The sequence below is a fragment of the Nomascus leucogenys genome, chromosome 19 (assembly GCF_006542625.1).
Source record: "Nomascus leucogenys isolate Asia chromosome 19, Asia_NLE_v1, whole genome shotgun sequence".
NCBI classification, from domain to species: domain Eukaryota; kingdom Metazoa; phylum Chordata; class Mammalia; order Primates; family Hylobatidae; genus Nomascus; species Nomascus leucogenys.
In genome coordinates, this window is record NC_044399.1 from 29947118 (window position 1) to 30089584 (window position 142467).

Sequence of the window (142467 nt, forward strand, 5' to 3'; positions counted from 1 at the left end):
TCTCGAACTCCTGGCCTTAAGTGAATCGCCCACCTCGGCCTCCCGAGGTGCTGAGATTACAGGCATGAGCCACTGTGCCTGGCCAATCACTGATCTTTGTCAAGGACTCTCCTTTTTTTTTTTTTTTTTTTTTTTTTTTAGATGGAGTCTCACTCTGTCCCCTAGGCAGGCTGGAGTGCAGTGGCACAATCTTGGCTCACTGCAACCTCCACCTCCCAAGTTCAAGCGATTCTCCTGCCTCAGCCTCCCAAGTAGCTGAGATTATAGGCGCCCGCTACCACACCCGGCTAATTTTTGTATTTTTAGTAGACATAGGATTTCACCATGTTGGCCAGGCTGGTCTCAAACTCCTGGCCTCAGCTGACCCGGCCACCTTGGTCTCCCAAAGTGCTGGGATTATAGGCGTGAGCCACCGTGCCTGTCAAGGCCTCTCCTTCTATTGTGGGTCCATCTCTTGCAGTTCCACGCTGCTTTCCTTGGGAAATCCACAGGGATGGAACATCATCTCCAACACCAGCTGTGGATTCTTTGAAGTGGAGGGTGAGTTTAAAGGGCCCTGTGAAGTGGTCAGCAAGTGGAACCCATCTGAGATTCTGACAATTCTCTCCCACCCAGTTATTTACACTCGTCTCACCCACATCTAATTTGCCAATATTTTTGGTGACTCATTTGTAAAGTATCCTTCAAAGCATTAGACTGAATTTTCGTAAGAAACATCTCTCCTTGTTAGTGCACTTCTGATTCATCAGTAATATAACATTTAGTTAGAATATGACAGTAATTACAATGACAAGTGAACTGTCAGAAACATATTCGGGAACAAATACAAGTGACTGGCAAACAAACCACCAGCCGGTGTGAGGAGAAGCAGGCAGAGCCCAGGGGAGGAGGCTGCCAGCTGTCCCTTCCGAGTGCTCCCATTTCGAAGGGGAGGTTGGCCAGGAGGGTGGTTAGGAGACGGAGGCTCGCCTGTAGGCCACAGGAGGGCTGTGATAGTAAAACACTTTCTGGCCCCCCAGCAACGAATGGGCAACCTAGACCCTCACTCGGGGCCCTGTTCTCCATGCAGGGAGTCGTGGATCTTTTAAACAACAAGAACCAGCACACCCACTTTGTCACAAAACCCAGACAATCACAAGCTTTGTCGAGGATATAGGGAAGTTGGGACCCTCATACACTGCTGGTGGGAATGGAAAATTGTGCAGCCGCTGCAGGAAACAGCTTGGCGGTTCCTAGATAAGTTAAACAAAGAGTTACCATATGACCCAGCACTTCTACTCCCGGATATATATCCTGAAGAATTGAAATCAGGCCTTCAAACAAAAGCGTGCACATGCATGCTCATGGCAGGACTATTCATGATAACTTGGAATAGGTGGAGAGAACCCAAATGTCCATCCGCTGATGAATGGAGAAACTGCGGTCTCTCCACACAAGGGAATAGCATTCAGCTGTAAGAAGGAATGACGTTTTGATACCTGCTACCATGTGGATGGACCTTGAAAACATTATGCTAAGCCGAAACACATTATGCTAAGTGGAAACACATTATGCTAAATGAAGAAGCCAGACACAAAAGGACACGTATTGTATGATTAATTCCTCTTACATGAAACAGCCAAAACAGGCAGATCTACAGAGGCAGAGAGCAGATTCGTGGTGGGCAGGGGCTGGGGGAGGGGAGAATGAGGAGTGACTGATGGGTATGGGATTTCCATTTGGGGTGATGAAGTTCCAGAACTTTTTCTATCTCAGTGGTGACGGTTGCACGACATTGTGTATTTAAAGTCACTGAATTGTGCGTTAACATGGTTGAAATGGGACTTTTTTTTGAGATGGAATTTCGCTCTTGTCCCTCAGGCTGGAGTGCAGTGTAACAATCTCAGCTCACAGCAACCTCCACCTCCTGGGTTCAGGTGATTCTCCTGCCTCAGCCTCCTGAGTAGCTGGGATTACAGGCATGCACCACCATCATGCCCAGCTAATTTTTGTATTTTTAGGAGAGACAGGGTTTCACCATGTTGGCCAGGCTGGTCTCAAACTCCTGACCTCAAGTGATCCACCCACCTTGGCCTCCCAAAGTGCTGGGATTACAGGTGTGAGCCACAGCGCCCAGACGAAATAGAGCAACTCCAGTCCCCTCCAGCTGCTCTCTCCTCGGGACGGGTCTCATTTTAGTTCTTCTGGACTCCATCAGATCAGCACATGCCCCAACTTGGGGTTCTGCACAGACACCTCAAGCAGAGCTTGCTCCTGCCCCTTCTCCCAGATCTACCTGTGGACTGGTTGCCCAGGGCCCGGATAATTCTCAGAAGGCTCATTCCTCCGAGACTCTGCCTGGGACCCCACTCACAGAAGGCTTTCGCGGGTATGTTTGATCACTGCTTCTCCAGGTCCCCCATCCCTGTGCCCACCCCCATCCATCAGCCCTGGAATCGCTCCTCTGGTGGCCACTTGGAGCCCTGGTCAGTGCCTTCACATGAGGGGCTGATGCCCCTTGGGGCCATGGCCCCATTACCAGGCTGAAATCCTGCTCCAAGTCTTCAGTCCTGCCACCCTCCCCACCCCCACTCCAGATTTGACTCCTTTCCTGGAAGGCACCCCCTGCATCTGCGACTTTGCTCCCCACAACTCCCCCTCCCTCCTCCCACCCCACTGCCCCCTCAGCTATGGCCTGGGCTCTCGAGGTGGCTGCCCAGAGCAGGCTAGAGTAGTGTCTCTGCCTTCTACTTGAGGACCTAGGTGCACCTGGAATATTTATCTTCATCACACAGGGCAGCAGGGCCAGCAGACCCTGGGCAGCGGGTCTCAGGAAGGGTGGGGAAGGGGCCTAGTTCACCTGGCCCCTCACCTGCCCTTGCTGTCCTGCCCAGCAGCTTCCCGGCTGCATATTCTAGAGTGGATTGCCATCCACTCCCTCCCCCTTCCCCTGTGATCAGGGTGAGCCAGGCAGGCCCACCAGCTGCTGCCCCCATGCCCCCTCACCCTAGCTGATGCCTGCTGTACCCCCAACCTGGGCTCCTTAGGCACCTAAGAGGCCACCACCCCTTCTTCTGCTCCACCTGCCTTGGCCCAGTGGGCAATAAGGCTGGGCAGCAGGGATCAGTCCAGGACCCCTTGGAGGGACAGAAGCCAGTAGGGCTGCTATCTGGCAGCCAAAGGTGGTCTCTGGCCTTATCTCCAAATAATGGTCTCACTGGTGTTCCCAATGAGCTGAGAGCTTTGATAAATATCTATGGCCCAGGCCTCTCTTGAGCCTGGTCTGCCAGCAAGACCTGCAGGGGTTGGTGAGCTGAGGGCAGGGGTGGGAGGTGATGCTCTGAGGTAGAGCTGGGATGGGGCTGGGGACGGGAGATTGGCAGCTGGAGCTGGCTTGGAGGCCGGATTTGGGGAGTGGGCTGCCCGAGGCCCATGCTCCGCAGGCTCCAGTTCCTTCAGCTAGCTCATCTCTGAATGCTGTTTGACCACAGACTGGGGATGGAAGGATTTCCCCGGGGAGGGGATTGGAAGGGGCAGTGGGGCTGGGAGGACAGCCTTACTAAGAACTCCTACTGCATAGGGGTTAAGCTTCTTGGAGGCCTAGTGTGGCCTCCCTGGCTTTTCATCCATCCGTGGGTGCCATCAGGCAGGTATCTTAACCTCTCTGGGCTTTATTTGCCTTATCTGTTAAATGGGGATAACAGCCCCTGCCTCATAGAGCAGTATAAAGAGTCAATGAGATAAACATGTGAGGGGCTAAGCAGCACCTGATGCCTGGTAAACAATCAATAATCATCAGTGTTGCTGTTAGCAGATTGTAGAAAGCATTCCCCTTGGTTTGAAGCAAGTGTGGGCAGCTGAGTTTGAAGTCAGTTGGCAGTTTGGATGAGCTGGCTCTGAGATACACCTGGGCTGGAGGCCAGCGGCACACTCCCTGGCTGGGGTGTAGGGGGGCCCACTGTGGCTGATGGTGGCCCCGGCTGCATTGTTTGAAATTAAGCATCATTTTAAGGAGTTGGGGGTTAGAGGATGTCAGGAAGCTGGGGAAGGAGATGCTGGATCCACAGAACTCTCATTGCTCGGCGGCTGGACACTGGTGGGGCCATCTTTGGGGAAGTCCCATCTTCACGTGGGGCACGTCCCAGATCACAGCGACCCTGAGGCCTCCTTGCTGCCCTCTTGCCACAGAGCTCTTCATTCATTCTGGCCTCCCAGAACCCAAGCCCCTTCAGTTCACTGAGGGGTGAAAAAAGCCTTAGACTTGGAACCAGACCTTCAATCTCAGGGGAGCTGCCAGGCCTGTTTCCCTGGCTGCAAAACAGGTGGGTTACTACCTCTGTGGGCTAGTTGAGGATTACCCTAGAACTTAAAGTATAATAATAATAATAAAAAAAAAGACACACACACAGAAATATAGAGATGTGAAGTGGGAAATTAGGGTTCTCACAGCCTTCAGAGCTGAGAACCCCGAACAGAGATTTACCTACGTATTAAAAAAAAAAAAGACAAATGTTATAAGGATGTTTGTGGATGGCAAAGTAATCTACAATACCCACAATGAAGGTGGTATTCTATGGATTCCAAACCCACCTCACCCGCTAACACATGGTTTTCCCAATCTGACTCTCCACCCAGTCCTGGTCCCAGGAAAGCTGACCCATCAGTAGCAGGCGGCTAGAGAAGGAGGCCTGGAGGGGAGGCTGAGGACCTCTGGGCAGGGGCTGTGTTGTCACACTAAGGGACGGGGAGGGGGTGGCCTGAACTGGAAAAACAGTGGGGCTTTTCCTCCACTGCTGTTCTGTGCCCATGAGGGAGGACGTCAAGGAGAAATGGGCTTAGGTGGGGGTAGCATTAAGGGACCGCAGCCTTTGGGCATGGTGTGGAGAGAAATTCTTCCAGGCATGAGGTCTTCCAGGTCTGGGAGGGCCTCCAGCGACCTTCCCCCACCACTGCAGCTTGGAGGGTCCCCAGTGGCTCCCCCAACTTTGTGAAGTCACATGTATGTTTTTCGGCTCATCGCACCCCACTCACTCCCACAGGGGCCTCGCCACCCCAAGCCGAACCTGAGCAGAATGGCTCAGATGCCTGGTCTCAGGGCTGTCTTCTCTGCGCCGAAGCCCAGAGCGCACATCTGCCATGGGAGATAGAACTCTGGGCCTCTGGGCTGCAGGTTCTGAGGCTCAGACGTTCCCGGCTGTGCCCTGAAGCAGCCCCTCTGCCCTCAGATTCTCTCAATGGGAGGGGAGCCCCAGGCTCCATCTGCCTGCTCAGGGATTCCGCCTCCAGCTCTCCAGCTTCTCTGATGGCCCCCAGACTTGTCTTGGAGCTGTCCTCTTGGTGGCCTTCCAGAGCCAGAGGCTCTGAGATTTGTGTTTTTTTGGGGTCCCTGGGGTCCCCCCTTGAGTGGCTGCTCATCTCTCACCCAAGGCCTAGCACAGTGCTGAGCACACAGTAGGTACCCAGAAGGTGCCTGGCAGTGACAGCAGCCAGGAAGCCCACTCAGGAAAGCGGGGTGCGGCCTGGCTGGGCTTATCCACACTTCCTAGTCTGTACCGTCCCTTCCCTGTCTTCCCCTCACCCCCACCCTCTCGGCTCCTCCACCCCTGGGGTGCACCCCTCATCCCATCCCCACTGGCATTGTCTCAGGAAAGCCTCGCCTTCTCACTCCTCCGCCTTCGCTGGGTGACAGGCAGAGTTGGGAAAGCTGTCTCCATTGTGGCCATTAGAGACTCAGGTCACTTCGTCTCTCCAGGCAGCCAGGACCCTTTACTGGGCTTCTCCCCACTCCCCACAATATCCCCCACGTTGCTCTGGAAGCCTCCAGCCTACCTCTGTCATGGTGATCCCTGGGTCCCCCACCCCATCTCTCTACTTCAGGGCACAGAGCTTGGAGAATTGGCAGAGCAGAGTACCCCACAGGGCCTTCAAGGATATCCTTAGCTACCCCCGGGCCCAGGCCCTCCCCAATGAAACCGGAGGTTTCCCTCCCTCAGCAGGAGCTGCGGGGCTCTCAGCACTGCGTCGCCTTTGTTCCTGGTGTCCTGACACTGCAGGCTCTTGTGTGCGCCTGGGTGCACAAGTGCACATGTGCATACACACGCCCCACCCATGGGGCTCTCCTCCCTGGTTAGAGAGACCCAGAGACGAGGCCTGGGCTGCAGTGGGGCCCTGTGTCGAGTTCTGGTGTTCCACCCACACCCCCTGCCCCTCCAATGCAGTGCACACTGGCTTCCACCCACCTGCGCATTGCTGTGCCCGAGAACTCTCTCTGGCCCTCTGTAGCCTGATGTGGGAATGCAGAAGAGTTCATGTCCCCCTGGGAGCAGCCCTCAACCCGCAGCTGATGGGAGATGGTGGATAAATACCCCAGCTCCCTCACCTGTTGGCTGGGATGAGGGAGGGCTTCCCCAGCGGAAGGAAGCTCCAGGCACCCACAACAGTATTGGAGTGTTGGTCCTGCTCCAGAGGCCACCCAGGGCTATACAAGCTCTGGCCTGGAGTTGGGGGCACTGAAGCCAGCAAGCCAGGGGAGCCTAACAGTGTGCCACCCACCTCAGAGCGGCACTGGCCAGGGCTGGGGCATACCTGTCTCTTGCTCACAGGCTGCTGTGTCCCCCTCTAGCCCCCACCTTTCCCCTGCCTTCCTTGCCTGGCTTCACTCCCTGTTGCCCTCTCTGTACTCCCCTTCCCTCGAGTTTGCACAAGAAACCTCAGGGTCTCAGGGATGGCTTCTTGCGGGGGCCTTAGCGGATACAGCTGCATTCACAGCCTGTCCAGTGGCCCAGTGTCCTAATTCTGCTTCCCACCCCTCAGCTCAGCTCCTGCCCGGGGCTGGGACACACTCCCGTCTCCTTTGTTCCTTCCCCTGACCCATGGTATCCCTCCTCTGCATCCCTATCCGTGGTCCTCCTCTCCCTGTAATTCACCTCCTCACAACAAGCTGCCCCTAACTAAGGGGGCCCTGGCCAGACCCACCTGTTCCTCGAAGCCCTCCCTCCTGCCCTCACCCCTCTCCCGGCCCTCAGGGGCTCTCCTGGCACCATCCTTGCTGGGGTGAGAGTGCGGTCAGGTTTCTCAGCGACACAGCAGCCCCTGAAAGCTGGGAAGCGGCCCCCACCTCTGTGAGACACCCTCTCCATCCAGCCCCCTGTGGAGTCCAGGCCTTCACAAATGCTGGTTGAAAAGATAAATATTATTTATACCAGCCACCCGCCTCACAGCCGACACCCTCATCTTCTAGTGCCCCCCAAAGCCCTGCCCTGGCTGTCCAGTCCCTCTGGACATGGGCAGGTCGGTGGGGGCTGCGGCCGGTCCACACCTGGAGTGTAAGAAGCATGTTGTCCCAAGAGCCACTTGGGCAGGGGTCTTCTCCTGGCTGGCTTAGCTAGTGGTCCTGCCCCAGAGGCCATCCGGGCCTACAAGCTCCACCCCAGAGGCTGGGACTGGGATGCCCCTGGCTCTTGCTCACAGGCCACTCTGCCCCCTCCAGCCCCCATCTTCTCACAAAAGAGGAAAAGGAGCAGGAGGTGACTGGTGTGGGGTGGTTAAGTGAAGGGAAGCTGGCCTGGCCTGCAGGGTAGTAAATGTTCGGGGTGAAGGCAGCGAGGCAGGGCATTGCTGGTGGCAGTGCCACAGTGCCAATGAGGTTCTGGAGGCCTGGGGGGGTGACTCTAATGCTGTGGCCGCACGTCTGATGATGACAACTGACTTCTGTCTCCAGGGTTCCTGAGCGAGGGCCCTTGGTTCCCAGTGGTGTCGGAAGGCATCACCGAGGTCCAGAGGCGTCATCGTGCTGAGTCAGAGGCTGTCACGAGTTGCCCATGATGCCCCAGGGCAGCAAATGGCCTCCCCACAGTTGCTGAGGGCAGCCCCAGGCCCCAGTGGGCTGGCCTTCTTGTGCTCTGGGAGAAGACAGCCTTGGAGGGACACGCGTGCTGCTGTAGGTGTCCAGTGCCCCATTTCCATTCATTCCCATGTCCCTTCTCCAGGGAGGATTGGGCAGGGAAGCCAGAGGCCCTGGGCCCGGCCCAGTCCTGTAGGTGACTTTCCACTCATGAGCTAGAGTCCTGCACGGCTGCAGGGGGAGAGCGGCCCCCCAGGCTGTCAGTGCCAGCTGCTCCTGGGGGAATGGGCATGAGACCTAACAGGTCGCCTCCACAGGCAGGGTGGTCAGGGAGCCTGGCCGTCATCCCCCCAGCCACAGCTCTTTGGGGGCTGCTCCATGACCTGCCAGCTCAGACTGCTGTGGACTGCTTGATGCTGTGAAAGCTGACACGGGTGGGGGAGGTGGGGATGGACATGGCGCGGGCCACTCGGGCGCGGATCGAGTGCTTGTCCTGCCACCGGTGCCACCTCTTCCGGATGGCAGAACGGACCTGTGGGCACAGGGAGGAGCACGACATCTGAGCCTGGGGCTCAGGACCCCCTCCCTCCCCTGGGCCACCATGAGCAGCTGTGCAGGTCAGCTGAGTACACGGAAGTCCTCAGTAGGGGACGACACTCACAGCCTTAACGCAGCTGCTTTGCATATTTGTCGGAACAGGTTTCTCAAATGGCCTGGGGAAGCGGCACCCTTTTCTAACCCACACGAAGGTGCCATATGGCCTTCGCCATGAAGGCTCCCTGCCCTCGACCCACTCGTGTCCCTGCCCAGGGCTCAGCCCTTCCTAGTTTTCACAGGCTCATCAAAGATGAGCTCTGGCTTCCAGCCTGGTGCCAGCGGCCTCTGAGAGCAAAGGAGGGGGCTGTCACTGTGGGAGTGGACAGGTGGGAAGGGCCGGCCTGGGGCTCCCAGCAACATCCCCCTAGGGACCTAGGAGCAGGGAGGGAGAGAGGCAGCCCTGGGAGGGGAGGAGAAGGCTCTAGACGATCGCCAGCCCCAACAGGCCTCGCAGCCCTGAGCCCCACTGCAGGGCCCCGGGGTCCTCACCTCACTATTGAGGAAACAGTAGAACACAGACACAAAGAAGCCCTGGGGAGGAGAGAGGAGGCGTCAAAGGTCGGCCGCAGGTGTCGCCCACCCGGCCTCTGGGCTGCCCCTTGCTTCTCCCTGGCCTCCTGCCCTCCAGGCCTCTGCTTGGCAGAATCCCCACCCAAGGAGGTGCCGGTGTGCCCCTCCAGGGCTGTACCTGGAAGGATTCCAGGAAGGAGTTGAAGTAGATGAAGACGACCCGGGAGACCTCATCCTCCCCGGGATTGACGAAGAACAGCATGTAGGTGATGCCCAGGAGGGGCAGCAGCACCAGAGTGGCTTTCACAGCCTTCCTGGGGTGGGGCGGGTGGGGAGCCTCCGAGTCACAGCCCACCCCAGGATGGGCTGCCTGCTGGCTCAGCAAAGAGGGCCAGGTCGGGGGAGGGAGTGGCAGGTCTCTGGCACATGAGAGGCATGGGGAGCAGGGGTTTCATCAGGGGGAGGCCTGAGGAAGGTGGTACCCCGTTACCTGTACTGAATGGTCTCAGACGTGGTGGATGCCCGGAGCTTGGTCATGAGGATGCGGACGATGTTGAAAAGGAAGATGAAATTGATCTGCAATTTGAGCACACCAGCGGGCCAGAGTGTGCAAGAGGCTGGGGACCCAGGCTTCTCCGCTCTGGCCTCAGTGCTCCTGCTGTTCTCCCTCCTCGTCATGAGCACCTGCACATCCCTGGCCCATACCCCCTCTTTGGGTGGCCTCCACCTCTAAGCAGAGGGGTTCTTTCTGTCCACTGTTGGCACTGATCGCCCCTCCCCACTGGGCCCTGTCTCCTGCCCCCACCCAGGTTCTTACCAGCAGGACCAGGATCATGGGGCCCTGGTAGATGTAGTCGGTGTACACCCCAGGCCTTTTGCCAAACCAGCACCTAGAAGGCGACAGAGGAAAGGGGAGGAGGGGTCATCTGCATCCGCCTTGATGGCATGGGGAGGGACAGTGCTTGGCCAGGACAGGACTGGGGCTGGAGGCCAGGAGGTAGATGTCCCAATTCCAACCCTGGCAGAAGGTCAAGTCACTTGATCTCACTGCCATGCCTCAATTGTCCCATCTGCAGAACGGACAGCATCCTCTGTGATGAGATACAAAGTTGGAAGCAAGCACCAGGGCAGGAGGTAGACAGTGGGAAAGACTGAGTGGCCGGGAACGGGCGTGGGCCCAACACGCAGGCTGCATCCTCGGCTCCTCCTCCCGGTCCCATGGCTGTGGCTGAGGCCCAGCATGCCCTCTGGGGGGCTGCTGGTGGGAGTGGTACCACACCTGTCACCCAGTGGGCACCCAGCAGTTCGCAATCTCAGCCTGAATCTGTCCAGTCACAGCCTGAACAACCTTGAGAGGAACATTTGCACAGGTTCTACCTGCTGCAGGAGGTAATTGCTTTGCGTTTTCCCGAGTGTCCCTCCAGCAAGCTCCAGGGAGGCCTGGGGAGTGGGTGGGGACCAGACAAACTGGAAGCCCTTATGTCCTCGTGGGTATGAAGACCCCCAGTGGCTAGATCTCATAAGCCAGAAATTGAGATTTGTAAATGAAACCTTTGGATTTTTTAAAGGTTGGCTACAAAATCGAGTTTTCAGAAAACACCATGCTGGCCACACACAGCTTCTGAAGGCCGGGTCCTCTGGTCTGCAAGTTCGTTTCTGGTTTCTCATACCCAGATCCTCTCTGTTGCAGTGTTGAATTTTCACCACCAGGTGGGGCTTCAGAGCCGCTCAGACTCACTTTCTCCTTTAGCCCAGACAGTTTTTGTTTTGCTTTGTTTTTTTGAGACTCGTGGAGTCTCACTCTGTTGCCCAGGCTGGAGTGCAGTGGCACGATCTTGGCTCACTGCAACCTCTGTCTCCTGGGTTCAAGAGATTCTCCTGCCTCAGCCTTCCCGAGTAGCTGGACTACAGGTGCGCACCACCACACCCAGCTAATTTTTGTATTTTTTTTAGTAGATACGGGGTTTCACCATGTTGGCCAGGCTGGTCTCAAACTCCTGACCTCAAGTGATCCGCCCGCCTCAGCCTCCCAAGGCCTCCCAAGGCCTCAGCCAGCCTGAGTCCGTCAGGAGGGAGTCAGGAGGGAGTCAACCTCATAAACTCGCAAGATAATCTTCCAGGCTCCTCCTTCAGCCCAGTGAAGCCGTGCAGGCCCCCTCCCCTCCATGGGGGAGGAGAGGGCTTGTCACTGTGGTGGAGGCCACTTGGACGCCAGGTCAGTCAGATAGGTTCCTGGGAACACTTGCTTGGCAAAGAAGGTCCTGGGGCTCCCCTGCCATCCATGTCCACCTTTTCTGCCCTCCTCTCTCTCAGTGGTTCTCAATCTGAGCTGCACATTAGAATCACCTGGGCAGTTTTCAAGAATTCTGGGTGTGGCCAGGTGCGGTGGCTCACGCTTGTAATCCCAGCACTTTGGCAGGCCGAGGCGGGTGGATCACGAGGTCAGGAGATCGAGACCATGGTGAAACCCTGTCTCTACTAAAAATACAAAAAAAAAATTAGCCAGGCGTGGTGGTGGGCGCCTGTAGTCCCAGCTACTCGGAGAGGCTGAGGCAGGAGAATGGCGTGAACCCGGGAGGCGGAGCTTGCAGTGAGCCGAGATGGCGCCACTGCACTCCAGCCTGGGCGACAGAGCGAGACTCCGTCTCAAAAAAAAAAAAAAAGAATTCTGGGTGCCAGGCCACACCCCAGACCAATTACACCTGACTCTCTGGGGGTGAAGCCTGGGCATTGGTACTTTTTGAAGCATTCCAGGTGATTCTAATGTGAGCCAAGATTGAGCTCCACTGCAGCAGAAATCAAGTTTCGAGGCATGACTGGAAACATCTGAGTCCATTTCATAAGGAACCAAAGAACTTCAGAGCTGGAAGAAGCCTCTGAGATCGTCTAGGTCCACTTCTATTAAATTCATGGACTCTTTTACTAAGATGTCTTAATATTAATAGAACACATTTTTTTTTTTTTTTGAGATGGAGTCTCGCTCTGTCGCCCAGGCTGGAGTGCAGTGGCGTGATCTCGGCTCACTGCAAGCTCCGCCTCCCGGGTTCACGCCATTCTCCTGCCTCAGCCTCTCCTAGTAGCTGGGACTACAGGCGCCCGCCACCACGCCGGGCTAATTTTTTGTATTTTTAGTAGAGACGGGGTTTCACCATGGTATCGATCTCCTGACCTCGTGATCCGCCCGCCTCGGCCTCCCAAAGTGCTGGGATTACAAGCGTGAGCCACCGCCCCGGCCTAATAGAACACATTTATATAGCATTTACTCTACAGGCCAGGAACTATTCTAAATGCTTAATATAGATGGACTCATATCACCCCACAACAGCCCTTTGAGGCAGTAGCATGTCCATTTTACAGATGAGGAAACTGAGGCACACTGCAGTAATCCGTCCAAGGTCACACAGCTATTTAAAGATGGAGCCACGATTCTGAACCTGGGCAGTCTGGCTCCAGGCTGCTTCCTGTGTAAGCTCAAGGCAGATAAAGGAGGCTGGGTCCTGCTGTCCAGCCCCACCCAGGCAGAGCACAGGCAGGGACCCTCTGAATGAGTCCAGTCCCCAGATCTCTCCCTTTATAGATGCAGAAACCATGGTCCTGAGGGGAAAAAGCCAGCATGGCCAATGCCCGTGGGGAGTGTCACCAAGCTGGGCTGGGAGCCTAAACCTTGGGGTCAGGAAGGGAAAGGAGATGACTTACTTCTCGTTGTCGTAGTACAGCTTCCCAATGGCCCAGGCCACAATGATGGGGAAGGGCACACCTGAGGGAGAGATGGGCTGTCACAGAGCCCTCAGTGGGGGCTGGGGATGTGGGCCTGGAGGACCCCAGTGCAGCCCAGGCTCCAGGGGGTCTGGGGTTACCCAGGGTGGATCTCAAACTCACACACCTCCTTCAAGGTGCTCCTACTGCCCGCCACCCCCAAGAGGAGCAGAGGGCTATGGTGCACACCTTACCGCCCCAACCCGACCTCCATCCCTCAGGCCCCCCAGCCCGCTGGACTGAGTCTGAAGGAGAGGGCAGCCCGACGGCCGCCACTGCCCAGGCTGGGGAGGTGGCTGCCCAGCTCACCCCAGCCGATGCAGATGAACATCCACTTGCGCAGCCGGTCGGTGGAGTAGGTGAGCACGATGGCTGTGTGCAGGTAGCAGCCCTCGCCGAACATCCAGAAGAAGTTGGTCACATGGAAGTAGTTGTAGGCGGCTGTCACCAACCTGCACCAGCCCTGCCACCCCACCCCCAACCAGAGATGATGATGGGGGGCAGGGGCGGCACCAAACCCTGGGCCTGGGCCTGGGCCTCCCCCAGGCAGGACGGGGCACACCCTGGGATCCCACTCCTGTTCTGTGGGCTCCTCCTCTGCAGGGCAGGCCCACCTGGTCCCCTCCTCTGACCTGGGCTTGGCCTGACCTGCTCCCTGCTCCCCTGCCAGGACGCACCACGTTGCTCTGGTGGACCTCGGGGCTCATGGTTAGCTGGACCACGAACCAGGTGGCATTGCGCAGGATGAAGGCGGAGATGAGGTTCCAGTGGATGATGTTTCGCAGGCACCGGATGCTCCTGGTGCAGCAGGGCGGGTGGATGATGGGAGCGACAGGAGAGAGAGGATGAGGGGCAGGCCACCCACATCACCCCAGCCCAGATGTGTAGATGAGGAAACTGAGGCACAGGGTGGGGCTGACTGGCCAAGTCACACAGGGAGGTGACAGCAAGGCTCTCCTAATGCCCCATGGAGCCCTTCCTGCCTGCAGCCCACCCAGACATAAGCCCCAGGCAGAGCCTGGCACTCCATGGAGCCTGTGCTCCATGGATCAGGGCAACTGGATTCCTGGCGATGCCCGCTTCCCCTGGGGGTGGCTTCCACTCCCTGCCATTCCAGGATGGAGAGTCACAGGGGTCAGTCCTGCTCCCAGCCTCCAGCCCTGATGCTCGGCTCCTGATCCCAACCATCCCCATCCCCGGCTCTGCCACCTGCATCCTTGGCGGTAGTGCTGGGGCCCAGGTACCTTCGAACCTGAAATGGGGCACCACTCCATGGAGCCCCCACCTCCAGGGCTCCATCTGCCTGGTCACCCCAATGGGTGCAGCCTGGCCTGGGTATGGGTGACATAAGACAAGCTTTGTCCCTCCCCACCATTCCAGCAGCTACTGGGGAGGGGGCAGAGCGGCTCTGCCAGAGGTTCCCAGAGGCCTGAGACTCTCAGATAAGCCAGCCCCAGCCACCCTCTCCCAGCAACCCCCACCCCAACCTAGAGCTGCTCCTCTCACTTCTCCACCCTGCTTCTGCTCTAGGGCCTGGGGACAGGAGGAGGCAGCGCTGGGGTCTTCTCACCTGAGCCGCAGAAAGAGGACAAAGGCCACCAGGAGGGCCACCAGGGAGATACAGTGGCCCAGGTAGTTGATGATGACTGCGACATGGTAGTGCACCTTGCTTTTTTTCTGGAGCAGGAGAGAGGGGCAGAGGTGAGCCTTCTGCTGGATGGGAGCTGCTCTGTGAGGACATCGCCTGGGGGTGGCTGGGATGGAGCGGGTCATGATCTCAAGGGCTACTCCCCCTTCCTGAGCATCTGCTGCGGGTCAGGCCTCGCTGCAGGGCAACGCCGTCCAGTTTGAGGCTCTGTCTGTCCCTGAATCCCATGCTCTGTTCACTGCTCCGTGATGTGTCAAACTGAATCTCCACATCGCGTGGGATTCCCCACTCCACATGGACCCCCACCCCCCCATGCACAAGCGCATGTGGCGCGCCCTCACACTCGCATCTGCCCATGCTGCCACCCGGTCGGAACACCAGGTGGACCTCTCAGCTGCAGAGACACCAAACTCTGGGGATTTCTCTTCTCCACCCATTTCTGAACTGAGTCACCACCTTCTCGGCTGCCCCTAAATCCCTCCTGCTGCAACGCCTCCTGCTCCTGTGAGCGAGGAGGGGCCGGGCAGCTGCTGGGCTCTGGCATCCACAGAATCAGCAGAAACCATAGAAAAGTCTCATTAGGCTCCATAACTCACTTTCCCGGGCCTTCCCCATCCCTGGCCCAAGGGGATCATCCGTGCAGAATGAGCAGGATGCTCTCCCAGGACTGTAACACATTCCCCGGGTTTATTTCTTAATGAATTTAATATACTGATGGAGGTCACTGCCCTCCTCTTTACAGCAATCTTGAGTTCCAAGAGTGGGGAAGCCTTCCTATTTACAGAGGATTTTCATATCTGTTATCGTGTTAAACCATCAGGGCAACCCCATGGGGGGAGCCGAAAGGGCATCTGGACTTTATTTTGTAGGAAAACAGCACAGAGGTTATGTTGACGCGCTGGAGGTCGCGCAACTTCAAAACCACCTCTTGCCTGCACATGCAGATTGGCAAGATACGAAGGCTGCAAACAGGTCCCCAGCCCATAATAGGGGACTGGTCAGTCCCCATGCCCCGCTCTCTGCAGACTCCTTCCCAAGAGCACAGTCCCCATCCACACTTTTATAGGTCCCAAGAAGCAGGGCCTAGAAACCAAGAGCTTGACACGAAGTCGAACTCCGAAGCAGTGTGTGAGTGAAGGAAGGAAAGACGGGTGCTGAAAAGCAGGTGGCTTTGAGAAGGGAGGGGTCCCTGGCTGCACCTCCCTCCCTCCCCGTTGCCAGGCTCTGGGGTGGGGCTGAATGATCATGAGGCACAAAAGCGGGTGACATGCAAGTGCTGAGAAACGGTGAGCTCACAATGGCCCTCATCGTCCTCTCAGAGCCACCAAGGAGCTACTCCAGGCCTTCCTGTTGGAATCACAGAACCCACATGAAACCAGAGATCAAGGCCAGCCCTATCCACCAGGCATCCCAGGAGAAGCCAAGACCCTATGCCCAGCTCCGCCCAGCCACCAAGGCCCTTCTGAAGGGGCATCCTCACTGGGGAACCTCTCAGGTCCAGAGGCTGCTACAGAAGCTGTGTTCTCGGAGCTGGTTTCCAGGCAGAGGCTTTCTGGAACATGGCAGGTAATTACATTAGCAACTCCAGCCTCCAAAGGACTGGGATCCAGGGAGGTGTAAACGAAGGCAGGAGAGAGAGAGACAGAGAGGGGAGTGAGGAGGGGGTACCTATCACCTGTGCAAGTGGGGAGGGTCTCTGAGCGCCTGGCGGCAGATGCCTCAATCCGGAGGCTCCGGAAGATGTGCACACATCACAGGCTGTCTGGAGCTGGTATTTAATATCCTTTTATTAAATTTTCCGCAAATCCATGCTGAGAAGCCCCTGGGTAATGACAGCATGTGTGGAGCCGAGCATGGCACGACACCCCGGCCTTGTTCACAGGCCCAGGCTGGGCGGGAGGAGCGCAGTGTGCAGGGAGACCCTTCACTGCTGCCTGCCAGGGCCCCTGTCTCACTCCCGAGTCAGCCCGTACCGGGCCCTTGGGGTTGGAGTGGGGAGGAGTTATCCATTAAGCACCTGCTGTATGCTGAGCACTGTGCCAGGAGCTCTGCAGACGCCACTGCTTTTCTTTCCCACAGCTGCCCTTGGAGACTGCTCCTCTCATCCCAGTTCTTCCCGTAGAAGAGACTGAATAATTGGCCACGCCACGCAGCCAGCATCTGGAACCCGGGTCTGCCTGGCTTTGAAATCCCTCTTTTCCCTGTTTCCCAGGGACATTTCTTTTTTTGGGTGGGGGAGGGATGGAGTCTCACTCTGTCGCCCAGTCTGGAGTGGTGCAGTGGCAGGATCTCGGCTCACTGCAGCCTCTGCTTCCTGGGTTCAAGTGATTCTCCTGCCTCAGCCTCCCCAGTAGCTGGGATCACAGGCATGTGCCACTATGCCCAGCTAATATTTTGTATTGTTTGGTAGAGATGGGGTTTTGCCATGTTGCCCAGGCTGGTCTCGAACGCCTGAGCTCAGGCAATCCACCTGCCTCGGCCTCCCAAAGTGCTGGGATTACAGGCGTGAGCCACTGTGTCCGGCCCCCTGGGACATTTCTTGGGGGACAAGCAGGAATTGAAAGCAGAGGCACTTTCTGGGGTGGTCTCACTCCATTTTGGGCCCAGGAGCCTCGGGGGACCTCCTGCCAGGAGGATAGCACCCACGAGGGCTTTTCTCCAAGAGCCCGAGAGGGAGAATCAGGCCAAACCATTCCCGGGGGACAAAGTCTCAGTGTGCCTCCCGGAGCAGTCAGGCCTGGGCTGGGTTCAAGCCCTGTCTCTCATCGGCCACATCAGCATGATGCAACCTGAGAAACAGCTTGAGAAGACAGCTGGAGAGACAGCCTGAGGGATGGCTGCTGATACCCTGAGACAAATACATCCTGCGACACCCAGACAGAAGCCAGTGACACTGTGACATTTCCAATAACAACCAGAGTTCTGGCCAGCAGTATTTAGAGAGACAGCAAGGCCTTAAGAGGCACCCAGGAACACCCTGAGAGGTGGCCAGTGACACCTGGAGAGGAGAGTCAGCAGCACCCCCAGGGACAGCCAGTGACACCCCAACCAACGGCCATGATAACAGCAAAGCAGCTGGGATGTCCGAAGGACAAATGGGCACAGCTACCCCTGGGGCCCTGACCAGCACTCCATCTCCGTCCAGTCTGGAGACCTAAGACCAGCAGGCACCCCGCCCTAAGGAGGGTGGCACAGCGTGGTACTTGGCAGAGGCCACTCTGCTGTAGCCTCAGTGACCTGAATTGAATAAGGAATTAGTGCCCGGCTGACTCTGACTGGACTCTCTGCAGGACACCACCTCATCCCAGGCGCTGTAGTGCCAGACCCGTCCTGATGCCTCTCTGGGATGGTGGCAATGAGACCTCCCTTCCAAGCTCCCCACTGGTGCCCACTCCATTCTGGCACCTCCTCTCCACCAAGGCTTCCAGAGCTACTCCTCTTACCCTGCAGTGGGCACTCACTCCAGCCCCTCGATCCTCAAAGGGCAGCCCCTGGCCCAGCAACAGCACACAGAAGAGCATGCAGAGATCTTGAGGAAAGTGGAATGTATGCCCTACGCCAGGCCCACGGAATCGGAGCTTGGTTTTAAGAAAAAGCACCTTTACAGTTCAGAAGCCCTGGTCCAACCACCGCTCACCTCTCCCCACACGGTGAGCAGTGAACCTTGGTCCACAAACCCAGACCCCCAGAGTCCGTTTCATGTCCTACCACAGTGTGCCCTCCCAGGCTGTGCCTGAGGCCCAGGCTCCTGTGCTCAGCAGAGCGTGGGGAAAGGGGATAGAGTGTGTGCAAGTGTCGGGCGGGTGGGGGAAGGTCGGACGGTGGAGAAGGGAGTGAACAGTAGTAGCGGGAGGTGGTGGGGGGAGGAGAGGGTGCTGATACGGGCAGCAGGTGTAGGGGTGGTGCTGGCGGCTCAGTGCCATCCCCGGGCCAGCCGTGCATGCAACAGTTGGGGGCCTGTCCCCTGGTGGTGATGGCTGCGGGCAGATCTCCTGGGGTGCCTGGCCTTGGGGTGCCCTCGCAAGTCCCATTTCACAGGCAGACTTCTGCGAATCCATTATCTGCAATACCCCAGGGCGCTGGAGCTTAATTAGGGCTTAGCCCAGGCCCAGAGCTGAGAAACCTACCACTCAATTAATTGGATACTTTCCTCTGCAGTTCTGGGAGGGGTCTGGCGAGGCTGGGGGCTGGCAGAAGGGAATGGCATTTTCACTAATTAAATTAATCGATTACCCAGAGTGCTAGGCACCACGCCAGCAGGGGCTGCAGAGGGAAGAGGTGGCAGAGCCAGGCATGGATGGGCTGGGGAGTGGGGCGGGTCACTTCCCCAGGTGTACACTACAACCTCCCCTGACCTCACAGGGGAGATGAGAGACAGGGGGCGGCAGGTGAATGGAACGTCTCCCATAGGCCAAGACAGGCCAACACCACCCTTCCATCCCCAGAAAGCAGAGATCTGAATTCCTGGCCACTATTTTTGGGAACTTGGTGAGGTTAAGTTGCCTCCTCAAGGTCATGCAGCAGGTTCCCGTTGAAACTCAAACCCTAAGGTCCGTGCTATTCCCACTGCAATGCAAAGAGGGGGCTGATGAGGCCAGGCTCCCGATCCTCTTCCTTGTCCTAACCCTGCTGGTGGACAGAGGGAGAGACCCCTGTCCTGGCAGGGGTGGGCATTGCAAGGCAGGCTGAGGGTGGCTAACTTACTGCCCTTGGGCCTTTTAAGGGTGCTGGGGAAAATGGGGGCTGCCGAGTGTCCCCATCAGCCAACGGAAAAGAAGGGACTTATATTAGAGCAGGAGAGACAGGTGAACCACAAAGACCCGCCTGACCCTCAGGAGGGTTGAGTGCAGGGCGTGAAGCTGGGACAGACAGTGCGGCCTGCAGCCTGACCTCGTGGCTTAACTGTGCCTCCTGGACACCATCCCTCTGTGCAATGGCGTGTGGTCCTGAGTCACTGACAGCACTGACCCACTCTTCTGAGCACCAGCCCTGTTTCCTTTCCTCCCACCTCCTCTACTGTGTGCCAGGCTACGGGCTCCCCACATCCCTGAACAGTCTTGCCCACTCCCAACTCCCCGCCCCCACACCCAAGGCCATCTCCTCTGGCCCAGCTAAGTCTCCTAACCTGGAACCCCACCTCTTTCCCCTAGTCCAGGAGGAGCCCTCCTCCCAATCCCAAGACTTCCCAGGTGGGCTCTCCGTGTGGGGGCTTAGCAAGCTGAGGGCTTTCCCTGCTCGGGTCAGATCATCAGGGAGCCTGACCAACCCACCCCAGCCTTGAATGCCACCCAAAGGTCTGGCCTGTGGGATCTGAGATGCCAGGCAGCCCCTCGCCCTGCCAGAGCAGCACCGTGGAAGAACTCAAGATTCTTTTAAGCTAGGCATTGACCTAGCTGCAGCTTCTGGAAGGAGACAGCAGAGACCCGCATTAGCTCAGTGACTTGAGGCCAGGAAGCCAGGGGTGGGGCTAACCAAAGCTTGCTGGGCCGGGGTGGGAGCTATAGGTGAAGGAAAGTGATTCTTTCTCCGTTAACTTTGTTTCACGCCAGATACCTGGCAGTGGGCAAAGCAGAGCCTGGGCTCCAAAGCTCCGGGTTCCGGGCTCTGACTTAACTGCCAAAAATACAAAAATTAGCCAGGCATGGTGGCGCATCCCTGTAATCGCAGCTACTCAGGAGGCTGAGGCAGGAGAATCACTGAACCAGGGAGGCGGAGGTTGCAGTGAGTCGAGATCATGCCACAGCACTCCAGCCTGGCGACAGAGCAAGACTCTGTCTCAAAAAAAAAAAAAAAAAAAAGAATCTCCCAGAGCCACGTGACCTTGTGTGAATCATTCCCCTTTTCTGGGCCCCAATCTCCCCATCTGTAATGTGAACGGGTTGCACTAGATTAAAGTTTCTCACTTTTGCCCCATCAGAAGGCTCCCCTGGGGCACTCATGAAAGACACAGATTCCCAGGTCCTCCTTGGACTGTGTGATTTCTTAGGTGTTGGGTGTGGCCCTCGGACCTGTATTTGGACAAGCGCTCTGGGAGATTCCATTTTTTTTTTTTTTTTTGAGACAGAGTCTTGCTCTGTCGCCAGGCTGGAGTGCTGTGGTACGATCTGGGCTCACTGCAACTTCAGCCTCCCAGGTTCAAGTGATTTTCCTGCCTCAGCCTCCTGAGTAGCTGCGATTACAGGGATGCGCCACCATGCTTGCCTAATTTTTGTATTTTTAGCAGAGATGAGGTTTCACCATGTTAGCCAGGATGGTCTCGATCTCCTGACCTCGTGATCTGCCCACCTCGTCCTCCCAAAGTGCTGGGATTACAGGCGTGAGCCACCGCACTTGGCCCCACTTTTTTTTTTTTTTGATGGAGTTTCGCTCTTTTTGCCCAGGCTGGAGTGCAATGGCACAATCTCAGCTCACTGCAACCTCCACCTCCTGGTTTCAAGCGATTCTCCTGCCTCAGCCTCCCGAGTAGCTGGGATTACAGGTGTGCACCACCACACCTGGCTAATTTTGTATTTTTAGTAGAGATGGGGTTTCACCATGTTGGACAGGCTGGTCTTGAACTCTTGACCTCACGTGATCTGCCTCTGGACGATTCTTATAACCAGGCAAGTCTGGGAACCTCAAGATGGGAGGGAGAGTCTCCACAGTCCCTTCCAGCTCTGATCTTTAGGCGATGGGATTCTTGGGACTGCTTAGGTCAGTCTCTCTCTTCCACAGTCAGAATCCCTGGCCCTCAGACAGCCTGGGGTGTCCCCCCTTCTGCCCTTTGACCCCCGCCTTCCTCAGCACCGAGGGAGAAAGCGTCGGGTGGGAAAGGAGACAGGGTGGGAGAGACCGAGGGCAGCAGCAGCTCCAGGATAGATATATTTGTGCCTCTGCCAAATATCACCCTTCAAAGATTATTCATTGCAGCACCGTTTGTAATAACTGAAGACTGAGAATAAAGACTGGTTTAAATAAATTATGGTACATTTTGTGATATTATGCAAATGCAAAAAGAATAAAGATGCTCTTTATGTACTGATATGGAACCATCTCTAAGATAGATGATTATATGAAAAAAGCAAGGTGTAGACAGTGTGTATAATATGCAACATTCAGGTAAAAACAAAAAAGAATACATATACATAATTACTTGTGTATGCAGAGAATGTCTCTGGAAGGACACTTATGAAATTGGCAAAATGGTTGCCTCTGGGAGGGAATCCAGTGGCTGGGGACTGGGTGGGAGGGGACATTGTATTCCCATTTGTACCTTCTGAATTCTGTGTAAGCAGTATCTGCTCAAAAACATTTAACATTTTAAAAGGCTTTCCAGGGGCTTTTTCAAACTGCATTGCTATCTCCATCCTGTCCCTGGTTCCCATATAGCCCTGTGGCTGGAATTAGATGTATCTCTCAGGTTTGTGTGGTGGAAAAGGGTGGGACTCCTGTGACCGAGTCTGGTCTCCCTTTGCACCCCCAGGACAGTCCCATGCCCAGTGCAAGCGGCTGCCCGATGAGCACAGGGAGAAGGAAGGAAGGAACAAGGACTCATCTCATCACCATCAGAGCCTGCCCAGTGCCCCATTCGTCCAGCCTGCCCTCGAGGGCGCCTGCTCATGGGCCATTTCCAAGTCGACAGCTCCAGCTCCCCAGTCAGCTTCGCTAGGGCAGGGCCTTGACATTAGCCTCTGGCTCCCTGACTCCAAGTAGCAGGCACAAAACTCTGCTGGGGACCCTGGACCCCCCATCCATATGGGCAGCCTTGTTCGGCTCGGCCTCACCTCCTCATTGAGGATCTCCTGGCACTCGGAGTAATTCACGCGGGCGGCCCAGCTGCCATTGGCCAGGCACTCCCGGTAGCCATTGTCTGGAAAAGGAAGAGAGAGGCAGTGATGGCGGGGCAGCCAGGCCCCTGCCTGACCATCCTGGCCCAGATGGATGCGTAGGTGGATCTGTAGATCGCCAGCACAGGCACCTGCTGGCTGGGTGCTGTGGAGTGAAGCTGGGGAGAGGGGCTTCCTTACCACCCCCATCTTCCTGCCTCTTTCTGCCCATTGGCCTCCAGCAGGGGTTGGTGGCTCCCCCGGCTCTGCCCACTCAAGCTGGCATGATCATGCCCACAGGACTGGCCCGTGGACAGGCTTGGCCAGCTCCCTGGGCTGTTTCTTTGCAAGTCGTTATGTGGTGGCAGATGACGGCTAGGTGCTCTTCTGAGAAATCTCCTTTTCAGGGGTCTTGCAAGACAGCAAAAAAATGGTGAGACCTCATGAGTCAATTTTCATGAGGCTGGGCATGACACAGTGGAAGGGTATGCGGTGACAGCTCACGTGGCAGGTGGCATGACAGGGCTTCTTGTGGTAGAGCCATCTCACAGAGGCTGCCGTGGGAGGTCCTCACTGGCCGTGCTGCACGTGGGGACTCAGAGTTCACGGGGCAGATCTTGGGGAAGGTCCCCATGGTGGCACTTCCCCATAGCGGGCCTGTGTTGGAAGGTTGTGGTCGGTGGGTGGGGGGAACATCCATGATGGAGGTCTCTTGGACAGAAAATGACAGGTGACAGGCATGTGTGGGGAGATGTCATCACTCAGGTCTGCCACAGCTGCTCCTAGCCTGGCCCATGTCACTCAAGGAAGAAGGCAGGAGAGTGGCCCAGGGACATATGGAGGTTTGTGCAGCCACCGGCCTGGACTGTGGCCCAGAACCTGTCACCTTCTAAGGAGATGGGGAGGGGCCCTGTGAGCTGAATTGACGCCTGGCTTTAGGGCCCTGGGATGGGCAGAGCTGCCCAACGTGTTCCCCTCACCCTCCTTCATGCCTACCAGGCTTGAGCTCCAGGGTCCTAAAACTTAGCTGGGAAGGGACAGAGTGAGTTCTAAATTCCATCTCATCTTCTCTCCTGGCAGAAGTCGCCCCACCCCACCCTGTACCCGGCTCCGGCATCAGTAGCTCTAAACATGCTTCCTTGAGTTAATTCTGGCTCTGACTTCAGGCAGAACTGCCTGGCAGAGAAATGAAGCCCTGAGTATCTCCCCTGGAGCCTCCCTCGCTGTAGGCCTTCCTGTGGCTCTCACTGGCCCTTGGGGCTGGAAGAGGGCCGGGAAAGCTGCCGGAGTCCCAGTCCTTGAGTCTGGAGCCCCATGGGGCAGAACCCTGTGAGGATCTAGAGGCTGGGGCCCTGGGACCAGCTGAGCTGCTGCCGTGCTGCATGACTGACCTCTGGGGACCCCTTCTCATTTATAAAAGGAGGGACTGGACTGGTTGATCCCCAAGGGACAATCCAGCCTGGGAGCTGCCTCTGCTGGCAGCATCAGGACAAGAAGGTGATGACAGGGAGCCTGTCCCGGCCTCCAGGGCTAAAAGGTAGACGTGGCCTCTCCTCCTCTCTTGCTCTACTCCCCTCCATTCCCCTCCCTGGTCCCCCTGCTGAGGAGCTGCTCAGCTACAGCTGGCCAGTGGGAGATCTGGCTAAATGGATTTTTAAAGCACTTCCATGTCAGTGGACCGCAGTCTCGGGGAGCCTCAGGCCCTTGGGCAGAGTTGGTGAAGAGGCTGCTGATTCTCTCCTAATTGCCAAATGAGGGATGAGTTACCAGAGGGCTGAGGCTCACCCAGTGGGTTTTCATGGAGGTCTGAGGGGAGGGCGAGGCGAGGAACCAGGGGAACCCAGTGTCTCTGCCATGGCTGGGAAGTCCCGGGACCAGAGGCTGCTCTGAAATACCTCCAGGGATAGGGGCTTTGGGACAGAGATCTGGCTGGAAGGGGCCCGGGGGTGGTGGGATGGGGTGGGGTGGTTCTCGAGTTAAGAGGCAGCATGGAGTAGTGCTAAGAGCGTGGCCCCTGGACCCAGACAGCCTAGGGTCAAATCCTGGCACTACCTTCCACTAGCTGTGTGACCTTGGGCAAATCCCGAAACCTGTCAGCTTCCTCCTCTGTAAGTTAGAGCATCTGAATAGCGGCTCCTGCATCAAGAGTTGAGTATTTTTAGTTAACATGCACAAGGTGCTTGGAACTGTACCTGGCATGTGATGTTGGCTGTTATTTTTATTATTATTGTCTTGGAGCTGTATTTATATAACCTTACATGAGACTCAGAGCGTGTCACTTGTCCCCATCAAAGGGTACCGGTGGATATTGTGGGAGGAGTCCCCTTTTGTCAACACCCTTGCCCCCCTTGACATGTGGGGGAGAGTCAGGAGTCCCACCAGAGGCTGGGTCACCCAGAGGGAGCAGGCTTTGACGGGGAGAAAGGAGGTGATCCGAAAGAAAGCAGGCCCAACAAGCAGGGAGCCGTTGCCAGGGAGGATGCGACCTCCTTGTCTTTAATTGCTGAGCTGAGCAGTCCTCCCGAAGAATCACGGGAAAATGGATATTTTTGGAAATGCTTCCCATCCCTTTGAAGATCGGATGCAGCAGGAGGGAGGGCATTAGGGAGAAGGCCTAGAAGTCCTGGCAGCAACTCATCAGTAAATGGATTAATTAGTGCTTAATGATGAGGTGCAGCTCTGGGTACCCACTTGCAACTGACTGCACGGGCATGCTCCACCTCATCTGGCGCTGGGGGCACCTGGAAAGGGGTCTTCCAGCCCTGCCCTCACAGACTGACCCCATGTCGAGGGGCCATCACCCCAGCTCCTTTCCTGGGATCACAGAGGGAGGCGTGGGGGAGCCTAGAGAGCACCACACTCAATCCTCCCACCCATTCTGCAGGTGGAGAAACTGAGGCCCACAGAAGGTCTGTGCCAAGGGCTCCTTAACCAGCTGCAGATGCAGCTGGAATGAGAATCTAGGACTCCTGCGCTGCCACTTCAGGCAGGGCCAGCAAGTGAAGTGTGTGCCCAGGCGCTGAGGGCTGAAAATGTTTATCTGGAGCCTGTCAAGTAACCCTTTGCAACGGGAGCAGAGGGAACTCACGGGGGGTGGCCAAGGCTGTCTGCAAAGGGCGACAGGGCCATGACCACAGACAGCCTGGCCGGCCCCACCCAGGAGCACGGGCCTGACCACAGAGGCCACAGAAGAGTGGATTCCAAGTGAAGGAGTGACCGGCTCAGATCTGAAACCTGAGGCTGGGCAGTGGCGCTGGGGAGTAGGGGCAGGTAGGGCCAGACATGAGAATCACTCTGGAAGTGGACATGACAGGAACTGGTGCCTCCTCCCGGAAGCTCCTCTGATGTGCAGGTGCTGCCTCCTTCCTAGGGGCTCCAGAAGGACTCAGCCCCCAGCATCGTGAGAGTTATCGTCCCTGGGCTGTGACCCTGCCTCCAGGCTCTGTGACCTCCGATAGGTTATTAGCCTCTCTGTGCCTCAATTTCCTTATTACAAAATGGGCCTGACTATATTGGGGGCTGGCCAACTGTGCACCCCTTGGACTGACCTGGCCAAGAGGCCCTTCTTCCTTTCCTCCCCTCGGTCCCCAAGCCCCTCCCAGTGTGTCTTCTCCCTCTCCCGAGTCCCTCCCATGGCCAGGACATGGTACAGACAAACGAGGCTGCTAGATCTGGCTGCCCCAGCCTCCTGTCCTGCCCTGGCCTCCCAGGTCACTCCCTGGGGAGTCACTCTCTGGCTGGGTCTTCCCACTCCTCTGCTGTAGCCCCCAACCTTAACCCCCCAAATCCATCTGGTAGAGGAAAGAGGGGCAGGAGAAGGAATTTGGGAGTTTTGAGCTGGAAGACATCTTAGAAGCCAAGCCATCCAGCCCTCTCCATCCTCAGATGAGGGGCTGAGGGCCAGATGAGGGGCCCCAGTGTGCTGGGAGGTCACACAGTGAGTCTTGGAGTAAACTACATGGTGTCTGGGCTCACCCCTGTGCCCTCTTGGGACTCTGAGTTCAAGACCACCAGGACCCAAGGGTGCACACAGGAGGCCCCAATTGCAGGGATCAGGGCCCCAGCCTCCCCTCAGGTAGGGTAGGGCCCCTGACCCGCAGCTATTGCTCTCTTGATAAGCAGGGACCTGACTCATTGACAGGGGAGGGCAAATTAATTCTGAGAGTGGCAGGCGAAATAGCAGGGAGCTGCAAAGCCCGGCTGTGGGGGTTTCGGGCCTCCGGGGAGCCAGGTGTTTACATGAGGATCAAGTATCCGACGGACCCTGGGTCAACCCCGTCCTGTCCCCACTCCACCTACAAATCCAGGATGCAAGTTGAGCCCGTGCCTGTGCATCTAAAACTCTGGGTCCCCTGCCTCCTGGCTGGAGGGCCCGGGGTAGGCCTCAGAACCTCTCGACTCAGGGTTCTCATTCACACAGCTGGGGCTCTGATCATCCCTGCCCTGCTTCATGGTATTACAGTAGGCCCAAACAGACTAACCTGAAGCTTAATGGCAGAAGAAGGTGCCAGACAGAGTGGATGCAAACTCCAGCTTCACCCCTTACCAGCTGCCAATGGGGCAAGTTCCCTAACCTCCCTGAGTCCCAGGGGCCTTAGTTATAGGAGGCGTGATAGTGACTTGCAAGGGTGTTGTGAGAATCACCAGTAATGAGCACAGGGCACCTGGGAGAATACAGCGCTGACCTTTGGAAAACAGGGGCGATCCCCACAAGAGGTATTACCGTTAACTGTCGTCGTCATTATTACTTCCCCCACCTCCAAGCTCTCCCCATCCTGTCCCACCTCCCAGCAGATGGTCCACCCTCCACTTCTTCCTTACTTGTGGTGTTGTAGCGGACACCATAGAAAAAGGCAGGGCAGGGCCGAACCACTAGCTGCCCTGCAGGGCTGCGGGGCCAGCAGGTGCCAATGAGGTCCACGGATGCGTTGCACTGCAGTCCTGGGGGCAGAGACGGCTGGTAAGGCACAGCAAGACATCCGGCCAAGGCCCCAGGCAGGCAGAGGACATTCCAGAGTTCTGCCCACCTCCCCACTCGTTCCCACTCACACCAACTAGGGACAGGATGACAACAATGACCAGTGCAGAAATGAGCTCATCCTATGCAAAGAAGACACAAGGGGAAGAAATCTGAATCTGATGCTATGGTACTAGGGAGCCAGCATGGGTTCCAGAGCAGAGGAGGAACAGAGATGGCTGGAGGTGGTGTTGAAAGCTAAGGTCCTGGCATTTAGAGGAAGCCTGGGCATGCTTCTGGTCCCCTGCTCTGTAGCCTAAGGACACTTCCCTTGGTCCCTCACATGGTGATAGCCTGGAGCTCTGAGACGTCACAGGAACACCCTGGAACAGACCCATCCAACCACTGATCCAGCCCCTCACATGTCTCTGCAATCAAACCACATCTACCCTGGCCCTGCAGGGAAGAACCAGCTAAATGAAGTTGGCCCTTCTTCCGGCTGGCCCGTTCCTTCTTCCGGCTGGCTTGTTAACCACACTTACTGACCATATGTCGTGTGTACTTTGTTCTGTGCAGGGCCCTAGGACAGGATTGACGGAGAAGTGAGCTATGGAGAGGAAAGGCAGGGAGACACCATCTGGGGGAGTGGAAAGGACACTGAACTGGGAGTCTGGGCCCACAGCTTCAGAATGGGCTGCGCCACTAATTTGCTGTGAGATCATAGGCAAGTCACTTGGCCTCTCTGGGCCTTAGTGTCTTGTCTTCATCTATAATAAAATAAAGTGGTTGAACCAGATCAGAAATTCTTAATCTCAGCCCACTGGAAACTTCAACAGTTCGCGGAGACCCTGAATGTAATGAAAATATTGGTGTATACATGCATTTTAATGGGGAAATGGGTCCATGGCTTTCATTAGATTCTCAAAGGGGTCTGTGACTCAAAGAGATATAAACATCTGAACTAGAAAGAGGATGTCAAAGGCCCCTTCCAAATATTTGCTTTTTGGAGGAGACAGAGAGAGCGCGCGCGAGAGAGGATGTTGGGGCAGAGTTGAGGCCCGGTGACACTTCAGGAGGGGAGGGTGGATATGGCCTCCAAAGGGTGGGGGCTGGCACAGTCCTGGCACCCCCCCTGAGGCTGCCCCTTCTTTCCCTGCCTTTTAGTGCCTCCCTCTGAGTGAGGCTGGCACACCAGTCCTTTTGAGCCCCAGTGTCCCCAGGTTAATAACCTAGAATTGGCACAAGAGTGGACAGACAAGCCAGGGAGGGCCAGGAACCATGAGCCAGCACGGGTGGGGGCAGCCTCTTCAGGCTTGGGCCGAGGCCTTAGCAGCTGCCAAGCCCTGGCTGGGGCTGCCTGCCATCTCCTCCCCAAATTAGCTTGTCCCCAATCTCTCAGGAAACAGCACTGGGTTAAATTGGCTTCCTTTCCCCGTTGGTCTCAGGGCAGTGCCGAGCAGCACTTGTACCAAATGCTGGTTTTTCTTTCTAATCAAAGCTATTCATAGGGCATTTGTGCAAATCAGGACTCAAGGGGCAGAGGCCTTCAGGCCAAGTGGCTTAATTGAAAGAGAAAGAAATCTGGATTGGGGCTTAATGGACACGAGGTGACTGCGGGCCAGGCGGCTGGAGTGGGCCAAGCCCAGGTGCTGTGCCACAGCGGAGTCTCTGTGGATGTTATCACGGAGTGGCGGTGGAAGCAGTGGAGTGCTGAAGCAGGGCCATCTGAGGCAAGGGCGTGCCAGGCTGGGATTTTAACCTGTCCTGGATCCTGCTGACAGTGTTGAGTCCGGGCACAGAGACTTGGGGGGAGAGCTGGGAGCATGCGGCCGTGGGGAGGGGAGGATCGTGTGGCGGCCGTGCCCTGCTGTTTCAAAGCTCTTCTTCATCTATTTCGTTTGATCTTCATACATCTGGCAATGTGGTTATTTCCTTTTTACAGATGAAGAAACTGAGGCCCAGGGAAGTCAGGTGACTTTTCCAAGGTCATGGGTCAATGGGTGAAAGAACTAAGACTCATAGGCAGGTATTTTGGACTCTAAATCTAGTGCTCTTTCCATTACGCCACATTGTGAGTCAGTCACGGGGGTGAGGGACAGTTAAGGGGACAGCAGGAAGGGAGCAGCGTTTGTTGAGGGCTGACTGTGTGCCAGGCACATGTCAGCTGCATGACATATGCCATCTCATTTAATGGCACCATTGTACCTTCCTCAGTAGCTTGCTCTTTCACTCCTCACTCATTCATCCACAGTATCTAGGGAGCTAGGCTTCAATGTGATGTTCCATGTGGCAGCATCTGGAATGAACACACGGAACACACCCTCTCCGTCAGTATGGCACCTGCCCTCCCTTCTTCCCTTCCCTGGCCAGTCTTCTTGCGCCTTGCTTTTGCAAGGCATGGAGGGCAGGAAAGGACTGGGCACCAGCCACAGCCAGGACCAGGCCAGAGTTGAAGCAGAAGCCAGCCACTCAGGATGGGCCTTCTGGCCTAGAGGACCTGCATCGGCCACTGCTGGGAGCTCTAAGGGCTCTAACCAAAGGCCTGACCTCGTCCACAGCTGGCCAGGGACATGGAGACCTTCAAGGGGTGGGCAGGTCAGAAGCCATTTGCCTCTCCTCTGTGGTACGGTTCCCAGCCACCTACTATGCCACCATGGGTGCTTATTCTCTCTTGTTTTACAGATAAGAAAACTGAGGCCAAAGTGGTCAAATGGCTTATTCCAAGACAATCAGTAACCAAAGACACTGAGACGGGAGTGGATTTTCAATGCTCATCTTTTGATGCCAGCTCAGGGTGCTGCCCACAGCTGCACAGCTGGCCCTGATCTGGGCAGCTGCCCCTCGATCGTAGAGCTGACTCCAGTTCCCCAGCAGCGCCGCGCCTCCCCCTCCCTTCTGGCCCCCGCAGCTCATAAGGATGCGTAGAGGGGGCGCCCGGGACACAGCATCGGTGGCGACCTTTACATTAAGAGTCCAGAAAATCCTGGAAGGAATTGAAAGTCTGTGTGAGACGGGAAGAAAGGGAGAGAGAGGCTGCAAGAATGGGGAGGAGAAGCCAAATGAAGAGGCGAGGAGACAAAAGTTCCCCCTTCCCCGAGTGAAAGGTCAGCGCTCCCGCTGGGTCAGGGGCTTGGGGTGGGGGGTGCGGGGTCGGGGTCGGGGGGGCATGGCCAAAGGCGCCAGGGCCTCAGCAGCAGAGTGCAGTTAGAAGGGAGGGGACCTAGAGGTCAAGGGCAGGGAGGAGGCAGCAGGACAGGGCCTCAGGCGCCACGCTCCTGGCCAGTTGGCACTGTCCACTGGACTTTCCGGCCTGGGACTGCCTTGTGGGCTCGGTGCCTTCCCACAACGCCTCGGGGTCCTGCCCTCTCTGGGCCTTAGTGTCTCTGTGTCTGAAATCCCCACAAGGATTTCAGATCGCCGTCCTGCGTCCTGCGAACACCGAGTCCAGGGAGGAGGAGAGTGGGGGAGAGTAGCGGGGGGGTCCCTGGGATCCAGTAGGGACAAGGCCTCAGAAGGGAAATTGTGTATAGGACTTGAGGGGGAATATTTGTTGGACACTACTATAATATATACCAGGCACTGTGAAAGGCGCTTTGCATGACTTAATTCATGCCACTCATTTAAGCCACCCGACTACAATGAGGAGGAGAAAACAGGCGGAGAGGGAGGGAGGCGGGAGGCCAAGTGGGCCAGGAGAGAGGTGGGGAGACAGAGGAAAGAAGAGCGAGAAGACACTAAGGAAGAAATAGGGAGAGGCAGGTGGAAAGTCAGGAGAAGGAGACACAGAGAAAGATCATTTCACAGGTGCTGGGGACAGAGAGGGTGTCCATCCTCTAGCTGGGAAGGGGAGAAGGCAGGAAGTCAGTTTCTGTGTCACTCAGCTTGATGGCTATAAGGACCTCAAGGACCTTCTGATTCTTGGGCCAATGTCCCCTCCCTCCAGTCCCAGTGCCACAAAAGCCTGACCTCTTCTGCTGTCCTGGCAGGTGGAGGTATTTTCCCACTCAGCTGTCATAGTCCTGGGATGAGGAGGAATTTGGACCAGAGTAATCCAACCTTGCAAATAGCCAAGCCAATTTACCAGCCAGCTGCACAAAGGCAGAGGTGCTGTTCGGTGCCAACGCCTCCTGACAGCTCCCTGTCCCACAGTGCCTCTCCTGGTAAATTAAGGAATAGTGACTTTGCTCTTTCTTTAACAAGTACAGTTGTTTCTCCATATGCATAGGTTTTGGGGAAAAGTGTACTGAACACGTACAGGCTTTTTTCTTGTCATTATTCCCTAAACAGTACAGTATAACAACTGTTTATGTTTATATAACGTTTACATTGTATTAGGTATTAGAAATAATCTAGAGATGATTTAAAGTATACAGGAGGATGTGCATAGGTTATATGCAAATACTACTTCATTTTATATCAGTGACTTGGGCATCCCTGCATTTTGATATTCATGGAGAGTTCTGGAACCAGTCCCCCATGGATACCAAGAGACAGCTGTTATTTGCTGACTACCTAAGAAATGTTCAAGGGGCTTGGGATATAACAATGAATAAAATAAATGCCCGGTTCTCACGGTGCTTACATTCTAGTGGAGAGGCAGCAAACACATACATACATTTCTGTTAACCAGTGAGAAATACTATGGACAAAAACTAAGCAGTGCAAAGAGATAAAGGCTGACAAAGGTGCTATTTTAGTGTGGTGGCTTCTAAAGCACTACCATTTAAGCAGATACCTAAAGGAAGTGAGGGAGAAAACCTGGGGGGAAAGTGTTGTCGGCAGAGGCAACTGCAAGTACAAGGGCCCCGGAGCAGGTGTGTGCTTGGTGTGTCTGAGGTGTCAATGTTCCTATCAGTCTGTGGCTCACTCCCTCATTCACGGGGCAGGTAGATGCCTTCAGGGTCTTTCCTGGTTGGGGATGTGGGAGTAGAACCAACCCACTCACCAGCCCTAGTCACCACAGGCCTTTAGGTTGGGGAGTGAGCTGCGGGAGTCAAGTGGGCTAAAGTAATGCAGAAACCAGTCCTATATCTTCCTCCTTCCCCACACATGCACAGAACAAATGCGTGGGGCCTGCATTCTGGTCAGACTGCCTGAAATCCCTGCAAAGGGAGAGCAGAGGACAGGTGGGAGGGCTCCCACCCGCCAGGGAAGAAACCCTGCCAGGTCAGGGTCCTGGGAGGGCTGCTTGAATGAACAGGTAAGAACCCTTTGAAGGTGGCCTATTTAATGCTGTGCACAATCGGGCACTGGCTTCTTCCCCCAAGTAGGTTACACTGTTTGCCTCCCATCAGGCTCAGGGTCCACACGTGCTTGGCAGATCCACCCATAGTGGATAACTTCAGAGGAAGCTGGAACCTGGCTCTGTCCCAGTTACGTCGGGTCTCCCATCGGCGGCTTCTGGAGGTGGGCACTTGGCAGTAGCCCTGTGGCTGGGAAGCCCTTCCCCCTATTTGGCTTAAACCCAGGAGGGGGACTCAGCCCAGGCTGTCCAGAGGGGGAGCAGCCAGGTGGCCCAAGGGCAGCCTGTGAAACACACATTCTTGCCCAGTCAGAGGAATGTGCTGTGGGATGAATGGGCAGGACCTCTGCCTGGGTCCCCTGGCATGGAGAGTGTGGCAGAAACCTGGTCTTTGCTTGGCCACCTCATGGCTGAGCTGCCTTCTCTTTGGATGGGCAGAGAAGAAAGATGCCTGTGTAGGGTGTGTGATCCATCAGGACAAGTGGATGGCCCTCCTGTCCTGCAGGCTTGTGGGCTCATCGCTTTTGCCTTCCCAGCAGCTAGTACAGTGCCAGGCATATAGGAGGCATGGAGGAGAATATGGGGCCATGTGCAAACCTAGTGTGGGTATGGAAAACTGCAGGGGTGGCACTGCACCCCTAGACGGCTGACTACACTGGGCCCTGGGCACCCTGGCTCTGAGTGGCCACATAACGCGGTGCTGGTGGCAAAATCTGAAGTCAGGCCCACATGGTTTGTATCTTGCAGCCACTGCTTAGTAACTGCTTAGTGCGTTTGGGCAACTGATTTAACTTCTCTGAGCCTTAGGTTCCTCTACTGTAAAATGTGGATAAAAATATTCCTGACTATAGTATTGTAATGATTGAATGAGACTAAAGCACTTGGAATGGTGTCCAACACACAATGGGCACTAAATAAATATTAGCTGTTATTATTATTATTATTTGAAACAGAGTCTCGCTCTGTCGCCCAGATTGGAGTGCAGTGGTGTGATCTCGGCTCACTGCAACCTCGGCCTCTCAGGCTCAAGCGATTCTCATGCCTCAGCCTCCTGAGTAGCTGGGATTATAGGTGCCCGCCACCAAGCCCGGCTAATTTTTTATTTTTATTTTTAGTAGAGACGGGGTTTCACCATGTTGGCCAGGCTGGTCTCGAACACCTGACTTCAAGTGATCCGCCCGCCTCGGCCTCCCAAAGTGCTGGGATTACAGGCGTGGGCCACCGTGCCTGGCCTAGCTATTATTAATTATCATTCACTACCTTAAGACCAGAGATGAGAACTGATGACCCCAGGTAATTGTCAACTCAGATTCTATTTGTCTGTGATGTCATTAGTAAATAATTCTGTTACCTCCTGGCATTGTCATACTCATGCCATGATTTTATGAGTCGCCAAGTCTGTGGTCTGCCACATGATAGGCCTCAGCCCTGGGCACCCACTCTCTCCCAGTTCCTGGCGTGAGGCACGTGAAAGGCCCCCCAAAGGCCCTGGTTCAGTGCCAGCTGCCCCGGCCAGACGCCCATCCATCTGTCTCGCCCCTCCGCCCCACCCTCACCATCTGTCTCTACCAGTGCCCGTCGGTCTGGGTAGGTCTCCAAGTCAGAAGACAAATGGCCCATTATCAGAGGCCACTGTAGAGGGTGACGGATCGCGTGCCATGCAGCCAGGCAGGCTGGACTGGGCTGGGGGCACGGGCACGGAGTACAAATCACCAGGGAATGAACGCTATTCATCATGGCCTGCTGGCTCCAAGGACAGGTGACACCTTCGTGGGCTCAGGGATGTCTCTCCTCCTGAGCATAACGAACAAGTTGATAGAGCCTGACCTGGCGCTGGAGCGTGGGGAGGGCTGGGGATAGGCCTTTCCCCTCAGGTCCAGCCTCTGAGCTGCTCTCCTCCCTCCCCATCTCTCTCTCCTAGAACTCCAGATTCATGCTCAAGAACTTACTTCCCCATTCCCCAAGTACAGCTTAACTAACTTTGCAGCCAGATGCTCTGGGCTGCCAGTACCTTCTCGGTTTCCCACTCCTCCCTCCTCACTTCTCCCTGGTCCTTCTGCCAAACCCACCTACTGGTCCTTGCTCACCTCCTGCTGTAGCTCACAGCACTGGCTCTTTTCTGCCAATTCATACTAACAGTGTCTTAATATTCACCTTGAAACTTCCTCCTTCAGGAAGACTCCCTGGATTTGCATCACCCCTGCCTAGCCTCCCTGCTCCCTCCATCATTATGAGCAATTACTGGCAAGTACCTTCCCTTCATTCCAGCTATACAGTAAGCCTTTTAAAAAAAAGCCTGCTGAGGCTGAGCCCAGATCTGGGCTGCAGTGAGCTATGATTGTGCCACTGCACTCCAGCCTGGGCAACAGAGACCCTGTCTTTACAAAACAATTTTAAAAAATTAGGCCAGGCGTGGTGGTGTGCACGTAGTCCTAGCTTCTCAGGAGGCTGAGAGAGGAGGATTCCTTGAGCTCAGAAGATTGAGGCTGCACTAAACTATGATTGTGCCACTGCACTTCAGCCTAGGTGATAGAGCGAGATCCCACCTCTAAAACCAAACCAAACCAAACCTAGTACTGGCATGACACTCTACAGTTTACAGTTTGTGAAATATTGCCATAAAACTTAGTGCATTCAATCTCATAAGAGATACTTGGGGCAGGTAACAGCCCCCCATCCCTCTACACTTGGGCAAGGTGAGGTTCAAGAGGGGTTGAGGGTATGCTCATCCCTGTGGCTACCAGTACCTGCCCCTAGCCAGGACATGACCAGGCACCTTCTGTGAGCCAGCACAGGAACCCAGTGTGCCTTCTCCAAGGCCAGGGCTTGTTCCTCTGCCCCCAGGCTCTCCCTAGTGAAGGAACAGCTGGCCAGGAAGCAGCTGCACTGAGCTGTGGAGGCCTCCTGTCCCCACAGAGCCAGCTTCAGAAATGAAGGCCTCCTGCCTGCCTGCAGACACTTGCGTCTGTTTCTTTGCTAGCATGCGTCTTGCACTCTGCCTCATCGCACATGCATTTGTGGATTCGACACCCAGACTAGACTGTGAGCCCCTCTTGTTTCCCCCAGTGCCCTGAGTGGGGCCTGATGTGTAGTCGGTGCTTCATCAAAGAGTTGGTGTGAATCAAGGAGAGGCTTGAAGACTTAAATAGAAGGTCCACAAGCCTTCCAAAGACACTCAGGTGCAGGGACCCTCTCCATTTTTGCCCAGCAGCAGCCATGCCCAGGACCACACCCAAAGTTTTAAAAGACATGCCCTTGGCAGCCCAAACACCTAGATTTGGGTCCCAGTCACTGCCACGTACTGGCCACGCAGTGCCATGGGGATTATGTAACTCTCCCATGCCTCAGTTTCCTCAACTGTACATATGTTGGGCTTTACACTCTTGTGAGGATGAAATGAGACGATTATGCAAAAGCACTCTGTAAATGGTAAAGTGACACAGATATTAATAATATTTGCAGCCATGCTGTCTTTTCTATTGGAGAGATACAGAGCACAGCGCTGGAGACCACAACCAGAAGCTGGGCTGACCGTGCTCCACTCAGGGCTCTGGAGCTTACTAGTTCTCTGTGCCTCAGTTTTCTTAGTGTAAAATGGGGACAACAGCACCTACTTCAGAGCGACACTGTGCAAATTGGGTTAATACAGCTCCAGTCCTTGATCAGTGCCTGGCACGGGTTAGCACCGTGGAGTATTACGCCCTGGGCATTTTTAGTCGCAGACTGTGGCAGCCTTTCTTCCTCCCTTGATGCCTCCCCAAGTCACAACTCAGCAGCAAGGGCTGGGATACCTTCCCCCGTGCCCACCCTAAAGCAGGGAAGATAACTACTCACAATCCTTGCTGCAAACTCCTGTGCCCACGGCAGGTGCTACTAACCAACTGCAGCTCTTCCCCACCAACCTCACACCCAACCTCAGGATCCTCCTCACCACGGCACTCGGTGGAGATGTGAAGAATTGCTTGGAGCCTTGGAGAGGAAATGACTCTGCGAATCCTGCCTTAGGGCACGGTTCTGTGTGCAGGCTCTGGGATACCTGGGGTGGGGGGCATTGTGGTGACCAGGAATCTTGCAGGAGGGGGTTGAGGGGACTCACCTGAGATGTTGCTGGTCAGGGACAGGCTCTCGCAGTGCTGGTCCTGGAGGGAGGCAGAGATGGGGTTCAGCCCCAGAAGAAGAAGGGCCTGCAGGCACAGGAGGCGAAGGACACATTAGGCAGGTGCCATGAGCCATGAGCCTGTTGCTCCATCACCCAGGAAAACTGCAGGGGTGACACTGCACCTGCCTGCCTCCCCTCCCGCCCTGTCACACATCCAGTTGCTTCCCAGACACCCGCCCCTCATCTCCTCTCTCCTCCTTCTGGGTCCTCTCCGCCTGGAGGGTCTGGAGTTGCCCTGCTCATGGAGGGGCCTCGCAGGGAAGCTGACGGGATCAGGATCCCGGGCTCCTAGGGAAGAGGCGAATTTTACCCCTAGGGGCTGTGTGCTGCCAGAGGAAGCCACCTCCACCCCCATGGGATCCTGAACATGGTCCAACGGTGTCCCACCATATATACGTGTGCACGTGCGCACACACACACACACACCCTCCCACCGGCCCGCTGACCACCACGGCTTCACAGATCCCCATGCGTGCACTCACTTCCCTCCTTTCCTCCAGAGCTGGCCTCTTGTTTTGTGAACTGTTTCCTGGGCCCTCATCCCCGCCTGCCTAATTATCCATCATCACAAATTGTGCCTCACCATTTATCAAGCTCTTGTACATCTGCCATGGCACTAAATTTTCCCTGGGGCTGGTGCGGCTGTGCCTATTTGCAGATGAGGAAACTGAGGCACAGAGAGGTAAGGGATAAATGTGTCTGGAAAGATGGACACCCTATTCTAGGGCAGACCTTTGCCCTTTAACCTCCCTGAAGGCTCCGTGTCACTCTGCTTCCAGAATTTTAGCCCAGTTGGGAAGGGAGTGGCATAGGCCCTATACCTGGAGGGCTGCCCCTTCTTCAACTGAACCCACCCACACAACCATCGCATTACCTCCCTCCCGACAGGGTTAGAGTCAAGAGAGAGGCCGAGTGTCCAGCCCCCCGTTACGCTGTGTTGCCATGGGCAGGTGACTTGACCTCTCTGTGCCTCAGTGTCCTCACCTGTAAAAATGGCCTGTCTCACCCCCTTTAAGCTTACATGATGTATGTATGTAGAAGTCCTTTAAATAGCCCTGCATGCTCTGTGGGGGCAGGGATTTTGTTCATTGCACTCAATTTTGCTGAAGAAATGAATGAATGACATTGTGTTTCTGGTATACAATAGGCACTCAAGAAGGATATGTTAACTGATCTGAACTTAGTGGTTTTTATTTAGTTGTTGGAGAAGAGGTGGCTGTTTCCCCTGGGATTTGATTCAAAAGGGGTTAAGAAACATGAGTGAGGGGCAGGGAGAGGGGAGCACTGTAACTGGTCCTTCCCTCTGGCTGTGGGGAGCTGGGTGCCCGGCCACCAGCAGAGTTCCCAGACAGGGTGGTGAGCCTGAAGCCCGAGAGGCCTCATGGGAGGCTGCTCTCTTCATCACTTCTCTGCTGTTTCTTCTTGGGGTCTGCTCCTTCTGAGGCCCCCAACCCCATGGCCAGGTGTCTCAGCCCCAGCCCATTTCTGTACCAACTGCAAATTTCACTACAGAGCCTCAGACACAGACCCTTAGCTCTGGAAGCCAGCTTAGGATTTCACAGCAGGAAAATAAGATCGGGAGAGAGGTAGGGGCTTGTCAAGTCCCTTGGTGAGCAAAGCTGCTAGGCTAGGGTGTAGGCTAGAAGCAGGTCGGCGGCCAGCCCAGGCAGCACGCAGCCTTCTCGCGAGGGGCCGGGACTCCACGTGGTGAGTGGAAAAGTGAAGGGAGCATCGAAAATCTTAGTTGTCAAGATACAGAATATTTTAACATAATTATTTTTTTAAAATAAAGATTAACGCCAAAAAATCCATGATGAGCAAAATATCAAAAACTTTTTAAAGGAAAGATAGGCTCAGTAACAGTGCTGGGCCATGTTGGAGCTTGGGGCAAAAGGGGAAAAAGTCAGTAATGATATTAAAATATTATCTATCATGGCCGGGTGCAGTGGCTCATGCCTGTAATCCCAGCACTTTGGGAGGCCAGATCACTTGAGGTCAGGAGTTCAAGACCAGTCTGGCCAACATGGTGAAGCCCCGTCTCTACTAAAAATACAAAAATTAGCCAGGTATGGTGGCAGGCACCTGTAATCCCAGCTATTCGGGAGGCTGAGGCAGAAGAATTGCTTGAACCCGGGAGGTTGAGGTTGTAGTGAGCCGAGATCGCGCCACTGCACTCCAGCCTGGGCGACAGAGTAATACTCCATCTCAAAAAAAAAAAAAAAAATTATCTATTGTGATTACTGAGGTTGCTGGCACCTCCGTCTGGGGTGGGCTTGAGGAAATGCCTCACTTGCTTCACTCCAGTCGGGCCCTGCTCATGCGCTGTCTTCCCAAGCCAGACTCCATCCCTCCGTCCCTGCCCGCCCCGTACCCTCCAGGGCTGTCCGTCCTCTCTTCCGTGGACTCCTCTCCACTCACCCTTTTCGGATCTCAGGACCTTCTCCCTGTCCTTAGAAGCAAACTGACCTGCCTTTTCCATGTTCACCTGCTGGGAATGTTCTCCCTTATCTCACCCCACCCCACCCCACCAGGGCCACCCCCTTTCACGGTACCCACTCCCTCCCACTCCTGTCCCGATGATGAAGGCAGACTCTGCTCCCCTTTCTCCCACATTCCAAGGTCCAGGGGAATAGTGCCCACTCCTCATCAGAGCCTGGTCCCCACTACCCATGACTCACCCACATGGTTCCCTGAGTCGGTAGTGCCTGAGTTTGTAGTGGCTTTGTTCACTCCATTCCCTTGCTGGTACTCTCATAGGGGTCTCTCTGCCCTGGACCAAGCTTCAGGTTCTGAAGCATAACCCCAGCCCCACACCCCCATCCTGTGCTCTGCACACGGGACACTCAGCAAGATGGCACTGGGGTTAGCCAACTCACGCCTGGGACTCAGGAGTGATGATAACAAACCCATTCAGCTCTCTGGCCTCAAGGAACTTCCAACACTTTATTAATCAGTAATTAAACTTCACAGTCTCCAGAGAGACGGAGAAATATCTTTACCCTCATTTTCCAAGTGAAAACGCAGAAGTAGAGAGAGGAGGAGGCCACCAGGCCAGCCGGTGGCTCTTGCCAGCTAAGCAGAAAGCAAAGTGTCCTCATGACAAAGCTGCACTGCCCGCTCAGCAATCAGCAGGGACCCAGGCTCGGCTCTGTCCCCAGAGAGGGGCAGCTCAGATGCTAGGGCCAGAGGCCCCTTCTAGAAGAGGACTAGAAATCATCGCTCCTCGTTTCCCACCCCACATCTGCCCACGCCACCTCCCAACACACACACATGCACACACGCGTGCACACACACACACACACATGCACTCTCTCTCTCAAACTAGGGCTCCCAGAGCCAGCTCAGCCACAGGCAAATTAAAGAAACTGGAGACACTGGCCAGGTGCAGTGGCTCACGCCTGTAATCCCAGCACTTTGGGAGGCCAAGGCAGGCAGATCGCCTGAGGTCGGGAGTTCGAGACCAGCCTGGCCAACATGGTGAAACCCCCATCTCTACTAAAAATACAAAAATTAGCTGGGCATGGTGGCGTGCCTGTAATCCCAGCTACTTGGGAGGCTGAGGCAGGAGAATTGCCTGAACCCAGGAGGTGGAGGTTTCAGTGAGCCGAGATCACGCCATTGCACTCCAGCCTGGGCAACAGAGCAAGATTCCATCTCAAAATAAACAAATAAATAAAATAGATAAAAAAGAAAGAAAAGAAACTGGAGACATCCTATTTGACAATATCAGCCCCATTGCCTGACATTCCACTTATCCATCTAATCCTTAAGCTGTGCTTCGTGCTCCGGTCTTTCAGATCCCCCACCTCGAAGGCACATCACGTTCTATTCCCATCCAATTACTTATCATCTCCCAGTATCTGGGATCCTTCTCATGTCTGCAACCCTCTGCCCATGCAGTCTTGCCACCCCCCGCCCCTGGTCACCTGGTCAACTCTGCATTCTTCAGAGGCCAGCTCCAGGGCCCCTCTGCTTAGTAGTACCTGCCCAACCCTCCAAAGCAAAGCAGCTCAGTTCTCCCTCCAACGTACCCCTTTTCCCAGTGCACTCTGTATACGCACTAGACCCTGTGCCCGTGAGGCTCACGAGTAGAGCCCTTAGACCAGCCTAAGTGCACGAAAACCACCTCGGCACAAAGCACTTAGGACCCAAGACACTAATTAGATGGCAAATAAACAGGCTATAAGTTCTTATTCTCGCATCTTAATGTCCTAGTGTGCACAGAGGAGCAGAGCAAATCTTGATTCGTCAGAAAACGAAGCCCAATGCCAGGCAAAGGGCTAGTCTGCCTTTGGCTGCCTAGAACCCTGACACTTGTGTCCCTCTCCTGAATGTGATGGCTCACACAGCCATTTTCTAAACACAGAGGACTGGTGTTGCATTATGCAAAGGAAAATGCTTCTTAAAATTCCCAAACCAACCTTTCCTCTCCGGAAAGGTCTGCTCTGTAGCAGAATCTGTGCCTGTGCCACCTCTTGCTCTGCGGAAGGTTTGTGAGGGCTTCTGCCTTATTCCTGAGTCACACTTCCGTGAAAAGTCCAAAGATTTCCTGCATTTTTCCTCCCACTATCCACTGATCTCCTCCTCAAGCTCCACTGTGGTTTTCTATCTCCATCAACAGGCAGTTACTGCACTGGTAGGAACAGGCCCCCAAAGTTTCAAGGATGTTGTTTGTTTGCCCTTCAAATGGAGAATTTTTTGTTTGTTTTTTGAGACAGTCTTGCTCTGTTGCCCAGGCTAGAGTGGTGCGATCTCAGCTCACTGTAACCTCTGTCTCCTGGGTTCAAGCAATTCTCCTGCCTCAGCCTCCCAAGTAGCTGGGATTACAGACCTGCCACCATGCCCAGCTAAGTTTTGTGTTTTTAGTAGAGATGAGGTTTCACTAGGTTGGCCAGGCTGGCCTCAAACTCCTGACTTCAAGTGATCCGCCCACCTCAGCCTCCCAAAGTGCTGGGATTACAGGGGTGAGCCACCACGCTGGGCAAAAAACAACAAAAAACAAAACCAAAAAAAAAAAAACAAAAAACGGAGAATTCTTAACCTGGGGAGCAGGCAGTGTGAAGATCTGCAAATAAATGCAGCTGGTGTGTGTGATGAAAACCATTTTCCTGGGGAGGGTTCTTGGCTTCCTCCACTTCTCACCAACAACTAGCACCCTGAAACAGTGGGAACTATAGTCGAAGCATATGGTAAATGGGGTGAACCGAACATGTCATCTTCTCTGAAATCAAACCAAAGTGCTTTTGGCCTTTCTCGGATGCCTCTTGCTCCTCCACTCCATCACCAGTCCCAGCCACTGGCGCTCCTTTCAGAACCAAGTTTTCAAGACTTCATGTGATTTACTATCTTCCAACTAGTAGAGAAAATCAAAACGGCGCTGAAGCTGAAACTGGCAGAGCACGAGGTTCACTCACTGGCTAATGCCTCACTTCCGTGCACCAGCCTGGCAGCCCCAAGGCTCCAAATAAAACTTGCAGCTCAGCTACAAATCTCTCCACTCACCAAAGAGCCAAACCTTCAAGGTTAAAGTCTGAGGCCAAGGGTGTGTGCAGCTCAATTATAGCATCTTGTAAAAGGATTTTCCAAAGATCTAGTGGGTCCCTGGCACGGAAGGGAAAGCAGACTGGGCGGGTATCATGCTCCCATTTTAAATCTGGGGTAGTTGATGTGCCCAATGTCATGTAACTGTTTTTAGGAGCTGGGATTCAGTCAGCAGGTGCTCCTGCTGTCTCTCAAGGAGATGAACCATGAGGAGAGTCGCGCCTTCTGGCTGGCCAGGCGCAGGTCAAGACAGCGCCTTGTCAGAGGGGATGGGCAGGGGAGAGGAAGGTGGTGCAGGAGCCTGTGGAGGGGGTGGAGGGCCAGGTTCTGACATGGCCTGCTCCAGCCTGCTGCAGCTGCTACCCACACCCCCACCCCCAGGGCCAGCACAGAATGGGGCTGGAATGAAGCTGCCATCCCAATTCCCAGTGTGATTTTGGTATAAAGGTTAATCACACCCAGAAAATGCTTATTAGAGACCATAAATAACCGTGTTGCTGAAGCTCAGTTTGGTCTTTAAGGCACAAAAGTGCAATTTCCTTTGATGTGATGATTCGGTAATTAACCTTTTGGGGAGGGTCCTGAAGGCCACTGGAGGGAGGGAGGGGTGGCCTGGGGGCAGCTGAGGCATCTCAGGCCCGGTTCCTACAAGTTCCTGGGGAACAGGGAAAAGGGAGCGTGTTTTCCCTCTCCTTTCACAGCTAGCACTGATGCTCATCTTGAGAGAGTCCCCAGAGCCTCCAGGGGTCAGGGATGGCGCTGGTCTTTGGCAGAGCCACAGCTGGAAAGCCATCCTTCAACACGGTTCCTCACCCTTCTCCTGAGCCCCAAGGCAGTCCTGCCACTGCCTGTGTGGCTTTCGGTGAGTCACCTGACTCCTCTGAGACTCAACTTCCTCATCTGAGAAGTGGGGGCAATGTGGTCTTTCTTACCCACTTCACTGGGAGATGGGCCATTTGGGGGGAACCAGGAGAGCTGCATCTTCAGTGTAAAGTCCCTACAAGCATCAGCAGGGTCAGCAGCACGGCTTGGCTGTTCTGGGCCCCAGAATGTGCCTCCACTGCAGACGGCTGGCGTGGAGCAGCTTTCCTGATGTCCCTTCCAGGCCCTGGGGGAGGCCCCGCAGGCAGGACCTGGCCTCTCCTCATCTTCCACCAGGTCCTTCTGCCTTCTCAGGAAGCCTTGCTTTGGGAAGGAGTTTTTCTGCTTAAAAAGTAAGTTGCTTTTTAGGTTTGAAACCCACTGGATTGAGTGGTGTCTCCAACCCCCTTGGTGGTCTGGGATCCTTCGTTCAAAGAGTTCAGGACTAAGTACATGATTTCGAAAAAAGGAAAGGAACTCAGAAGAGATGGGGAAGGACAGACAGACACACACACATACGTGACGATGGCAAGATGAGGCACAGACTGAGGGCAGGGGGACCATGGAGTTTCAGATGGGGTCAGCACCGTGGCCATGAGGGCAGGCTTCCTGGGGGAGGTGAGCTGGAGGTCGGGCAGGGTGCATGTGGCTGTCAGAGGGAGGGAGAGGGCCTTCCCAGCAAGGGGAGGGTCCTGAGCTTGTGGGGGTGTGGCAGACTGCCTGTGCAGGGCCTCAGACACTGGGCTGAGATGGATCCAGTCGGCCTGGAGCGCCATGGCAGGTTCCTGAGCAGTGAATTATCCCAGCTCGTCACCCTCATCATCCCAGCGAGACAGCCAACGGTCACCTGTTCCACGGAGGCGGTTCAGCAGGTCAGAGTGAAACCAGGCCTTGTCGCCTTCCCTGGCCTGGGAGACTCTGGCAGACCCTGACTCGAGGCCCAGAGAAGCCCTTGACTCTCCAGTGTGGCCAAGATCGAAGCTCTCCCTGGTGACCCCAGAGGCAAGGGCCCCAGCCCACACTTTCCATCTGCTGGCCAAGGTCCTGGGTCCTGGGGTCCTGCAGGCTCCACAATCCCAATATCCAACCCGTCTGACTCTGCTTTGCTTTGCATTGTGTTCAGGTGGAGCCTATTTTAAGCAAAGGCAAGAGAAGAAAATCTAAATGCGAAAAAGAAATGAGGTCATAAATGAAGATTTCTCTAAAAAGCTGGGTCCGCCGTTGCATTTAAATACTGGGATCTGGTTTGCAGAAATAAAGCATCGGTGCAATCAACTCTTCAGAAACGTCTCTGTACCTACGGGGGATATATCTGTAGTTACAGACTAATTGAATACAAGAGCAGGGCAGGCCCCACATGCAACTGTGTGGTTTCTGCAGAATTTCTTGCTACAGAAGTGCCAAGTGGAGGGGTCAGTGGGGGATAGACTTGCAAGATGTGTACCAGCAGAGGGGCACCCTCATGGGGCACCTTTTTCCCATCCACCCACAGGTGGAGACCAGCCAGAGTAAAACTAGACTAGGGACAGAGGACAGCGATGCCAGGGGTCCTTTCTCAGCCCTCTTGACTGCCCAGCTTCTCCCCATCCCGCCTCGGGCCTGGCCCTCCTCCCACAGCCTCTTTCTGTGACAGCCACAACCAGTCCCCATCTCAAGGCAAAGAGCCAGTGCTTCCCCTCAAAAGTGGGTGAGCACTGAAAGATTATTTCAGGCAGGAGAGAAATAATTTATTGTTACATTTAATTAACTTAAATTGCTGTTGTACAGAGAAGAAAAAATGGAAAGGAAAATCTCCTGCCTACAGTTAAGGGAGGGGGGATGCCTGGGTGTTCCCCACCCCCGGTCTTTCTCCCTGGGGCCCCGGCTCAGGGTGCCCCCCGCCCGCCCTCCCTGCTACTTCATGCCTCTGCTCCCCTAAGAAAACCTTGCAGCAGGGCTAGAAATAGTGGGTCACCTGCCTCCCCCACCCCAGGGCAGCAAGGGCCATGAGATCCCAGCTCCAGAGTCACACACACAACCCTCCAAGGTTCCAGACGTACTGTTATAAGCTTGGGTTATAAGCTCCCTGCGGGCAAGGTCTGTGTTTGGCTTTTTTTTTTTTTTTTTTTTTTCTGAGATGGAGTCTCGCCTTGTCACCCAGGCTGGAATGCAGTGGCGTGATCTTGGCTCACTGCAACCTCTACCTCCTGGGTTAAAGAGATTCTCATGCCTCAGCCTCCTGAGTAGCTGGGATTACAGGCACCCATCATCACACCTGGCTAATTTTTATACTTTTATTAGAGATGGGGTTTTGCCATGTTGGTAATGCTGGTCTCGAACTCCTGACCTCAGATGATCCTCGGCCTCCCAGAGTGCTGGGATTATAGGCGTGAGCCATCCTGCCCAGCCTGTGTTTGGCTATTTTTGTATCCTCAGTGGGGCCTGATATAGAGCAGGCCCCAACACGTTTGTTGAATGAATAAATGACTGAATGAATAAGTAAGCAGATAGGTTTTCACTTTCTGCCCCCTCTGACCATGGGGTCTCATGATGATTCCAAGCAAGAGACTGTGGGGGGCCTGTTTCATTTTTCTCATTTTCCTCTATTCCTCCTGCTCAGCAGCAGCTCCCTCTCCTCTCCTTGCTCCCGCCACAGCCCCATGCCTTGGACTCCAGAAGGATGTGCTAGAGGAAAAAGCACTCTGGGTGGGAAGCACAGGGCTGACTCTGCTGAACTTGCTCCGTGATGGTAGAGAAGTCACCTCCCCACCTCAGTTACCTCATCTGTAAAATGGGGAGGTCACTGTGTTCTCTACATTCCTTTCCAGGTCTGAATATGCCCTGGCTCCAGGATGTACAGGAGAGTAGAAATTCAAATCTCTAAACTGGGGGCTGGAGAGATGCTTGTTGGAATCTTTTATCTTCCCCTTCCTACCTGTGTGACCTTGGGAGAATCACCAAACTTTTCTGAGCCTCATTTTCCCCATCTGTAAATGGGGCTGATAGGGATAAAATATTCATATCCCAAAGCTCCTGGAGAGATTCAACAATATGGTGCATATAAAACAGCATGGGGCCAGGCGTTGTGGCTCGAGCCTGTAATCCCAGCACTTTGGGAGGCCGAGGCGGGCGGATCACGAGGTCAGGAGATCGAGACCATCCTGGCTAACACGGTGAAACCCCGTCTCCACTAAAAATACAAAAAATTAGCTGGGCGTGGTGGCGGGTGCCTGTAGTCCTAGCTACTCAGGAGGCTGAGGCAGGAGAATGGTGTGAACCCGGGAGGCGGAGCTTGCAGTGAGCTGAGATTGCACCATTGCACTCCAGCCTGGGCGAAAGTCCAGCCTGGGCGAAAGAGCGAGATTCCGTCTCAAAAAAAAAAAAGAAAAACCAGCATGGGGCTGGGTGTGCAGGCCACACAAATGGTCACCACTCTGTTACTCAACTTTGCACGTTCTTCCTTCCTGACTTGGCCTTTCTCCCCAGAAGTGCCCCTTGCCCAGCCCCCTGCCCACTCAGGGCATGTACCCCACTTTCCAGCACCACTCTTTCCCAGAAGCTAGCAGCGGTCACCTACAGGAGTGGAGTGTACATCCAGGTCAATGATAGGGATTTGCTAAGCATGGGGGCAAGGGGTGCCCGGAGCATAGCTCCCATCCTCCTTGTCTTCCCTCCATTTCTGCCTCTCATGCATTCACTGGCTCCCCGTCTTGGTATGATTTGCTCTCAAATTCACTCACGGATATGTTTTCGTAGCCCATGCCTTCTCGGCCTCCTGCCTCTCTCCTCCGCATCTTAACCACCCTACATTTCTCAGTCTTCTCTGGCTTCCATTTTCCTCCCTCCCTTCTTTCCTTTCTTTCTTCTTCCTTCTTTCTTTCTTCAGCTTTTACTGAAGGCTTGCACAGTGCCAGGCCCTGTGAATTTCTTCATTTAATCCTTCTCGACCCCTGCAAGTCAGAGCCTTTACTATCTCCCCACTGTTCAAACGAGAGACTGGTGCACCCGGAGACGGTAACTTACCCAGGGTTTTGACTGCAGTAACTGGAAGGACTGGGATTGGAGCCATGCTCCTGCCCCTAGGCAGCACAGCTTGTTTCCCTGCCTGCCCTGCCTGCCTTCCCTTCCCTCCTCTTCCTCGTCACAAGCCTGGATCCTCCAAAAGACACATGGGTACAGGTTTCCTTTGCCTTTCAAACTCTGGTTCCTGGCTGCAGCCCAGCTCCCCCAGAGCTGGCAGTGGGGACGAGGGGGCGGACACCAGTAGGACCCTGCCAATGGATGGGACTCAGGAAGGGCTCAGTTTGGCTCTCACAGAAGAGGGGAGCCCAGCCCAGGGTTCTGATCCAGTGCCTGCCCCCGGGAGCTGTTAGCTGTGAGTGGCTCCCAGACACTGGGAAACCGTCCCTGAGTGGGTGGGAGGCACAGCCGAGGTGTGGGGACAGCCGCAGAGACACCAGCTACGCAGGTGACACTATCAGCTGTGCTCTCGGCTCAGCCGCTCTCTGACAAGTGTAAAGTGAGGGGGATTTCGGTGTCGGCAGAGAAAAGATGTCCTTTATGGAGCCGTGTTTTAAAAGGGATTTAAAGAGGGCCAGGAGGGAAGAGTGAAACCGGTGGCTGGAAATTAGGTTCTATTTTATTGAAAAATGCTAAAGGCTTTGGGGCTGTTTTTCCTGGAGAAGCGACTGCCTTCTAAGGCCAAAGGTCAGTTTAAAGAGGGCTGCTGGACCACCAAACCCCACTGAACAGGGATATTTAGGGCAGAAATTAGGACTAACCAGACATAAAACAGGCAACGGCCCTGTCCTCTGATTCTTTGCTTGTAAAGGCAGTGACTTAGACAAAATCAGAATTTCCAGACAGTGCTTGACACCTGACCTGGGAGACAGAAAATCCCATTTCTCACACCTCACCCCCAAAATTGGGGTTCAACAGGCCTGTGGGGAGCTCAGGAACCCTTATGTTTTTTAAATGCGTTCCAGTGATTCTGAAGCATCAACAGAAGTGAGGATAACTCAGCCAGCTCAGAGATTCTCACCTGGAGGCCATTTTGCCTCCCGGGGGACGTTTGGTGATGTCTGAAGATATTCTTGGTTGCTATAATCAGGAAGGGGGACGTGCGACTGGCATTTAATGGGTAAAGGCCAGGAATGCTGATAAGCATCCTAAAATGCACAGGCCAGCCCCCACAGTGAAGGATTATCCAGCCCCAAATGTCAATAGTGCTGAGGTTGGGAAGCCCTGGGTTGGAGGGTTGCAATGCTCCATCCCAGCTTTGAAGGCACTTGCCTGCCTGCCCATTATGGGGGCAGGGCAGGGGAGGAAGGTGGCTGTAGAGGGGACCTTGGGAAGAGTGTGGGATTACAAGAGGGAGGCACCTTCAAGGCAGGAAGAGGACCTGGGTTGCACTCTTCTTGGTGAATGCCCTGTGCGACTTTGGATCAGTCAGTCTCCCATCTCCTGGCCTCAGTCTGAAGGCAGCGGACTGGTGAAAGTGACCTTTCCTGGCCAGATGGGCAGATGGGAACTCCCTCCCCGCACTCACTCTGTCCTGGCCCTGCTGGGTCAGCTCCTCCAGATCTTCTCCTGCAGGGAGTGCACGGGAGATAAAGGAAGGTCTGCCTGCTGATGCAGCCGAAGTTGAGGAATGAGGCAGCCCAGAAAGAGCTCGAACAGCAGCCTCTTCCCAGAGTCAGCGAGCTGAGCTCACCCCGCCGAGGCTCCACCAGAGCCTCCCCAGGGCCGGCACCTCAGAGGCAGGAGGTAGAGCCAGGTCCTGGGCCCTGGAGAAGTGGGGTTCCTTTACCTTGGATGAGTGCAGGGACCAGGGGTAGAACAGCGTGGGGCTAAGTCCTGTGAGCTTTGGGGAACCCACACAGAGCAAGGCTACCCTTGCCCCACTAGGGGCTGCGACCACTGATCATGGGTCCTCAGCTCACCTTGTCACCAAGTGCAGATTGATGAGTGTGACAAGGAGGGGGAAGGGGCCTGCTCAGAACCCGCCACTGGGTAAGGGGTCTGAGTAAACCAAAGAGTTTCCTCCTCCTGGACAAGGGTTCTTCCTTCTTCCGTCGCCCAGCCTTGGCTGCCAGAAGGAGCCACTACATCACTCACATCAATGCAATGGAGACGCACAAGTGCAAGAAGCATGGCAGGAGGGCCAGGCTGTGTGAAGGGTGAACCAGAGATCTGGGCCAGGCAGTGAATTCTGGCCCCAAAGGAGGGATTTAGGCCCTCGCTATTCAAAGGGTGGTGAGGACCGGTCCAACTAGTCAAGTTTGCCAACCTACCAACAATTGGTTCCTGGTCTACAACTTGAGAAGTACAAAACTGGAGAGTAAGCATTTCATATGAATCCATCCCTGCGGTGACATCTGAGCATGTAGTCAAGACTCATCTCATCAAACAGGGTCTAGACCAATTCAGATGCTGTCAGACTTGCCAGGTGAATCACGTGGTGCAGGCTACACAGCAGGACCACATGCCAGTTGGCCACGGATTGGAAAAATCCATGTGGTCCTTCCCCACAGCTGGTTTGAGAGCCTGCTTTAGCTGGAGGACAGAGTGTGACGCCTGGCTCACCAGGGAAGGCCTGATGGAGGAGGCGGGTCTTGAGTGACAGTTGGGCTTAGTTTTGAGGGGAGTCCTGGGGTGGGACTCCCACCCATGAAAACAGCAGGTCTCACTGACCTTTGGTGGGAGCAGGCCCCTTGCAGCAGCACAGGCCTTTCCTCTTTCGTTCTGCATTGTGGTCGGTCCAGTAAAGAGGACACGAAGGTCCAGAGAGGTCGTGTGATTTGCCCAAGGTCACCCATCCAGGAAGTGGCAGAGTCAGCTCCAACCCCAGGCCTCCTGCCCTGTCAGTTTTAGGGACAGTGGTCCTTCCTCCAGGGTGCATGTGAGCCCCACCACTCCTAGGCCCCTACTGCATTTCACAGCCTTGCAGCAGCTTCCACAGTCAGGCCATGAGGCCCCAGCCATCAGAAGAGAAAAGACGCCCCAGGCTGCTTCCCCACATCGACTCACTGGGAGCTGGAGGGGTGGAATGCCAACGGACGGGATCTCACGAAGGTACCAGGAATGCCAGTGCTCTTGGCATCCCTGCCTTGCCTGGCTATTCCTGCCTCATGACCAGGAGAACCAGGACAGCACCAGGGAGGGAACCCCAGGATGCCACCAAGGCCGCCTCCCCAGTCCCCACCCCAGCGCCACAACTCCCTCTAGCAACATCTCCCACCATCCCTATCCAGAAATGCTCATGAAGCAAAATGCTGCCCTTGCGTGCACGTGGGCAACGCCCCCAGTGCTATGGGGACCGGAGGCGGAACACAGGGCAGTGCTGGAATCTTTTAATGTTCCTAAGCCACGCTGCCGCGTAGCCCTTGATAAACCATTGAGTCACAAATCCACACGCGGAGGCAGAGAGGGACCTATGTGTCTGGCTTGTCACTTGTGTCTTCTGTCGCCATAGCACTTCCACACTCAGACAGACGTTCATCGGGGAGTGGGAGCAGGGAGAGACCCTCCATTTTGTTCAGCATCTATTGTGCACCTACTGTGTGCACAGTTCTGGACTAAGTTCTGGGCACACAGAGGTTTTGTTGTTTTTTTGTTTTGTTTTGTTTTGTTTTGTAAGGGAATTTTTCTAGTCTGGGCAGAGCTCATAATCTACGGTGGGAACAAGGGCTCAGGTTAGATGTGGGTCACTAGGGGTCCATGTGGAATCTGGTTAGTAGGTGTTTTGAGCCCCCTGTGGGGGGACACATCAAAGAGCTGTAAGACCCCATGTTGCAGGACAGCCCAGGATCCACGATGAGCTAGAGGCTCACACCAGGGGATGGGATGAGGTGAGAACAAAGGAACAACCAGTGAGAGACAGATTTAGACTGGAGGGCTCCCTGGAGGAGGAGGTGGGGAGAGTTCAGGAAGACTTTGGTGGACATGACAGATGAAGATTGGCACAGAGAGACTTGGGGGCAGAAGCTCCTGTAAGAGAAGTGTCAGATATGTATATTCTGCTGGGTGGGGGGTGGCAGGGGAGGAAGGAGAACAGTGCGACTCAGGCAGAGGGCCAGGGGTGAGGAGCAAGAGATTAGGGGAGCGTCAGGTTCTTTCCCCTCTAGAAGGGGATGGGAGGACTCAGTAGGGTCACTTGTGTGGGCCTTAGTGCAAGAGCAGCTCAGTAAATGGCGCACCTGGCCAGTAAACAGTATACCTGCTTAAAAGAACCTGGGTGGCGTAGGCAAGGGACAGGAGCAGAGCTGGCACAAAGAGGAAGGGGAAGGGCGTGGCTCAGACCAAGACCAAGCCCAGGACGCAAGGACCAGCCTCCCTCCAAGGACCAGCCTTGCCCTACCTGTCTGGGAAGATGAAGGAGTGGCTGAGCCTCTCCGGCTCCCAGCCAGGCACCAGCAGCCAAAGGATGCCAGTGAGGCTGTCTAACCTGCTAGTCACTCACCCAGCTAAGCCCGTGGTCCCCGGGTGCCCAGCTGCTCCTCTGGAAGTCAGCCTCCAACCCTGGCCTTGAGGTGGCATCGCACACCTGCCGTGCAGGTCTGGCTGTGCTTAGAGGAGAGGAGAGGTGGTGACCATACAGTGGCTTCTGAGGGGGGTGGCAGGTGCGGGTGTTATGAACACTGCGAAGTAGCTCACTCGCCAGGGTCCCAGCGTGTGTGTGTGTGTCTGTGTGTGTGTGTGTGTGTGAGAGAGAGAGAGAGAGAAAGAGAAAGAGAGAGAGAAAAAAAATGCCCAATGAGAAACACATAGGCCCACAGAGGCAACAGAGCCTGTCCCTTCTGCACCCTGCTTCTGGGGAGGAAGAGCAGCCCTGGGGGTGGTGGAAGGGAGTGGGATCGTGACGGGAGCTCCTTTGGGGCATCCCTGTGCTCAAGGCTCTCCTGACAGCTGAGGATGGCTTCGGGCACCCAGGCACCAGGATGGGGATGGGTGGAGGAATTCTTGACAGAAACAGAGAGAAAGTTTCCAGGAGATGCCACCACTGGCCTCAGAACCCGGGCATAGGCTCTCTTGGACGCTAGGGAGAAAGTTAAAAGCAAGAATGACCAAGGCAGCCAGGCAGGTCTTTTCCTTCTCCCTCCCCTTTTGCTTCTCTCACTGTCTGTCTGTCTCTCTGCATCTTCTATAAGAATGAAATCATCCACCCTGAGTGAGCCCTTGGGCACCCTGCCAGGCCCGTGCTCTGAGTGCAGTCGGGTCCCCAGTGCAGGGGGCCTGGACCTGTAACGACTGTGCCTCAGATGGCGCTAGCCTCTCCTGAAGCCCTTCCCCCAGGGTGAAACCCCTCCTGGACCCGGTTTGTTTTTCCAGCCCACCCAGCCCAGCCCCTTGTCCCCGGGCCACACTCCTTTTCCCTGTCTCTGTGCACAGGCTCCCCGCCCAGCCCCTTTTCCCCCGGCCACACTCCTTTTCCCTGTCTCTGTGCACAGGCTCCCCACCCAGCCTGGTACCTCTGGCCTCTGTTGAGCTAGGAAGGACTTTCTAGAAATGAGCCCTTCACACACCTTGCCAAAGAGGCTGGGAAAACAGGGAGGGAGAGATGGAGGGATCACAGAGGGAGGGCACTCCCCACTGGAAATGGCAATGCTGCACCAATCACTTGTCCTAGCCTTTCACCCCGGGCAGGTGCCTTTCAGCTCTGTGGGCTTTGGTACTGACCGGGGATGATGACCAATATATTGTCCCAATTCTCCTAAAGCCCCTGACATCCCAGCACTCAAAGGTTCAACTGAGGTTCTCACTGTGCCTCCTGATAGCCCCCACTACCTCTTAAAACTCCAGTGGGTAGACTCTAAAGTATAGCGGTCAGTCTAGAACAAGCCCCGCCCCCCTGGTTCTGCAGCCACAAAGTGACTGGACCAGTCTAGCCAGTTTTTCCGGGCTCTGACCTAGGCGCACTGGCTCCCAACCAGACTGGCTGGGGCTTGGAAACCAGCTGACATGCGGAGGGGGGCAGGTGCACACCCCACAAATCCCATCTCAAAGCACCTCGCTCAGGCTGCTCTCTGGGCCCAGCAGTGCCAGGCGGGTGAGATGGACAAATTGCCTGTGCTTATAGGGCAGAAAGAACAGCCACAAACATCTTCGTTTGTCCCAGAAACAGTTTTATGGCTGCTGGGTGGACAGTTGCCAAAGAACATGTTTGGCTGAAGCATTTGAATCCGCAGTTCTACGTGAAGGGGACCCATCTTCCAGAGCCAGATTCTGACATGCCTGTTTCATGAAGTCCGCCTCCCTCCCTTCCTGCCATCCATTCAATTTTGTTGAAGTGGATATCATGTACTCAGAAAACAAGTGATTAAGAATCTGTTGTCTAATAGAATCCAGCTAGTTATTTTCAAAATGATTGTTTGCATCAGTGAGTGAATCATTTTGTATTATCCTCCCTACATATCTACTTTTACTGTCAGGTTTTTCCGTATCACAGATGTTCAGGTCTGTCCATGACCTTCAAGCTCAGCTGATGGCTGGTGGCTGATCCCTTTTCCCCAGGGACTGTGAAAAGTGCTCTGCGGCAGGAAGAGATTCTATACACCAAATACCCTTCCTCTACCCCCATCCCCTCACCACTCCTCCTTTTGATGGCCTTTCTTAGACTGAGGAAGTTGGTAAGATTTATTAAGTGACTACTATAGCTAATATTTATTATGCACTTACTGTGTGCCAGACACTGTGCAACTGTGCGTAATTTCACACCTGGCATCTCATGGTCATTATGATTATCCCATAAAGTAGGTATTATTTCCCCCGCTTTAGACAGATGAAGAAATTGAGGTGACTTGCCCACAGCTTCAGGGCAGAGTAAGGATTAAGCCCACATTTGCTTCATCTGCTGTTCCCACCCATACAAGAAGATGTTGACTGCCACATTGGGTGGGGTATAGTTGGCTATAGAGCAACAAGTCCAAAGACAAGCATTTTAAAAGGATGAAGGCTGGGCACGGTGGCTCACGCCTGTAACCCTACACTTTGGGAGGCTGAGGTGAGAGGATCCCTTGAGCCCGGGAGTTCGAGACCAGCCTGGGCAATACGGAAGACCTTCTAAAAAATTTAAAATAGCTAGGTGGTGATGCAGCCTAAGTCAGCTATCGGGAGGCTGGGGGAGGATCATGAGCCCAAGGTTGACGCGGTGAGTGTTCCAAGATCCAGCCTGGGCAATATGGCAAGACCCTGTCTCTACAAACAATTTTAAAATTAGCTAGGTGTGGTGATGCATGCCTATAGTCCCAGCTACTAGGGAGGCTGAGGTGGGAGGATCACTTGAGCCCACAAGGTTGACGCTGCAGTGAGCTGTGTTCACACCACAGCACTCCAGCCTGGGCAACAGAGTGAGACCCTGTCTCAAAAAAAAAAAAAAAAATTCCTAGGGACTCTGTTGACAGGGACCTCCCTGAATTTAGGTAGGCAAGAATCATTTGTAGCTAACAAATTCATTATTTGACTATTAAAACTGCAGCTGAAATCTCAACCTGGCCTTACCTTCAAACTGGGCTCACCCTTCTTTGGTTGATACCGTGAGCGGTTAGGGTAGAATCCGGGCTGGGAGAGATCACCCTATTCCCTCTTTTCACTGAGGAAGAAACGGCCCAGATCACTGTTAGTGACCTGCCCTCCTCCAGACACAGCAAAAGCACTGAAGTTTCACCGGCTGAGGCTCTACCCTCAAGGGATTCTCCAGATCACTGGGGTGCTGCACTGGCTGTCTGTTGTTTTCTCTTTTTTAATAGCCACAGTGGGCTTAAGGGGGGGTTCTAGTCCTTCCTGCATCAGAGATGGCTTTCTGCTAGGGTGGTCTGAGCATCTCTCAGCCTTGTTTTGACATGACATCTGCATCCGGTGGGAACAGAAACAGGTTCTTTCCAATTGTACAAAACCAAACGGAAGAAGCAACAATAAACCCATCCATGAAGTCGACAAACATTTGTTAAACACCTACTATGTGCAACGGATTGTGAGGCTCAGTGCCGTGAAGGGTAAAAGATGCAAAAAATGTATAATATATTGCATGTCCAAGAGCTGCTAGTTGCTGTTCCTGCATTAACTCATTTCTGCTGAGAGTAGCCACCTTGCAGCTTTTTCTGAAAGCAGACTGTGCCAGGCACTGTTCCAGGCACTTTCCATGTATTAATTCCTTTTGTCCTTACCTCAACCTCCTGAGTTAGGCATTTCCCCCATTTTATAGCTGGGGACACTGAAGCCCAGAGAGAGTACTTAGGTCCAAGTACCATGTTCCAAGGTCCCTCAGCTTGAGCAGAGCTGGGAAGGGGGAGTGCTGGGAATCCAATCGGTGGCACCCCCCTCTTTCTATGTGAGGTCATGTCCCTAAGGAGTATTTGAAAACACAGACCTTTCACAGAGACATGAGAGAAAACAGAGAATCCAGTCCAATATCCCTGTTTACAGACAGATAAACTGTGGCTCAGAGAGGGAAGGTGGCCTACCTGTCATCACACAGCTGATTGGAGGCAGAGCTGGGATCAGAGTCAGATTCACTGACTCCCAGGCTGATGGTCTTTCCTCTTCAATAGCTGCCAAAATTATCAGCCCGGCACCTAACTGCTTCCTTCTAGGCCACACGGGCACTTGGGGTGGTGGCACCTTTGACCCCCAAACTCCTTATGTGTGGCTGAACTCGGCTGGAGGTTGATGCTCTTGAGGAGCCAAATGTTAGAGAGGGTGAGAAATGGATTTTCCACTTGAGCTCGTCCTTACTGGCTCTGGGTGAGTGTTCAACTTTTCCATAATCTGCACACTTCTCTCTATGGTTGGTCATTTCAAATCCAAGGGGCTTGGCCTGGCTTTTGGCCCTTCCCTGTCTTTGCCCCCAGTCTGTGGCCAGGCCAGCAGTCCCACACGCCACAGCAGCCCACTGGCCCACCCTGGGCTCACTGTTTCGCGTTCCTCGTGCCTCCTGCCAACGCTCCCCTCGAAAACCTGGCTCCATATCGTTTAATCAAAGAAACAACTTGGAAATGGCCCAGATATGCACCGATATAGGGATGGCAAAGTCCATTCACTCACAGGCAACATGCAGACATTGACAGTCTCCTGCAGAGGCTCGGGAATAACGTGAAACAGACTTGGGCTGTGACACTGGGGAGAGAGCTGCCCAACGGCCACAGCTGTGCCCAGACAGGTGCTTGAGAAGGGGACCCGTGGGGGTTATTTTTTAAATGAATTATACAGCAGCCAGATTAAAAGAGTGAGGTTGCAATCATTTTCCATTCTGGTTTTCAAACTTTGCCTATTGCTGCTAAATTGGCTTATATAAGAATAACAATAGCAATAAAACCAGCTCCCTCCTGGGAGCTCACTCTCCTGTTAGAACCCATCCAGAGGCCTTGCCTTCTGCACCCCTCACAGACACTAGGACCCATGTTTACAGCCACACTCCATCTCCCTAAGAGGAGCTGCAGTGGGTGTGTGGTTGACTCCAAGTGCTCAGGCCCCTGCCCCTCCCTGGGGATAGAGACAATGTCTTGTCTGTCTTCTCCTGACTCATGGCCACTTGTACACACATCGTCTCTCCCCACTCACACACACACTTTCACACACCCTGTTTCTCCCCATTCACACACATTTTCCCCCAGGACTCTGTAACCGGTATAGTGTGAGGCCCACCATATAGGCCCCAGAGTGGACCCTTTCCCAACACTAGCTGACTTGTTGGGGACGGAGCTGGATTTGGGATTAACCCTAAATCCCCTAGATTTGTACTCTCATGCTGACAAAACTACCTGAGCTCCCATCTGGCTGAGCTCTAGAGTGAGATTTAAGTGGCTTAGAATATTTTCTGGTAATGGCCGGGCATGGTGGCTCATGCCTGTAATCCTAGCACTTTGGGAGGCCGAGGCTGGCTGATGGCTTGAGCCCAGGAGTTCGAGACCAGCCAGGACAATACGGGGAAACCCCATCTCCACAAAAAATACAAAGATTAGCTGGGTGTGGTGGTGCATGCCTGTGGTCCCAGCTATTCTAGAGGCTGCAGAGCCTAGGGAGGTTGAGGCTTCAGTGAGCCATGATCACGCCATTGCACTCCAACCTGGGTGACAGAGTGGGACCCTGTCTCGAAAAAAAAAAAAAAAAAGGATATTTTCTGGTAAAAGCAAACAAAACAAAGACTTTTATCAGAGTGTCTGGGTTTGAATTCTTTTTTTTTTTTCTTTTGAGACAGAGTCTCGCTCTGTCGCCCAGGCTGGAGTGCAGTGGCGTGATCTGGGATCACTGCAAGCTCCGCCTCCCGGGTTCACGCCATTCTCCTGCCTCAGCCTCTCCGAGTAGCTGGGACTACAGGCGCCCGCCACCACGCCCGGCTAATTTTTTTTTTGTTTGTTTGTTTTAGTAGAGACGGGGTTTCACCGTGGTCTCGATCTCCTGACCTCGTGATCCGCCTGCCTCGGCCTCCCAAAGTGCTGGGATTACAAGCGTGAGCCACCGCACCCAGCCTCTGGGTTTGAATTCTGACTTCACTACTCACTGGCTGTGTGACCTTGAACCAGTTACTTAGCCTCTCTGTGTCTCAGGAATAATTCCTACTTCCTAGGGCTGTTAGGAGGACTAAATGACTTAATATTTGCAAAGCAGGTAGAATAATGCCCAGTGAATTGTACATGCTACATAAATAAAAGAAGAAAAGCAACTATTTAATTGTAACCAACGTTTGAAACCAGCATTCGCTGGCCATTCACTCATTGCCCACATTCATCTGGAATTTATTGAATGTCTACTGAGTTTATTAGGCCAGGCATAAAGGGCAAACACCCCACCATCTAGTAGGAACAACGGAAATAAAAAGACTTTTTTAAGGAAAACATGATCATTCTAAACAGAGATTTGCACACAATTCTATGAAAGGCCAGAAAAAGAACATTGATCTATTTCCGTGTAAACCTGAAAAAAAAAAAAAAAAAAAAAGAAAAGAAAAAAGAAAAGAAAACACCTGCAGTTCAATCCTTTGAATCCATTTAAAAGACTGAATTTTGTCTAACTGGTTTGTGCATTTAGACCAGGCTTCGGTACACGCGAGCCTTTTGGAAAATATTCCCATTCAGTGCCATCTATTCGACCTCTCTGGATGTTTTTCTTCTACCTTCCTCACCTGTCTGTCTCCTCGAACGCCCAGAAAATAATCTGTGAGTTCATCCCTAGCCCTCAGGTAACGGATGGGGGAGAGGAAGTGGATTCAATAAGACCAACCCTCGGTCATTTTAAGAATCAATTTATAAATATTTGGGGAGGGGCAGGATTAGAGAAAAATCTCATTAACTTGTAACGTCTCAACTAAGGAAGCAGCAGCTGCTGCATTTAAAAATCTTGGTGGTTTAACTCAAACCACTTGGTAAGCCGGTATACGTACAGTTGGTTTAATAACTGATGGAAAAATGAAATTCCGCCAATCCGCACCCCTCCCCCAAATCCACCGAAGTCTCTTGAATGTAATCGCTCTGAATGCCCTGAGCCGGGTCAAGCTGGTGTCTATGTTTGTGGCTGGAGCGGACCCTGCGGAGTCCCGAGCCCCGGGTGAGGCGATGCCCGCGACGCGGGGTGTCCCGGCAGCAGCGCAGAGGCCCACCCGCCTCTCCCGCCGGCTGCAGCTGGCGCGCCTATACTCTGCAAGACCAAAACGCTTTGGAAAGCGCTCGGGGCTGCAAATGACGCCTGGAACGAGCGGCGGGCCGGACTGCCGGCCTCCCGGCCCTTCCCTGGCTCACACAACCCGCGGGCCGCCCCCGCCGCCCACGAACTTCAGCTGGCAGACGCTGGACGTGCGGTCTGGCGACTTTCCTAAACTCCAGCGCCTGATCCGCGTCGCAGGGTCGGCCGCGCAGCGCAGGGATCGCGGGTGCCCAGGCTCGAAGAGCGAGCGTCGCGCTCCCGGCCGCGGTCGGGGAACAGGAACTGCCGCCGGAGGCACCGTCTCCTCCCCCGAGACTGCGATATTGATCAAGGGCTCAGAGGCGCGGGCGGCATTCATCTCCCCGGACTCGCAGCTCGCCGCGGAGGGGAAGGGGCGGGACGCGCTCCCAGGACTCGGGCGGGGGTGTGCGGAGTCGGGGAGCTGTGCGGGGGCGCTGGGGCGAGGTGGAAACCCCGCTTCAGAGCCTCCCGTCCCGGGGCCGAGGTCTGCAGGAAGGGCGTGGGAGGTGGAACCTCCCCTTCCCCTAGGCGTCTGCCCCAAAGCCTAGAGCGATTCTTGGCGCGCGGCCGGCTACCCAGGTGGGCGGACCCCCTCCTCCAACATCCCGGCGGCTTCGCCACGATTTCTTTTCTCACCTGTCTCCCCCTGCCTACCCAACCCTGGCTCCAAAGGGCCAGAGAGTTAGGCTGCCCCGGAGCCCAGCCTTCCCGGACCTGAGCACCGCTCTCCCAGCGCCCCCGCCCCCATCACACCCACAGCCCAGCCCCGTCCCGCGTCCGCCAGGGGCCGGGGGCGCCAGCGCTCGAGGGCTGGCCGGCGAGCTCTTACCTTGACGAGCCGGAGCTGCGGGTGCCGTCCCATCCTCGGGCTCGCTCGGCTACCGTCCTGAATGCCCGGGTCCTACGGACATCCCAGAGGGGCCGGCGGGCGGCTGCAGGCTCGGGCGGCACGGGGTGGGCGGCCGGGCTCCTCGGTCGCTGCCCGGTGAGGAGGTGCCCGGCTCGGCGCTCCCCGGCCCCGTGGCCCGGCCCGGCCCGGCCCGGCTCTCGCTCGCCCCTTCCCGGGGAAGTCTGGCCGCCGTTTCCCGACGCAGCCCGGCCCGCGGCCGCCTCTTGCCAGCCTCGCCCCCGCCGCCTCCCCCACGGTCCGCGCCGCTCCTCTCCTCGGCTCCCCGCCCCCTCGCCCAGCTCGTCCCCTCCCCTTCCTCCCCCTCCCTCTCCCCTCCGCTCCCCTTCGGTCCCTCCTCCGCGCCTCGCCCCTCGGCTCCCTCCCAGCTCCTCGCCTCCTCCGTTCCCTCCCCTTCCCCTGGCCCGCTCTCTGCGCCCCGCCGCCAGGATCCCCTTTCCCTGCGCCCGGGGTTTGCGGCAGTCCTCAGGGCGCGCTGGCAGCAGTGGCGGCCGCCGCAGCCCGGGTAGAAGCCGGGGATGGGGGAAGGGGGCCGCGGTAGAGGATCAGCCTCCCGCCTGGCCGATGTCGGGGCCTGGGAAGTCCAAGGGATCTGGGGGGACTTGGGCCGGGGTGCTCAGGTGAATTTATGAGGGCGAGGCTATTGGGGGCTAGGGAACAGGGCGGTCCCTACTGAGCGGAGCCGCCACGGAACCCAGTGAGGCTGCGACCTGCGTTTGGGCAGTTCCCGCCCTGCGGCTGGCTAGGAGGAGCTCCTCACCGCCCCCATTCCAGCCGCGCCGGGCGCTGGGCCCGACCCCCAGCACCTTTGGCACCGATGTGTCTGGTGCGCGCTGAGACGCGAACGCTCTGCAAGATGAGTCCTTATTCATTCGTTCGTTCCTCCCTTCATTCGTTCATCTTACAAACTGAGTGCCTGGCCACTTTGGTTCAGGCAAGAGGCTGGATCTGGGAATCCTTTGGACCTGGGAGCCCCGGGATGAAAGGGAGACGGCGGTGCCCTGCAGGACAAGCGGGCACTGAACGCTGCCCAGGGGAAAGCCGGGCGCGCATTGCGTTGCAGCGCGGCGAAAGCGGCTAGGAGCCCGCGGGCAGGGCGTGGGGAGGACACAGCGCCCCCTCCCGGCCAGCCGAGCCCTCTGGGCAGCGGTGGGCCTCCCCGCCAGACCCCGGGGCCGTCTTCTGAATTGGCTTCGGAGCTCCCCATCCCAGGAAGCAACTCCCAGCCCTTCCAGATGAACAGAACTTTTGACTTCCTCTTCACTCTTCCTCTCTCCTACCAGAGCTGAAAAGGCAGAAACTGGGAGGTAGAGAAATCTTCACTCCACCCGTACAGCCTAGGCCGCCTGGCCAATGCAGCCCCTATTGGGTACACCAGAGCACCTGGGGCGGCGGGCAGTCAGCTTTGAAATCAAACTGAACCCACCTGCCCTGCACCCTGTGCCCTGCCGTGCCCACCCTACTCCTCCCTCCTGCCCTCTTCTCAGCACACTGGGCAAGAGCCAGCGTGTTCATTGGTCCACTGGCCTTCATTTGGAGCTGGAGTTATTTTAGAAGATCATAAGATCCAACACACACAGTTTACTGGTGAGAAAATGGAGGCACACAGAGGGTAAGCCTAGTCCTCCCTCTCCTGATTCCCAGCTCACAGTGCCTGGAGGGCTGGGCCCTAAGGGGGCCTGGGACACTGAAGTGGGGAGGGGCATTGCCCGGGAAGCCAGCTGCTCACATGGCTTATCCACACACCTGGCACTTTCTAGGTGAAGCACACAGTCCCGAGTGTTGCAAAACCCCCATTAGGTTAGTGCTCCGGAGCCGGCTGTGACGAGTTGGGCCCTGACTTGCCCCAGCCAACCCCAGAAGGGATGGACATGCTAAGCAGATGGACAACTAACTGTTACCAACAACGGTTAAGTGCGGGGCAGTCTGATGTCGTGCAGGTTCTGGAGGCAGATGGCCTGAGTTTGAATCTTGGCTTTTCCACTTACAAGCTGTATAAACTTGGAGACTTATTTAACAATGCCTCAATTTTCTCATCTATAAAATCGGGGTAGAAAAGCTACTTCTGAGGGTGGTTGGGGAGTTTGAAGGAGCTGGTATTTGTAAAGAGCTTGGAACGGAGCCTGGCACATAAGCAAGAGCTTAATGAAGGTTAGCTGTAGTCACCAGTACTATCATCATCACCATTATCACGATGGAGTGGACTGGATGCTCAAGTGTGAGGGGCCACTTGGTCCCACCCTCCAGGCAATTCTTTGTGGGGAGCAGAATTCTTGATCAGAAATTCACCAGCAGCAGTAGGCTGTGGAATCAGAGGAGAAGAAGCCGGTTGGTCCTCTGGTAGCTTTGCCCAGGCCCAGCCAATGCCTCGCTCCCTCCCTGGTCCCACCTTGGAGCACACTCTCTAAGGACTAGACGGCTCCAGCTTCTGTGTTTCTCTCTGCTTAATAAACACCATCAAATTTTGCCTCTCTGAGCCCCATTATCCTCCCCTTGACATGATCTTTAAATATGCTAATGCCATTGATTGGACTGCAATCAAGTCTTGCTCTTCCTGACTTTTTTGCCCAGGAGTCAGACCTTCTCGCTTTCTGAAGTGGCGTCTACAGATAGCTCATTTCATCCTGTCTGTGTTGATTTCACTGACTTAACCTCCACCCCACCACATCCCGCTGACGGACAGGTGGGGGGAGGGAGGCTTCTGCCTAATTCCTCGACCTACTTATTTATAGTTTTGGCCTTGGTAGCCTTGGGGGGTTATGAAAGTTTGGCGTTTAACATTCCTTCTGTAAAAAGGTTCAATATCCCCTTTCATTTGTCCTGAAACTACTTCCTTTCACCTTCAAGGGCCTGGCTCTCATCTGCTGGGCTTGGTGAAGACGCTAGTGTCTGCCCTGTCCCTCCCTCCTACACCCTTCCTCCCCTCAGCCCCAGCCAGAGCAGCCTCTGCACACCCTCCTCAGGATAGGCTCCTACTCCATTCCAGCATTCTTTTCCCAGCATGGCCTTTTCCAAACTCTCTTCTCATCCCATCCCTCCCTTGCCTTCTCACCCCTTCCTGTCCAGCCAGCAGCAGAATCAGCTTTCATTCATTTAATCTGCCAGATTTGGAAGAAAGGAGAAATGTGAGGATCTCAAACAGGAATAAAAGACAATCACATGTCCTTCCAAACAGTAGGAGAGACAGATTTGATGTAATGATGGGTGAGACCCAGGGAGGCAGGGCTGAATAGGCACTCCCCGCCTGTGGGGTTCCACTGGCTTAACCATCCCGGGGAGGTTGCTGGTCTGGAACCATGCTTCTCAGACAACTGTGGCAAAGAACTGGTTCCGTATTTTAAAATTTCTAATCTGTCACAGGCCAATGCGATTGCAAAACACTGCGGGAATGAATTATTAGAAAAATGCAATAAAAGGCCAGATGTGGTGGCTCATGCCTGTAATCCCAGTACTTTGGGAGGCCAAGGCAGGTGGATCACTTGAGGTCAGGAGTTTGAGACTAGCTGGGCCAACATGGTGTAACCCTATCCCTACTAAAAATACAAAAATTAGCCGGGCGTGGTGGCATGAACCTGTAATCCCAGCTGCTTAGGAGGCTGAGGCAGGAGACTGGCTGGAACCTGGGAGGAGGAGGTTGCAGTGAACCCAGATCCTGCCACAGCACTCCAGCCTGGGCAACAGAGTGAGACTCAGTCAAAAAAAAAAAAAAAGAAAGAAAGAAAGAAAGAAAGAAAGAAAGAAAGAAAGACAGACAAAATGAAAGCCCTGTTTTAAACACTAGCACATCAAATGGACATAAAACTATTCTGTCTAATGGCTTAAAAATGTCAAAATGTAGCTAGGTGCAGTGGCTCACACCTGTAATCCCAGCACTTTGGGAGGCTGAGGCAGGTGGATCACCTGAAGTCAGGAGTTTGAGACCAGCCACCGCACCTGACCCAGCCTCACCAGACTCCCCTCATGCAGTTGCCTCTTGTGTGCCTCTGCCTTGGAATGCCCCTCCCCATTATGCCTTCTTCAAGGCTCATAACAAACATCACCTCCTGCATACAGCTTTCCAGAACCCGAGAAGTTAGCATGAATGTTTCCGTTGAGTCCCTTGACACTCTGCCAGTGATGTGGCTAAGGCATGAGCTGTGGATCAAAGTGCTTGGGTCACCACCTCTGCCCTACCACTGCTCTCTAGGACCTTGGGGAGTTGCTTAACTTCAATAAGCCTCAGTTCCCCCTGAAAAATAGGATGATAGCAATAGTTATGGAGATTAAATATGAGCTATGGGTCAGGTGCCATGGCTCACGCCTATAATCCCAGCACTTTGGGAGGCCCAGGCAGGCAGATCACCTGAGGTTGGGAGTTCGAGACCAGCCTGACCAACATGGAGAAACCCCATCTCTACTAAAAATATAAAATTAGCCGGGCATGGTGGCGCATGCCTGTTATCCCAGCTACTTGGGAGGCTGAGGCAGGAGAATCGCTTGAACCCAGGAGGCGTAGGTTGCAGTGCGCTGAGATCACGCCATTGCACACCAGCCTGGGTGACAAGAGCAAAACTCCCTCTCCAAAAAAAAAAAAAAAAAAAAAAAAGTCTAAATGCTTATTCTCTATTTCTGCACTTACCTGGTCATAAACTGGCAACACAGTTTGCAGACAGGTGCCGGTCTGTAGATCATGCTTGGAGTAGCACTGGTCTGGAATTTTTGTGAAGTATGAGGCTAGGAAAGTGGCCTCTTTAAAATCCCATGAACATTGGGGGATATTGTGTTAATTACTCCATTCATCTGTGCATTCATTCAACAAACATTTAATGAGGAGCAACTAGGTACCAGTCACTGTTGGACACTGAAGCTAATAAAGACAAATATAACAGGGTCCTGGCCCTCAAGATGTTCACAGGCTGGAATGGGAAGCAGCCACTTTGATAAATAATTAAGAGCTAGTGAAATTAGGTCAACAATAGACCAGGCACTGCGGGTGTGGAGGCAGGAATACTAATTCTGCCTGAGACCAACGGGGAAGACTCTACCAAGGAGGGGATGCTTGTGCTGGGGTTTGGAGGCAAAGAGGCAGGTGTTTAATCCCATGTGGCCAACTGGCATTTGATAGAGGACTTAAAATACGTAAAGTGCTTAGCGCAGTGCCTGGCACACAGTAAATGCTTCAAATGTTTGCTATTTTTATTATTCAATATTATGAATGATCGTCATTGTCATTGTTACTATTCACCTAGATCTGCCTGGCCCTGTGCTTAGTTTGGCATGGGGTTGTGGAGGTCACAATAGGTAATTCAGTTGGGGAAAGAGGTGATCTGGCTTTGAGCCCACCCCGTTTGTCAGAGGAAAGATTTTTCTGGAAGAGGTGGGTTGGGAGCTGGGTATTGAAGGAAGTGGGTATGGACATGTGAGAGAGGGAGACTTTCAAGGCGGGAGGGTCGCTTAGAGACAGAGCCCAGGGAACAAGTATAGGGCAGGGGAGGGGGCTGGTCTGATGGGAACAGGAGATGGGATGAGGCTGGGGGGTTGCAGGGGAGGGGCTGTGGGTTTTCAGGCCTTTGGATAAGGGATGTGATGTTCTACATTCTCTCACTTAGAACAACAGATAATAACAATAAGTAAGATTTGTCTTGCAATTTGCACCTATGTAGCTCCTTCACAAACATTTTCCCATTTAATTCTTTTAATAACCCCAGGAAGGAGGTATTAACAGCCTCACTTTACAGATGAGAAGGCTGAGCTCAGAGGTCGGTACGTCTGAGCCCAAGGTCACACAGCTGGCTTTGGCACAGACAGGATCGGAGCCTCATGTCCCCAACTCCCACTCCAGATATTTTCCAGTGTACCATGGAGAGGTGACCTGAGCCTAGCCCTCTGGTGAGCTGGGGTATCACCTATAGGAGGCCCCGGCTCCAGGAAAATGATGCTCTGGGGCTAGTCTTCCCTTTTTGCTTTTCCCGGTGGATGGGCTAAAGGGGGGAGTGGAGACAAGCCAAAGGACAGAGGTTGGCAGTGACAACAGGTGGGGGCTACAGAGGGCTCCTCCTTCTCCCTCCATGTCTGACTCTGTACCACTCAAGGGTGAGTGAACTTACCCTGGGCACAATTACCATATTTTGCATTTATTAAGTGTGGCCAAGAGGGCCACTGAAGTTTGTTGCTTTTCTTTTTTTAAGAACATTTTTGGCTGGGTGTAGTGGCTCATGCCTGTAATCCCAGCACTTTGGGAGGCCAAGGCGGGCAGATCATGAGGTCAGGAGATTGAGACCATCCTGGCTAACATGGTGAAACCCCATCTCTACTAAAAATACAAAAAATTAGCCGGGCGTGGTGGTGGGCGCCTGTAGTCCCAGCTACTTGGGAGGCTGAGGCAGGAGAATGGCGTGAACCCAGGAGGCAGAGGCTGCAGTGAGCTGAGATTGTGCCACTGCACTCCAGCCTGGGCGACAGAGCAAGACTCTGTCTCAAAAAACAAACAAACGAGAAAACAAAAAAAAACACTTTTTAAAGGTGAATTTGAAATAAGAAGAGTTGGGCGAATGAGAAGGCATCTTGGAAGTGAAAACACATCATAGATGTCAGCCAGAAGATCAGCATGGAAAGGACCTGCACACATCCACTTATCTTTACAGAGAAGTTGCATCCCTCCAGCCCAGACCAGTGGCTCTCTCCAGGGGGGACGTTTCACAATATCCAAAGACATTTTGGGTTGTCATAGCTGACGGAGTGCTACTGGCATTTGGTGGGTAGAGGCTGTGGTCCAGCTAAACATCCTACAGTGCACAAGACAGCACTCACGACACAGAATTATCTGGCCCAAAATATCCATGTGCTGAGGTTGAGGAATCCCGGCCTTGTCAACAGTGTGGCACCATGGACAGCAGAAATGCAGCTCCTCCGTGAGGTTGTGATCCAGACCCATCCTGTCTGAAGAGGCTAGGGTCCGCCACTCTGCATTTCCTGAACTCCATCATTTCTAGAGCACTGGGGCCATGGGAAGGCACTGGGGTGATAGCTGTGGTGAAGCATCAGCTGGTAGTCAGGCAAGCTAGGACTTGAGACTCTGGGCTTTCAGTGTGGATGTTCCTCACCCTGCCCTCCCCTCATCTCTACTACAGGTATAGGTTGTCCCTTTTTTCCCTCTTCGTAAAATCCCACTTTAGAGCTAGAAAGGGCTTTGGTAGAAACCAGCTGCTCTAATAGGTGAGGTGCTATTTTTCCATTTTACAGATAGGTATATTGAAATCTAGAGGTTAAATACACAAGGTATGTGCTTAGCTGATCCCCCAAGAGCTTCGAGCTCCCAGAGGGCAGAGACTGCTTTCCAGTCATCGCTGCAGTCCCAGCCTCTGGCAAAGTTGTATCTCAGCAGATGCCAAACGAAATGTTTTTGGTTAATGGTCACTTTTATCAGCGGTTTAGGCCCCAGGCTCCTGCCTCCAGGGCAGCGCACTCTCTGAGCACCATCCTCTTCTGAGTCCTGCTCACTACAGCGAGGCACCCCCCTTTTCTGGGATTCAAGGCCACCCTGTCCTGGATGGGAACAGCCCCCTACCCGACCCCAGTCAGGCAGCTATAGCCTCCTGGTGGGAAGACGCAGTGGCAGCCTCACCCAGCCCTTCACTCCTTCCCTCCCCTCCTTTTCTCTCTGGCTTCACAAAGGGCTCAGGGCAGGACACATCTCCCCTCCAGGCTCTTGGGAGTGTCTTCACTGCCCCCGAGGAAGCCCATGCAAATGGCCACCCTGACCTTCAGTGGCAACTTCTAACTCACAGAGCAAGACAAAGAGAGACCAAAGAGATATATCAACCAGCCACAACATGTTATGTGGATATTTGGACTCTGACTCTTTTAACAGATTTTAAAAAACAACCAAAAACCTATAAACAGACAATTGGAAATATGAACTCTATTAGATATTTGATGATTTCAGGAATGGTTGTTAATTTTTAAAAGTGTAATGATGACATTGTGGTTATATATTTAAAATGAGTCATTATCTTTTAGAGATACAGACTGAAATATTTATAGATGAAATGACATGATGTCCAGAATTTGCTGAATAATACAGGAAAGGAGGAAGCAGGTGAGGATATTGATGAAATAAGATTGGCTGTGAGTTGTTAATTGTGGAATCCAAGTGATGGGCACATGGAGAGTTTATAATATTTTGCCTATTTTTATATGCATTTAAAAATCCTACAGCCTGTGAGAGCTGCCTGGGACCACTCAGGGAGCACACAGACTATGGTGTCCAAACCGTTTTCTGTGGAACCCAAGATTCCAAAAAGATGCCTTAGGACTGGTGCTGAAGGTTGGGTGCAGGGAGGGGGTGGTGAAGGGGAGCCCAGGGAGGGGGCTGTGGGGGTGCACTTCTGTTTCAACCAGTTTTATATAGTGGAGTTCTACAGGAGATCTCAATTTAGGAGAAAGGTTCTGCTCAGAAGAGGAAGCGATTTTCCAAAGACCATGTGTGTGGGGGCAGCGCAGAGCCGAGCCCAGGCTCCCAGCTCTCAGCCTCCCTGGCTCTGGACCACACTGCCTTCCCAGGGCATGGCTGCCGCCCCAGGGCCCCTGCCAGACTCAGAGGACCTGCAGTCTAAGTCTGGTAAGCCACAGCAGGATGGGGCTGGGCCACCTGGGGCTCTGCCCTAGGTGGCTGAGGGGGCATCTGCCTCCCTTGGGCCACCCATTGCTCAATTTTCACAGCCAGGCCTGTGGCTCAGAGCCAGCTTTGGCATTGCTGCCTGCCATCTGGCCAGGCCCCAGTGGCTCAGCTGGATGGGGGCCAGCACCTTCCAGGCATGCCTGAGCCAGGGAAGTGCTGACCAGGGATCAGCCCACTGGCTACACAGCAGCAGCTCATTCCAGAAGAGGAAGGCTTCATGCGCACCCCTTCCCGAGTCCCTCCTTCATGAGAGGACTGGTCTGAGCCTGGCTAGATGGTTCTGTTCCCATGGGGTTGGGGCAAGGGGGTGATAATGGCTCAGGTTATGGTTCCCACCTGCAGGCCAGCTGCAGGAGGAGCACAGAGGGCTCCTAAGTCATGTGGCGAGGAGGGGAGGGAAAGGAGGTGTTACCTGGGAGACGGGGATTCATTAGCTGCATACAGCCTGGTAGAACTTGTGAGGACACAGAGGGAGGATGGGCGTCAGTCCATGGTGAAGGAAGTAGGTGGCTATGCTGGGGATCTCCCATTCCCCTCCACATCCACCCTTCACCCTCCCCATCTGCTCTGTGCTCAGGGCTGTCTAAGGCCTCCGTCACCTTCCCACTCTGGCTGGGCTCAGCCAATAGGAAGCCCAGGCTGCAGCAAGGAGGGTGAGGTTGGGTACTTATCCCTCCAACTCTTTCCCTGTGGGTTGGCCATGGGCTGGCTGTGTCCCTCGACTGAGGTCCTTGCGGCTCCTGTGGCAGCCTCTCTCCATGGCTCTTCTACCGGGTCTGGTAACCTCTCCCTCCCCTTTTCCTTTTGGACCTATCCATGGTCACAGCCGAGTTCCCACTGGCCTCAAGATGTTGCACGTTCCCTCGAGGTCTCCCCACCCTGTGCACATATTTGTAAATAGTCCCTGTAACAAGACCTTCTCAAATTATCCAGATACTAGTGGGCTTGGGCCATCGCTTCCCGCTAAGACCTTGGCGACTGCAGGCTGCTTGGGAGCTGAGTTTGCAAGTGCTAGTGCATGATGAGGCTTTCCTTGCCTGTGATTCCAGCAAACTGGAGGGATGGGGAGGCCACCCCAGGGGGCCTGATCGGATAGTCCCAAGGCAAGAGGGTGAAGGTAGGATGGGAGTCACCCCAAATAAATGAGCAGAGACCCCCGTGGAGGAAATCCAAGTGGAGGACTTATTGATAGGGGTGTCACAGAGGAGACCTGGGAGTCTCCCCTCACGGGAAGGATGCTGTTATGGGGTGAAAGAGGCAGGAGGCAGAGAGGCTCAAGGAAGAAAAGCAGCAAAGGTGGAGCTCTGGCCATGGCTCTCCAGCCGTGCCAACCATACAGAGGGGGAGTGGTGTGGTGCAGACTCCAGAGGTGCATCCACGCAGGCTGCAGAAGGAACATGTTCTCTGGAGTTTAACAGCACTGGGGGCCCTGAGCCTCTGGCTGCTGTATTCCCATGGTGACTCTCCCTGGCTGGAACAGAATCTCTGTCCACCCCTCCTTCCCAGCCTTGCTCCGGGTCCTCCTGCTGGGAGTCAGAGTGAATCCTGCACATTCCCAAGCCCCCTGCCCTGGGGCTTTTCCTCAAGCTCTGCCTGGAGTACCCTTCCTTCGTTCTCTCCTGGATTGTCACACACTCCAGGCCCCTCACTCTCATGCATCACTTCCCACCTTTTTTAGGGTTGTGTCCCCAAATCTGCCTGCCAGATCTGACCCAGCCATCCCCTTGCTGTGTGGCCTTGGGCACATCATGTCTTCTCTCTGGATCTCAGTTTCCTGGTCTGTGAAATAGTAGTGGTGCTGAGAGGTAATTAGGGGACCTCTCCTGTCCCTTTCAGACTTGGATGAATCCATGGACCTATAGAATATAGAATCTTTGTCCTATTAATAAAAGATGAAAGATGCATGCTTCTCTCCTTCATCTTTGTGTTCTCCACAGCATCCTGTAGAGGGCCCCACCAGAAGGACTGGATGGATGGTAAATCTCTCTAGAGTGACCAGGGGCCATTCATTCCTTGGCCCTAATGTGTCCAGAGTTTGTTCCTTCCAGTGGGTTCGTGGTGTCGCTGACTTCAAGAATGAAGCCGCGAACCTTCGCGGTGAGTGTTACAGCTCTTAACGGTGGCACAGACCCAAAAATAGTGAGCAGCAGCAAGATTTATCATGAAGAGTGGAAGAGCGAAAGAAGGAAGCTTCCACAGTGTGGAAGGAGACCTGAGCTGGTTGCCACTACTGGCTGGTGGCAGGGAGGGATTGGGGGCAGGGGGAGGTGACCAGCTTTTATTCCCTTATTTGTCCCGGCCCCTGTCCTGCTAATTGGTTCATTTTACAGAGTGCTGATTGGTCCATTTTACAAACCTCTAGCTAGCTACAGAGCACCGATTGGTGCATTTTTACAGAGCACTGATTGGTGCATTTTACAAACCTCTTATAAGACAGAAAAGTTCTCCAAGTCCCCACTAGAATTAGGAAGTCCAGCTGGCTTCACCTCTCACTAAGTTGATAAAAATATCCCCTGGGAACTTGACATCATTTCTTCCCATTTCCTGGCAAATCCAGCATGTTCTCATTTATAACCTGGTCTCCTGAGTAGACTGTCCCCTGAGAGGTACATCCAGGACTAGCAATAATAGTTATCCTTTAAACGAGAGACTGCCCCACAGTTACCTCTGGGGTGGGAGACTGGAAGGAATAAAAGGTGTTCATTTTATTCCCTTTGGATTTTTTTTATACCACACGGTATTATTGTAATATGAAAGAGTCTTTTTAGAAAAAAAGTTATACACAAAGACTGATAATTTGGGTTGCTTCCAAAGAGGGGAACTGGGTAGCTAATGATTGAGGCAGGGTGAGGACCAGGGAGAAGACTCACTGGTCAACTTATGTCCTTTGGTACCTTTGGAATTTGTACCATGCACATTCATCATCTGCCAAAAAAATAAATGTAGGCCGGGTGTGGTGGCCCATGCCTGTAGTCCCAGCACTTTGGGAAGCTGAGGCGGGCAGATCACTTGAACACAGGAGTTTCAGACCAGCCTGGGCAACATGGCAAGACTCTGTCTCAAAAAAAAAAAAGTATCCAGTCATGGGGGTGTACAGCTGTGGTCCCAGCTACTTGGGAGGCTGAGGTCAGAGGATTGCTTGAGCCTGAGAGATCAAGGCTGCAGTGAACCAAGATCATGCCACTGCACTCCAGCCTGGGTGACAGAGTGAGACCCTGTCTCAAAATGGTAAATAAATAAAACTAAATAAATAAATGCAAATTTATGAAATCACCAGCTTGTGTATAGTCCTTCTATAGAGATGAAGCACTTTGACACATAATAGCTCACTTTATCCTCCTCATGCCCCTAGGTAAGTGCTATGATTAACCCTATTTTCAGATGAGAAAACTGAAGCTCATAGAAGATGAAAGGTTTGCCCAGAGTTTCTTAGTTGGTGTGACGTGGCATTGAGGCTCACACTCTGGGTTTCTGATCCTGAAGCAGGCTGCTGATAAGGTGTAGCTTGTCAAATATATTTCCATTAAAAAAAATGAATTGACATTATGATGTACGACTCAGTCTTTGGAAGATTTGTTTATTGTGAGTCGAATTCCCATTAAAGGCGACTGAAACAACAGAGCTCCCCATGCTGCAAAGCTGAGGCCCAGACACGGGGCTGAGGAAGCCCCACCAAACCACATATATGAGAGGCCTCCTCAGCCACCCGTCCCATCTCAACTCCTCACCTGGTCTCCAGGCTCCTCAACTTCTTTGGAAATTTTGCCTTAAACCTCACTCCCTCTAGGAAGCCTTCACCAGTGCCTCCTGTGGTTCCCTCCCTTGCTCAAAGCCAGGTCTAAAGCCCGTTTTCTCTGCTACATTCTGAACTGTCTTGTTCACAGCTACACTCCTGCACACCTCACACTGAGCCCAGCACACAGCAGGAGCTTAATGGATACTCACCAAATGAACGAGTGAACCAATGGCCAGGGCTCTGCTCCTGCCAGGCCACCCTGCTTGTCTCCTTTCTCTGTGATCTGTGCCAATCACACCCCTCATTGGGAAGCAGAGGGGCGGCCACAGGGGATGGCCGAGCACCCCCAGCCCCTGAGGAGTCCGTGCCTGCCAGCTGCATCCGAGGATGGGGGTGGGGAACCAGCTGCCCGTCTCATTAACAGATGAGTGTCCTGAGCTCTGATGGGTGGAAGCGGGGAGTGTCGCAGGAAGGAGGGGGCTGTAGAGGCCTCAAGTGGCTCCTTGGCCATCTCTGAGCAGCGCAGACTCTGATATTAAGCAGAGCTGTGTCAAAATTACTCATTTCTGCATCTGCGCCGCCCCTTATTTCTCGGTGCTCATCAGCACATTGCCTGGCCGACCTCCCCTGCCACTTCTCAGAGGAAGACAGGAGGAGCTGGGGGGAGACTGAGTTCCATCCTCTTTGGAGCTTGCTCAGATTTTCAATGAGCTGCAGACCCCCTCATATCCCCTCATATCCTGCCACCTGCTGTCACCATCACAGCTACCCTGACCACCTTCCTTCCCCAAAACGTCCCCTCCCTGCTGATCGATCTCCACCTCTCTTCCAGCCTCCCTTTCTCCCTGTCTCTGCCCCTCCCCCTCAGCTCAGCGGCAGGATTTCTGCTCCACTGTGAATTGCAGAATTCCTAAGCCCTGGGAAAGCCCAGCCCCACTAATGAGCTAAAGCTGACCTTGTCTGCAGGCCGCAGCAGCTGAATGTATTAACCCCTCACTCCAGCAGAGCCCCCATTGACTTCCAAACCACTTTTGCATCCTTGTGCAGTCAGTCCAATGGAGCCGTTTATTGGGCACCTACTATAGACAAGGCCCTTGGGGCAGGGTGGGGGGTGCTGGGGACAAGGTCCTTTCACCTGTGGAGCTGCAACCTTGCAGGAGTAGCTGTAGCACCACCGGCTCCGTGACAGAGGAAAGGTCGCTGCTGTGAATCAAGGACACTGGACTCTGGTCCGAGTCTGGCCACCAACTGGCTGCATGACCTTGATCCAGTCCCTTTCTCCCTCTGGACCTTGGTACTTCTATCTGCACATAAGGGGTCGGACTTGTTCAGTATTTTCCAAACTGCAGTTTGCAACCCATTACAGGATGGGGAGATAAATTTAGTGTCAGAACCAGCATTCAAAGAAAGAAAAAAACTTAAAGCAACTGCATCAGAGCATGGCACGCAATAGAGGTAAGTATTACACAAAGAAACCTATTGGGCCGGCATAATGGCTCACGCCTGTAACCCCAGAGCAGTTTGGGAGGCCGAGGTGGGCAGATCGCTTGAGCTCAGGAGTTCAAGACCAGCCTGGGTAATGTTGTGAAATCCCATCTCTACAAAAATATAAAAATTAGCCGGTCATGGTGGTGCATGTCTGTAGTCCAAGCTACTTGAGAGGCTGAGACAGGAGGATCGCTTGAGCTCAGGAGGTTGAGGCTGCAGTGAGTTGAGACTGTGCCACTGCACTCCAGCCTGGGTGACAGAGTGAGGCCCTGTCTCAAAAAAAAAAAAATTTCTTTTGGCTGCACATCTGTGTGTACATGTTTCCACAGGTACCTGCATGTATGTGTATGTGTGTCTATTTGTGTCTATGGTTGAGTGTGGACTATATGTATATGCACATATGTTTTATGCCCTTGTGTGTCTCTTTGTGTGTGTGCTGGGTCACAACACAGAGTGGATTTCTTACAATGAGTCACAGTCAAAATATCTTGGGAAATGCTGGTGTACATGGTCCCTAAGATTCTTCTGGTTCCAATACTACATCGTTTCAAATGCTGTTAGAAGAGGGACCCTGAGGGGCTCATTCTAGCCACGGAATAGGGAAAACTTCGTCAAAGAGTTGGTGGCATTTGTACTTTCTCTTTTTTTTTTTTTTTTTAGACAGAGTTTCGCTCTGTCGCCCAGGCTGGAGTGCAGTGGCGCGACCTCGGCTCACTGCATGCTCTGCCTCCCGGGTTCATGCCATTCTCCCGCCTCAGCCTCCTGAGTAGGTGGGACTACAGGCGCCTGCCACCACACCCGGCTAATTTTTTGTATTTTTAGTAGAGATGGGGTTTCACCGTGTTAGCCAGGATGGTCTCGATCTCCTGACCTTGTGATCTGCCCCCCTCGGCCTCCCAAAGTGCTGAGATTACAGGTGTGAGCCACCGCGCCCGGCCCATTTGTACTTTCAAAGATGAGTAGGATTTCTACCAACACAGAAATGTAGGGGACAGAGGGGAGAGAGACAGAGGGGAGAAGGGGCAACAGCATTCCAGGTGGAGGCACCATTGTGAGCAAAGGCCGGGAGGTAGGATGTGCTCTGTCTGTTTGGGGAACAGTGAGGAGTCCTAGGACCCCAGGACAGGGGATGACGTTCTGAGATTGGAAAGCTGGGCTGGGGCCACGTCTTATGGCGGCCCATGGCTTCCACTTGGGGGCTTTCCACAGGGATGGTGGGAAGCCAGGTAAGGCTTTTGATATCCCAACAGCCCCAGGAGGAACCCCGGACTCCATGCTTCCCCCTGTCTTCCAGGAAAGGACTTTTAGACTCATTTAGACTAAGGTATGACTGACTGACAACACTTCATGAACCACCTGTTTCATAGGGGTGGTGGGTGATTTATTATTGGCAAGTGGTTCTAAGGCAGAGGGTCTGACATAGGGCTGGGCTGCTTCTCTGTACGTGCTGACCACTGCTCTGCGAGGGGGTTGCACACCCACGTGTTGGCATTTCAGAGACTTTGACGCATGTGAGCATACTTGGGACAGAGTACTTGCCATTGTGAGGGCTCACCATGCCTGAGGATCTAGACAGAAACAGATCAACTTATTTAATCATTCGTTTGCAGATGAGGAAGCCGAAACCCAGAGATGTGACTGGTCCAAGGTGTCACAGTGGGCGAGAACTTATTCCTTAGGCCATTAGATTCCCTAATGCTGCACCTTCGGTCCCCTTTGTGCTGCTGCTGGATTGGTGGGGATGCAGAAGGGTGCTGAAGAGGTGGTATTGGGAGGCCTCAGGAGGTGGCTGCCTACTCAAAAAGCCTTAGGCTTTAAAACAGCTCAGTCCGGCTCCCGTCCCCCACAGAAGGACCCCACTCCCTACCCTGCAGGGCAATTCCTTGACAGTCACATTAGTGAAGGCTGGGTTAACCCTTGATGCTCTGTCCTCCAGCACCAGGGCAGGACCTTGACACCAGGGTCATTCCCTCCCTGGCACCTATGGAGACTGGATGCTGAGGAGGGAAAGGTGAAGCCACAGCCAACTATTTTTAGTTCAAGAATTGGTTGCCAGGAACACTGAGCCAACTCCCTGCTGTATATTAGGGATGCGACAGCGGTGTTGTTTGCAGGGTCTAATTGTGAGGATTTATTGTAACACGCAACTTGTCAGCCACTGCTCTGCCTGGGGCGCAGTCTCCTTGTCATCGGAATCTGAGCTATTTCCCAACTCCTTGGGTGCAGGGGAAGGAAATGGGGCAGAGAAGCAGCAGGAGTGTGTGCTGGGACCCTGGACAGCTCACAGCTGACCTTGCACCAAGAGTCCCTCTGCCCAGGAGGGGGCAGAGAGGAGAAAAGTGATGGAGACTGGATTGGAAGCAAAGAGAGAGGGCCTGGGGCTGCCCACTGTTGGGCCCACAAGACTCAACCTTGACTTTCCTTGGGGCTTCAGATCTGGAGGAGGCTCAGTGAGAACAAGCTGACAGCTTTTTCTCTTGTGCATGACAGTAGCATAGGAGGGCATGGGCCTGGGTAAAATGCAAGATCACTTGCATTTTATCTTGCAAGTTAGATGGAAGGAGGACCTCCTTGACTTGAGGGTGATGGAGGCAAAGAGGGGACAGGGTCTGGTCTCAGCAGTGGCAGTGGTCATCCTTCTGCCAAGGGAGGGGGAGACAGATGCAGACACCTAGCAAAGCCTACTATGTGCTGGGTACACTGTGCAGTACCCCGATGCGACCTTATTGAATCCTCTGCAGAGGGGGCCTCTGTTCCCCTTGCATAGATGAGGAAACTGAGGCTCGGGTAGATATTCACCTAAGGTCTCATAGCAGTAAGGAGGCTACAGCTGGGATTTTTACCCGAATGTGTCCAACTTCAGAGCTCTGCTCACCAACCATCATGGACTAGGACCCCAGGACCTGGAAGGAGGGGTCCTCTTTCCCCTTGCTCCTGCATGCCTGCAATTCTGGGACAAAAAGACATTCAGCCAGCCAGCCAACAAATGTGCCAGGTACTGCGCCAGGCCCCTGGAATATAGGTACCCACCCAGGAAGGGCTGATGTGAAAAGGTCATTTCATCCAGCCTCCTGCCTCACCTCCTCCTCTCCAAAAACTGTGGTCTGCATTTCAAATCACTCGAGAAAGGAAGTGCTGCAACCATCCTTCTTCCCTTAAATAGTCAGGACTATTTAAGAAGCTTCTGATGTCTCAGGTAGGGGATAGGGGAAGGATGGCTTGGACTCTCAGCATCTTGGGGGAAGGCTGGACTCAGGCTGACTTTCCTTATTTAGAAACCCTGGAGTAATGATGCAGAACCACCTTATGGGGATGGTAAATGAGAAAGAGAAGGTTGAATGCCGCCAGCCATGGGTTCAACTTTCCCGAAACAAGCTAACATTGGACTGATCATTATAGCAGGCACCCAGGTATATGATTATTCTTCATAATTATTTTTAGTTGTATAGACTACATTTTAAATAGATAATGCAAACTTGCACATGTTGCAAAAATCAAAAGGTGCATAGGAAATATCCTGAAAATCTCCCTCCCTTCCCTACTCCCAGCCACCTAATTCCTCTCTCCACAGGCTCCAAGGTTATCAGTTTCTTGGTAGATTTGCAGAGATTGTCGATCCAATAAATAAGCAATTACAGCTATATATTATTTTTGTTTTATACAAACGTGCTCTTCTATACCTTGCTTTTTTTCCCACTTAGCAATTTATCTTGGAGATTGTTCCAAATCAGTCCATAAAGAGTAGCCCCCTCTATTCCTTTTTAATGATTGCATAATATTCCACCAGTTGAATGAACCCTGATCTGCCGAACTCATCCCCAGTGATGGGCATTTAGGTGTTTTCAATCTTTGGCTCTTACAAGTAGTGCTGCAATAAATAACCTCATTCATAGATCATATGGCATACAAAAGGTTATATTTATGGCATAAATTCCCAGAAGTGGAGCTGCTGGCCTGTGAACACGTACATTTATAATTTTGATACTTATTGCTGAATCTTTCTCCAAATAGATTGCACCGATTTATACTGTCTTGAGTTTCCCCAGAAGCAGGACCTGTGAAAAAGATTCAAGGGCAGGTTGTTTATTTGGGAGGTAATCCTAGGAAGTCCCAGTAGGGAGGTGGGGAAGGGGGGCAGGGGAGGGAAGAAAGCCTGGTGACTGGAGCTTAATCCCATTGAGGAATTCAGGGAGGCATGTGGGACCCCCAGCTCAGAGTCATCCCAGTGGAGGGCACGAGGGTAGGGCACTGGTGACATCTACCATCCCCTCCTCTAGAAACGTAGGGGTCCCTGTTGCCCCACACCTTCACATTGGGAAAATCTGATCATCCTTCCCCTCACACCCCTCCCTGGGCCCCATCTCACCCCAGTGCATGGACAGCCTGTGAAGGGGGCTGCCCACCCCACGGCCCCACCCCAGGCTGGCCCCACCCCAGGCTGGACCTGCAGGGTCCCTCCTAGCTGCCAAGCCCTGGGGAAGGTAGAGAGGCACATCTAGGGTCACAAGACCCTAAACGCCCTAAAAGGAAACTACCTGTGGCACAACCTTTGTGCCCATCACCACCCACCCTCCAGGCATCGCACAAAACATGCCCACTCCAGAATTGTTTAACCGATCGAACATAAGATTCTGCCCTTGTGCCCCAGAAGCCACACCCTGCATGTGAACTCCATGTAGGGACAAGGCCACACTCACTGGGGGCACAGACATAGATGCTAGGAACCAACCCAGGATGGGGTGAAGGCTCCGCAGGTGGGCAGGAACAGGTCTAGGGGTGGTGTTGGGCCTCGGGGCTCCAGGACCCTCTTCCTGCTCCCTACATCTGCTTTCCCAACCCTGTCCCCACCAGGCTGGTTCAGAGCCCCAGGCTCCCCCTCCCCAAGGCCCGTGAGGAAGACTTGGGAGAAGTGGGTCCTTTAGGGGTCAGCCCTGGCCTCCTTGCTGACTAGGTTCTCTGTGGCCTCCTCTCATCTTCAAGATGCTATCCCTCCACCTAACTTATTTAACTGAGGGCTACTGTCCTCACTAGGGCACTAGCAGTCAGCTTATTTAACTGAGGGCTACTGTCCTCACTAGGGCACTAGCAGTCAGAGACACAGAAGAATAAGAGAAAGCACAATCCTCTATGCAACCAGGCTCAGGGCAGGACCCTACTCAGGGCCTATTAGCCCTTAAAGCAAACCTGCAGCTGCCAGTAACATAAACGTGGTGTTAATGTAGGAACAGAAATGGCCACCCTGACATCTGCTTAACCACGGTGAGGTATTAGCTACAGTTTATCCCCACCTGAGTCCTTTCTTTACTTGACTGTTAACAGAAATGCTGAGAGAAAACCCAGCAATTGTGGCAGCCAGCTCAGGGTCAGGGAGCTGGAACCTAGGCTGGCACACACCCCTGCCAAGCTTAGCTGTTGAACACTGGGGCCAGGCCTGGTGGCTGCCTAGGTCTTAGTTTACTTCTTTATAAAATAAAGATCTTGGACTAATTCAGCTGATAAATGTGCTTTGAGCACCTATTACATGCCAGATGCTAGGGAAACAGTTGAGCAGCACATAATTCCTGCCCTCAAAGAGTTTTCTGTCTGGCAGGGATGGGCACAACCAGCCAACTCCATGTGAAAGAAACAGAATAAAGTGGTGTATAAGGGTCATGGAGGCACAGATAAAGATACTAGTTAATTCTCCCTGGGGGAAAAGTAGGGGAACACCATTCAGTGCCAAGGGCATTTGAAGTGGGCTTCAAAGGGTGAGTAGGAGTTTTCAAGAGAGACCTCAATGACCCCTTCCATCTTCCAGTGTGAATATTCTATTCTCTAGTCCACAGCAACATTTTTAAACTGCACTGTACAAAACTTTGGTATCTTCAAGATGCAAAGTAAGTGCTCTTAATTAAAAAAAGGAAAAGTTTACATGATGGTAGAGGTTTGGGAAGCAGTGAGTCAAAATCAAATAGGTGTCCTTGCTGCAGGACTCCTCAGAGTGGCTCTTACCTGGAAGCCCCATCTCCCCTCAAGGGAGAGCAGAGCTGGACAGGAAGAGGAGCCCAGACCGGGAGAACACAGACTACCTCCACCTTTTCTCCCTCCCTCCCCCTTCCCTCTTCCTTCCTTTCCTCCCTGTCTTCTTTCCCTCCATTTAGCCATATATCCATCCATCCATCCATCCATCCATCCATCATCTGTTAACTACAAAGGGCCTTGAGTCCCTCCTCTGTACCAGTCACTGTATAATTAACAAGATGTCTGTTGCTAATGAAAGATTCCTTCCAGCCAGGCGTGGTGGCTCACGCCTGTAATCCTAACACTTTGGGAGGCCAAGGTGGGAGGATCACTTGAGCCCAGGAGTTGGAGACCAGCCTGGGCAACATAGTGAGACCTTGTCTCTTAAAGAAAAAAAAAAAAGATTTTTTCCTTTCCTTCCTGCCCCCATGATTTCTTTCTTTCTTCTCCCTTTATTCATTCCTTCTCCCCATCACCTTCTCTAACTTTCTGGTCCCTGTCTCTCGTTGGCATGCTCCGAGTGCTCATTACATACAAATTCCAGCTCTGTCCCTCCTGAGGGGACTCTGGGCACAAGGACTTTCAGGGGGAGCTTGATGCCCACTGCGCTTGGTACACCAAGGAGAGCAGACAGGGGTAGCCTGCTCTGTTCTGAGGATAGGCCTTCTGGCAATTCAGTGCTCAGAGAGGTGGAATGAAGCAGCAGGGACACAGGTGGACCCCGAGAAGGAAGTTAAACACTACCACATGCTTACTATGTGCCAAGCCCAAGTTAGGGCTTCTACGTATACCAGGTAATTTCCTTGGTCCCAAAATACAGAGAAAGGAGTGTTATTGTCTAGATTATTACCTATGAGGAACCTGAGGCACAGAGAGGTTATGCAATGGGTCCAAGGTCACACAGGAGTGAATGGAGACCAGAGGCTATTGACCCCAAAGTGCCTGCCTCTTGGAGGAGTGACACTGACGTAGTGATGGAGGGAGGCGGCAATGGGCTGGCCTGCTGGGGAGGCCCTTGACTTGAGGCCAAAGACAAGAGTGAGTCTACAGGCGGCTGGTCTGGCTGGGGCTGGGGGTAGCCGCCAGGATGGAGCACAGAGCTGAGACGGGAGGTGGGAAGGGGCTGCTGAACAAAGCTGCGGGCAAGAGGAGTGGGGAGGCTGGCTTCCCAGAAGTGGCTCATCAGAGGCCCACGGACAAAGGCTTCTGGCTAAGGGAATGGAAGGAACACCTGGGAAAAGGCACCGAGACTGTGCAATGAAAGCTTCTCTGCTTTATCTGCTGCAGGTTATGTTGTGTGTATTGATTTTCTCTTAATAAAATCCATTCCGATTTTTTTTTTAAAAAGAATAATGACAATGGATGCCTGTGGAGACAGGAACCTTGGCAGAAATTGTTTAGTATTGGGCACAGCCCATGGGAGGAAGGGGCGGCCCCTCCCCCCCGGGGAGGAGGGCATTGTGGGTGGGTGAGCAGGTATGAAAAAGACACAGGAGCCAGAAAGGCAGAGCGGACATCTTCAGACCAGTCTCTGCCACTCCTTCGCTCCCACGAGCCCCCCTGAGTGGGAGCAGAGGCCTCTTCCCTCGGCCATGCCTCTGCTGGGACGTCTGCATGGGCTCCAGGCTTCCCTCGGGTTACCCACCTTCCCCTGCCTGGTGCTGGGGCCTTTCCTGCACTGCCTGGCAGCTATTAGACCTGGGGAAGCCATATCACCTGTCTGATGCTTACCTTTCTTGCAAACCAGGGATAATACCACTTTGTGGATGCCTCTGCCTACTCCACAGGCAGTTGTGATAACAGTTTAATTTAAAAAAAAAAAAAGCATTTTGCAGAATCTAAAAGTCTCCCCCAGAGGCAAGGGAGGAGGATGAAAGGCCGTGGATACCCACCACTTTGCAGAACAGGCCTTCTCCCCAGTCAGGTGCCCCCTCACTCACACGTGCCTCCTCCCTCTCCTTCGCACTGGTCCCCATCCTACCCATGTTCTGTTCTGGAAACAGGAGTGGAATTGGCAAGGTGGGACAGTGCCCTAGAGGGGCTGGCTAGTTTCCCTTTGGCCACCTGTCTGTAAATCAAGTAGCTACCACCACAGAGCCTGAGCCAGGGGAGAGTCGAGTCTTCAGGAACAGGTAACTGAACTGTCACAACTTACCCATTGCTATTCTTAAACAGATTTTTTTTCTCATAAAGCAGAGACTTGTTAAAATAATGATACAAACACTTATTTAACTCCTCTCTTTTGCCCATTAAATTTAAGACAAGATCTCATTGGAAGTGAGATTTAATGTAACCCAGATCTCTGAGTACAGATGGGGACCTTCCATCCAGTAAAAACTGTTATAAATCTCTGCTTCACTCAATTCTGGCTTTTCCCTCAGCCTCTCTGGAAATCCTTTAGTTGTCAAAATTCATGGTTCTGGACCTATCCATAAACATTTGCAAACCGTTTGCAATTTTTCTTTTTTAAAGGCCTTTTTGCAGCCCTCTCCCCTGCCATGTCGACGGAGCCATTGACTTCTAACGATCTAGGCAGGACCTCACCTGCCTCCTCTGCACCTTGCCGATTCTTTCTTCCCAGGAAGAATTGGCCTTTTTTAAAAAAAAAATTAAATAATCATGCATCTGACAGATCCACCATCCCAGGTGTACAGTCTCCTTTTAATCAAGAACACTCTCAGGTCCGTGTGATGGCTTCCTGTAAACAAGCCCCAAACCGCTTGTGCAGGGATGGACTGTTCTGCTTTGCCAGGTCTCTCGCACCACATTTTTTCTTTTTGAGACAGAGTCTCGCTCTGTCACCGAGGCTGAAGTGCAGTGGTGTAATCTCGGCTCACTGCAACGTCCGCCTCCTGAGTTCAAGTGATTCTCCTGCCTCAGCCTTCTGAGTAGCTGGGACTACAAGTACGTGCCACCACGCCTGGCTAATTTTTGTATTTTTAGTAGAGATGGGGTTTCGCCATGTTGTCCAGGCTGGTCTCGAACTCCCAGCCTCAGGTGATCCACCCGCCTTGGCCTCCCAAAGTGCTGGGATTACAGGCGTGAGCCACCGCCGGCCCAGCCTCACCAGACTACCCTCAGGCGGTTGCCTCTTGTGTGCCTCTGCCCTGGAATGCCCCTCCCCATCATGCCTTCTTCAAGGCTCAGAAAAATGTCACCTCCTACATAGAGCTTTCCAGAACTCAACAACTTAGCATGAATTTCCTGTTGCGTCCCTTGACACTCTGCCAGTGATGTGGCTGAGGCATGAGCTGGTGCGGTGGCTCACGCTTGTAATCCCAGCACTTTGGGAGGCCCAGGCAGGTGGATCATCTAAGGTTGGGAGTTTGAGAGCAGCCTGACCAACATGGGGAAGCCCCATCTCTACTAAAAATACAAAATTAGCTGGGTGTGGTGGCGCATGCCTGAAATCCCAGCTACTTGGGAGGCTGAGGCAGGAGAACTGCTTGAACCCAGGAGACGGAGGTTGCAGTGAGCCATTGCACTCCAGCCTGGGCAACAAGAGCGAAACTCCGTCTCAAAAAAATAAAAATAAAGGCGGGGTGCAGTGGCTCACGTCTGTAATTCCAGCACTTTGGGAGGCTGAGGTGGGCAGATCACAAGATCAGGAGATTGAGACCATCTGGCTAACACAGTGAAGTCCCGTCTCTACTAAAAATACAAAAAAAATTAGCTAGGTGTGGTAGCGGGCTCCTGTAGTCCCAGCTACTCGCAAGGCTGAGGCAGGAGAATTGCTCGAACCTCAGAGGCAGAGCTTGCAGTGAGCCAAGATCACGCCACTGTATTCCAGCCTGGGCGAGAGAGCGAGACTCCATCTCAAAAAATAAAATAAAATGAAATAAAATAAAATAAATATGAGCCATGTAATCAGCCTGGCAGATGCCAAGGGCTGCCCATATGTCAGCTAATTGCAATGGCCCTGGCTATAGATATTTGTCTACCAGTGTTTCTCCCACTACACTCTGAGCCCCTCAAAGACATGGGCCATGCCTCATTCATCTTGCAGCACATCATCCAGCTCAGGGCCGACCTTAGCCATACAGCCTTCTTTGAATGTTCCAACCCTCCTGGTCCTTTCTGTTTCTCAAAACCCCAGTAGCATTCACTCTACCCCTCTGTATTCATTAGGATTATGTTTAGGTACACATAATAGAAAATCAAAATAGTGTGGCTTGAAGTAGATCACAGTTTGTTTGTCTTTCATGCGTCCCAGCAGGTAATTAAGAGATAATAGGGTGTGTCAACTTTAGGATCTCACATCTTTTTGCTCTGCCAAGTGTGACTCCAACTTCATGATCCAAAACGGCAGCACCCATGCTCCTGGCAGCCAATGGAGGAATAGACAGACACTGTCGCTTAGGGAAGGTTCTGGAGGCTCTCACAGGACCTTACCACTTATAGCCATTGGTCAGAACTTAGCCATATGGCCATACCTACCTGCAAAGGATGTTGGGAAATGTAGTGTCTAATCTGGGCAGCCATGTACTCAGCGAAAAGGGGAAAGCTGGGTACAGTGGCTCAGGCCTGCAATCCCAGCTACTTCGGGGCTGAGGCAGGAGGATCGCTTGAGGCCAGGAGTTTGAGATCAGCCTGGGTAACATAGCAATCTCTAAAAATAAGTAAATAAAAAGGGGGGAGAATGAATACTGGGGAACTAACAATGTCTACCATCCTCACACAATTTAACACTTAGTTTTACTCTTCCTTTTTAAACAATTTTTAAAAATTTATTAGGATAACATACAATTTACCATCTTAACCATTTTCAAGCATATAGTTCAGTAGCATCAAGTACATTCGCCTTGTTGTGCAACCACCTCCAGAACGCTTTGTATTTTTTTGAAATAGGGTCTTACTCCACCGCCCAGGCTGCAGCCTTGACCTCCTAGGCTCAAGCAATCCTTCCACCTCAGCCTCCCAAGTAGCTGGGACTATAGGCACGAGCCACCACGCCCAGCCAATTTTTGTTGTTGTTGTTTTTGTTTGTTTTTTGAGACAGAGTCTTGCTCTGTCACCCAGGCTGGAGTGCAGTGGCATGGTCTTGGCTCACTGCAACCTCCTCCTCCTGGGTTCAAGCGATTCTCCTGCCTCAGCCTCCCTAGTAGCTGGGATTACAGGCATGTGCCACCACATCCAGCTATTTTTTTGTATTTTTAGTAGAGATGGGGTTTCACCATGTTGTCCAGGCTGGTCTCGAACTCCTGATCTCAGGTGATCCGCCCCCCTCGGCCTCCCAAAGTGCTGGGATTACAGGCTTTTTTGTATTTTTTGTTGACGCAGGTTTTCACCATGTTGCCCAGGCTGGTCTCAAACTCCTGAACTCAAGCAATCCTCTCACCTTGGTCTCCCAAAGTGCTAGGATTACAGGCATGAGCCACCTGGCCCAGCCTCCAGAAAGCATTTTATCTTGCAAGACTGAAACTCTACACCCTATACAAATAACTCCCAGTTCCCCCATCCCCCAACCTCTGGCACCCACCATTCTACTTCTTTCTTTATGAATATGAGTACTCTAGGTACCTCATCTAAGTGGAATCATACAGTATTTGTCTTTTGTATTTGTCTTTAGCATAACGTCCTCAAGGTTCACCCAGGTTGTTGCGGGTGTTAAAAATTAATTTCATATAGTCCGGGGAGTGATTTCTGCTGTTCCTTGACATTGGACTTGCCTTCCTACTAGAATTGAAGATCTTCACTCATTTGACAAAATTGCGTTGGAGGATTAATATGTACCAACTGGAATGCCAGGTGCTGGGATGGAGGCTTGGGGCAAATGCAACTTGTCATGCTCCTCTCTGCCCTATAACACCTTTCCAGGGTGTATTGGTTCATATTGCTGCTTCATAAATATTTATTCAATGATTGGAAAGTCATGCTAGTCTACGATCTCGGTGGTTCTTCGGTGTTTTACGTTGGGGACACTCAACCAGGGACCCCACATATCATCTAACTCACTTTCCCTCATGCCTTCTACCTGGCTGGCTTTCAACTTTAGACCTCCTGTCTCTAGTCCCCTCCCATGTTGCCTGAAAGCCCGTTCACTCATCTGTTCTCCACTGCAAGGAGAGAGGCCAGACTTCGCGTCTGCTCTCCACTGGGGCAGAGGAAGGGTCAGAGAGGCAGATGTGCCCTTTGGGGAGACCTCCCTCCCACAGCCCATCTCCTCTCTCTGCCTTCTACTCTCAAAAGATGAGTGTAGACTTCCAGGAGGTAAATGTACCTGGCCTTGTACCCAAATACATCTGGCCCTGTATCTGAATGCCATGAGGGAACCTGTTAAAATAGAAACAAAGAAACAAAAACAGGGAAAACAAGATTCCTGGCCCTACTCCAAACCTACGGAATCAAAATTTCTGAGATGAGGGACCAGAAATCTGGGTTTTTTTTTTTTTTTTTTTTTTGAGACGGGGTCTCGCTCTGTCTCCCAGGCTGGAGTGCAGTGGTGCGATCTCGGCTCACTGCAAGCTCCGACTCCTGGGTTCACACCATTCTCCTGCCTCAGCCTCCCAGGTAGCTGGGACTACAGGCACCCACCACCATGCCCAGCTAATTTTTTTGTATTTTTAGTAGAGACGGTGTTTCACCGTGTTAGCCAGGACAGAAATCTTACTTTCCAAACAGTTCCCCTGCTGATTCCACTGCAGTCAGCCCGACACCGGGAACCACTAGAATACGGAGGAAGGAGTCTGTGGACCTGAACAGCCCTAGCTCTAACGTCAATTCCAGCACTTGTTTGCTGTGAAACCTTGGCCAAGTTACTTAACCTCTCCGAGCCTCATACCAATACCTGACTTATAATGTGGTAGTGAGAATTACATGAAATGATGCATAGAAACTTTTTAGCACAGTGTCTGGCATGCCCAGACCCTAATAAATAGGGAGCTGATGTTGCAGTTATTATTACATCTATAATATTTTTACATCAATATTAATATCAATAATTATATCAATAATTATTACCTCAATATCAATAATTACACCAATAATTATATCAATAATTTATGTAAATTATATAGATATTATAATTGTATATATTATTATAGCAATTATTATTATTATTATTATTATTATTATTACTCAAATGCCTGGCACAGCCCACTCTGAGGACTGTAGTTCTGATGGATCTGGTGCTGCTATCAGGCAAGGCCCTTAGAGAGAGTGTCTCTAAGTTGAAAGCCAGCTAGATAAAAGACAGCAATGAGGCTATTTGCTAGATGCTGGGCTCAGTGATAGTAAAAGCTCCAGGGAGACCAGGGAGATGAAAGAAAGGGACTCGCCGTGTTAGTGCCATTACCCCACCACAGCAACATCTGCCACAAGCGCTTACCCTGAGTACTCCAGCCACCACCACCCAGTAGCTGTCTGCAGCAGCAGCAGAGGCTGACAGCAACTTCAGGGCAGGGAAGTCGTACGGAGGAGTCCCTCTGAGCTGGAGCAGGGTCCAGCTGGCACTGCCCCAGAGCCCTGCTCCCGGCTGGGAGGGAGAGGAAGTCAGTCCCTGGAGCAAAGTCCAAAGTGATGGCAAGAAGGAAAGCCATGCTGGGCCTAAGGGATATTCCACGCAGTCTTAGGGATATTCCACGCAGTCTTAGGGATATTCCACGCAGTCTTAGGGATATTCCACGCAGTCTTAGGGATATTCCACGCAGTCTTAGGGATATTCCACGCAGTCTTAGGTCTCAGCGCCAATGTCGCCTCCTCTGGGCTGAGTTCCGGGCTTCCCTGCACATTCCACCTCCACGGCAGCACTGGCCTTTCTGCTCTGATAGTTCCCTAGTCTGCCATCACCACTGGAGGACAGTGACTTAACCAACCTCTGCTAGCACCGCTTTGCACTTGGTCTTATACACTTCACTGGCCTCCTTTCCGTTCCCCAAACCTACGGAGCTGTTCCCGGCCCTGGGGCCTTTGCACTTGCTGTGTTCTCTCCTGGTTCCTGGCTCCTGGCTCTTTCTCTTGACTCTTCAGGTCTTAGAGAGCCCTCCCTGCATTGCCCCGTCCAAAGGAAGCCGCCCAACTGCTGTTCATCACAGCATCCTGTGTATTTCCTTTATAGCGCCTTCACAATCCAGAACCATCTTGCTTATTTATCTATTTACCTGCTTATTGTCTGTCTCCCATGGAGAGGAACGTGTGAGCTCTATGGAGGTAGGAATATCTGTCCTGTTCATCTCTCTGTCTCCAGAACCCAGCTCAGTGCCTGGTGTGGAGCAGGAGCTCAATGCCTCCTGTTGAACAATTTGATTTTCTAGTCATCTCAGTCCTTGGCACCTGGCACGGTGCCAGGAACCTAACGGCTACCTAAGAAATGTTTATTAAATGAAGAAATGATACCATCAGCCATTCCTGCATTGGCTGATTACCAGGAATCTTCTTTTTCTTTTTTTTTGAGACGGAGTCTTGCTCTGTTGCCCAGGCTGGAGTGCAGTGGTGCAATCTCGGCTCACCGTAAGCTCTACCTCCTGGGTTCACGCCATTCTCCTGCCTCAACCTCCCAAGTAGCTGAGGCTACAGGCACCTGCCACCACGCCCGGCTAATTTTTTGTATTTTTAGTAGAGATGGGGTTTTACCGTTTTAGCCAGGATGGTCTCAATCTCCTGACCTCGTGATCTGCCCGCCTTGGCCTCCCAAAGTGCTGGGATTACAGGTGTGAGCCACCGCGTCCGGCCCAGGAATCTTCTTAGAGTGATCCTAGAGCTAGAAATCCATCTGTTCAACAATATGTATGAAACTACTCTATGCCAGGCCCTGAGCTAGGCTTAGAGGATGCAGCAGATATCAGGACTGAAGCAGTCCATTCATGGTCTACGTTACAGAGGCGAGGAGGTCAGGTGGAGAGAGGGATTTTTGGGGAGGTGAGTATAGACACTCTCAATACCTTCTTTCCCTGAATTCAGAGATGCTCCCCATGCCATCATCCTCCCAGGCTGTGTTTGTGGGTTTGCCGGCAGGGGGCTGAGGAGAAGTCGGAGGAAATTGCTCTTCGCTGGCAGATCAAAGCCGTGAAGCTCAGAAACAAAGCTTCTCCCCTCTCCTGATCCCTGTCCCTCTGCTTCCGCCCACCGAGAGCCCAGACAACCTGCATCAGGCACCTTCATTATGAAGACTGATGTTACCAGACAGGGACCTCAGCAAGCTTTTGCTGTGCCCAATTTTGTCGGTAGGAATTTAGAGCCCTTGGTAACCAGATCAACACAGCTCCGTTACTCCCCCCAAATCACCAGCCTGCGGCAAAAGGTTTCTGAGACGGCCTGGAATTCACTGGTCCTGGGTACCTGGGACTGCCAGCTGAATGAGATGGCCAGAGCCCAAGAGTGGGCTCCCTAGCCAATATGGGGACACGGAGAAGCAGACCCAGAAATGAGGCCAGGTCCAGGGTGGCAGGGAGGCTGGGGAGGCAGTGCGGGACAAGTCCACAAGTGGTGAATGCTTATTGGTATAAGAAGGCAGGGGGCCTGGGAACTGCCCAAACACGGATGCTGGCCATGGAGATGGTGAGGAACCAGAAACAGCTTCCAGAGACCCTCCGGCCCTGGAGAGTGGGGAACTCCAAGACACAGCCTCCAAAATACGAATGTCAGAGTCTGCTGATTGGCCTGATCCCCTAAATCTCTGAGACATAAACAATCCCACAAACACCCACTTAAGCCAACTCAAATCTGCTCTCAAATTGGGGTTCTGGAAAGGAGGCACAAGGGAGCTTTTCCTGTATATTTCAGGGCCACCCCATTCCCATCAGTCGGGACCTCAGCCCTGGGAGTTAGTGATGCCCATGGTCCTGGGGTCCTCTTTGGTTTCCTTCTTCACCCCAAGCAGCCCCTGGAGTCTGGGAGAGGGCCTCTCTCTCTGCCTGGAAAATCAGCCCCAGGCCCCGAAGTGCCAGAGCTAGGAGGGGCCTTGAGCTCTGTGGTCCAACTCCCTCATTAACAGAGAGAAACTGAGGCCTGGAGAAGCCAGAGACCTGTCCAGGGGTGGGTGCTGGAATCTAATCTTAACCCACAGTTCTTTCTATTTGACATGCTGCCCAGCGCAGAGGAGGTGCTCTGTATATACAGGTTGAAAAATGGAATGACCCACTGGATGAATGGAAACATGGCTGGGTGGCTGGGCGGATGGTGGATGGATAGGTTGCCTCCTATCTTTAGAAGAGGAGCAAGTACCTCCTCCTGATTTCCTGTGGTGTGGTTAGCTCTGTAGACCATACCTTGGAAATTTATGAATAAACGAAATGATCAATTAGATGCCACCCAGAAATGTATAACACACTACACAGCGGCGACCAAATTGGCTTTAGGAACAGCAAACTCTGCCAGACCAATTTAATTTTCTCTCCTGTGATAGAGTGACGGGCCTCATCAGTGAGGGATGAGAAGGCAGCTGTCATCGATCTTGATTTCAGGGCAGCTGTGGGTTCTGTCCTACATGACATTCTCATCAACTTGCCAAGGAAACACTGTCTGTTGCAGCCTCCACTGGGGATGAATGACTGGCCCCAAGGCTTTATGCCCGAGGCCCTGTCCCCGTGTCAACTCCCCATGGGCACCCGGCTCCCATTCAGACGCCACCTGTGCACACTTTCCAGCAAGGGCCGGCCTGAGCGTGCTCACACACAGAGAACGGGATAATGTCTGGATGCAGATGTGTACACATGAGCATGTGGATAGAGACAGGCGTGCACATGACACACAAATACACACATGTATTTGCAAACGTGTGTGTTATACCAAGGTCAGCCATACATGAGCCCAAGGGGGCCACGATTGAGCCTGAGGAAGTGGCGGAGGTGGGAAAGGGTTAGCCAGGGACAGCGCAGGGCTGAATTGTTGATTGAGTGCAGATCCATGCTCTAGAGAAGTGCCGTCCGATAGAAACAGAACTCCAGCGATGTATATAATTTTAAATTTTCTAGTAGCCACATTAAAAAGTAAACAGAAAACAGATGAAATTAATTTTAAGATATATTTTTGCTCATTATCTTAGCTCAATAGGTCCTAAATATGATCATTTCAACGTGTAATCAATAAAAATTATTAATGAGAATGTTATTTTTTTTGCTCTTTTATACATACAGCAACCATGGGGGTGCTAATACACACACAAGGATTTCATTGGATAAGCTAGATCTGCAGTTAGATTTTGTTAAATGTACAGTCTAAAAGGCAGGTTCACATACCCAGGTTGTTCCAAACATATTTAAAACGGTTTTTGTTGTTGTTGTTTGAGACAGGTTCTTGCTCTATCACCCAGGCTAGAGTGCAGTGGAAAAATCATGGCTCATTGCAGCCTCAAACTCCTGGTCTTAAGCGATCCTCCCACCTCAGCCTCCCAAGTAGCTGGGACTACATGCGTGCATCACCATGCCTGGCTCATTTTTTAATTTTCTGTAGGAATGAGATCATGCTATGTTGTCCAGGCTGGTCTCAAACTCCTGGCCTCAAGCAGTCCTCCCACCTTTGAGGCTACCACACCCAGCCTTAAAGTTTTTCAATAACCGAAGAGATTATCAGTTTTAAAATCTAGGTTAATGCAAATCAAATTAAAAGTGTAGTTCCCCAGTGGCACCAGCCCCATTCCCAGTGTCCCCAGCCACAGGCGGCAGCTGGCTCCCACAGTGGGCAGTGGGTCGGCAGCCTTGAGGGGAAGGAGGGAAGAGAAAGGGTCAAATGGGTGTGGGTGTGGTGGGAGGCTGGGCTTAGGGGAGGTGGGGGCAGGTAATGGGTGGAATGGAAGGGGAAGGAGGGGAATGAGGGCCCCGCAGAGCTGGAAGCTGCAGGGATTCCCGATGGCTGCTCCAGAAGCAAAAGGGGGTGGAAAAGAGGCAGAGAGGATGCTGGGGCTGGATGAGCTATTGGTAGCCTCCTGTGGGCATCTCCAGCCCCCAGGACACAGCCCAAAGCCCCTTACCTCTCCAGGAGGAATCCTAGGGCTGCCTATGACCTTGGCCAGCCTCTGCCCACCTCCTTCGCCACAACTTTTCCCACCTCAGTCCCTACCCACAGGTCCCCCTACCTCCACCTGCCATGTGGGCAAGGTATTGCTGCTCCAGCTCCACTGGAGGGTTGGCTGCCCACACCTGGATGGGCCCTGGTGACTTCAGCACCCTCGGCAGAAACAGGGAATGACAGGGAATTGCCTTGGGGGTGGGTTTAGAGCAGGTTCTGGCTTGGGATGTGCTGGATTTGGGGGACCTGTGGGAGGTTCTGAGGAGAGTCCAGCAGGTGGCTGGAAACGCTGGACCTGAGTTCTGGAAGAAAGGCACGAGGGAGCTCTTCCATGGAGGAAGGCACACAGCCACGAGCACACACAGCTCACTCCTTCCCCTGTGTGGCCTCTTCCTTGCCCTGGCCAGTCTCCCCACACCTGCCCCAGAGGTGGTTACCCAGAATCTTTGTCCCATCCTGGGGTTCCCCTAGTTCCCCCCCCACCTCGGCAGCAAATCTGCTCTCAAACTGGAGTTCAAAGGGGAAGTGCCCAGGCATTGGTCCCAGGGATGGGAGTGTCAGCGCTTAGGGAGGCCATGGTGGAGGAGTCTGGGGCCAGAGAGGGAAGGTGTGGTCTCAAGGAGAAAGGGTTGGGTCAACAGAGTCCCTGGCCCTGGCATATATCCCCCCACCCAGTTCTGGTTATCTGTGGATGTATGGCGCACATAACCCCAATCTCAGTGCCTTAAAACAACACTTTGCTTTTATCATGTCTCACGATTCTGTGGATCAGGAACCTGGACAGGGCACAGAGGGAATGGCTTCTCTCTGCCCCTGGATGTTTATGGCTGAAGCTCAGATGGCTCAAATGGCTGGGAACTGGAATGGGGGGCCAGACAGGTCTCCATCCTCTTCCCCCTACAGTCTCTCCTCGTGCCCGCCTTGGGCTTCCTCACTGCATGGAGGTCTCTGGGTGCCAAGAGTCTCTCGAGTTCCAGGCAGAAGCTGCAAGGTTCTTAGGACGTTGCCTTAGAAATCCTGAACGTCACTTCCGCCACATTTTATAGGTCGAGCAAATCACTAGGGAGAAGCCCTGATTCAAGCAGAGGGGAGGCACAGATTCCACCCCTCAACGGGAGGAGTGACAAGTGACACTGAAAAGGAGAGAATGGAAGGCAGCCATGCTGGGATCACACCACCCCCTGCCACTTGCCACTCACCTGAGGGCAGCAGCTGTGTGTTTTACCCCCTCTCCCATGTTAGTCAACCTGACAACCTTCCTGTCACTGTCACTGCCTTCTGCATGGAGGCCACCGCCTCAGTAACACGTCAGAATGCTTGTCCCACCTACTTAACTGGAAATGTAAACCCCTCAAGGTCGAGACGGTCTCTTTTACGCCTTGCTGTCCTGGCTTTGACATTTTGGGTGTTTTGTTTCCTGAATCAGCACTCCTCGACTGGTCTCATCGGTCTTCTGCACCAGATACCCCAGCTCCTCAAAACATCCTTACTGAGTATCCTGGTCCCTGGCCCTCTGGAGTGGAAAGAGGTCTTCGCACCTCACCACCACAGCCCATGTGCTGGCCCAGATGGAGGTGGAGGATGGAGAGGAGCACACCCCAGGGACTGTGGCCATGGCGGGCCTTGGAGCCCTCGGTGCTGGTGGCCACCTGGATTTATGCCTCTCTCGGGAATATGTGCCCTCTTTGTCTACCGGGCCCCCACCGCTGCATTTCAGTGTTGTCCTGGCCTTACAACGCAAACTGTGTTAGAGGATTACACTGTTTCTGGGAGAAAATTTAAAAGAAAAGATAAACAGCAAAAAGCAGGGAGGGGACTCATAGTACCTTTAAATAAACTACTTTGTCAAAATATTTCTAAATAATAATGACTTGGATAAATCTACAATCAAGTCCTTGCACAGAAATCCAGGCAGTGGTGTGCTGAGAAGGCGAGGCATCCCGATGTATTCTTGCCCCCGGTGGAATGCCACAGAACAATGAGGCTGGGCGGTGCAGAGCAGAAACTGTTGATGGAAAAGACGATTTCTGCTCAGGAGGGCAGGGGCTTGCCTCTATCTGGATCCTTTTCATTGCCCTACAAAGAATCCTTTCTTCCTCCCAGGCCGCACTAAATAATAACAACTGGGGACTTTTCTCACGCCAACTTCTGAGCCGCTTCAAGTGTCACCTGGTTACCCATAAAATTCATACCTGGAATAGTGTCTTTGACCTTGGGCAAGTGTGCGTGTTGCCTGGCTCTTTCGTGGGATTCTGGGAGAGATCTCTTGGAGAGACGATGTTGAAATGTTGGCGGGTCATGTGTATACCGTGGATTTTGTGGAGTACATGGTTTTTCCTTTTTGCCACTATTAGATTGGGGAAACCGTGTGTTTTTCAGAAGGAGGAGCACAGGCCCCCCTCCCTCTGCATTCCCGGGCACGCTGGCCCAGCTTCTCCAGCGTTTCCCTGCACTACGGGGAGCACCATGTCCTGCGGGTGCTGCTGTACCTGGGTCTCCACCCACCAGTCTTCCATCCCCGCAGGTCTTGGGTCCCTGGGGTAATTTGCCTTGTCCCCCTCTGGGTTTCTGGGTTCATCTGAACATGCTTCGCTGCCCTAGCTTTGACAATTTGAGGACTTTGCCTCCAGAATAGGTGCTCTTCACCTGGTCCCAGTGGCCTTTGGCCACCCAGCCCCTGAGTGTCACTGTGTCTTAATGAGTGGCAAGGGCCCAGCCGGCTTGGGAATTGGGCTGGATCTGAATTCAGGCTCCACCACTCACTAGCTACGGGATCCAGGCAGGGTATTCAAGAAGCCTGGGCTTCTGTCTGCTCATCTCTAAAAAGGGGCTCATAAAACCCTCCTTACAGGGTTGCTGTGAGGACGACGATGCTTGCATGCCAATGGTCTGGCCCTCTGAAAGTGTCCAATAAATGACAGCTCTTGTTCCTCCCCTCGCCTTTACTGCTGAAGGTGGCAGTGGGCAGTCACTCCACACACCCTAACTATTAACTGTCTGGCCCAGGCCTCTGGAAACAAGCGCAACCCAAAGAGACTAATTGAGAGGGGTGAGGGAGAAGTGATCTAGCCATCATGGAACCCCTATGTCTGGGTATTTTGCTGGGAGCTCCAGTTATCTCATTTAATCCTCAAAGATCCCTAAGAGAGAGGCACTACTACTATGATCATTTTTAAAAAAGAGGAACTTGGGGCTCGCGGCAGAAAGTAGGTGTAGACGTAGATGGCTGTAGAGCTGGAATCCAAACCCAAGACTGGAACTGGGACCAAGGTGAAGGTTGAGTTTCAAAGAGCTAAGAAGATAACAGGTGACTGGATTCAGAATCTACCAACCCCCAGAAATACCCTCAGTCTGGAAACAGGACTGAGGTAGGTGGATCCTACAGATGTAAGCAGATGGGCCCCCACTGTAGAGTGGGGCAGGGAGGCAGGCAGGCCTCTGGAGGCCTGTGGGGTCTACGGCACTGTGGCTGGCACAAGTTCTACACATAAGGACTTGTTTATCCACCTGCTATCTCTGCACAGTCTCTCAGAGCAGGGGCATCTGTGCCAGGAGGCAGGAGCAGGAGGCAGTGTGGGGCCAATGGAGAGAGGCCCTTCAGCCTCCGGGACAACACACCGTGGCCTGTTCAGTCCTTGCCTTCTAGCTGCTTCCCAGTTCCCTGTCCTTCTCCCTTCCATCCTGCAGATACCTCTCCAGCCTCTCTTCTCTCGCCAACTCTCTGTACTTCTGACATTATTCCCTCCTTCCTCCCACTGGGATCTGAGGCCCAGAGAGGTGCCTCACTGGTCTGGGCACACAGCGAGTCTACTGCCTGGACCTGCTTTCGGACATGCTGAGATTCCGTCCCCTGCCCCGTGTCCTAGCTGGGCTGCTGCCTCATTCTCCCCCAGAGGCGAGATGGCACAGCCTCTTCAATGACAATGTCTGTCCTCCCATTACCAGGAACAGCCTCACTGACTGGCTCTCATAGAACCTTTGCAGCCTCAGGGGAACATGAGCTATCTCCCATCTCCCCAAGCTGTGAAACTGAAATACAGAAATAAAAGCCTTTCCTCAGGGGCCCTTCATCTCTTGGCAAATCGTGGTTAAGGAGCCCTCTTCCCTTGTCGCACCTGCCCGGCTCAGGTTTAAAGCTGAGGGCACAGCAGACAAAGAGGGCAGGACGGGCACAGACCAAGCCACCATGGTGCCTGCTGAGTCCTGCAGTTCCGGCCTGACCCATGATACGGGTAGGGAGGCAGGCAGGCCTTTAGAGGCCTGCGGGGTCTATGGCACTGTGGTTGGCACAAGTTCTATACATGAAGACTTGTTAACCCACCTGCCAGCTCAGCATAGGGCTCCTGGGCTAGGGGCACCCATGCTAAGAGGCTGGATTGAGAGATGGTGGCAGAGAGAATGAAACGTAACAGAGGGATAAACACTGGGCTTTAACATCAGGTGATACTCTCCCTGTCAATGATCCCGGTGGAGCTAGGGGATGGAGAGGACAGCCCTGCAGCCTCGGCTCCCTTAGAGAGCAGACCGCAAGCCCTGGCTGTCCCACCCCACCATCCCATGACTGGGCCAGCTGCTCTCAGGAGTCCCCTGGGAGTTCCCAAGCGAGCACCCAGGCCTCTTGCTTTGAGATTAGGCATTCCACTGTTTGCATTTGCTCTTAAGAAGGAAGTCACATCCAGAGACCCGTCTCTGGTGCTGAGTAACTCCCAGACTTGATGAGAGTCATTCGTCGCTCTCATTAACAGGGAGAGGCTGCCCAGTCTTATGCAGCTGCATGTGATGAACAGGGCTGGGCACAACCACCCCAAACCGTGGACCGGGAGCTTCCCACAGGGCTGGAGGAGAAGCTCCAGGAGAAGTCTTGGGGTTTGAAGAGGCAAGACTTTCAGCCGGACAAGTCCCATCCAGTCCTGCTCTTAGCTAGCACCTGCTCTTAGAGGATACGTAGGGAGCCAGTGTAACTGAGGGGTTAACACTGAGCTTTGGTATCAAGTGACTTTGGGTTCAAATCCTGGCTCTGCTACTTCCTATGGGTAGCCTGACTTTTCTGAGCTGCTTCATCCTTATCGGTATGGAGGTGGGAGTAAGAGCAGTTTCACAGTTTCCATGCAGATCAAGTGAGGTCAAGCTGTAAAGCCCCTGGTGCACAGGCCATCAGTGCACAAAACTGGGCATTTATTACTGAGATGTTGCACAGGGCAGAGCACAGTGTGTGGGGGTTTTTTTTGTTTGTTTGTTTGTTTGTTTTGCCTCATAAGGGTGAGAAAATTCTGGGCTGAGGCTTCTCAACAACCAGGGCAGCTTCTCCCTCCTTCATCGTCCTGGGGAAGACCCCCAGGGCGTATTTGGAATTCGGAGATGCCTCATCTCCCAGCAGATAAAACACAGGACTTGCACTTGGGAACTTAGGCCCCCGACAGTAGCAGAGGCAGGCCCCTCACATGCCCAGGGCAGGACCCGGAGACACGGACAGACACTCCTTGGAGGAGCTGGAAAGTGCCGGGTTCCTCTCACACAGACTCTGCGATGACGTCTGGAGCAGATGGCAGGGGCGGGTGTTCCTGGCTTGGTTGACAGAGCCTCAATTGCCTGGAAATTCCCCCAGTTCCGGGGGATCCCTTCCAGATGTTCCCACCCACAGCCTGGCTGAGGAGGAACAGTGGGGAGCTAAGAAGCCAGGGCTGGAAAGCTGAGCCAGCCTTCTCCATAGACAGGCAGGCAGCCACCCAGGAGACCAGTCCAGAGTCCCCAGTGTCCTCAATACCCACCCACCTCCACCAACACCTCCCTAGGGTTCCATATTAGACAGCCATTCCTTCGAACATGTCATTGCTATCTCAGGAGGGATAACACATAAAACCCCTTGCCACTCAAACTATGGCCTAGCAACATTAGGCGTCATTTGTTGGAATCTCAGGCCCATCCCTGATCTCCTGAATGAGAATGTGCATTTTAACAAGATGCCCAAGTGATCCCATATGCACCTCTAGGTTGGAGAAGTGCTGCACTAAGCCGCTATTGTCCACTCACTTTCTGAAATGCAAGCTCCACAAGGATTTGGATTCTTTGTTTTGTTTACTATATCGCACCCAAAGACTCCCTTAAACAGAACTCATTAAATGCTTTTTGAGGCCAGGTATGGTGGCTCATGCCTGTAATCCCAGCACTTTGGAAAACCAAGGTGGGAGGAGTGGTTGAGGCCAAAAGTTTGAGACCAGCCTGGTCAACAGTTCCTACAAAAAGTTTTTTTAAATTAGCTGGGCATGGCAACACTTGTCTGTAGTTTCAGCTACTTGGGAGGCCGAGGCAAGAGGATTGGTTGAGCTTAGGAGTTGGAGGCTGCAGTGACCTATGATCATGCCACTTCACTCCAGCCTGAGTGACTGAGACCCTGTCTCTAAGGAAAAAAAAAAAAAGCTTTTTGAATAAAATGAATTATTTAGATTATTTAGGGCTTAGTTTCCCATAGCACAGGCAGGTACACAGCATAGGTAAGTTTTGGTTTTTTTGTTTGTTTTGGTTTTGGATTTTTTTGGAGACGGAGTCTCACTCTGTCACCCAGGCTGGAGTGCAGTGGCACAATCTTGGCTCAGCGCAACCTCCACCTCCCGGGTTCAAGCAATTCTCCTGCCTCAGCCTCCCAAGTAGCTGGGATTACAGGTGCCTGCCACCACGCCAGGCTAATTTTTGTATTTTTAGTAGAGACAGGGTTTTGCCATGTTGGCCAGGCTGGTCTTGAACTCCTGACCTCAGGTGATCTGCCCACCTCAGCCTCCCAAAGTGCTGGGATTACAGGTGTGAGCCACCACACCCGGCCAGCATAGGTAAGTTTTAATATGAGAGGAAGGAGAAGAAATTAGAAGGGGTCATCTCAGGGTCCAAGGCACTCCCAGGGTGAGGGGTAGGAAAGGAGGAGAAGGGCAAGGAAAGAAGAAGTGTGGTGGCCCCAAATCAGCTGTATAATGAATGACTCCCAGCACTAGAAGTGCAAGTGGCACTTGGGAGGAAATAGGACAAACCCCTTCTCTTAGATATCCTCTTCCTCTGTCTCCACCTTCATCAGGCCTCTCTGGAGCCCTGTCCCTAGTGGCCCCTCTTACAATCCCTCAGAACCCTGATGCCTGCCAAGACCCTGAGTACACTTCACGCTTCTCCTGGGAAGGCACGTTCAGCGGCTGCACCCTCTGCCTCCCCATGAGGAGCTCTGGTGGATGTGGGAGGGTCCTTGGAGGTGGCAGGCCCCAGCACTGACCCTGGCCCATTTCCGAGCACATGGGCTTCTTCCCACCCCACTCCCAGCAGAGCCTTCGGGCCAGGCAGGCCAGCTTTCTCTGAGGCTCAGGTCACCTGGAGCTACAGATTCTCCCTCCACAGTTGTGCCCCAGCCTCAGCCCAGGAGCTCAGCAGGAGAATCACCTAGTGATTGGCAAGCTGAGCCCTCCATTTGCAGTGGGGAAAGCTGAGACCCAGGGCGATGAAACCACATGGCCAAGTTCACACAGCTGGAATGGCAGGAATGCAGGCCCAGGGCCCTAACTCTTGGATGGGTGCACTCTCTGGCTCACCTTTGGATAGCTTAGATGTTCCTCCTCTGGGTACCATAGCATATAGAGCCTGACAGTGAGTAGGTGCTCAGTTATTGTGGAATGAATAAGAGAGAAGCAAAGAACCTCACTGGGAGCCAAGAGAATGACAATGGCAGTAAAGGCCACTGTTTATCTGTGCTCAGCACTCAGCACTTTACACAGGCTGTTTCTTTGAAGACTTGTAATAAACCTCTGGGAGAGCACTGTCATCATTCCCGACTACATATAAAGAAACCAAATCTCACAGCGATTAAGACATGAACCTCGATCGTGCCTGAGCTGGGATTTCAACACGTTTCTGCCTAGAACTCTAAAACCCCGGTCCTCATCAGGATGCCGCGCCGCTTTCTTGTTGGCGAACTCTTTTCTTTGAAAGAGGCCACTGCAGCCCAGATGGCTCTGGCACAGGCTCTGAGCTGGATGAGTTTGTAATTCACTTTGATGGCAAGCAGAGTGTGTCCCCACTGGCTTACCAAGGAGCTTGGGATGTCAAGGAATTCTTCTTTCTGAATCCCACTTCTCACCTGGGATGCCCCAAATCCCCCCTATTCATTCTCAGTGGTGGCTTCCATTTAAATTGAAGCTCTTGCGTAGGACCTCACTGACCCTTCAATCTGAAATAGCACCCCACCCACCCCACTCTCTCCATCCCCCGCTCTCCCCCACCCGCTTCATCCTTCTCAGCACAAAGCATCACAAGCATCACCTGATAATATCGTGCAGCTATGTTTGCATTTTAACTGTCTCCTCACTTGGAGGGGACCTCCATGCAGGCAGGGACATTGGCTTTTTTACTGCTCTGTCCTCAGGGCCTGGCATATAGCGAGTGCTCATTACACACCACCTGCATGAAGGAACCCTCAGAGCATAACACATAAAATAGCACCTTTCTAAATCAGCACCCCTGTGTAGTAATCCTGTGAAAGATGGGCCTCTAGGAATTTGCTAATAAAGGGCAAGTATCTGCCAGATGCTAACTTTCTTCTTCTTCTTTCTTCTTCTTCTTCTCCTTCTTTTTTTTTTTTTTTTTTGAGACAGAGTCTCACTCTGTTGCCCAGGCAGGAGTGCAATGATGCAATCTCAGCTCACTGCAAACTCCGCCTCCCAGGCTCAAGTGATTCTCCGGCCTCAGCCTCCCTAGTAGCTTAGATTCCAGGTGTGCACCACCACACCCGGCTAATTTTTGTATTTTTTATGGTGACAGGGTTTCACCATGTTGGCCAGGCTGGTTTCAAACTCCTGACCTCAGGTTATCCACCCACCTCGGCCTCCCAAAGTGCTAGGATTACAGTCATGAGTCACCACGCCTAGGCCAGAGGTTGACTTTCAATAAATCACAGTGGGGCCAGGCATGGTGGCTCACACCTGTAATCCCAACACTTTGGGAGGCCAAGGCAGAAGGAGCACTTGAACCCAAGAGTTCAAGACCAGCCTAGGCTCCGTCTCTACAAAAAGTCAAAAATTAGCTGGGCGTGGTGGCACACACCTGTGGTCTCAGCTACCTGGGAAGCTGAGGTGGGAGGATCTCTTGAGCCCAGGAGGTTGAGGCTGCAGTGAGCCGTGATTGTGCCACTGCACTTCAGCCTGGGTGGCAGAGTGAGACCCTGTCTCAAAACATAAACAAATAAATAAATTTTAAAAAATAAATAAATCACAGCAGATCCATGTGCTCACACATTGAATGTGTACTGAGCACCTCCTTGTGCCAGGAAGTGTGTTAGGCTCTGGGCATATTTCCGTGAACAAGTCATGCCCCCCCCACCACCACCCAAAGAGTTTATTTTAGTGGAGGAGATGGACATTCAATAATCCCCCCAAATAGATACTGATTCTGCATTGTGCCAGTGCTGGAGCTGATCAGGGGCCTGGTAGGAAAGGGACAGGTTTGAGGCTTGCCCCCTGACAAGGACACTGGCACTGAATGGCACTCACGTGTGTCTTCCTGAGTGGCAGTAAAGGGGCCAGGGCAGCAGCTGGCATGCCCAGAGCTGTGTTCACCCCAGAGTATGGGTTTGGCAGAGGAGCAACATCCCTCATGCCAGCTGCAGGGAGAGAGGCTTGGTAAGTGCTGGGGGAAAGCTTTTCTCCAGGAAAGGCTGACCCCCACAGGGTTGCAGGGTCTGAGGCTCTGCCTCATAGCATTAGGGGGTCTCACAGGTTATCTACAGGAACCTCACTCCACCCTCAGTCCGGGCTCCAAGAGCCTGCTTCTCTAGCTGGAAAACAAGATATGTAACAAGATCTGCTTCCCTACAGGCACTGAGAGTATTAGACAGATCTGAGGGGCCGAGCTGTGTGCCTGGCTGGCAGGAGTGACCTGTGTGGGTCTCTAAATGCGGGAGAGGTGGAGATTCCTGGGACAGGCAGTGGGCAGGGGTCACAGTGCAGTGAAGGGCCAATGCAAGGGCATATTAAAGGGACTGGGGTTGTTCCACCTGGAGAGCAGATGGTTCTCAATGTGCCTCAGTTTCTGAGTCTATAAAATGGGTCACCAACCTGTTGTTTTCACACAAAGGGCAGAAAAAGAAGTGGACTTTAACTAATGAGAAAGATTTGCAGTCAGATAAATTTCTTAAACCTCAGAGAAAATAAATGCCGGGTGATATGGTTTGGCTGTGTCCCCACCCAAATCTCATCTTGAATTGTAACTCCCACAATTCCCACGTGTCATGGGAGGAACCTGGTGGGAGGTGATTGAATTATGGGGGGCGGGTCTTTCCTGTGCTGTTCTCATGATAGTGAATGACTCCCATGAGATCTGATGGTTTTAAAACACGGGAGTTTGCCTGCACAAGCTCACTCTGTTTGTCTGCCACCATCCACGTAAGATGTGATTTGCTCCTCCTTGCCTTCCACCATGATTGTGAGGCTTCCCCAGCCACATAGAACTGTAAGTCCAATGAAACCTTTCTTTTGTAAATTGCCCAGTCTCGGGTATTTCTTTATCAGCAGCATGAAAGCAGACTAATACACCGGGATAAGCCAATGAGAGGAACAGTGGAATTCCTTGGAAACAGAATTATAAAGCTGGAAGGAAAGTCATACTTACCGCCTCCCTTGAATTTCAGAAGTGAGACTCTTAAGGGGACAGTGACCTGCCTTGGTAAGCAGGTGGTTAGTAGCAGAGAACCCAGGACTCCTGACTCTAGATCCATATTTACCCTCTACCTTTCCCCATTATATTATCCTAGGAAAGAAACCAAAGCTCACAGAAAGGATATCTAACATCAGCCAAGATTATCGAACATTATGTGCCAGGAAATGTCCTCAGCTTCTCCATAGTTTTAGGGTTAATCATCCAAGCAATCCTGTGAAGAGGGCACCTTATCTCAATAAGGAAACTGAGGCACAGAGAAGCTAAGCAACAAACTCATGGTCATTCAGCTCCTCAGGGACAGAGGGAGGATTTGCACCCTGGCCTTCTGAGTTATCTGCTGGCTCTGCAGCCTCTCCAGTCCTTAGTTCCCACCCTAGAGGGGACAAATCAGAGCTTTTCAACCTGTCTGGAACTGTAAGTCATCATGACCTCCATGGTTCAGCTTGACTGCACTAAAAGATCCTGATGGCTTCCAAAATGACAGCTATTTCCCTTTGCAGAGCTTTGCACACTTTCTCCCGCACCTTAACAGGACTCCCCTGGAGGATAGTTTCAGGCAGGACCAGCTTCATGGGAATGCCACCTGTGCAGTCAGGCAGAGCCACATGCTTAGAAGGAGTCTGCCTTTGGCCTAATGCATTCTTAATATTTCTTGAACAAGTGCCCTGCATTTTTATTTGCACTGGGCTCTGCAAATTATGTAGCCCATCCCGATTTCAAAGTTAGCAACCTTCACCTGAAGGCGGGTGGCGGTGGTGGTGCTACTGCACTAGAAGGATGGACACCCAAGGTCTTCTTGGCAGCAGGGCACCTTGGGATGATGGGAATGCCACCCGCTTCTACCCATTCCACTTTCCCCAGACAGAGGTGCGAGGTGAGCTTGGAGCAGGGCAGCATTCTCATATTCACATTCTCTCTCTCTTTCTCTCCCTCCCTCCCTCCCTCTGTCTCCCTGTCTCCCCGTCTCCCTGTCTCCCCATCTCCCCGTCTCTCCTTCCTGCAGGCTGTAGATGAACCAGACAAAGCCAGGTGGAGGTGATGCTCCTTCTGGGCCCAGAGTTGAAGACCCACCCTTAGGTTTCCCTGACAGCCTGTTTCTTTCTGACTCTGCTGGGCTTGCAACCAAAGGCAGCCCATCTGGCTGTGCCTGGGGTAAGAAAAGACATGATTTAGCGCTATAACAATTTTAACATCAGGCAAAACAGATGACATGTGAGAGAGACTCAAGGTAGAACAGTATATGGCAGACAAAAGAAACGACCTAATTAGATCTCAAACATACAACCTTGAGTTTAAAAAAGGCGTTTTGCTGTGTGATATGTAACTGCACCACCCTCTGTGTAAAACAAGCCACACATACACACACACATGCTGACACACAATATATATTTCCCATGAGCCCACGCATATATGTGAAAAAAAAATTTTTAAGTGTGAAAGGATCACACCAAATTCATATAGTACCTGTTGCCTCTGAAACTGAGGTGGGTTGTCAGAGGGAAGATTATCTGTGACCGCCTAACGATTTATAAAAGATAATCACTCGAGTGGTTTTCTTTTAAGCACAGATGCTCCAACTGTGCGACAAGGGAGGGTTGTCCATCCATCGCTTCCTCCCTGGGGTTCTGGTAGTGTCTAGCCCCAATGGACTGCACAGCACGCTGCAGGTGATGGAGCACCGTCGCCTCCCTTGTCTTAGGTGATGCCCAGAGCAATGCCTTGTGGGGGTAGGGCAGGTATAATTATTATTCCCATTTTACAGAGGAGGCAACAGAGTCAGAAAGGTTGGGTGACGCTCACACACGCAAAGCCAGTAAGCAGCAGACGGGGACTCTTTTGTCCTCCAAGCTGAGTCAGACACAGAGGGGGTGGAATGGCCGGGGCCCAAGTGCTATTTATTCTCCATGGCTATTTAGGGTTTGCAGGATATGTTTTCCCTCTAGGCAGACATAGTTTCTCCTAGACCCACTTTGAGCCTCCAAACAGACAAGGGATGTGCTAACCCTTCTCCTGAACCACAAAGGTGATGCCCTCTCTACCTGCCTTATGGTGCTGGGAGACACACTCAAACAGCAGCAGCCAAAGTAGAGACTTCTTTTCCCCTGATACCAGTCCAGCTCGCTGCCTGCCCAGACTAAAGCTTCAGTTTCCCTTGCAAGAAGAATCCCAGCCTGCCGTATCCTCTTTTCCTGATTGGTTCTCCCTCTCTGGCTCCTCTTCCTCCTTTCAGGCCACCGAGTGGCTCCTCCTCTCACCTTCCTGGCCACTGATTGGCTCCATTTCTCAGGTTCCTCCCCCCACCTTTCTGACCACTGATTGGCTCCCCTTCTCTGGCTCCTCCCACCTTCCTGGACCTGCCTTTCTGTCTTCCACCAGAGGTTGCCCTAGGCTGCTGGACTTAGTGAACTTTTAGGTAAGTGGGTCTGGAGATATCAGTGACACGCTGGCCATATAAAAACCGGCTGGAGCCCGTTACACAGCCAGAAGCCAGGATCCCAGGCCCACAGATGCTGATTCAATAGGTTTGTGGTGGAGCCCAGGGATCTATAGTTTATAAAAACAAGTCCCAGGTAATTCTGACATTCAATGCAATTGAGAAATCACCCATCTAGTCCAAACCTTTAAGTCAAAAACAGGCAAACCCTGGCCTAAAAAGGCTAAATTACTTGTCCAAGGCCACACAGCTAATCAACTGAAACTGAATATTGGGCAGCTCCTGGTCCCCACATGACACCTCTCCCCACCCCGCAGATACACACACACACCTCATGCACCTCCTCCTGATTTGACTGGCTCGGCTTCTGTCCTGAGGCCTGACTAAAATCTGGTCCCCTTACTTCTAGGCCACAGGACCCAAAGTCCAGGCCAGAGCAGTCCCTGTGGAACAGGAGCGGGACAGCAATTTCTTGGTGAAAGGTGTTACACCGCAGGGGCTAAGGCCTGGCATTATTCTGCTGCCTGAGTGGAGCCCAGGTCACACATCAAGCAGTGATGAAACCTGAGCTGCCCCTCCCTGTTCCCAGCTGTCCCAGGAGGCCCCAGGGGCCTGGTCCCACAGCCACTCTCCCCAAGATTCAGGTGTCACATAACTGGGCCCCAAGCCAGGCCTCTGGTTCTCAGGCCACTGTCCCCCTCCCTGGGGCCCACAGGAATCTCAAGAGGTTGCAGTTTGCTCTGTTAGAAATGGCTGGAAACCTTAGGAGGGCAGAGGGAGGGTGCTGAGGCAGCAGGACCCCCTCCTGGGCCCCAAGTGATCCTTTCCCACTACCAACAAGCCCTGAGCAGATGAAGTCTTCCAGGTCCTGCCACTGTGGACTGCTGCCACTTGGACCCTTCACTGCCAACCCTGTGCCCCCACTACTCCTTCTGTCTTGGCCCTTGTCCTGATTCTGCTCAACACACTTGTCACACCTTCCTAAAAACTGCAGTTCTGAAGTTCATAGTGTGCAGGGGAATTATGAGAGCCAGCCCTTCTGCTTCTGGAAAATTGCTACTGTGACTATACCCACTCTTCTCTGGCACTCAGGAAGGGGAGACAGCAGAGATAGAAAGAAGGGCTCTGAAAGTCTGAGGTACAATATCAAGTACCAGCTGAACAAAGCTGGAACTCACACACATTGCTTGGTAATGCAAAATGACACACAGTTTTGAAAACAATTTGGCAGTTTCTTATAAAGTTAAACATGTACTCACCATACAATCTAGCAATGCTATTCACAGGTATTTGAGTAGCATTTTGTTTCCCAAGGGAAACGAAAACCATGTACTTACAAAGACCTGTTTGTGAATGTTTATACAGACTTCATTTATAATCACCAAAATCAGGGAACTCCCCAAATGTCCTTCAGCTGGTAAATGGATAAATAAACTGGTACATCCATACAATGTATAAATGGCTGCTCAGTTTGTTTATCCATTTACCAGTTGTCCACCACATTAACATGATTATATCAATTTATGCTGAAAAGTCAACACCCATTAAACAACAATTCAATACTCATCCATTATAAAATTCAAAGAAAAATAGGAATAGAACCTCAACTTGACAAAAAGCATCAACAAGAACCTTACAGCTAACTTTATACTTAATGGTGAAAGACTGAATGCTTTCCCCTTAGATGAAAACAAGGCAAAAATGTCTGCTGTCACCACTTTTATATGACATGGTGCTGTGAAAGTTTTAGCCAGTGCAATAAGGCAAGAAATTAAAAGGTATACAGATTAAAAAGGAAGAAATAAAAACTGTTCCTATTTGAAAATAACATGATTGTTTTTGTAGAAGTTCCCAAGGGATATACAAAATATTAGTACTAATAAGTGAATTCAGCAAGGTCACAGAATACGAGATAAACATACAAAAATCTGTTGTATTCCTATGTACTAGAAATGAACACCTGGATACCAAAATTAAAAATACAATACCATGTGCAACTACAAAAAGAAAAAGAAGAGATATTTAAGTGTAAATCTACAGGATTTGTATGCTGAAAACTACAAAAAGAAGATGAAACAAGTCAAAGAACAGCTAAATAAATGGAGATATGTACTATGTTCATGGATTGGAAGATTCAACATAGTAAAGATGTCAATTCTCCCCAAAAGGATATATGAGTTTAATGTAATTCCTTTTAAAATCTTTCAAAAATTTTTGTAGCTATAGACAATATTACTCTACCATTTATGTGGAAAGACAAAGGAACTAGAATAGCTATCTTAGTCTGTTTTGTGTTGCTATAAGGAAATACTAGAGGCTGGGTAATTTTTAAAGAAAAATGGCTTATTTGGCTCATGATTCTCATGGCTAGAAGTTCAAGATTGGGCATCTGCATCTGATGAGGGCCTCAGGCTACTTCTGCTCATAGCAGAAGGCAAAAGGGAGCCAGAGTGTGCAGAGATGGCGTTGTGAGAGAGAGGAGGAAAAGGAGGGTGTGGCTAGGCTCTTTTAACAACCAGCTCTCACAGGAATTAATTAATAGAGTGATAACTCACTCACTCCAGAGAAGGCCATTAATCTATTCATGAGAGATCCACCCCTATGACCCAAACACGCATTAGACCCCACCTCCAACACTGAGAATTAAATTTCAACATGAGGTTTAGATGAGACAAACATCCAAACCATAGGAATAGCGATTTTGAAAAAAAAAAAGAATAAATTGGGAGGAATCAGCCCATCTCATATCAAGCTACAGTAATCACTGTATAGCTACAATAAGACTGTATGTTATTGGCATACAAGATACAAGATAACATACAAGACTGTATGTTATTGGCAGAGAGACATACATCAATGGAACAGAATGGAGAAACCAGAAATAGACCCACACAAATATGCCCAACTAATTTTTGACAAAGGTACAAAACTAATTCAATGGAGGAAAATAGCCTTTTCAACAAATGGTGCTAAAAAAAAAAAGCCTCTAAGTCTTACGCCTTATACTAAAATTAACTCAAAATGGATCATTAACTTAAATGTAGAATATAAAACTATAAAACTTCTGAAAAAACAGGAGGAAGTCTTCAGGATGTAGGTCTATGCAAAGAGTTCTTAGGTTCAACACCCAAAGCATCACCCATAAAAGGAAAAACTAATAAATTGGACTTCATCACAATGTAAAGCTTCTGTTTTGTGAAGCGCCCATTAAAAAGCATTAAAAAGATGAAAAAAAGCTACATACTGGGAAAAAAATATTTGCAAACCATATATCCAACAAAGAACTAGTATGGAGAATACATAAAGAACGCTCAAAACTCAGCAGTCAGAAAACAAACAATCCAATTAGAAAATAGGTAAGAGACATAAAGAGATATTTCACCAAAGAAGACATCATATGGCAAATAGCACATAAAAAGATGCTCATTGTTCATCATTAAGGGAATGCAAGTTACAATCACAATGAGAATCACTACATACCTATCAGGATGGCTAAAATAAAACAGTGATAATACTAAATGCTGACAAGGATTCAGAGAAACTGAGTCACTCATACATTGCTGGTGGGAGTGTAAAATGGTACAGGCACCATGGAAAACAGTTTGGCAGTTTCTTTCAAAAACTAAACATACAACTACTGTACAACCCAGCAATTGTACTTCTGGGCATTTATCCCAGAGAAATAAAGACTTGTATAAAAATGTTTATAGATGGTTTATTTATTTGTATTAGCCCCAGACTGAAAATGATCCACTTGTCCTTCAACAGGGAAATGATTAAATAAACTGGGGTATATCCTACCATGATCTATTACTCAGTGATACTGTTAGGCTTTGTGTCCCCATCCAAATCTCATCTTAAATTGTAATCCCAAGGTATTGAGGAAGATAACTGGTAGGAGGTGATTGGATCATGGGGACAGTTTCCCCTATGCTTCTCTCATGATAGTGAGTGAGTTCTCACAAGATCTAATGGTTTTATAAGACAGTTTTCCCTGCACTTGCTCACTGTCTCTCACCTGCTGCCATGTAAGATGTGCCTGCTTCCCCTTCTGCCAAGATTGTAAGTTTCCTGAGGCCTCCCCAGCCATGTGGAACTGTGAGTCAATTAAACCTCATTTGTTTATAAATTACCCAGTCTCGGGTAGTAGCTTTATAGCAGTGTGAGAATGGATTAATACACTCAGAAAGAACTATTGACACACAAAACAACCTGGATGAATCTCCAGAGAACTATGCTGAGTGAGAAAAGCCAGTCCCCCAAAGTTACATATGATTCCATTTATATAACATTCTGGAAATGACAATATTATGGAAATGGATAACAGATTAGTGGTTGTCATCAGTTAAGGAGAAGATAGGGATGGGAGGGAAGTAGATATGGCTATAAAAGGGCAATATGAAGATCCTCATGGTGATAGAAACATTCTGTATCCTGACTGTGTTAACATCAACATCTTGGTTGTAATATTATAGTTTTGCAAGATGCTACCATGGGAAGCTGAATAGAGGATTCCTCAATTATCTCAAAATTTAAAATTTTAGGTAAGAAAATTTAAACTTTGAAGAGAGAAAAAAGATAAAACAGCTGCTGCTTCTCCAAGATAAAATAAGAATGGCCATGGCTTCCAGAAAATCACCTGGACTTACCTGAAACAGACTTATTGAATCAGGAGAATTGGCTTCCACCTTCTACAGCCTCTCTTCCTCCCTCCAACACGAGTAAGCCCTCTGTAGTCTCTCCTCCTTTCCCCTACCAAAATGTAAAAAAGCTGATAAGACACTAATACTAATCATAAATAATTGTTCAGACAGTGAGTGCATACACACAAAGGGATGTGCATTTTAATGGGAACAAGTCCTAGTAAGCTAAACAATGAATCACCAATAGTGAAATTGCTGATACAGCAGGCAGAGGTAGGAAAACATTTAAGATGGTTGGAAAAGGAAGAACTTCCTTGAACTCTGAAAACCCATCAGGCCTGCAAGCTGGGTTGATTCATCAGGCCAGCTGTGCCCAATAGGTAGAGAGGAGAGATTTAAGCACCAGGGCAGGGGACAGGAAATGGCAGAATGAAGATATCAGTAGTGTAGTGCTCCAGGATTGGATGGGAATGATTAGAAAGAAAGAGAATTGAGATTTTAAAGGTAAAAGATATTTATTCATTTGCCTAGGACGTTTCACCACTTTAAAAATTAATTAAATTTGTTAGAGATGACATCTCACTATGTTGCTGTATCAGTCTGTTTTCATACTGCTATAAAGAACTGCCCAATTAAACCTAAAGGAAAGAGGTTTAATTGACTCATAGTTCTGCACAGCTGGGGAAGCCTTGGCAAACTTACAATCATGGTGGAAGGTGAAGGGGAAGCAAGGCACCTTCTTCACAAGGCAGCAGGAAGGAGAAGTGGCAAGCGAAGTGGGAAGAGGCCCTTATAAAACCATCAGATCTTGTGAGAGCTCACTCACTATCACGAGAACAGCACGGGGGAACTGCCCCCATGATTCAATTATCTCCACCTGGTCTCTCCCTCGACATGTGGGGATTATGGAGATTATAATTCAAGATGAGATTTGGGTAGGGACACAAAGCCTAACCATATCAGTTGCCCAGGCCGGTCATGAATTTTCACCACTGTTTTCTGCAAAGCACTGTGCATTCCCATTGTAGTTAGGTGATCTGAATGTAAAGTGGCCATTTTGGAACAATTAGTGGCCTAGGTGTGATCACCTGATCCAGCCCTGACCAATCATAGTACTTTTCTACCTCTGAGTTTCAATAATTGGTTGAGAAGGTGATGGGTAATTCAAGCCTAGCCAATTGGAGTCTTCTCCTATTGGTTGGTTGGTTGGTTGGTTGTAACTGGAATTGGAGTTTTGTCTACCGTGATGAAACTGAGAGTATTAGGCCTTGGACCAGCAGCATGGAAGAAGCTATCTAAGCAGAGAGCTGACACCCAGAGAACCAGACAGTAGGAGGGAGGCCTGGTGGCCCCAGAGTCCCTGGTTTGAGTCATTCCTGAGGCTGGCTGCATTCTTGTCCAGCCAGTGCTTTGGATACTGGAGTCAATAAGTAATCCCCATACTCCCCTTTCCCAGAAGCCCAAGCAAAGCTGGCTCTGTACCAGGATGAGGGGAGGCTTGTGTGTGTGTGTGTGCGCTGTGGGTTCCTGATCAGAAAGTTCTACCCCATCTGATGAGCTCTGGCAAAAAAGTCATCAGAGATGGTACTGAGGCTCTGAAAGCCTACGTGCTGGGGAAGAAGATCCTAAGGAAGCAATAAGGTTGGAACCACCTTTTCACTTATGGAGCACCTGAGCTGCACTGGATAGCACACTCCAGTGTAAATGTTATTAGTCCATTTTTCAGAGGAGAAAATTGAGGCTCACACAAGTAAAGTCAGTTGTTCGAGGTAACATGGTAGTAAGAGGCAGGCTTGGTATGGGACCCAGTCATTTCTTACTTCCAAGCTAGTTTCTTTCTAGTTGGTCACCCTATTCTCCAGGATCCTCCCATTCTCTTAGCAAGGCTCGGCTGCTTATTTAAAGATTACCCAAAGCTTTTGACCAGCTCAGACATCTCAGGACTCTGAATCTCATAACCACAGGGGTCCTGGGAGGCAAGTGCCAATCCAATAAGCCTTAGAGGCTACTATTTAGAGTCAGATATGAGACAGTGTCCAGGATGAACATGAGACCCTGGGAAATTGCTTAACCTCCCTGAATCTCAGTTTCCCTATTTCCATCTGAGTTAGTAATAGTAACTGCCTCCTATGGTTGTTGGTGAGACAATGAATGAAAGGTGCTTAGCATATATGAGCAGCCTCTGGTCCTTATGAAAGAGAAACTCAGAGTTCCCTGTCTCCAAGTCAGCCCTCAGATGTCCCTAACCCCCCAGCCTCTGACCTTCTCCCTCCTCCCAATTTCAGCCCCGGCCAGGCCATTCCTGTCTAATCTTTTCCAAATGTCACTCTTTTTTTTTCTTTTTTATGCTTTGTGTCTTTATCTAGGTGACATTTTTCTTTCCTTCCACAGGGATTGTTATAAGAACAGGAGTGAAAATAACAAGAGTCTCTGGCCAGGCCCCTCCTAAACAGTGGGAGGATATTTTGGCCTAGAGACAGCCACAGAGAGTCCCAAGGGGGTGGGGATCAGGGGAGGGATTGAGCTAAGGGAATGCTGGGGCAATTCTACAGCTAGGTCAAAGGGCAGGCCTCCCTCTCCAGAAAGAACTCCACTGACATAATCTCAAGTATGATGAGTCAATAAAATCCAGCTCTGGAATTCTTGGCAAAGCTGAAGCCTTCCCTGTCCACATGAGACTGTGCTGGGTGGCTCACTTTGGTCAGTCCTGATCATCTCCCATCTGGGTGGAGAGACCAAGAGGCAGAGCTGGCAGTGACAGACCCCCCACAGCCAGGCTTTCCCAGGGCTCCAGGCCCCTCAGCCTTGCGTGGCTGTGCTTGGTGAACTCACTCATCTTCACAGGGGTGTGAGGACTGTCTTCATCTCAGAATCCTCCACGGAGGCCGGTACCTGTGAGACATCAATTAGAGCCTCAGTGAGGGTTGAATCAAGTGACAGAAAACGCTGCTGTCTGGAAAAAAGGAAGAGGAGGACCTTCTGAGAGGAGATATGAGTCACTGGCAGAAGACTCCATTCACAAACATGACTCCCCATTGTCTGCCCCACACACAGTGCCCTCTCCCATTCTCCAGGAACTGGCCATCCTCAACCATGGGTCCCAGCTAAAACCCCGGGGCTTAGCTCACTGGACCAAAGAGCATCTGACTGAAGCTTGCCAGTCAGATTCTTTTCTCCTAGGAATGTGAACTTTTAACCTGAGAGACATAGCAGGTGAAAGGCATAAATGGTGACCCTTGGAAGGAAGGTCCATGGGCACAGGGCAAAACCACCTTTACAAAAAGTGCATCAGTGAGAGAAATCTAACCTGTCTCCAACCTCACAAGCTAACTGCCTTTGTTAACTTTAAAACAGAGATGATAACAATCCCTTCCCAAAACTAACCCCCTCCTTGCTTGATGACCAAAACTGCCTTTGTAAGGCTGGGTATGGCGGCTCACACCTGTAATCCCAGCACTTTGGGAGGCTGAGGCAAGTGGATTACTTGAGGTCAGGAGTTCCAGACTAGCCTGGCCAACATGGTGAAACCCTGTCTCTGCTAAAAATACAAAAATTAGCTGGACATGGTGGTGCATGCCTGTAATTCTAGCTACTCCAGAGGCTGAGGCAGAAGAATCACTTGAACCCAGGAGGCAGAAGTTGCAGTGAGCCAAGATAGCACCACTGCACTCTAGCCTGGGCAACAGAGCAAAACGTCATCTCAAAAAACAAAACAAAACTGCCTTTGTAAGACTAATGAAAGTCCACAAGATTAGGATCATAGGATAGGCCTGCATTCTGCTAAGATGCAGGTGTAGTTAAATGATAACCAGCCATTGTTCCCTAGCTTGAATTTCTGTAATCATTTACTGCTCCAGAGATCACAATATTTGTAAATTCCCCAATTGCTCTGATAGATGACATCACTATTGTAAAAATGAAAGATTGGTCTTTGAGATATTTTTCGGACCTTTGCATTCTGGTAACAGACTGACTTCACCTGGACCCATAACTCATACCAAGGAACTAATTCAACTGCTTCTGTGACCTCCACCCAGGAACTGACTCAACACAAGAAGACAGCTTCAACCCTCTGTAATTTCATCTCTGGCCCAACCAATCAGCATCCCCCATTCCCTAGCCCCTTGACTGCCAAACTATCTTTGAAAAACCCTAACTTTTGAGCTTTTGAGTAATAAAAGATTTGAGTAATCTTATTTGAGTAATAAACTCCCATCCTTCCACTTAACTAGCCCTGTGATTATTAAACTCTTTCTGTACTGCGGTACTGCTGTCTCAGTGGATTGGTTTAATCTGTACAGTGGGCAAAGAAGGACCCATCAGGCGATTACAAGAGCACCATGGTTTCCAGAGCTGCTTCTGTTGCTCTTCCTCCCAAGGCCTATGTTGTTAGCTAAAAGCCATAGTCTCTCCCTGATACAGTTTGAATATATGTCCCTGCCAAATCTCATGTTGAACTGTAATTCCCAGTGTTGAAGGTGGGGTCTGGTGAGAGGTATTTGGGTCATGGGGGCAGATTGCTGATGGCCTGGTATTGTCCTTGTGATAGTGAGTGAGTTCTCATTATATCTGGTTGTTTAAATGTGTGGCACACCCTACAATCCACTCTCTCTCTTGCTCCTGCTTTTGCCCTATGACGTGCCTACTTCTGCTTTGCTTTCTGCCATGAAGGAAAGCTCCCTGAGGCCTCCCCAGAAGCTGAACAGATGCTGGGGCTAGGCTTGTACAGCCAGAAGAACCACAAGTCAACCAAACCTCTCTTCTTTATAAATTACTCAGCCTCAGGTATTTATTTATAGCAACACAAAGAATGGCCTAATACACTCTCCAGTTCATCCCCTCTTGTGGCTTGAGCTGGCTAAAGTTTATCTGTGTTGCTTTCAAGCAAAAGAGCCTTAACTTTCATTCCCATATACCCTTCAGGGGCCAGCCTGTAGCCCAGTGTGATATAGATGTGCCCCTGTCATCCAGATGTGAGAACAGGGTGGTAGCTAGAGGTAATTAGGGTCCCATGAACCACGGGCTGTGTGCTTCTTTCTACAATCTCAGGGAGCTTGAAAGAAGGGACATTCCAGCCATGGGCCTTCTGGAGGAAGTGAGCTCAGAGGAAAGAGCACTGGATTGGAAGTTGGGAAGCCCAAGTCCTAGGCTTAATTCAACCCCTGACTTGCTGTGCGACCTGGATTCTTCTCACTGCATATCTGGGCCTCTTGTTCTTTTATCCTTTCTAACTATCCTCTCCAGTTGGTTCTTGGGCACCTCTTTTCCTGCCCCAGTCTTCCCTTCAAACTTATCCCCATCTTCCCTTCCATTCTGCCCCAGTGTGCACACACACATGCACACACACGTGCCCACTCACAAATTCTGAGTTGGAAAAACCAGCCTTTACTGAGAATTTAGAATCATAGAATCATAGGCTCTTCTCTGAGGGTTGGGGTTTTAAAGTACACTGCATATGTGATTTGGAAAACTCCAAACTGAGAAATTTACTTAAAGTGGGATCAGGTTGGTAGCACTCAGGAGTGTTAAGGTTAATCCTCTTTGGGGGTGACACCTTTTTTTTTTTTTTTAGACAGAGTGGCTCTGTAGCCCAGGCTGGAGTGCACTGGCATGATCTCAGCTCACTGCAACCTCCTTCTCCCAGGCTCAAGCAATCCTTCTGCCTCAGCCTCCCAAGTAGCTGGGACTTCAGGCATGTGCCACCACTCCTGGCTAATTTTTTTTGTATTTCTGGTAGAGATGGGGTTTCACCATATTACCCAGGCTGGTCTCAAAGTCCTGACCTCAAGTGATCCACCCACCTCGGCCTCCTAAAGTGCTGGGATTATAAGCATGAGCCACCATGCCCAGCCCTGAAGCTGACACTTTTAAGTCATACTTCACAGGATTCTCACAGAGAGGAAAGCCTAGGTGAATATGAGCTCACAACCTACAATTACAAGGTACATGATAAAATAAACCACCTTGAGTGAAAAATCAGCAGATAAAACAAACAGCAGAATTAGACCTTCAGAAGACCTCAGCTATTGAAATTATAAAATTCAGACTATAGAACAAATATGGTTAAATTAAAGAAAAATACTTGAAAATATAAAAAGCTCTTGCCAAACACTATCCTGCTTCAGCCTCATAAAAACTCTTTGGGGTTTGCAGGTGAAATTGCATTTGCTCCATTTTTTCAATGAGGAGATACTCAGAGCAGAAGTGAGGAGACCTACTCAGGACCACACAATTAGTAACTGGCAGGACATGAAATCTAGGTCTCCCACCTGCAAAACCAATGCATGCTTCTTGTTTTATCTTCCACCTGTTTTTCAAATGCATGCTCAAGGGCCATTTGGGCCGAAGACGGCTTAGCACGGGTAAAGTGGTCATGGGCTAGTGCAGGCAAAGAAGGCAGGAATGTACACCGTTGTCATTATCTATAACCCAGTCTGGTGTGTCCTGACCCATGGAACTTGGAAACTCCATCCTGTTTATCCTAGGGATTCTGTACTCAGTGAAGGAAGAGGTAAAACAGTGAGAGTGAGGGGTGTGTTGAGGGAAAGAAAGGAGGAGGGGAAAGAAGAGTGAGGGAGAGATGGTAAATAGTGGAGAAATGCTCCTAAAAAGGCATTATCACAAGAAGGGACTGGCAGGGGGAAAATACAAACTTTTGGGTTGACATAGTTTTCAAAGCTACAGAGACTGCTGGTAATCCATCAAATTATATATTCTCTTTCTTCCTCAGTAATAAAGTTGGATTTGAGCACATGCGAACCTGGCTAAGAACCACATTAGCCAGCCTCCATGGCAGTTAGATGTGATCACAGCCCTAAGTTCTCATCAATAGAATGTGAACAAAGAGGGTGCTCACTTCCAGTCTGGAACCCTGGCCTGAATGTTCATGTTTCCCCAGAATTGTGTTGATACCTGATCCCCAATACAATAGTATTAAGAGTTGGGGACTTTGGAAGACGATTAGGTGATGAGGGCTCCACCTTTTATAAGGAATTAGTGCCCTTATAAAAGAGGCCCAAGGGAGCTTGTTCCCTTCTTCCACCATTCCACTATGCAAAGCCAGCGAGAAGGTGCCATCTATGAGGCGGAGAGTGAGACCTTACCAGGCACCGAATCTGCTGCCACCTTGATCTTGAACTTCCCAGCTTCCAGAACTGTGAGCAATAAATTTCTGTTGTTTATAAGCTACCCAGTCTGAGGTATTTTTGTACAGCAGCATAAATGGACTAAGATAAGCCCTAAGACAGTGGGTATGCCTCCATGGACACCTAAACTAGGGGTCAACAGAGCCACACCACAGAAGGAATCTGGCTCCCTGTACTTCTGTGTGAGCGAAGTCACCCACTGACTTGAAATATCCACCTGGTTAGAGGAAAGAGAATTCAACTTCTGTCTTCTGAGTTTTTGTTAGGGGGTTTGTGACAACAGCCTGGCTTACACTAATACGCCAAGGAAAATCCCCAGCTGATTACTGACAGGGAGTCAGATGCAAAACTCTACAACACGCTGGCATGAACCAAAATCCATGCAGGATAAGGGATCTGTCACAGGTGATGTAATAGAAGTGTCATTGTCACCTGTGTTACGCTGCTGCAGGGGTCACAGTTTTTCCTAATTTGGTTTTTTCCTTTTTATTTATTTTATTATTTTTTATTTATTTATTTTTTCTTGAGACAGAGTCTCACTCTGTCGCCCAGGCTGGAGTGCAGTGGCGCAATCTCGGCTCACTGCAAGCTCTGCCTCCCAGGTTCACGCCATTCTCCTGCCTCAGCCTCTCCAAGTAGCTGGGACTACAGGCGCCCGCCACCACGCCCGGCTAATTTTTTGTATTTTTAGTAGAGACGGGGTTTCACCGTGGTCTCACTGTGGTCTCGATCTCCTGACCTCGTGATCCGCCCACCTCGGCCTCCCAAAGTGCTGGGATTACAAGCGTGAGCCACCGCACCCGGCTTTTAATTTTTTCATGAGACAGTTTTCACTCTGTCACCCAGGCTGGAGTGCAGTGGCACAATCACGGCTTACTGCAGCCTAGAACTCCCAGGCTCAAGCAATTCTCCCACTTCAACCTCCTGAGCAGCTGGGACCACAGGTGCACGCCACCACATCTGCCTAATTTTTAAATTTTGTTGTAGAGACGGGGTCTCACTATACTGCCCAGGCTGGTCTTGAACTCCTGGGTTCAAGTGATCCTCTTGCCTCCGCCTCCCAAAGGGCTGGGATTACAGGTGTAAGCCACCACATCTGGCTGGTTTTTTCTTTTTTAAATACTATTTCAACACATATAGAACTTGGACTTTTATTTCACGACTTACATCACGGCTTTCACGTACTTCTGACCATTCTCGCGTTTCTAACCGTCATGGAGTGTTGTTGTATTTTTCCTTCTGAGGCACTTGGAAGGCAAGTGTTTTTACTGCGGGCTCCACCGCTACACGGACGACGGAGGGCAGCACTGGGGCAGGAAGAGCCCAGCTGCGCCAGCCTGGTGGTGAGGAGTGTTTTGCTTTCCCAGCTGCTTCCATCTCTGGGCTGTCTCCCCCTGCAGGACGGTGGCCTCAGGCTGGGTCCCAGAGAGACTCTCCAAAGCCACTTTCCTTCTAAAGATGAGCTGTGTGTGAAGTACCAGAAGAGTAGATTGTCAGCCCCACCCCATGATGACCTGCTGAGCAGAAGGCACAGGAGTGGCCCCCCTGGGGAGGCCTGAGAGTGCTTCATACAAATCATGCCAACTCCATCTGTGGGAAAAGACTTTGGAGGGTCTCACCCCATCCCCACTGTGGTGCTGGGGACAGTGTCAAGGGCCTTATAGCCCTTTCACAAAAGCAAAGCAAGTCAGAGCCAGAGGGGCCTTCAGACACTCCTCAATCCAACCAACCTTCTCCATCTACAGAATGGAAATTGAGGCCAAGAGCAGGGAAGGAACTTCTAGATAGAGCTGAAGTCTCAGGTCCCCAGCAAGAACATTTTCTGCTAAAGCCGGCCAGCTCCCTACAGAGTTGTATAGGCAGCTTCATTTCCACAGCCCACTTTGTATTAAAAAAGCAAACCACAAACAACATTCCATCCGCTCTAACTGAAAATAAACACAGGCCCTCAAGATGCTGGCCCCTGAGCTCATTAAAAGCAAGGTTTCCTGACTCTCTGGAAGGAAGATGACCTCCACACCCTGGTGGGATGCTGAATGTGCCCTGTGGTACACAGGAGGAGACCCAGACTAGGTGACAGACCTATGGCTAGAGGCCAATGACCTGGATTCTGGTGTTAAATAAAATGTATGGGAGGGCATTGATATGGACTAAGCTCCTGCACTAGGCTCTAATAGATCAACCCAAAATGGAGTCACTCATGCTAAGGTTACATGACTTATGAGATCTGACCTTCCAAGAAATCAGGAGATAGTAGCCAAATCCCCAAACGGGCCAGTTTTAGTTGGATGAAGAAGAAAGTCTCCTCTGCATTAACTCTTACGAGGAAAGTAACCTGAAGTAACCTAATGTTAACCAATCTTCTTTTTTGTACTATGCTGTTTTCTTGTTCCTGCTCAAGTTACCATACAAAAACCAACTGTCCTTAGCCAGGTGCAGTGGCTCATGCCTGTAATCCCGGCACGTTGAGAAGCCAAGGCAGGAAGATTGCTTGAAGCCAGGAGTTTGAGACTAGCTTGGGTAATGTAGTGAGACCCTGTCTCTACAAAAGAAAAGATTTTTAAATTGGCTGGGCATGGTGATGTGCGCCTATAGTCTCAGCTACTCAGGAGGCTGAGGTGGGAGGATCACTTGAGCCCAGGAGTTCGAGGCTGCTGTAGTGAGCCATAATTGTGCCACTGCATTTCATCCTGGGTGACAGAGTGAGGCCCTGTCTCAAAACAAAGCAAAACAACAACAACAACAAAAAATCTCAACCAACTGTTCTGCAATGGGGTGGAGCACCTTTCTATACATTTCCTAGACAGAATACTGCCTGATTCATAAATCCCTAATAAAAGCCAATTAGATGACAGTGTCATGGCCCTTATTATTAAACTTATTAAACAACTTGTTGAAATTTTGTTCTTCGACACAGGTCACATCTATAACTTCGTGCGGCTGTGGGACCCTCGGGTGCCCTTTCTGAGCTTTGATATTTCAGGGAGAAATTTCAGAGGGAATTGGATGTGGTGATTGATATTCCATGATTCTAATTGCAGAGGAAGGAAACCTTTTTAGGCCAGTAGGCAGGCAAGCAGGATCCCGTTTCCCGGTCAGCCCAGCCCAGAAGGGAGCAGAGAGAAGAGCCAGCTTGAGCGGGGGCACAGGGAAGAGGTCATCCCAATCACCCTGTACAGGGGGTCTGAAGCCGGGCACTGCAGCAGGGAAAAACTGTGGCACAGGGTCCATTTGCGGTGCACGTGGGCCTGCTGGTTCTGGGAGTGCCTTCCCACAGGTGTGTCTTCCTGGTGTGAGAAGTCATTTGCCAGGGGCTCTAGTTGGAAGTGAGTGAAGCTCTTGACAGAGAACCCGCAGGCCCATTTTTGCCCGTGCACTCATCATCCACCCTTTCTTGCAACCCTGACAAGGCTGAATGTGGCCCAAACTCGGGCTCCTGCAGGCCTAGCTTCCTTCCACGGTGCCAGCATCTCCCCCACCGTGGGCATCCCCTGATTGTGCCCACTGTTCCCAGGGCTGAGCTCCCTGCCACTTTCTTTGGTCTGGAGAATTACAGCTCCTAATGAAACACAGTACAACACCCCTGTGCCAGGATATGCTTCTGTTGTAGCCCAGGATGTAAAACTACTTCATACACTCTCAAAATTAGCTTCCGACTCCTTTCCATGACTAAATGCACAGCAGTCTATTCAAAACCCCACACTGTGGTTTCCTGGGAGGTAGGGACCATTTGTAACCAGAAGGAACATGAGACTGCACCTCTGGTGGCCAGCCTGAGAAGACAGTTGGAGTTTCTGGCTTTCATTCCATTTCTGTCTGTCTTCCACTCAGCCAGGGCAGCTTGCTGACTGAAGTCCTATGCGCATGACTCAAAGGCGGACCGCCTCCCTCTAACCACATCTTCCATCAGTTCCAGGCCACCCCCAGCCTGCCTAGGCTCAAGCCTTCCAGCTGGCCTCCACCTCCTCTCCCACCCACTATTTTCCAATCTCCACAAGGAACCCTCCCTGCAGCCTTGATTTCTGATGCTTCATCTCACTCTGTCTCTTCTCCCCCAGAGAGTGTCTTCAGTCCTTTCTGCCAGGAAGCCTCTTCTTCCTTGCTTCAAAATTCTCTTCCACCTCTCCTTTTCCTCTTGCTTCTTCTTCCCCTCTCTGCCTTTTCCACCCCTTCTTCCTCCAGGAAGTCCTCCTTGATTAAGCAGGAGAGAAAGGAGAACATTCCTGAGCCACCTGTAACTGTGCAGCATCACATCATCCTTTCTGCCGGACTCTGCATACCAGGACCAGGGGAGGCAGGTGGCATCCCCTGCTCACCCACACCAGCTCTACCAGTTCTTCCTTTTTGGAATTAGCAAAGCCCATTCTAAAGTTTATAGAGAAAAATAACCAAGCAGGAATAGGCATATTCTAAAAAAGAATAGTGAGGGGGCCCAGACCTACCAGATATTTAAAACAGTATAAAGCAATGGCAATTAAAACAACATGAGTAGATAGATCAATGGAACAGAAAAAAAAAGTATAGAATGAAACCAGAAAGAAACACCAATCTGGTATGTGGTAAAGATTGTGTTTCAAATCACTGGGGATACGATGGATTATGTATTTTAAAAATTGAACAACTCAGTAGTTATCTGGAAAACAAAGTTGCTCTAAAAAAAGCCTCTCTTTACCCAAAAACTAGAGCAAATGCAATCTCATTTGCATGCCCCAAAGAATTTTTATGGGGCTGAATTTCATAACTAATTGGCATTAAAGAAAAAATACTTGAAAACATACAAAGCACTTGCCCAAACATTGTACCTTATCTAAATCTCAGATGCTTTAAAGTCTTAAATATATAAATGAGTCATAAAAATACTACCAAGAGATTTTAAAAATTAAATGGAGATGGAAAGACCTTTAAAAAATAGGGTGCAAAACCTAGAAGGCATAAAGAAAAAGTTGACAAATTTGACTATATAAAAGTCATATTTCCTCCAGGGGAAAAATATCATAAGCAAACAACAAACTGGCATCTCTTAGAACAGGGAAAAGGTTTAGTTTTTTTATATATACAAAGATTCCTCCAGAGCCATAAGAACAGTTCACAGTGGGGTATGGTAGCTTATGCCTGTAATCCCAGCACTTTGGGAGGCCAAGGTGGGTGGATTGCTTGAGTCCAGGAGTCTGAGACCAGCCTGGGCAACATGGCAAAACCCTGTCTCTACAAAAAATACAAAAATTAGCCAGGCTTGATGGCACTGCCTGTAGTCCCAGCTACTCAGGAGGCTGAGGTGGGAGGATTGCTTGAGCCTGGGAGGAGGAGGTTGCAGTGAGCTGAGATCATGCCACTGCACTCCAGCCTGGGCAATAGAGTGAGACCCTGTCTTAAAAAAAAAAAAAAAAAAGGAAAAACCTCACAAGAAGCAAAGAAGAAGAAGAAAGAAGGAAGAAGGAAGAAGAGGAAGAGGAAGAGGAAGAAGAGGAAGAAGAAGAAGAAGAAGAAGAAGAAGAAGAAGAAGAAGAAGAAGAAGAAGAAGAAGAAGGCGGAGGAGGAGGAGGAGAAGGAAGAGGAGAATGAGGAGAAGGAGGAGAAGGAGAAGAGTTCACAAAGAAGAACTAGTGGTTTTTAAACAGATGAAAAACGTTCAACCTCACTCATAAAAGAAATGCAAATTATGCTACAAGGGGATAGTGTTTTTACACCTGTCAAATCAGCAAAGTAACATACTCTCGTACATGGCTGGTGAGAGTGTAAATTAGTACAATCTCTGAAGAAGGTAAGTTGTCTCTATCAGAATTAAAAATGTATATGCCCTCTGACTCAGAAATTCTCCTCCTAGTGATTTATCCCACAGATTAAATGTAAAAGGGTGTATATGCAGGGCTGTTGTATTGAAGCATCTCTTGAAAAACAAGATAAATGGCTAAGGGAGGAATTGACTAAATGAATTATCTGTAAAATGGAATACAAGCAACTGTTTAAAAACTGTGGCACTAGGCTAGGCGTAGTGGCTCACGCCTGTAATCCCAGCATTTTGGGAGGCCGAGGTGGACAGATCGCTTGAGCTCAGGAGTTTGAGACCAACCTGAGCAACATGGCAAAACCTCATCTCTACAAAAAAAAAAAAAAAAAAATACAAAAATTAGCTGGGTGTGGTGGCTCATGCCTGTAGTCCCAGCTACTTAGGAAACTGAAGCAGGAGGATCGTGTGAGCCCAGGAGGTGGAGATTGCAGTGAGCCGAGATTGCGCCATTGCACTCCAGCCTGGGCAACAGGGTGAGACCCTGTCTCTAAATAAATAAATAAATAAATAAATAAATAAAAACTGATGCAACTCTGTGTGCTGAAAGATCTTCAGGATAAGTAAAGTGAAAAAAATCAAGGAGCCAAAAAAAAAACAAAAAAAAACCCACAAAGCACATGCGTGGTGTGTAACCGTGTTACCTGTTCCAGGAAAATAAAAGTAATTTTCACACGTATGCATTTATCGACACAGGCTGTCTCTGAAAGGATCTGTGAGAAAGTGGAACGGTGGCTAATGTGGGGTGGGGCTGTGTGTCTGGAAAGAAAAGGACACTTTCCACAGGATACTCTTTTGTAGGTTTTAGATTTTGTTCTAACCAATGAAATCATTTAAAAGCAACAAAACCCAGTTCTTCCTGCAGTCTCCCTGAGCTTTCCCGGCATGGTGGATCCCCGTTTCTTGTTGATCTTTGCTGCTGGCCTCATTTCAAAGCCCACTCTGATGATCCATCCCCACCACTCTCAAAAAAAAAAAAAAACAAAAACAAAAACAAAAAAACAAAAAACACGGCTGGGCGCAGTGGCCTATAATTCCAGCACTTTGGGAGGCCGAGGCGGGCGGATCACTTGAGGTCAGGAGTTTGAGACCAGCCTGGCCAACATGGTAAAACCCCATCTCTACTAAAAATACAAAAATTAGCTGGGCGTGGTGGCTCATGCCTGTAGTCTCAGCTACTTGGGAGGCTGAGGCAGGAGAATCGCTTGAACCTGGGAAGCTGAGGTTGCAGTGAGCCGAGATCAGGCCACTGCTCTCCAGCCTGGGCAACAGAGTGACACTCCTTCTAAAAACAAACAAACAAAACAAACAAACAAACGAAAAAGCATGCATTTCCCATGGGGGGAGTTCCTGGAACCCCCCTGGGCTTCACCACTGCCCTCTGGAAGAGACCCCCTCCAACATCCCCTGGCAGGGAGATGAAGCCACAGCCACTGAAACAAATGAGACAGTTAAGCTGCCCCCTCCTCCCACCCCACCCCCCAGCAACTTCCATACATCCGGCTGTTTCAAAGAGTGGACAAGACCAAGGCCAGGACAATCCCTCAGATCAGATTCCTTGGTGTGTGTGTGTGTGTGTGTGTGTGTGTGTGTGTGTGTGCATGGATGTGTGTGTGTGTATATGCTCACACCCGTGTGTGTGGAGGCAGGTCTAGGGGCAAAAGGAGAAGGAAATCCACCCACATCAGCATGCATTTTCCCAGCTGAGAAGTGCCACATCACTAGTAGAAAATGGGAACAGGTCCCATGAAGCTTATGATTGTCCCGAGGCAGCTGGCAAGATTCCTGTTTGGCTTGGAAAGTCATTCCTCCTTCCCATGGGCATTCCCTAATCCCTTGCTGGGACCACCTAGCTCAGGCTGGGATGCAGGGTGGCACTCAAGGGAGGGGAGCACACAAAGGCAAGCCGCATGGTCCTCACTTAGAAGGGCAGCCTACAGGAACTGCGGCGGGGGGGCGGCTGAGAGACCAGGCTGATGGTTCCCAAACATTAAAAATACAGGTTCCCAGGCCCCATCCCATCCACTGAAGCAGAGCCTCCAGAAAGTGGGGTCAAGGATTCAGCATTTTAAATATTTTTCCAGATAATGCTGATGTAGCCTATCCAAGAGGTGCTGTCTGGGGTCTTGAACCAGGGCAAGCCACTTACGGGCAGGTAGGGAAACTGAGTCCCATAGAGAAGAAGTGATTCACCAAGGTCACCCAGAGAACTAGAAAAGAGCTGGCAGAGTGTCACCCACAGTCAAGCCTGTGCTGCAGGACGGCCGAACACAGACCAAAGGCCCCACAGAAGTGCCCAGGATTGATGGGCTGGTGTTTCAGCAGAGTAGGAGGCAGCCTGGGTGGTGTTGGGGTGACTGAGGGACCCCCAACTCCAAAACCTTAAGGGGAGAAGAAAGAAGAGTTCACATTTCTTGAGCATCTACTATGTGTCACATATACATTGCTGCACAATGGTGCTGTGTTGCTTTGCACCCAGCGTTCACATAATCCTTACCACAGGTAGGCATCATTCATACCCATTGTACAGACAAGGGAACTGAGGGTGAGTAATGCCAAGCGGTTTTTGCAAAGGCCTAAAGTCAGTGAAGTGCAGAGCAGGCCGTCAACCCTGAGGGGTGTGGCTCTGATCCCAGTCTTTTCACAGCTTCACTGCTTTCCCCAAGGCCTCACTCCACACTCTGCCACTCACTTAAGGCAGTAGGCACGAGACGGTGATACAGGTTGAATGTTTGTTCTCTCCAAATCTCATATTGAAATGCAATCCCCAGTGTTGGAGGTGGGGCCTGCTGAGAGGTGTTTGGGTCATGGGAGTGGATCCCTCATGAATGTCTTGGTGCTGTCCTTGTGATGGTGACTGAGTTCTCTCAAGATCTGGTTGTTTAAAAGTGTGTTGCATCTCCCCTGCCCCTTGCCCCTGCTCTGGCTATGTAATATGCCAGCTGCCCCTTTGCCTTCTGTCATGATTGGAAGCTTCCTGAGGCCTCCCAGAAGCTGAGCAGATGCCGGCACCATCCTTCCTGTACAGTCCGTGGAACCATGAGCCAATTAAGCCTCTTTTCTCTATAGATTAACCAGCCCCAGGTATTTCGTTTTTTACTTTTTTTTTTCCCTATTTCTTTTTCTTTTTTTAAACTTTGTTGTTTGGGGTTGTTTTTTCTTTTTCACGTATTTCTTTATGGAAATGCAAGAATGTCCTAACACAGGGCTCCATGGGTGGACATCCAGGCAGGCATTTATCTCTTCATTTGTAGAGTGTCTTCCCATGGTCATGAGCACACAAAGCTGGGCTCAATGCCTCTTATTTGCCATGTGACATTGGGCAAGTTACTTAACTTCCCCAGTCTGTGTTTCCTCACTTGTAACAGGGGATAAGATCAGCTATTCCACAGGGTCACTGAGAGAAGTCATCTTATCAAAATACAATAATGTCTAATATTTATTGGGTTCTTCATATGCGCCAGTCACTGCACCGATCACTCTACAAGCACTTCTTCTTTAGTCCCCATGACAGCCCTGCCAGCTGGTGCTGTGACAGCCCTGGTTTACTAATGAGTTTCCTAACTGAGACTTAGAGAGATTAGGTCATGTGTTTAGGGTCACACAGCCAGAGCCCAGACCCAAACTCAGAACTGGTATGCTTTTTTTAAAAATTTATATTTCTAATAGATAAATAAAGGGTGTATGCATTTACTTCATAAAACATGTTGTTTGAAATATGTATACAATGTGGAATGGCTAAATTGAGCTACTCAACATATGCATTACTTTACATACTTATCCTTTTTTGTGGTAAGAACACTCAAAATCTACTTTCAGCAATTTTCAAGAATACAATACATGGTTATTAACTATAATCACCGAGCAGTACAATACATCTCTTGAATTTACTCCTCGTATCTACAGAAATTTTGTATTCTTTGACAAATATCTCCCCAACCTCTCTGCACCTGGCCCCCGCCCCTGGCCAGTCCCTGGTAACCACTATTCGACTCTCTACTTCTATGAGTTTAGCTTTTTTTGATTCCACATATAAGTGTGATCATGCAGTATTTTCTTTCCATGCCTGGTTTATTTCACTTAACATAACGTTTATCCATGTTGTTGCCAATGACAGGATTCCCTTCTTTTAAAAGGCTGTATAATGTTCCAGTGTGTTTATAAGGCACATTTTCTTTATCCATTCATTCATGGATAGGCCCTTGGGTTGATTCCATATCTTGGCTATTGTGAACAATGCTGCAATAAATATGGCAGTGTAAATATCTCTGCCATACTAATTTGATTTCCTTTGGATATACCCAGTAGTGGGGTTGCTGGGTAATATGAGAGTTCTATTTTTAACTTTTTGAGGAACCTCCATACTGTTTTACATAATGGCTGTACTAATTTACATTCCCACCAACAGGTTACCTGGCTTCCCTTTTCTCCACACCCTCTCCAGCACTTATCTTTCATCTTTTTGATCATAGCCATTCTAACAGGTGTGAGGTGATCGCTCACAGCGGTTTTCATTTGCATTTCCCTGATGATTAGTGATGCTGAGTGCATTTTTGCGTGTACCTTTTGGCCATTTGTACATCTTCTATTTTTTTTTTTAACTGGGTGTCCCTCTGTCACCCAGGCTGGAGTGCAGTGTTGCTAACAGAGCTCACTGCAGCCTTGATCTCCTGGGTTCAAGCAATCTTCCCACCTCAGACTTCCAAGTAGCTGGGACCACAGTCGAATACCACCATGTCTGGCTTTTTTTTTTTTTTCCCAGAGATGGGGTCTCACCATGTTGCCCAGACTGGTCTCAAACTCCTGAGCTCAAGCAATCCTCCAGCCTTGGCCTCCCAAAATGCTGGGATTACAAGCACGAGCTGCCACGCCTTGCCCGTCTTCTTTTCAGAACTGGTGCTCTTCACCACCACACTTAGAACTGCCTTTAAGTGCCTCACTGAGTGCTCAGCCAGTCCTAACTGTTACTCATATTACTATCCTGCCACTGTCCTCAGAGCAGAGAGCAAAGTCTGAGGCAAGAGGATACAGTCAAGGGCTCAGAAGTAAGGAGTACATGTCCTGGCCCCGGGAGACTGAAGCAGGAGGTCACTGTGGCCTAGTTATTGGCATGAAAAATACAAGATTGGTGCTTGGAAAAAAAATTAAAAAAAAAAGGTGTGGTCCCTGCTTTCACCAAATACTCTTCCTGCCTTGTTTTGCCCTGATTTGGTGGGATTCTATTTCCAATTCCACTGTGAAGAGTAATCAAGTGGCTTAGGTGAAAGCCTGGCCACATTTTAACCACCAGGTGTGGACAGGCTGGCTCGGCCTGTCTCAGGTAATACAAGCAAGTGTGAAACTGGCAGAAGTCTGAGAAATCCAGGCTGTCCCTAACTGCTGCACACTCATTACTTCAATTAAGGTGCAGGGCTGTAGGTTGAAGGAGCACATGACACGGTGGAGGCAGGCGAGTAAACAGGATCTTTAATTAATTTGCGATTTGGTCCTCTGTTACTGATATCAGCTGTTGGGTGTTTAGCTTGTGATGAATGCACTTCCGGAGAGGAGCTTTGTCCTAAAGGAGACTCCTGAGTGGAGTGGGGGTCTTGGGAAGGCTGTTTGGAGAAGCCGTGCCTTGCATGTGGCCATGGAAGACAGGAGGGGCTGGTAGAGAAGAAAGGAAGGAGAAAATTATTTCAGCACCGACTGTGCTCCAGGCGCATTCTCGTTTAGGACTCTGGGTCTCCCCTGAGATAGGTATGATGCTCCTCATTTTGCAGAGGAAGGAACTAAGGCTGAGAGTCATCTCCAAATTTGGCCCAAGGTCACGGGGCAGAATAAACAGCAGAGACAAAATTAAAAAGATGTGATTGTTGAGTATATCCCATGTCTGCCATGTGCATTACTATTCCTGTGCTTGCCTTAATACTTCAGAAAACTGTGCAGCAGAGATGTGTTTATTTTACAGAAGAAGGAACTTCAACTGCCAGATCCAGGCAGTTGAAGTGGCTGGGAAGTAATCTATCTCACAACAAAATTCACTCTCTTTCCGCAGTCCCTATGAGTCTCAGATTGCAAGGAATCCATGAATCTGTGGGGTAGGCAGCAGTGAGGGAATAAACACTACCCCTTTTATGTTCATATACTGCTTTTCAAAAATTTGTAAACTGTTGTTCTGTTGGATAAAATATACATTAAAGCATAATCAATTTTAAAGGGTAACTGATTCATAGTTGCTTTTTCTCACTGTGCTCCTCCCCACACCTAGTCCCAATCAATGGCTACAAAAATATAACCACTGAACCTTAGGGGGCAGAGACAACATTTGATGCTATAAATGGGCTTTCACAATGGAAAAAGTTGGAGAGCTTGTTCTGTTCTCCTTGCGGGAAGCATGTCTGGCAAGGAAGCAGGTACCCTTCAAAGGGCATGAATTTGACAACAAAGTGCCTGGATAAGCGGCCAGGAGATGCTTTTCCAACAGGGCATGGAGGTGGCAGGGAGGGGAGGGTGCGCTGACTTTTCTGTGACGATGCCTTATGACAAACAACTCTACATCTCAGTGTCTTACACCAATGAGCTCATGAGCCTGCAGGTTGGCTGTGGTGACTGCTCCTGGCTCTGCCCCACGGGTGTCTCATCCCAGATCCAGGTGTGAGGAACAGTGACTTCCCTGGGGCACAGCCTCTTCTCAGAGTGCAGGACTGGAGCCCAAGAGCCCCAGCTTTCCACGCGAACTCACTCAAGGCCTCTGCTTGGAGGAGCCCTTAGTCATGTGCCTGCCCTCCACATTCCATCAGCCCAAGCCGAGGTCTGTAGGAGCAGGCAGTCCACTCAAGCTGCCCGGTGAGGAGGGGACAGTAAATATTTGCTAAACAATAACATAGTTGAGCACAGAGGGTGATCCTGCCTACAGCCCCCTGGGCAGAAAGGCCTGCAGGACCAGCTGCTCTAAAGGGGCAGGTCCCAAGAGGCAGAATTTAAAGACCACAATAGTCTTAGACTTCGACACCCCTGGCCATTGCCCAACAGGCATCTAGCATAAACGCCCTTTGGGATCCTTTGCGGAATGCGATTCTGCACCCACTCTGCCCAGGGCACATCCCTTTTGAGTTATGGTGGCTTCTGGCTTAAAGCCTCAGGACAGTTGACCCAGCCCCAGTCCAATACTCTCCCACCTCCCCAGCCATCCCCCTGCCCATCTCAGGGGATGGCTCCCCTGCTGGCTTGTAAAACATTCATTTCCCCTAATTCAAATATTTTCACCCTTTAGAAAACTTGTTAATATTGGATTTTAAGAAGCATTATAAAATATCACTCTCTGCTCTGGCTAAAGCAGTATTTCATCACTTATTGATTTCTGCTGGTGGGAGATGAGGGTTCTCTTTCTTGAACAGTAGCCACTGCCCCTGGCTGGGATCTTAGAAGGGATGGCAAGTTGTGCAGTGGTGCAGAAAGAGCATCGTCACCCACCCCTGGCAAAGGAAGGAAGAAACAGGGCCACCAACCAATGGGGTTCCAATTCCTGGCTTTCTTTACTGTGGTTTAGGCCCCTGATATGGTGAAGTGGGAAGAGCAATAGGCCTGGCAGAATCCCTGCTCTGCCTCTGGCCGGCTGTGTGACCCTGGGCCAACTGCTTGGCCTCCCCAAGTTGCAGTCTCTGTGCCTGTAAATAGAATAGTACTGCCTGCAGCACAGTGCCATTGGGAGGTAAGGAATGAATGAGAGGATCCCTGAAGAGGTCACTGTCCTCCGCCAGGTACTATCAGTGGTCATTTTCTTCCTTCTTCCTCTGGCTTCAGGTTCCATCAGAATGGTGGACCCTGCACTGCAGCCACCAAATTCAGACTGAAATCAGTGCTGGTTTGGGCCTAGGGCAAGAAGAATTCCCAGCCTGGGCTCAGCAGGGAGGCCCTCTGTGCTGCCTAGAGGCCCCCACAGGGCAATCCAGCAGTGCCCCTGAGCCTGGCTTGTCCACCCAGAGGTAGGAATGACCTTGATTGGGGTCTCAGTGGTGCCAGGGCTGCAGTGCTCAGTGCTCTGGTGGCAGCTGCCTGGCACAGTCTGTCTTCCCCATGCCAGGTTCCACTCCAGCCTGCCATTCCCAGGGGATCTACTAGCATCTCAAGACTCAAGTAAGGCTTGGTAAAGCAGACTCCGTCTGTGGCAGTATTCACTGGAGACGCAGAGAAAGGGAGGTGGAGATCTGGAGAAAGCCAGCTCAGAGATCCAGGGAAAATGGCTGGGGAGCGCTCGGAGCATGATCTGCCCAAGCCCACCGGAGGAAACAGGCATTTGACTTGCTTTCCCAGCTACCACCTGCTGGGAGAGGTGCGGCAGGTAGAGTGAGGGGCCACAGTGACCCCTGATCAGTGAGGGGCATGGAGGCTGGACACCCAGGCTGGCCCAGCTCTGCCTCCTGCCTCAGTGGATGAGACCAGACCTCAGGGTACACTCAGACGCCCAGGATCCTGGCATCTTAGCACCTCAGTGAGGAACCCAGGAAAGCTAAAGATTCTCAAGACAGTGAGGTGCCCCGTAGGTCATTCATTCCCAAACACTGAGTGCGAAAGCTTTGGAATTTGTTATGTAAATTAGAACAGAGGCAAGGGTATCCCTGCAATGCAATTCTCAGGGTTCTCTGTTCTGATGATCTTTCTAGAGAAGGAATAAGGGTTTGCATTACAGCCCCTATAGGGGTCCTGGAGGTGGCCCGGGCCCGTGGAAAGGGCTAACATGTGCCCACTGTGGTTAGGAAAAATGATCTGGAAGTCACTGATCTGGTCCAAAGTTCACATTCAAGTGAAGAAACCCAGAAAAGATAAAAGGTTTGGATAAAATCACACAGCAGGTTAGGGTGGAGCCTGGACCAGAGGCCCAGACCCCAATCCAACTCCTTTTCTGCTTCCTCATTCTCTCTGTACTCACTTAGTCACTGTGGGTCTCACTCTTCCCTTCAGTACAATGGAGACGATCACACATTCCTTCCCACCCTCAAGGTGGGGGAGCTCTTCACAGGAAGCAGATAAAGCAGGGTGAGATCAAGCAGGATCGCAGCTGTGCCCTTGCCTTGAGGCTGGGATGATCACCAGGCCCTGCAGCTCAATCCTGAGTCCTCCCTGGAGGCTGGGAAAAGCCCAGCCGCACTCAGCCTGCTATTTGTCCAGCTTAACCTGCATATCTTCCTTGTAGAGCAGCAGAACCCTGATAAAAAACATTTCATTGAGATTTGTTCTCCCCAGATCCCTGGGCTGGCTTTTATTTGGTCCACCTGCCAATCAGGAAATGCGCACCTTGGCAGTGGCCATGGTGAAGTTGTAAAGCTCCTCTGCCACCACTCCCCCTCTCCTTCCAAGGGGGACCCAGCCAGAGCTCCCTGCCAGCCTGTGCCCTTGAGCCCATCTCTTAGGGGTTTGCATTTTAAAAGAGGAAACTGAGTGGGGAAATGGCTGTTTCCAAAGGAACAGATGGCTCCTGGCAGAATATGAGGCTCTGGGCCCCTGCAAGGAGGCAGGGGATGCGTCCACCCAGGTGGGCAGCCACTCATTCTCTGATGCATGAGACCTCCCCGACTGCCACTGGCCACCTTGGCTCTGGTGTACTTTGCAACACTATGGTACCAACTTCACAGCCAAAGCTGCTTCTCGTAGTTCTTGCCTGGGTAAACAGCCAAGAGACCCGAATTCCACGCTGACCTTGACTATGTGATTTGGGGCAAAATACTCCTCTTCTCTAGACTTCTGTTTCCTCATCTCTCAGATTTGACCTGATGGTGGTTAAAGCCTTCTTGCCCCAAAGGCAAATGGCTGTGCATGTCTACAAGGATCTTTATGTGCCCAGGAAAGACCTGAGGGGGTGTGTGATGTTTGTCCTGCTGACCAATTGGAAAGCAAGGCATGAAAAATTACCAGAAATAAGTGGCAATACAAGACGACCCTACAAAGGCCATGTATCACCAGACAGTTTACATGAAGGGTCAGGGAAGCTGAAAATAACCCGGAAGAGACGTAAGAATGAGAGGAAGAGAGCAGGGGAGATGGAGGGGCTGGAGTGATCAAGGCAGTATCCCGGCAGGAGAGGGGGCAGAGCTGAGCTTGGAAGGATGGATAGGATTTGAATCAATGGAAAGGAGTTGGCCAGGGAGAGGACATGGGCAGAAGTAGGCACTGGTGAGTGGGTGAGTTGGGCTGCAGTGAAGAGACCACAAAGATAAAGCTTATAAGACGACAGCAAGAGTGAGGGGGGAAAAGAGAAAAAGAAATTTAAAAAAATAATAAGATACAGCTTAAAGTTCAGGCAGGGTCACTGTGGAAACAGCCCTTTTATTTTTCTCCCTGAATCCACACTGGAAGCCCTGGTCTACAGGATGGTCTTAGGACTTGTGCCTAAGTCCCAGCCATTTGGCCTTCCCTGCCCAATTGCCTTCCTAGATCAATACTCCTTTCTCCTGGCACTGAAGAGGGAAGCCCTCCCCTCATGTACCATGTGACTTTGTCCCCTCTAGGCTACAGGAGATGGATGAGAGGTGGGCAAGTGACTCTCCCAACCACAGGCTGATTCAAGGGCATTAGAAATGCTTTCTCTTTTGAGAACATTAAGACACATAGAAATCCATAGTCAGGAACGGAGACTGAAACCAAACAGGGGGAAAAGACAGCGGCTGCTAAGTTGGACCTTATGAAAAGTGAGTAGGCTGAGGGGACCCAGGAGAAGGGCTCCCTGTTCATCCAGCTCCAGCCTCCAAAAGCCCATTCCATGGCCTTGAGGCTGCCTGTTTGTCACCTTTGCCAATCAGCAACACCCCTTCACTCAAGGCAGCACAGTGGGTCACAGTTCCCTGTAACAAGCATGGCTTGAGCAGACTGTAGCTCACACCAGGGCAACTAGCCTGAGAATTGTGGCCACAAAAGGCAGAAGCTTCCCTAGTCCCTGGTGCCTCTGAATTAGCATCAGAACAATCTCCACAGAGGCCCTGCCTGTCTCCCACCCCAAACTCCTTGTTCCTCTGGGCCTTTGCCAGTGCAGTTCCCTGCATATCTAGAGCCCATCCCAAGACGCACTTCCTTCACAAAACCTTCTCTACTAACCCCAACTCCATCCGATCACACTGCAACTCAGGGTCAGCCCAGACACCACAGTGGAGTCAGGATGGGGGCCATGAAGGCAGCTCTTTATAATTTACAAAGTGATGATACTTCCATTACCCAGAGGATGCAGGGTGGGCTGGCTTATCTCCACTCTGCTGCTGGAGAGGGCCAGGGCTGGGGCTTGCACTCAGCTCTCCTGAATCCCAGTCTGAGCCTTTCTTTGTCCACTCCATCCTCTGCAGTGGGTAACCCCTGCCTCGGCATATAACCTTTCCTACTAGCACTCAGAATATTCTTGGTAAATTCACTAAATCTTCAACTAAGATTAATGGGAACCTTCTTTGTGCCAGGCACTGTTCTAGGGATTGGAGATACTGCAATGAACAAAACAGACCGAATGCCTATCCTCACGAAGCCTGCATTCTAATAGGAGGAGGTATAAAATAAACATAGTAAATGAGTAACAGTATATTAGTTGGTGAGAAGGCATATGGGAAAAAAAATAAGGCAGGAAAGGAAGACGGAAAATGCTGTGGGTAGGGTGGCATTTTAAATACTGTGGTCAGGGAAGCCTCACCAAAAATGTGACATCTGAACAAAGACCTAAAGGAAGTGAGGGCACTGGCCATGCAGGTGTATGGGGAGGAGCCTTCCACGTGAAGGGAAGGGGGAGAGCATGTGCAAAGGCCCTGAGGCAGGTGGCTGCCAGTGCCATGAGGCTTGTGGCAGCGTTCCCCTGCTCTTCTTCCTTGTATAGCTTGGACCACTTTACTCTCCTGCTCCTAACAAGCTGCTGGCCAAAGAAGGAAGGCAGCAGCCCTTAGCATCTAGGACACTGCCCCTCTTCCCATATTCCAAAAAGAGAGACATATGCAGAGCATCACCATGTTCAGTGCCTAAGTCAGATGCTTAAGAGCCTTTCCCTCTGGCAGACTCTGTTCTGAAACTCAGATCAGGACACTGGTCCCAGCTCCATGCTCCTCTGGTGGATGCGGACCCAGCAGCTGGGACGCTGGCTGAGGATTCCTTGAGGCCTCTGTTCACCAACCTCCCTGGCAAAGAAGGACTAAAGGGATCAAGATACAAGGAGGCACCAAAGAATGCAGAAGAGACAAGCTCAGGAAGACCACCCCATACATATTGGTAACCCAGAGAGAACCTGAAGACAGCAACACCATTGGGCCAACATGGCATCAGTAAGCACCAGCTGGGCCTGCTCCAAGTCTCGAGTTTCCACATTCCCTTGGGCAGGTAAAAATTTGAAAACCCCTTGTGTTCACCCACATTGTATTCCCTTCACTGAGTCATACTCTCCCTGTCATCTGCTCCCACTCGGAGTGACTCACTCATGTCAACAGGCCCAACATACTTTCCCCACCCTTCCTGCAGGTCCCAAGACTGGCCCCTGATGCAGATGGGGCAGCAGTGGTAAATCCCAGGTCTGGCTCCTGTGTTGCTGCAGGTGGAGGGGGAGCCAGTGGGAGACTGGAAGGGGAGCTCTTGGAGGCCCTGAAGACAAATGCTTGTGGATTTCTACTAAAAGCAACTATCACATTTGGAAAGTAGGGCAGAAAATGGGACTGGAGGCAAGAGTGAGAGATGACTGGCCCTGAGTGGCTGGTGCAGTCCTGCTGCACATTCAAACGTGGCTAAACCTCCAAGAAGCATTCCAGACTCTTCTCCAGATACCCCTCCCAGCATTTCCGCCCCTGTCCCAAGTCGTGCCAGATGTGAGAGAATTTTCAGGGATGTGTGGAGCATGTGGGTCCACTGGGACAGCAATTGAGAATAACAAAATCGATGGACTGAAAAGCAAAAACATCCATTTCTCTTCCCCAACCCAATATTTGCCAAGCATGTAAGCTTCATTCTCCTTTGTCCTCGCAGGGAAGCAATCACGCAGCCTGACAGTCACTGGAGCCTCGGCTTGAGTTACCAATGACCAGTAATGTGGACTTCATACTCTTGACCAAATTAATATAAATTTGGATCAAGCCAGAATGGCTCAAATGAAACTCCATCTCCATTGCATTTCCCATGCATGTTCACGTACTTACACAAACTTATGTCTGAGCCCTACATTCTCCCCAAGTCTGGGAGTCCTAGGACAAACACCCAACCCACAGAGATCCAGCATCAGGATCAACGTCCTTCTTGCTTCTATTGCAGAAAATAGACTCCAGCATGCAAGGCCCTCATCATTTGCCCGCCCCACAATCCTGCATCTCTCCAAATGCATCTCACTCTCTTCCTGCAGCCCGCTGGAGCCCACTGGAACTCTCTTACTCCCCAAATACAAGTGACTTGCCAATTACTGCTTCTGTCTTTACAACATATGCCTGTGTCTTCTCCCTATATCTCTACAGATCCTCAATCAATGCCTGTTCTGAAAGCTTCTCTGAGAAACCTTCTTGGGTAATCTTTATCACCCACTGAATTGAGGTTTATGTCTTTTTCCCACACCCTTCCCCCCTGTGTGCCAGCCTCCTCCTGGGATCACCCAGTTCTTTCCTGAAGCCTTTGAAGTGAGGGATTTGTCTGGAAGAGTGAAAATCAACTCCTTCTGCTCTCTCCTTGTTTATCTTCCCAAGGTGGTGAGGCTGTGGGGCAGGACGTGCCCTCTGCCCTTCCTCTTGGTAGTTAGAATTAAAGGAGAGCTCAAAAGAGAGGCTGGCTCTAGTGAAGGTCTCAGGAGAGATAAGTGAAGGGTTCCTTTAGGATGCATGTTTTCTACCCCAGTTCTATCGGTAGGAAATCAAATGGAATAGAGAGCAACAGTCCCAGATGACAGAAAAAAAAGAAGGTTCTCATGGACAGAGAATTCCCTGAGTATTGGCTCTCAGGGAGGTAAGACTTCAGGGAGTAGGGTGGATGGATAGGGTACATATTTATCTAAGGTAAAGAAGGACTCATCCCACTCCTTCTGATTCAGAGACTGTTAGGATGAATCAGCAGAAACCCTGTTTGATCATCCAGTCAGTTCCTCTTGTTTTAAAGGAGAAACTGAGATCAATAGATGTGTGATCTGCCCCTCAGACATCAAGTTGGTCAGGGATCAGGGTATTTGTCTTATGAATATTAATTTTTCCAATTCCGAAGATAGACCTAAAGCAGTTCCTTTTGTCTGTGAATGAGAAGACCTCCACAAAGATACAGAGGCTGGATGAAGATGCATGCAAGCTCCTTCCTCCTGAGACCCAGTGGGGGAGGCAAGGGAGGCTCCCTAGCTAAAGAGGGAGCTCAAAGTTGCAGCCTTTCCTCATGCAAGGCAAGGGAGGGCACCTTCTGGGAGCAGAGCAGGGAGGCCATGCGTTGTCCCTACATACTAATATCCTCACAATGCTGAGGGCAGAGCAGCGCCTGGGGAGGGAGTGCACTCCCATCAGCAGTGGGTGTGGCAGACACGCTGCTGTGTACATGTCCCAGGGCCTCAGGCTGCCCTGGAAAGTGAGGCTTTGGAGCCTCTTGCTTATAGGGTCAGCTCTGTGTGACTACGACAAGCAAGGGTTGAGAGACCGTGGCCATATGGCCTGGAGCTGGGGCACCCAGACAAAAATGACTCACCAATCCTTTTTTAAAGACATAACTAAAAGCCAATGGTATGCTTACATTTCAAACATAGCATTAGCACCTAAATTTAAACTGCTGCACTGCTGCATTTAGATAAACTAGTTTTATATCCAAGACCTTTAGGTTTTAAATACTGCAGGGAATGGTATGGTGACTAAAGAAAGAGCATTTCATTACAAGGTGGTTTTTTCTTCAAAGGGCCTAGAGCCTAAAATGGGGTTTGCCTCAAGGTCCCCTTTATCAAGGCAGCCAGAACTCTCTTGAGTGCAGTTTTCTGAGACCCATCATTATTTGGACTGTTCAGAATTATTCCTGTGTGTTCTCACGTAGGTGTTTTATTGTGTCCAACTTGCCTAAAGGACCTTTTATGGCAGGAACTGGGGTCCCATGTCCTTTGGGCTCCTCACAATGTACAGCTGAGCGCTGAGCCGCAGGTGGAAGGCCAGCAAATAATCACAGTATTCCTGGGATTGTTTTTTCAGAACCATGGACAGAACCCCTTCTTCCCAGGCTGCTTTCCATTTTGCGTCTCTCCTTCCTGATTTCCTTTCAGACAAAGTCTCCAGTGCCTCACTGAGGATTCAGCTCTGCTCAAGTCTGCCTCTTTCCTGGGGATACTGGACTGGAAGCCAGAAGCCAAACTATGCCAGGTGGGAGTAAAGATGCAGAACCCTGGAAAGGAGGTGACCTAACAGCATTTCCTGCTGTTATTAGAATAAGAGGACCATCTCAGTCATGTGCCCCAGTCATAGTCACAATCCCCAACTCCTTTTAGAGCTCCAGATCCCCCTCTAAACACTACACAGTTAGTCTGAGGTCACAGGGCTTATAGGCCAGCAGAGCACCTGACCATCTGGGGCAGTGCTGAGGTAAAGCCTGGGACAGGCTGGGCTGGGGAGACCCCTGGCATGGCAGAAGACAGATGTGATGAAGAATGTGTCTGGATTATAAATGAGTGGGGAGTCAAAGGCTGAGGGTTGGGAGGGAAACATCAGTCATCAGGGTCAAGGAGAGCCTGCAAGGCCCTGGTCAGGGGGTAGGGCAAGAGGCTGACAGCTGAGGCCTCAGGGACAATTCAGAGAAGATTCAAAGAGGGTGAAGTGATTGATAGGTTCAGAACAAAGGCTGCAAATAACACCATGGAGGTAGGAGCTTTCCCTTGTTGATGGTGGCTGTGAGATGGAGACAGATCACCTCTTTAAAGGTAGGATGTGAGGACAGGTTGCCATTGGGACATAACACATGGCAGGAGCAAGACAGAATTTCCCACAGGCAATAATCCTGCACCCACTAAAGATCAGATAGGGTCACTCCAGAGCTGGAATTAGTAATTCAGCACTCCAGGATAATTTCAGACATCTAGTTGGTCACTCCATGTGTGCACTCCAAAACACACAATGATTCCACTAAATTCATTGCCTCTCCTCCTCCTTCCACACTCTGCCCACTCTGAGGCCCACTTGGAATCCTTCCTCACCCAGCACGTCTTCTAGGGCTAGAGTTAACATAGGTGCCAAACACTCGTTTGCTGAATGGATGAACGGCTCCTGCCGATCATTGGATCTGGTGAGTCTCAATTTTTTGTGTGTGCTGCCTTGGGTTGGGTTTCCTGGGAAACAGACTCTGAAATGGATATTTTCATGCAGGAAATTTATTGAGGGTGCTTTTGGCATCAACAACTTGGGGTGGGGAGTAGGGAGGAGAGGGAAGGGGGTGTGGAGGAGAGGGAAGGAAATGGGATTAGGCAGAGAGAGAAGCTGAGCTGGGATGAAGGGTCTCAGCCAAGCCTACGGGGAGTTCTGGAGCTAGGATGGCCTTCCAGGTTGTCCTGTCCTGAAGCAAAATGAATGGGTATTTACACCCCCACACCCATAGTTTGATGCAGGCTGCCCCAAGGAAGTGACCTTGGCTCTCCTTGGCTGAGGCAATTCCTAGAGAGGGACCTAGCTGAGAGACATCATCTACCAATACTCCTAGCTGCAACTGGAGAAGTGAGGACCTCAATCCTGAAGGAGGGACCAGGTTGACATTCTACAGCATCCACTACATGTACCAAGAGACTTGGATGAAATTGGGAGAAGGGCAAATATCAGAATTCCTGTAGGGACTATATTTTTAAAAGTTGTCCAAAATGGTTCCATTGCATCCCCTTTTCCCCAATCCGCAGACTATTATGATTAGGAATTGCAGATCTACTCCAAGATAGAGAGTTATTTGCCCAAGGGACACATAGTAGGCAAGTAGCTAGTTTGACTGGAGCCCCCACATTTGTGGGCTGATCTCCATTGCAGAGGGAGCCATATATCCCAAGCAAGCACCCACACCTCACCGGCTATCATATCCCCTGTAACAAACAAAGAGGCTAGCACACACCTAACTGCGAGAGGCTGTAAGTGTGTTGGGGGTGGGGGGGGGGGGAGGTGAGCGTGTCAACAAATGCTGAATTGAATTGGTTTCTTTAAAAGCAGTTATCATGTATAGACATGCCCTTTGTGCTGTGTATACATGACTTAACCTGATGAGCAAATCCTCTGATTCTTAATTAACCTTTTCATTTGAACCTCTTGACCAAAAAGCAAATGGAGGCTGGTGAATTGGAAATGACAGCTTCACCTCCCCCCATGTCCCGACCTGGCCCAGCCACCTAGGCTGGTAATTACCTTTGCCAAAGCTGGGAACTTTTTACAGGGTGATGAACAAATAATCTCCCACTAATAGCTGTGATAACCACAGAGCCCAGTTCTCTCCTTGTCTCTTTCCTGATTACCTTCTGTGAAGCCAGGGAGCAGGTTGTGACAATATTTCTAATATTTCCCTCCCTGTCTCTCAGCCTCTCTTCCCCTCTCCTTTAATAAAAAGGAGACCATGTAGACTGGGAATCAGGATAAGGGGCAGTGAGGAGGGAGAGGCGATTGCCTACAGAAGCCTCTCCCCTCAAGAAAAGCCAGGTGCTCTCACCATGCCCTTTAGCAGATCTGCTGAACAGCTGATATTCCTGGAACATGCTCCTCGGTGGATGTCAAAGCAATTTGGAAGGCTGGTTCTTGGCCCATAGTCACATGGGGGGTGGTGGGGAGTGTTAGCACAGTCTTCAGCCTCCAGGGCTCAATAGAACTGAGCAAGGAGCAGTAGGGAAGAAAGGGAAAATGGATGGAACAAAGAAAGGGAGAGGAAGAGGACGATGGGGAAGGATACAGGAGAGGAAGCAAAAGACTAGGTCCAGGGCATCTAGGGGGTCTGGGCCCAGAAAGGAAGTCCTGACAGTGGCCTGGGTCCCTACACTTCCCCTTGAGATGGCTCATTGCTTCTGCCTAGACCACCTCCCTGTACCCACCCACCTCAAAATGTAATGGTAATGGCAGAATCCCTTTCAGAGTGCTTACTTTGGGCCAGGCCTGAACTATAGCTCATGTGAACCTCATGCGACCCTAGGAGGTGGGCACCATTCTTCACATGTTACAGGTGAAGGGGCTAAAGCATCGAGAGTTAAGAAACTCACCTACAGCTCACACACAGCGAGATGGAGACAGGCTTTGGAGCCAGACAGTTGGACTCCAGAATCCAGCCCTTAACCATTCTGCCAAATTCTACCTTCCCCTTGAGCTCTGGGTACCTTTCCTGTGTGTACTTGATGTAGCAGAAACAGCACTGGATTTGAATCCCAGCTCTGCCTTGTCCCAGCTGTAGAACCCTGAGTAAGTTAACCTGTGCTGAGTTCTCTCATTTATGAAATGAGCATAAGCATGCCTGTCCTGCTTATTTTACAGAACAGGTGCGGGGATGGAGGGAGATAGTATTTGTCAAGGCCATTTGTCAGCTCCAGAGGACTCTGTACACATGAGCTGGCATCCTCTTCCCTCTTCCCTTCCACGTTATGAGCTCTCACAAGGACCATGATGGTCCACCTTGTTTGTCCAAGCCCCTCTCACACGTGGTGGGTGCTCAGAAATTGTATGTTTCTGTTGAGCAAATGAAATAGAGGGACCAGGCTGGGCGCAGTGGCTTATGCCTGTAATCTCAGCACTTTGGGAGGCCAAGGTGGGCGGATCACCTGAGGTCAGGAATTCAAGACCAGCCTGGCCAAAATGGTGAAACCCCGTCTCAACGAAAAATACAAAAAAAAAAAAAAAAAAAAAAAAAAGCTGGGTATGGGAGTGCATGCCTGTAGTCCCAGCTACTCAGGAGGCTGAGGCCGGAGAATTGCTTGAACCCAGGAGGCAGAGGTTGCAGTGAGCCGAGATCATGCCATTGCTTTCCAGCCTGGGCGATAGAGTGAAACTCTGTCTCAAAAAAAAGAAAAGAAAAAAAGAGGAGAGGAGAGGAGAGAAAAGAAAAGAGAGGAACCAAATCTCCTCACTTTCTTCCTCCCCCTTCTTCTTCCCCTTTCCTTCTCTTGTCCCCTCTCCTTCCTCTCTTCCCCTGTATCTTCCTTCCTTCCTCTTCCTCCTCATTCTCTTCCCCATACCCAGTCTCCCTCCACTGCTTCCCAGGACTCACGCTCTAATGGAAAGACATCTGGCCCTCTCTTTCCAATCCTTCCCACACTGTACTTGGAGATGAAGTTTCCAAAACCACAACTGAGACCACATCATATATGCTTAGAATCCTTTGATGGTTCCCTGCACTTAGAGGAGAAGGTCAGAGCTTCTCAGTCCCGCACTAAAGCCTCTGCCATCTGCCTCTACCTCTCCTTCCTGGCCTCATTTCTCATGGCTTCTTTCTGGAATCGTCCGGTCCTCACCTGCCTTCCCACCATCATCAGTCTCTTTACCTGTAAAGACTTCATTGGTAGTGGGTTAGTGGTGCCTGACATATAGTTAGAAGTCAATAAATGGAATATATTTAAGAGGACATTCACCAGGGCCTTGCCCTGTTGTTTTAGAATCTCATCTGAGGTCCCAAGGCTGAGAACTTCAGGTGTGAATTGCCCACACACTGTGCAGGGAGATGCTAAACCATCCAGGTGGGACTTGCTGAGAATGGTCCCTCACTGGTTCTGCATCCCCTGCCCCATTACACCTTAGCCCATGCCAAAGAGAAGGCTAGAGGTTCATTGAGGCGATTAGAGGGAGGTGGGGATTTTTAGACTTCTCAGCTAGTAGTGAGGCCTGGGATGACCCAGGGCCTCCCCATCTACATCTCCCCAAGCTAAGTGTGGGTGTTCCACTGGCCAGATGCCGTCAAGGAGCTGGAATGAGAGATATAGGGAAGAACCTGACCTGCAACCCGCAGAGCTGGGAGAACACAGAAACTAGGGCCCAACCAGTCACCTCCCAAAGAGTCTCAAGTCAAGAGAACTGGAGCAGCCTGTATCTGCAGCTGAGAGAAAGAGAGTACTGAGCAGGAAACAATCCTCACTTGTAGAGTTTAGTGCAGCAAAGATACAAGTCTCTCCAAGGACTGGGAGATGCAGGGGAAGGTGGATGCGCTTGAGCTGCATTGAGGGACCTACCCAGGAAGACCTGAGGACCACCTCCCAGGAAGTGGCAGCCCTGGCAGAAGAAGGCTGTGTGTGTGACATATTGAAGGAAGGGGAGGAGGAGGGGGAGGAAGGGAGGAGCTTCTGAGGAGTCACAAAGTCATCAAGGGGTGGTGCATCACCCAAGGTGGTAGGGTCCCCAACTGGTTATAGTATTATTTTAATTAGTATCTTTTCCAGCATTAATTCTGAAACCTCCTCTACAAGAGTAGTCTAGACTAGACTAGTTTGCCCGCTATCTCCCTCCAGACCTCCAACCCATTTCCTTGAGCCATGCTGTCTCACTCTCTTAATAAAGCCTTCCCTGACTTTTTCCATTCTATGAACTTGTTACCTATGATAGCCATAGCTAGTTGCTTATCCCAGGGTTCATTATCCTCCTCTTTAAAAA

General features: G+C 51.5%; 1 protein-coding gene across 8 annotated transcripts; it reads right to left on the reverse strand.

Annotated features, from left to right (window-relative positions):
- Positions 1–7150: 7150 nt before the first annotated feature.
- On the reverse strand, positions 7151–59703 carry CRHR1 (corticotropin releasing hormone receptor 1). Of its 8 annotated transcripts, XM_030799601.1 has the most exons (13): positions 59364–59703; positions 36434–36521; positions 26960–27079; positions 22097–22182; positions 14256–14362; positions 13363–13483; positions 12995–13148; positions 12626–12686; positions 9747–9819; positions 9420–9505; positions 9108–9243; positions 8909–8950; positions 7151–8354 (listed from the first exon to the last, which is right to left on the reverse strand). In XM_030799601.1, the coding sequence occupies exons 1-13, from the start codon at positions 59394–59396 to the stop codon at positions 8214–8216; spliced, it is 1248 nt and encodes a 415-aa protein (XP_030655461.1). In that variant the 5' UTR covers positions 59397–59703; the 3' UTR covers positions 7151–8213. The 8 variants fall into 8 exon arrangements, with proteins under 8 accessions (XP_030655461.1, XP_030655462.1, XP_030655463.1 ...); XM_030799602.1 differs by lacking the exon at positions 9108–9243; XM_030799603.1 differs by lacking the exon at positions 26960–27079 and having other exon boundaries at positions 59364–59702.
- Between the last annotated feature and the right edge of the window lie 82764 nt (positions 59704–142467).

Bases quoted from the DNA above. Each gene is read 5' to 3' on its own strand.
- CRHR1 (XM_030799601.1), bottom strand. From the start codon at position 59,396: ATGGGACGGCACCCGCAGCTCCGGCTCGTCAAG. The intron at 27,080-36,433 runs GTGAGTCCCCTC...CTCTGCCCCCAG, and splicing joins CCTGACCAGCAACATCTCAG to GACTGCAGTGCAACGCATCC. The intron at 12,687-12,994 runs GTGAGCTGGGCA...TCTCTCCCTCAG, and splicing joins GTTCATCTGCATCGGCTGGG to GTGTGCCCTTCCCCATCATT.